At 54.5% G+C, this 122,762-nt stretch overlaps 4 protein-coding genes across 7 annotated transcripts; all 4 read right to left on the reverse strand.

Annotated features, from left to right (window-relative positions):
- Positions 1–6,164: 6,164 nt before the first annotated feature.
- On the reverse strand, positions 6,165–29,145 carry LTBP4 (latent transforming growth factor beta binding protein 4). 3 transcript variants are annotated; one of them, XM_035023325.1, is made up of 30 exons: positions 28,872–29,145; positions 25,368–25,559; positions 24,937–25,184; positions 24,758–24,860; positions 24,282–24,356; positions 24,053–24,175; positions 23,338–23,502; positions 22,522–22,668; positions 22,284–22,391; positions 21,542–21,673; positions 21,334–21,459; positions 20,452–20,577; positions 19,618–19,860; positions 19,000–19,125; positions 18,792–18,911; positions 17,757–17,885; positions 17,464–17,589; positions 16,937–17,059; positions 16,621–16,752; positions 15,297–15,428; positions 15,092–15,217; positions 13,134–13,280; positions 11,543–11,791; positions 11,182–11,253; positions 10,759–10,887; positions 10,441–10,587; positions 9,384–9,536; positions 8,271–8,651; positions 7,729–7,881; positions 6,165–6,616 (listed from the first exon to the last, which is right to left on the reverse strand). In XM_035023325.1, the coding sequence occupies exons 1-30, from the start codon at positions 29,110–29,112 to the stop codon at positions 6,462–6,464; spliced, it is 4,629 nt and encodes a 1,542-aa protein (XP_034879216.1). In that variant the 5' UTR covers positions 29,113–29,145; the 3' UTR covers positions 6,165–6,461. The 3 variants fall into 3 exon arrangements, with proteins under 3 accessions (XP_034879216.1, XP_034879218.1, XP_034879217.1); XM_035023327.1 differs by lacking the exon at positions 28,872–29,145 and adding an exon at positions 25,673–25,727; XM_035023326.1 differs by lacking the exon at positions 6,165–6,616 and adding an exon at positions 6,645–6,813.
- A 372-nt stretch (positions 29,146–29,517) lies between these two features.
- On the reverse strand, positions 29,518–33,248 carry LOC118022762 (translation initiation factor IF-2-like). Its single transcript, XM_035023565.1, has 6 exons — positions 33,196–33,248; positions 31,305–31,363; positions 31,001–31,139; positions 30,322–30,431; positions 29,695–29,785; positions 29,518–29,568 (listed from the first exon to the last, which is right to left on the reverse strand). Exons 2-6 carry the CDS (start codon positions 31,346–31,348, stop codon positions 29,518–29,520), a joined length of 435 nt encoding a protein of 144 aa, XP_034879456.1. The 5' UTR covers positions 31,349–31,363; positions 33,196–33,248.
- A 3,716-nt stretch (positions 33,249–36,964) lies between these two features.
- On the reverse strand, positions 36,965–47,652 carry SHKBP1 (SH3KBP1 binding protein 1). Of its 2 annotated transcripts, none has more exons than XM_035023329.1 (18): positions 47,537–47,652; positions 47,278–47,331; positions 47,075–47,120; positions 46,892–46,965; positions 46,535–46,593; positions 46,233–46,313; positions 44,798–44,959; positions 44,623–44,713; positions 44,429–44,532; positions 43,750–43,865; positions 42,883–42,970; positions 42,654–42,770; positions 40,866–41,036; positions 39,708–39,863; positions 39,223–39,319; positions 38,040–38,218; positions 37,657–37,771; positions 36,965–37,550 (listed from the first exon to the last, which is right to left on the reverse strand). In XM_035023329.1, exons 1-18 carry the CDS (start codon positions 47,620–47,622, stop codon positions 37,319–37,321), a joined length of 2,028 nt encoding a protein of 675 aa, XP_034879220.1. In that variant the 5' UTR covers positions 47,623–47,652; the 3' UTR covers positions 36,965–37,318. The 2 variants fall into 2 exon arrangements, with proteins under 2 accessions (XP_034879220.1, XP_034879219.1); XM_035023328.1 differs by having other exon boundaries at positions 36,967–37,550; positions 44,342–44,532.
- Positions 47,653–48,061: 409 nt separating this feature from the next.
- On the reverse strand, positions 48,062–119,497 carry SPTBN4 (spectrin beta, non-erythrocytic 4). The gene is made up of 35 exons (XM_035023330.1): positions 119,326–119,497; positions 106,461–106,612; positions 104,964–105,137; positions 103,228–103,319; positions 102,200–102,280; positions 100,952–101,067; positions 99,060–99,172; positions 98,777–98,964; positions 98,585–98,702; positions 98,151–98,309; positions 97,248–97,550; positions 96,839–96,989; positions 92,327–93,269; positions 90,913–91,050; positions 87,282–88,032; positions 85,676–85,878; positions 81,955–82,045; positions 78,332–78,478; positions 76,442–76,705; positions 65,255–65,479; positions 64,184–64,273; positions 61,475–61,753; positions 61,252–61,382; positions 60,182–60,386; positions 59,402–59,782; positions 58,157–58,401; positions 55,677–55,815; positions 55,495–55,579; positions 54,962–55,158; positions 53,804–54,423; positions 52,739–52,808; positions 51,854–52,146; positions 50,513–50,686; positions 50,325–50,367; positions 48,062–49,106 (listed from the first exon to the last, which is right to left on the reverse strand). Exons 1-35 carry the CDS (start codon positions 119,495–119,497, stop codon positions 48,948–48,950), a joined length of 7,692 nt encoding a protein of 2,563 aa, XP_034879221.1. The 3' UTR covers positions 48,062–48,947.
- Positions 119,498–122,762: the final 3,265 nt, after the last annotated feature.

A 122,762-nucleotide genomic window follows, 5' to 3' on the forward strand; every position in this document is an offset into this window, starting at 1 on the left:
GGTCTGGGAAGCTCTGGGGGACGGACCAGGGCAGTTGGAGTGGTCATGGTGAGGGACATTTGCGAGCCTCAAGGCAGCATGATTTACCAACCAAAACAGAAATATTTTGTATCTCAGCAATCGACCTGGCGAGATAGTCCAGGCTGAATGTTCACTTTACTCGCTGACTGATGCAACCCCCTTTTGACATAAGCTAGTGTGAATGGATTTCTGTTTCCTGCAAGTGGAAAAAAAGACATCCTTTCATGAACCTGAGTCATGAATCAAACCTTTAGGAAATAACAAATAGCAGTGAGAGCTCACTTTAACCGAATGAGGTCATTTCAGCTTCGGGTCAGGCAGAAACTACGGAGATTTTGACTGAGCTGCCAGAGTCCGCACCCTTTGGCCCAGGAATCCCGCTTCTGGGATGTACAAGGATGTGGATCGCGGCATTATTTATAATGGGAGGAAATTGGAAACAGCTTCAATGTCTGGCAACGCTGCCTCGTTGAGTAAACATTGTGCAAACATTAGAAATTGTGTTTATACAAAGATGTTTTAACAGGGGAACAGCTTACGTTTTAAGAAGGGAAAAAGTAGGGCTGTATAAACAATTCACTCACACAGTTATGTAAAACACACACACACACACATTTTCTTAAAGCCTGAATAAAATAGAAAGGAGCTCAGTGGAAATACATCAAAATGTTAACTACAATAGTGATGTGGGATTTGCAGGCAAAGTATCTTTGTCTTTCTAGTTTTCTATATTTTCCAAAGTATGCTTAATGGACAGCAAACTTTTTAAAGAAATGTTAACTGTTATTATTTTTTAAGATTTTATTTATTTTTTATTTATTTTTTAAAGATTTTATTTATTTGACAGAGAGAGAGCGCACACACAAGCAGGGGAGTGGGAGAGGGAGAAGCAGGCCCCCCGCGGAGCAGGGAGCCCGATGTGGGGCTCGATCACAGGACCCTGGGATCATGACCTGAGCCGAAGGCAGTCATTTAACCAACTGAGCCACCCAGGCACCCCTAAGATTTTATTTTTAAGTAATCTCTACACTCAACATAGGGCTCTAACTCACAACCCCAAGATCCTCTCCACCAACTGAGCCAGCCAGGTGCCCCGAAGCTCTTCTTTTTTATTTTCAAAAATTGTAACTGAGATCATGAACATTTCCAGATACAAAAAAACAGAGGGACAGTAAACCCACATGGGCCCATCACCCAGCTTCAAGAACCAACAACATTCTGACGTTTCATCCTCTTTCCCCTCCCCATTGTTTCCAATATTTAAAAAAAAAAAATACAAGAGACAGACATCACATTCATTTAAATGATACAATGAGCATCAAAAAGGGGGGGGTATATTTCTTTACATAACTACAATGCCTAATCACACCTAAGAAAATTAACATATTTCTTTTTTTTAAGTTTATTTTTTTTTTAGTAATCTTTACCCCTAAAGTGGGGCTCAAACACAGGACGCCATGATAAGAGTAGCTTGCTCTTCCAACTCTCCCGATACATTTCTTATAGCCATTCATTGTATTTGTTCTTGATTGTTGTTGTTTTAATAAGTTCTACTTCCAAGGTGGGGCCTGAACTCAGGACCCTGAGATCAAGAGTCACACCTCTGTTCTTGGTTTTTTAATATTCTTATTTACAAACAGTGAAAGTCGAGTGTGTGTGTGTGTGTGTGTGTATACAGTTCTTTGAGTTTTGACAGAAGGAGAGTCATGTTAATGACCATCAGAAGCAGGATTCATGAGACTTCTACCACTCCAAAAATGCCACTGGCTTTGTAGTCATGTGTGTTTGGTTTTTATGTTTCTGTACTTTTTTTTTTTTTCCTAATGGAAGAGAAAGCGATAATCAGAGGTGATTTAAGCCCTGAACTTACTTAATAAGATTTCCAAGCAGGGGGTTAGGCAGGAGACCTGGGCTCCAGTCCCACTCTCTCCAGCTTGGGGCCTCCTCTCTCTGGGCCTCAGTTTCCCATCAATAAGGTGGGTGCTCTGAGGACCCAGTGAGTTAGGAATGTGCTCAGGAAGCTCTCAGTAACAGCAGGGGGTCGGTCTGACCTGCCCTTCTTTATTCACAACCCCTTAGACTGAGTCATCTGGTCCAGACACAAGGCCTGCGATGCAGCCAGCTCTCCTGGGCCTTTCCCCTCTCTCTCCCCAAGCCAACCAGACACTGTGTTCTGTGGTGTCCACTGTTAATGAGACTCTCAGTGGTGGGGACCCCAGGGCCTGTCCCACCTGGGTCCCTGCCCTGGCCTCCAGCCTCCCCCTATTTCCCCTGGAACCCACTCCCCCTTCCCCCCATTCCTAAATCACACCACACCCTTCCGGATCCAACAGGATATCACAGAGGCCTGCCAAGTGCCCTCATGCCTTATATGACAAAATTATTTCCAGTAATAATCAGAAAATGAAACGAACAATATTAATGGCCACACAAAAAATGCAGAGTGAACATTTTCTTTTCTTGAGCCTCATATATATAAAATCATGCCAGTAAAAAAGAATTTAAAAATAAACATTACAGTACAAAAAAGAAAAAAACCCACTATTATTTATTCAAAGTTTATGGCAAGATTCAAAGTTTGAACTGGGGTCCTTTGGTTACAGTCTGATGTAATAAAGCTTTATGTAAATAATTGTGAGGTTTTTTTCTTCTTGAGAGCGAGATTGGGAGGGAGGGAAAGAGGGAGGGAGACAGAAACACAGAGACGAGAGTGAGAGAGAGAGAGAGAGAGAGAGAGAGAGAGAGAGAGAGAGAATGCATGCAAAGAAGCAGGTTGCATTTCCAATGGCTACTTTATAGGAAAGGTTCAGAGCTGAGTCTTATTTTCCAGACTCTGGGCTCTAAGCACTTGGGGGGCGCCCTTTAAAGTCACCCCCACCCCGAGACTTAGGACAAAGGCATCGCAGAAACCTTACCTCTTGGGCCCTGGCTTCCTCCAGAAGCTCCATCCCTCCCCTTCGCACCCCCAGCGCCTAGCGTTGGGCCCGGCCCCCACCTGCCGCCTGAGTTCTCCGTGGGGCCTGAGTTCTCCGCGGGGCCTGCCTGAAAAGTGCGGGGAGTTGGGCTTAGCAAAGTGGGGGGTGTGGGGGGGAACTGAGGCGGCGGCAGGTATGTGGATATAAAAGCACCTGTAGTGGGAGAGAAGGGCCTGAGAGCTGGAAATGGCCTGCTTCCTACCCTGAGCAGTGGGAAGGCAGAGGTTCTTTTTTTTTTTTTTTTTTAAGATTTTATTTATTTATTTGACAGAGACAGAGATAGCAAGAGCAGGAACACAAGCAGCGGGAGTGGGAGAGGGAGAAGCAGGCTTCCTGCCGAGGACGGAGCCCGATGTGGGACTGGATCCCAGGGCTCTGGGATCACGACCTGAGCCGAAGGCAGACGCCCAACGACAGAGCCACCCAGGCGCCCCAGAGGTTCATTTGTTTTAACTGTTTATTGAAGTAGTGCAAAACAGTACAAACCTTAAGTGTACAGCGGAGTGAATTTTCACACCCGTGCCACCAGCTCCCAGACCAAAAAACATTTCCAGTCCCCCAGAAGTACCCTCGCGGCTCTTTTCAGTCCATGCTCCCTCCCCTCAAGGTCACCATCATTCTGACATCTGATTGCATAGATGGTTTTTTCCTGCCTTGAGTTTTATGTAAATGGAATCAGAAAATACATTCTCTTTAGTGTCTGGCTTTTTCTACTCAACACACTGTGAAATTCAGTCTCATTAGTGTGGGTAGTTAGAGGTCACGGGTAGTTACAGGTCCTTCTTACTGAGGATTCCCTTGTGTGACTATACCCAGTTTATTTATCCACTCTCCATTGGTAATGAGGGAGGGAGCCAAATGGAAAGAGTCCTCCAGGCAGACGGAACAGTCAGTGCAACGGTCCTGAGGTGAGAACATGTCTGGTATTTTAGAGGAAGGACAAGGAGATCCGTGTGGCTAGAGAGGAGCAAGCGGGGGTGGGGGGGAAATGAGGTCAGACAGGGAGAAAGAAGCAGATGATGCAGAGTCTTAGGGGCCACAGTGGTGAGTCTAGCTTTTACTCTGAGTGAAATGGACCTAAGGGAAGTTTCTGAGCAGGGAAGGGACCTGATGTGACTTGGGTATTCAGAGTTCCACTAACTGTGTGAGGGAAGAGAGCCCAGGGGCAGGGGCAGGAGGGGGAAGCTGGGGGTGGGGTTGGGGGGGTGATGAGTGCGTAGAAGCCGTGGAGGCAGCCAGAAGTGTTTAGACTCAGAATACACCTTTGTGTATGTGATTAGGGATATATTTTATTGACTTCTACCATCTTATTTTGTGATTCCGTTGTCCCCATTTTTTGCCATGCATTCCATCCCCTCTCATGTAGGCTTCTTTGAAGTGGCTAGCTGCATATTTGGCTTGGTTTTGTCTTACATTTTCTTACTCCTTCTCTTCCCTCCACTAGTTTGCAATTTATGCATCATTTGTATTTTTTTAGTAGTAATCCTTGCAGACCAAAGGCTGGAACTGACGGTGAGTGTTCACTGATGACCGTGGGAGCACCGGCCACCAGGGGGCACGAGCGGCTTGGGATGAGCCGGCGCGCAGTGACCGTCAGGGGGCGCGGTGGCGCTCGTCCCGTGAGCGCGGCGACCACCTGGACTGTTTCCCTCTGGACATTCCAGACGAGAATGCGTTGGTCCCCGATTTGTGCCAAGGGCCTCATAGCGCCGGGGCTGAGGATTAGTGGGGGGATCTAGACAGGATAAGGTACACGTTCCAGGCCCCAGGGGGTGGGATGAGAGGGAAGCTGGAATTCGACCTCAAAGTTTTCCAGCATTGTTGGCAACCCCTATCCCCATTCCTGGGACATTTATACCGCAAGGTGGTCATGGGAGGAAATGGGATGAACGTGGGCTTCCAGGCAGAGGTGCTTGAGGGAATGAGAATATGGGAATTGCCCACGGTTGTTTGTTTTTCTTCTGTGAATGTCCAGAGCTTCAACAGATTCTCAAAGGGACCTACAACCCCAAACAAGAGATAGGTTTGGAACCCTATCTCTTCCTCCAGGAAGGCTTCCCTGATGTTCTCTCAGACTGGGTCAGATGCCTTCTCTGGGCATCCACAGCCTCTGATCTTCCCCATCTGGGTCCTGACCCCTCTACCAGTGCCTGCACTATCCCAGAATGGATTATCAGGGCGCCTGGATGGCTCAGTCGGTTAAGTGTCTGCCTTCGACTTGGATCATGATCCCAGGGTTCTGGGATTGAGCCCCGCATCGGGCTCTGTGCTCAGTGCAGAGTCTCCTTCTCCTTCTGCCCCTCCCCACCTCTCTCTCTCTCTGTGTCCCAAATAAGTAAATAAAATCTTAAAAAAAAAAAAAAGCCACTAACACTAGTAGGTGGGTGACAAATGACAGGCAGAGAGACGTTTGTTCTGTTTTGTTCTGGTGCCAATGAGCCCTTCCACTCCCAACCATTCCCTACCCTAAGCTTATACTTTTCCAGGCTGTTTTTTGCTCTTTTTGTGGGGAGGAGAATTTTGGACTCCCCTGACCACCACCACCACCATCACCACAGCCAGGAAGTAGGCAGGGGTCACTGGGGTAGGAAGGTCTGTGCTCGACATTTCAGCATCGCACACACAGCTCATGGTCGCTTCCGCACGTCCCTGCACAGGCCACCCACCAGGACTGCCACTCCCAGCTCAGCCACAGCCAACTCCTAGCTGGAGGCCCAGGTCTCCGTTCATCCCTCCAGGGACTCCTGCCTCCACCACCTCCCCAAGTCCCACTTGTCCCAGAATAGTTCTTGACTTTGGGGAGTAGGGAAATCTAGGGTCTCCTCTGGCTAAGAGGGAGCACCCTGAGCAGGGCCCCACCGAGTGGGAGGGGATCCCTCCCGAGATTAGAGAGGAAAAAAATTAAGACAGACAGAGAGACTATGTCCCTGTGTCATAGAGCTTTGGGCAGAGAAGACGAAGGAGAAAGACAAGAGACAAAGAAAACAGAGAGACAAAGAGAAACAGACACAGGGGGAGAAAGGCAGAAACCAAGAGACAGACTAAGCGCCAGAGGCAACACAAAGGAAGAGGAAGACATGGAGTCAAGGACGGGAAGAGGATGTAATTTAGTGGCTCAAAGAATAAACTCTGGAGCCGGACTTTGAGATACATAGGCAGACTGAGGCAGAAGGTACAAAATAGGTGTTTTTTAATCGAAAATTTTTATAAAAAGTAAAGGGAATGTGAAGGGGCCCGTGGGCTAGTCCCGGGGTCCCGCAGCGTCGGTAGGAGGGGCAGAGGGTGGCAAGAGCAGTGAAGGGCATCCCTCCTTCCATCGGTTCGTGCTTCCTGCGTCCCCCCGTCCCCCCTCTCTGGCCGCCGCCCGTCAGGCACTTCCTGCTCATGCGCGCAAGCGGGCGGGAGGGTGCGCGGCAGGGACCCGAGTGCGCAGGCGCGGAGCAAAGGGCCTGGGGCCGCCGAGGCTCAGGCCCGCGGCCTGGCGGGCGTGCAGTGGTGCGGCTGGTGCGAGGGTGCAAATCCTGGGCGGCAGATACAGCGGAAGGAGCCATCGGTGTTGACGCAGCGTGCGTTGACACAGAGCAGGGAGGCCGCCTCGGCCTCGTCACACTCGTTGATGTCTGCAGAAGGGGGTACAGGGAGCGCTGCTCAGGCCTGGCGACCCCGGAGCCCGCTTGCCTGGCCCCTGCGGCTCCTGGGGCAAAGGGGTGCGAATGCTGAGCCTCCTGCTTGGACTCGAATGCAGCCACTACCACCTGCTGGCTGTGTGAGCCTGGGCAGGTGGCTTAACCTCTCTGTGCCTCCTCAGCTTTCTGTTCTGTGAGATAAGGAGGGTAGCCCCTAGGTCACTAGGTTTTTGTTAGGAAAATAATACTGATAATGATATCTTAACAACCAATGCTTACTCTATACCAGACATTGTATAAAGCACATTACGTGTATTTATCCTCCTAATAACCCTCTGAGGTAGGTATCGTGATCCCGTTTACATACGGGCAAACTGAAGCCCAGCCTGGGGAAGCTCCCTGCCCAGTATCACACAAGCCCCCATTCAGCCCAGCGAGTTCTCAGACCAGCTCTTAAGAGTCTTTGAGTGTCCAGGCCCCTGCTATTTCTTGGCTGTGAGTCCTAGGAAAACTCAGTCCTCTTTTCTGAGCCTTGGTTTACACATAGGCCCCAGTGTCATTGTAAATCAGTATTGATGATGGTCACAACTGTATGAAATGGGTTCTACAACTATGTTCCTTTTTCGGATGAGAAAAACTAAAGGGCCAGTGACCTGCCCAGGGTCGCACAGCAAGCTGCTAGACCGAGCCTGAGGTCTGCCCGCCCCCCCCCCCCCCCCCCCGGCGTCCTTGACTGTAACCACTTTGCTTTACTGCTGTCTAAACTAGGCAGCCGTGATTCATATTCCCATTCTACAGATGAGAAGACGGAAGCTCTCCAAAGCCGGGAAGCAAATTGCCCCAGGTAGCCCTGGGAGTCCTTAGACATCACACCTGCAAGATTCTACAGGGTTCCTCGATCCTGCTTCAAGCCTAGCCGGGGTCCCTGAGGTCCTCGCAGCCTGACCTCACCTGCCAGCAAGCCCCATCCCTGTGCAGGAGTTCCTTCCTGCTCCCTCTGCTGGCCCGACCCCTTGACGTCCCTGACTCCCCCCCCCCCCCCCCCCCCCGGCTCCAGTCAGGGGTCCACCCTCTCCCGGTGCGGGCTGGCCCTGGCCGCCCCTCACCGACGCAGGCCATGCGGGTCATGTCCAGGCGGTAGCCACTGAAGCAGTCGCAGGTGAAGCCCTCGGGGACGCGCACACAGCGGCCGTGGGCGCAGCCGTCCAAGATCCCGCACTCCTCCGCCTCCAGTCCCTCGTAGGGCCCAGACAGGGCCCCTGCGGAGAAGGCGGGGACTCGGTGGTTGTGCTTCGGGGTCTCTGCCTTCTATCCCTTGAACCCCGATCTGGGGCCACACCCGCGGCGGGGTATTCTCTTCTAAACTGTGCGTCCCGCTCCGGGGCTGTGGGGGGCGCTGTGGGGCCCGGTTTCCCTCGCTCTGCTCTCTGTCCTCATCTCTTGGTCTGCAGGTGTGTTTCGGTCCCTCTTCATCACTGCTCTCCGTCTGTAACTGTTTCCCATCTCTCTGAGCCGATCCCCCCACCCCCACCCGCCGGCTTCTCTTTGTTTCTAGATCTCATCCTCTTTCTCTCCCTCTTCCCTGTCTCCATCTCTCTGCACCCCAACTCCTCATCTCAGTCTCCGTCCCTCGCCCTGCAGTGCTCACCAGGATAGCCTCCACCTTCAGGGGACTCCTCAGGCTCTGGGAAGGAGCCACGGGGGTCGCGGGACCGATAGCGCCAGCGGCTGCCTGGGCCAGATGGCGCCGCAGCCTCAGATTCACTGTAGGGGCCGCCGTCGTCCTCAAAGTCGGGCATGTCGAAGGGCGGTGCTCCGTACGGGGCCTCCCGGCGGGCAAAGGGCCCAGGGGGTGGTGGATAGGGGTCGTAGGGTAGCACGGGGGGTGGGTACAATTCGGGCCCATAGGGAAGGCCCTGGTAGGGTGGCCCCAGGTCAGGGCCATATTCGTAAGGGAGTCCAAAGCCACCTGGCCGCGGGGGACCGTATGCAGGGGGGCGCAGCACATTGCACAGGGCCTCAAAGTCATCTGTGAACAGGAGCCAAGCCTCATGGTTAGCCCTTGGCCCTTGCTTGCCTCAGCACCCACCATTCAGGCCCCCGGTGTGGAAAGAGGAGTGGAGGAGTGAGGAGGGCCTTGGGCTGAGGCATGGGAGGGGCTCCCAACGAGGGGGCTGGGATAGCAGGGTCAGGATCAGGGGTTCTGGAGTCAGGACTAGGGGGCTGAGGGCTGAGACTGGGATTCCAAAGTGCTGGGGTCAAGAGTACTAAGTACTGCTGCTAGGAATCAGGGTCCAAGTGCTGGAATGGGATCCTGGACTAGGGGCCTAGTGATCCAGGGGATCTTGGACTAGGGGCCTAGAGAAATAAGATGGGGGGTGTTTTAGGGACCAGAGCTGGGGAGTCCCAGGTGCTACTGGGGGCCTGAGGGCCCAGGATGCATTGGAGGGGATCTGAGCCAGGGGACCTGGAGGTCTGAGGACCAAGGACCAGGGTTTGGGGCCTGGGGTTGAGTTCCCAAGAGCCAAAGATCAGGGGACTCGGGGGTTTTAAAAGCCAAGCTTTGGGAATCTCTGGGGTTGTGTGCTGGGGTCTTAGGCACCTGGAGGTGAGTGTCCAATACACTGGGACTTGGAGGTCTGTGGGCCAGGATGGTGGGGTCTGAGCAGCTGGTATTTGAGGTCTAAGGGTACAGGATTTGGGAGGAGGGGTCTCATAGGCTGTCCCGGCCTCTGAGTGTGGCCCAGGCAGGTGGCAGTACCTGAGTCCTGGGCAGGGCAGAGGGCACAGTCCATGCCCCAGGCTTCACCATACAGGCAGCAGCACTCTGTGTAGGTGGCCTGGCGGTCCAGCCGAGGGCGACTACACACGAGGTCAGCTCCCACTTCCTGCCAGCACACTCCCAGGTTGTCATCTGAGGGCAGAGACAGCATGCATCAGGGTGGGACAGGTGGGAGCGGGTCCCCCCAAATGCTTGGAGCGGCCCAGCCACCCGGCGCCTAACGCCCGATGCTTCTGCTCAGCTGTGATCTGCCTCCCAGAGGCCCTCTGAGGCAGCTCCAGGCGAGTGTGGGCTTGGTCTGAAATGAGGCAGTCATACAGGAGAAAGCATAAGGGGTCCAAAGGCTGGAAGATAGGGTCTGAGAGGGTTCTCTCCAAGCCCAGGCTCTGAAGGGCAGTTCCTTTTAATCTCTGAGCATTGTTTGAATGAAGTCTCAGGGTCTGTGTGTTTGGGCGGGGGCGGGGGGGGGGGGATGTAAGAACAGGAAGTGGAAGGAGAATAGAGTTTAGGTCAGTGGGCAAAAAGAAAGGACCCAAAGAGATAGAGACAAACACATCCCAAGGGTCAGAGACCCCAAGAAAAACAGGAAAGCAAAGATGCAGAGAGAGAGAGACAAAAAAAACCCCAAAAAACAACAGCAACCCAGACCTAGAAAGACCCAGAGAGGTGGAAAGAGACAGAGATACACAGGGAAATCATAACAGGAAGCGCGGCTTTAGCACTTAGTAAGACCAGGTCCCATAACGGTCCTGAAATAAACGTCCCCACAGCCACCCGCTAAGGTAGAGGCAATCGCCAGCGCACCCAGTGTGCACAAAGGAAGCCTGGGCCGCGAGGCGATAAGCAACGTGCAGGTACACACGGCCAGCAAGCGGCAGGCTCCTCTGGAAGCTTTGCTTTCGGGAGAACCTCGGACACCAGGCCAGGCGGCCCGTGGGAGCGTCAGACACCGCGACGAAATGGGGCGCGAGGGGGCGTGGTCGAGCGCGGGGGCGGGGACGAGGGGCGGGGCGGGCGGCTCCGGGGGCGGGGCTACCGAGGCTCTGGCTCTCGTTGGAGACGCAGCGGCGCCGGGAGCCGTCCAGCACCAGCGGGGGCTCGCACGTGCAGTGATAAGAACCCACGGTGTTGACGCAGCTGCCGCCCTCACACGCCGGCTCCTCGTCCGCGCACTCGTCATTATCTGGGGAGGCGTGGAGGGAGTGGTTAGGCAGCAGCCCTCTCTCCGTGCCCACTTCCCCAGCGCGTTGACAGTGATAGATGGAGTCTAGACTCCAGGAAGGACTTCCTGCTGGCGGTGGCCACATTCCAGAGAGGGGCTGGTGGGGTAGAGGGTCGAGGGGGGGCCTCGTACCGACGCACTCCAGTCGCTGGGCATGGTAGTAGTAGCCGTTGCTGCAGTAACATGAGTAGCCTGGGGCCGTGTTCACGCACACGCCGCTCTTGCACACCTGGTCTCGGAAGAGCTGGCACTCGTCCACGTCTGCGGGAAGGATGGTCAGAGGAGCGCCCCACACCAAGCGAGAGGGGGGCGGGCCAGGGTGTGGGGCGGCTGGATGGGGGGGAATGTGTGGCTCCGAGGCTTGACCAGGGAAGAGAGGGACCGAAAGGTGGCGACAGAGACCCAGAGGTAGAGAGGTAGCGAAAGGTGGGAGGTAGAGAGACAGAGCAGGGTGGGGGAGACAGAAACGGGTAGAGATAGAGGTAAACACCCAGAGGGTGAGACGGAGCTGGGCCTGGGGGCTGAGGGAGAGTGGGGCTTGAAGTCTAGCCTTACCCCTTCGGAGGCTCAGGTCTCCGCTCGGTGCCAGGTAGCCCCGGCCATGGGGGCACAGTGACTGGTACTCAGCTGCACACAGACACAAGGCTGAGCCCGGACACCCTCAACCCGGCGCCTGCCCTGGGCCCTGGGCTTACTCTTGCCCCCCTCACCACCACCCTTCATCGCCCAAGTTTCCAGGCCCCCTGCCTTTGTGCTCACCTCTCAGCCTCACGCCCACCTGGCTGGCAGCTCACCCTTGCCCTTACAGTCAGTGCCCCAGCCCATGTCCAGATGTGCCCACTGTCCCAGCGCCATGCCCCCCCCCCCCCCCCCCCCAAACCGTCAGGCCTCCAGCCGGCCCGAAAGCCCGTCCTACCTGTCTCGCTGCTGGGGCACTGCTGGATGCGGCAGCCGCCGCCCCAGCCCTCGCCCACCGTACAGCAGCACTCTTGCCACGTCACATTGCGCGCCAGGATGTTGTCACAGGCATCCGGAGCCGCCGTGTCAAAGTAGCACTCCCGGCGCCCGCTGCCCGCAGGGCTCTGCCTGGGCGGGCTGGGCCGGCGGGGTGGGGCCGGCAGACCTGGGCTGGCAGGTGCCTGGGGCTGTGAGCCCGGGAATGTGCCTGGGGAAGCAAGGGGCTAATTTAGCCCAGTGTGGGCTGAGCCTCCCACCCCCGTGTTATAGATGAGGAAACTGAGGCAGAACCAGACTCCACACCTCTCCCCATCTGTCCTCACCTCTCCCATTCTCACCCGCTGTCGTCTCTCCATCTCTTGCCTCCCCAATTCACACCCTCCCAGGTGTCTGCCCCATCGTCCCAGCTGCAGTTTGGGATGCAGGGGGTGGGGGGGTAGGCAGTGTTCTCTGGCTTCCTGGATACTTCCTGGAACCTCACATCCAGTGCATCCTAAGCTGGCCTCAGAGTCTTCCCAAACCTAGTCTTGGGCCTGGACACATCTCCCCCCCTCCACCAGGCAGCCCACAGCCTGTCCACTGGCCTCTCGCCTTCTGCCACCCACCCTCCCTTCCTTTCCCATGACCGCTGCCTTGGTCCAGTCTTGTCCTCTCCTGCCCGGGTCCCTGCCCCAGCTTGCTCCCTAGGCTCCCAGCCCCTGGGAGTGTCACCCACTCCAGTCCACCTTCACAGGGCAGCTGGAGGGAGGTTTTTAAATCTGTTTATACCTCTCTCCCACTCAAAACCCTTCCATGGTGTCACAGTGCCCTCAGGAAAGGGAAACCTCCTGAAGATGATAAATCGGTGCGATCTGGCACTGCATCCTTCTGTGGCCTCGTTTCTCCCCACCCCTTCCCTTGCTTTGTACAGCATGCCACCCTGAACTTACTTTTGTTCCTCAAACATGTCAGGTCCTCTCTTGCCTTGCCAGGCCTTTGCCTTTGCTGTATCCTCTGCCCAGGATGCCCTCCCTCACCCACTTCACCTGGCTTATTTCTACTCATCCTACTGCTCTCAGTTCCGACATCCCTCCCTATAGGAAACTCTCTCTAACTTTCTCAGGCTGGAGTAGGCACCTCCTCTGGATTCCCACAATTTCCTAGCCTTGCCCCATCACAGCCTTGTTCCCTCTGACCCGGGCTTCCTCCTTCCAGCCCTGATTTCTCTGGTTGTCACTATCTGCTGGTATCTCTGCCTGCCCCCTCTAGACTGTGAGCCCCTTAAAGACAGAGTGGTCTCTCCTGGTCACTACTGTGTCCCTGGGACCTAGGATAGGGCCTAAACACAGTGGATGCCCTATGAACATTTGTTGAATGAAGGAATCTGGTAGAGTCAGGGACAGGGCTGACACCAAGTCCCACCACCCATGTTAACCCATGTGTTCTGAATTTTTTATTGTTATTTAAAACAACATTTAACTGATGGCAGCTGTCCATGCCTGGAATGGTTAGATCACATCATTTTTCTGTGAGCCCTGCAGCCATCAGTTAAATAGACACATCAGTCTCACCAGCAGAAGTTCGTGGGGGAACACAACGTCCAGTCATGGGGTCAAACTCCTCAGGGCTGGTGGGACAGACACAGAGGAAGGAGCCTTCGACATTCTCACACAGGGCAGCTCCACACACACCCTGTAGCGTTTCACATTCATTCACATCTGTGAGCAAGAGACAAAGGGGAGGGAGAGTCAATGGTTGTAAACGTCTGTGATTCCAAAGCTCTAAAAGTCTGAAATACCCAAATATAATGGGTATTTTTGATCACCCAGACCCCCTCATTCACTTATCTTTTGGAAACAAACCCTGAATTTCCCTTGGGAGCCCTCTGTTCCTCCATTTTCAACTCATGTATTTTTGAGTAGGGTTAAATCTACTCCAAGTAGACACAAGTTCCAGGCATGGCCAACCAGATTACTGCATTTCTCTGGTTCAGAGAGAAGGGTGGTGACCAAGCTGGGCCAGTCGATGCCAGTCCTGGGACTTTTGCTAGAAATATCAAGAAAGAGACCCCCTCTTTAGCTCTAGGGGTTGCCAAGCTGAGGATGTTAGCCTGGAGGTGCTAGGGCCTTCTTTATGATTGTGAAGAGTCTGCCTGAAAATAAATACAACAGAGGAAAGCAGAGCTGAGAAGAGGCGACAACTAGCCTTGTTAGAATCCCTGGATCCAAGTGTGTCTCAAGTTCAAACATTTTCTAGGACTCCACTGTTTTAAAGATTTATTTTTTTGACAGAGAGAGACACAGCGAGAGAGGGAGCACAAGCAGGGGGAGCGGGAGAGGGAGAAGCAGGCTTCCCGCCGAGCAGGGAGCCCGATGCGGGGCTCGATCCCAGGACCCTGGGATCATGACCTGAGCTAAAGGCAGACACTTAATGACTGAGCCACCCAGGCGCATCCCCCCTTTTTTTAAAATAAAGATTTTATTTATTTCAGAGAGAGAGAGAGAGCATCTGCGCACATGAGTGGGGGGAGGAGCAGAGGGAGAGGGAGAAGCAGACTCCTTGCTGAGGGCAAGTCTCCAGGTGGGGCTCGATCCCAGGACCCTGAGATCATGACCTGAGCCGAAGGCAGACGCTCAACGACTGAGCCACCCAGGTGCCCCCACTATTTTAATTCTTTTCAAAGAAATAAAGCCTGTTGTGTTTGCATTTGTCAAAATTTAAAGAATATATAACTGGGGCTCCTGGGTGGCTCAGCTGATTAAGCATCTGACTCTTGATCTCAGCTCAGGTCTTGATCTCAGGGTCATGAGTTCAAGCCCCATGTTGGGCTCCACGCTGGGCATGGAGCCTACTTAAAAAAAAAAAAAAAAAAAAAATATATATATATATATATATATATATATATATATAGGATTCATGCAGCTTGCTGTATGTAAATTGAACCTCAAATCAAAATATCTGGAAACACCTACTGGACTCTGGTTAATGCTATGCATACTGAAGAATTTAGGGAGAAAAGTACTGATGCCTGCGATTTAATTTTAAACCCAGAGATAAGACGGATTACAGGCAGATAGGCGAGACAAGAAGTATAATAAAAGAATGATAGTGGAATACAGATCATGGGCATGTGGACATTCATTCTATAGGTCTTTCAATTTTCTGTACCTTTAGACATTTTCCTCACAAAATGTTGGGAAAAACGAAAATGTTTATGTGCACTTAAGATTAGTGTGCATTAAAAAAAAAGATTAGTGTGCATTTTACATACTTTATGCATATATTTTTTTAAGTCCTTCCAAAACAAGATCTGAATGAATAGGGTTTCTGTTGCTTGCAACCAAAGGGGTCCTGACTGATATGGACATGATATATAGTCCAAGGTCTAAGTTCCACAGGCCCAATGTGTATGCTCATATTTGTTCACAGCAAATGTGAACTCACATCTGTTCAGGTCCATGGAGAGGAGCAGGGACTGACCAACCTCTTCCCCCCACCCCAGCCCCAGCCACCCCCTGGAGCCCCGTACCCACGCAGTGACGCCCGTCCCTGGCCCCCTCGTATCCCTGGTCACAGAGGCACTGGAAGGAGCCGGGCAGGTTCTGGCACACGGCGTGGGCCCCGCAGAAGGACCGATTCCGGCATTCGTCCACATCTGCAACCACCAGACAGTGAGGCCCTTGCTGGACCTTCCCTCCCCTCCACATCTCACCCAAAGCCGGACAGGCACCTACCCTGGCATCCGCCCCCTGGTGTGGGCTGATAGCCAGGGTCACAGGCCGGTGTGCAGCGGTAGGAGCCAGGGGTGTTCTCACAGCGCTGGGCTCCACAAATCGCTGAGCCATATTCTTGGCACTCATCCACATCTGCAAAAAAGAGTGGGGTGCGGAGGGGAGTCACAGGACTGGATTCACAAGTTCCTGATGCTGCTCCCAGTTCCCGTGACTGAGAAGTCTCTATAAATCTGGTATTCTAGGAGTCTGGGTTTCTAAAGTGTTGAGACTCTTAAGGTCTCACTGCCATTTCTCACATAGTCCAAACATGGCCCCACCTCAGGGCCTTTGCACTTGCTGTTCCCGCTGTCAGGAACACTTTTCCCCTGGCTATCTGCACGGCTCCCTCTCTCACTTCACTCAAGTGAGATCAAGCCCTCCTAGCGCCCCTTCCTCCACCGCCCTGTCATCTCTGTCCATTTATCCTGCTTTATTTTCCTTCTTATACCTGATATTATATCATCCGTGCATCTGTTAGCATGCCAACTGTCACCTCCCTAGACTACAAACTCCACAATGCAGGGACTTGTGTCTGTCTTATTCCCCGCTATAGCCCCAGAGTGTAGAACTGTGCCTGATACACAGTAGGTGTTCCCAAACTGTTTGCTGAATGAACCTTGAATCTATTTGCATATTTTTAAAAAAGATTTTATTTATTTATTTGAGAGAGAGAGAGAATGAGAGACAGAGAGCATGAGAGAGGGAGGAGGGTCAGAGGGAGAAGCAGACTCCCCGCCGAGCAGGGAGCCCGATGTGGGACTCGATCCTGGGACTCCAGGATCATGACCTGAGCCGAAGGCAGTCGCTTAACCAACTGAGCCACCCAGGCGCCCTCTATTTGCATATTTACTGTCTATCTCTCCCCACCCCCTCCCTATCCCCTCATCAGCACCATGAGGGCAGGGACTTTGTTTGACTCATTGCCTGTTGCATCCCCAGTGTCCGGCACACAGTAGGTGCTTAATGAATACTTGCATAATTAATGAATGAGGTCCCCTGAAACTAGGCTTCCATGGATCACAGGTCTGGCAGCCAGAGAGCCCAAGATAGCCAGCCCACAGTCATTTCATTTGCTCCCCAAATCCTCTCACCTCACCTCCACGAGAAAATGCAAGGGCACACTGGTGGCTTATTTCGACCACAGAGATAGGGACACAGTTAAGTGCATTGGTTGGGGGCTCTTTCCCTCCCCTCAAGTCCAGAAGGCAGGGTGCTCCTCCTCAGGCCCCAAGGGAGTGGACTCCAGCAACTTGTCCTAGGGGCAGGGGTGGGGGAGTAGTCTCACCGTCACAGGTGCCCTCAGGACCCGCGTGGTAGCCAGGGTCGCAGTCTCGGACACAGCGGTAGGAGCCCGGGGAATTCTCACAACGCTGGGACCCGCACAGGGCCGGGCCCCGCTCGCGACATTCGTCCACATCTGAGGAAGGAGGCAGAGCAGTCAAATGGGGGAAGCAGGGGAGGGTGGGAAGCAAAGGAGAACAGGTGAGGGAAGAAGGGAGTGGAGAGTCAGAACGGGGGAAGGGAGGAAGCAGCGGAGGAGAGACGAATGGGAGAGAAGGGGAGGCAGAGGGGCAGAGATCGGCGGGGGAGGCGCCTCTCACCGAGGCAGGAGGCGAGGTCTGGGCCGGCGCGATGTCCGGGAGGACAGACGCACTCGAAGGAGCCGTCGGTGTTGGTACAGATGCCGCTCTGGCAGAGGTCCTCCTCGCTGCACTCGTCCACGTCTGCGGGACGGCGTCCGAAACCGCGGCCCACCTCCGCGGCTTAGCATCGCAGGCCACGCCCCTCCGCCGCCCTTGCCACGCCCCTCTAGCTGACACCTCCCACTTTTCCCCGCCCTTCTTACGCTCCTCCTTTCCCCGCAAGCCCCACCCCTCCGACGGGTTCAGGGGTGTCCAATCACGGCGCCCCGTCCAATCACGGCACAACTTACCCCGACTCCGCCCTTTCCCCTCCAAACCCCGCCTCCCTCTGGACGCCGCCAGGAGGCTCCACAATCCCGGCTTTGACTTTGACGCTTTGAGAACTCAGTCCAAAAATTCAGACTCCGCCTTCCGCCCTCTCCTAGTCCTGATTTTCTTGGTGTAAGCCCACCCTTTCCCGGTCCAGGCTCAGCCTGGGTACGGACCGAGGCAAGAGGCTCCGCGGGGTCCGGGCCGGTAGCCGGGGGCGCAAGTGCAGGTAAAGGAGCCGTCGGTATTGAGGCACTCGCCGTGGGGGAAACAGAAGTCGCCCTCTAGGCACTCGTTCACGTCTAGGGTACGGGAGAGATGGGGCTTAGGGAGGAGCAACTCCGCCAGCAAGCCCCACCCTCTGCCTGTTAGTCCAGCTTCCACCTCCCCAACAGGCTTTGCCCAGGAACCCAGACCCTACTCCCAGGCTCTCCCGTCCCTCTCCCCGCCCTCTCTCCCCTCTGCCCACCTGCGCAAGGCCCAGGCCGACCCGAGGGAGCGCGGTAGCCCGGCTCGCAGCTGCAGCGGAAGGAGCCGTCGGTGTTGGTACAGTGGCCGTGGGGGCCGCAGGAGGCACCCGAACTGCACTCGTCCACATCTGTGGGAACGCGGCTTTCAGAAGGGGTCTGGTCTAGGGACCCTGGAAGGATCCCCTTGGGGCCGAGGGATCTGGAGAAATTGGTGGGTAGTGTCTCGGGTTGGATATGAAGTGAAGGCTCCGTGGCAGAAGTGGGTGGGGGAGACCAAGATTCCCTGATTCTAGGGACCATAATTGGGTGTCATGTGGATCTGGATTTCTGGGAACTCCCTGTGCTAGGATCCTGGAGTCAGTGAGGGACTCTGGACTAGGACTGGGGTCAGAAATTAATTAGTGTAAGAGGCCAGGTATTATAAGCCAGGATCACTGGATGGCATTCTGCCGAAGCAGGAGTCAGAATCAGTAATTGTCATCTGAGACCAATTCGGATCAGGGGTAAGAGTCAGGGTCCAGAATTCGGCCCCTAGTCAGGTGTCAGGTCAGGGATCATGCACCCACTGAGGCCCCAGGGAAGGTATTCTGAGAATGGGGAGGGGCGGTGAGAGACAGGATCAAAGGCCACAGAGAGTCAGGGGTTATGGCAGGAGTTATGGCTAGGTCAAATGTCACAGTCAGGTTCACGGGTCACAGGTCACATTCAGGGTCATGGGACAGTCAGGATCAAAAGGGTTACAACTGCTAAGAGGGTTGTAGTGAGGGTTAATCAGCGGGGGTAATGGTTAGGGTCAGATGTCACAGTCCAGTTGAGGGTTCATGGATTACAGAACCAGAAGTCACATTCAGGGTCAAGGTTCATGGTCCAGATCAGGAACTGCAAAATGGGTCAGGGGCCCATATTCTAGGTCAAGAGTCACAGTCAGACTCTAGGATTCATGGTCCAGGGGACTAAGGTCCAGGTCAGGAGGTTATGGGCCACGTCAGGGGTCATGATGCAGGTCTAAGGTCATAGCCAGGGCTTGGTCTCACCAGTGCATCGGCCATGGTGCAGGTGGTGGCCAGGAGGACAGGTCCTGCACTGGAAGGAACCGGGTGAGTTCACACACTCCTGCCCAGGACAGGCCAGGTGATTCTCACACTCATCCACATCTGGGGGACAGGGGAGAAGGTGGCCTTGAAGGGGCAGCCCAGAGCCCCCCTCACCCATCCACACTCCTCCCTCCCTCCCCGGCCTCACCCTCGCACTCGGAGCCGGCCGTGTTAGGTTGGAAGCCCGTGGGGCAGACGCACTGGAAGCCACCTTCTGTGTTCTCACACCGGCCATAGGCACAGGGCGGAGGGCTACGGGCACACTCGTCCACATCTGGGGCAGAGGAGACCAGTGGGACTGAGAAAGGGGCCTGGACCCAATCATCTCCATTGCTGTCACCATCTACCCCAACATTCCAGTCTGGAGGCAGTCTCCTGGACTTTGCCTAGGCTCATCCCACCTCCCAGGAGGACAGACTCCTTCCCTGGCCCCCCATTAATGGTCTCTCCAGCTGCCACGGTGAAGCTAGGGCACCACCTCCTGCGTGTTGCCCTCTCCACCTCAGGGTGATCCCCTCCCCAGGGTTCCCACAAGCACAAGAGTATCATTCCAAAAGGGAGGAGGAATGGAGAGCACCCTCATATCTGGAGAAAGGGGAGAAGACTCTGGAGTCAAAACCTCCCCACCCTCTCAGTACGTCCACTCCTCTCTGCCCCTGTTCTCCCTCACCAAGCCCCATCACCCTGTCTCTCTGCCCCCCAACCATGTCTCTCTCCAGTCCCCACAGCCAATGGGGGTGGGATGGGTTGGACTCAGCACCCTCACCTTGGCACGGGGCCCCCGGCCCTCGGGAGCGGAAGCCAGCAGGGCAGGCACAGTGGAAGGACCCCGCCGTGTTGTCACAGCGGCCTGGCCCGCAGGGCGGTGGCTCTTGGGCACACTCATCCACATCTTCTTCACACGCCGAGCCCCGGAAGCCAGCCGGGCAAACACAGCGGAAAGAGCCGGGCAGGTTCTCACAGACCCCTCTGCCACAAAGGCCCGGGCTCTGCGTGCACTCGTCCACATCTGCCCAGGGCAAGGGGCCCAGAGTCACACCTTTATGCCCCCCAACGCCCCTGCGCTCCGCTCAGCCTCCCTGACCTCCATCATTTTCCCTTTCCCCGCTCTGACATTCTGCTTCCTGGTCCCCAACACTCGGCCTCCTTGTCTGTCTCATTCTAGGCTCCTCTTCCCCATTATTCAAATTCTCCATCCTCCATCCCTCTACCTTCTCAATCCCTAAGCTTCCAGCTGGCCTCCTAGAACTCCAGTCCCCATCAATTGGCCTCTTTCTGCACTGTTCTCCGTAACTCTACCCCCTGCCCCATAACTGACATCTCCATCCTCCATCCCTCTGCTTCTCCATCCTCCATGACTCAGCTTTTCTGTTTCCGATCACTTGGCCTCTCCATCCCCCCCATGTCACTCTGTCTCTACAGCCATCAGGCTGCCTGCCTGGCTCTTAGAACCTGGGCCCCCCCCCCCCCCCCCCCCCCGCCCCGGCTCCCAGCAATCAGCCTCCCCTGCCTCATTGCTCAGTTTCTCCATCCCTCATGACAATGCCGCTCTACCGTTCCCCCCACACCCCCTTCCCCTCTGTCCCTCCCAGTTCCTCACCCTGGCAGCCGGCTCCGTGGGGAGCAGCCTGGTACCCAGCGGGGCACACGCACAGGAAGCTGCCTGGTGTGTTCTCGCAGCGCCCGCGGTCACACGGCGGCGGCACGCGTTGGCACTCGTCCACGTCTGCAGGCACCAACCCGGAGGTTGGGGCTGGGGCAGACACTCCCCTTCACTCCCCCCCCCGCCACGCCCACCCTCAGAGGGCTCAGGGAGGATGCGAGGTGGGGAGGGCAGGGGCGGAGCCAAACTTGGGCCGGGGCCACACTGGGGCAGGAGCCAGGGGCAGTAAGAGAGCCCGGAGTGGGTAGGTTTAAGGCGTAGGCGGGGAGGGAGGGAGGAGGGCAGGTGAGAGGGGAGGACCACACGACGACTGAGTACCCGGCCAGGGCAGAGGCAGAGAGAAGAACCGCGAGGGGGCAATTTGGGGAGGGCAGGACCAGGGCGGGAAGGGCAGCTATGGGGACTGAACAAAGGGGAGGCAGGAGAGACGGAAGGCGCGGTGCGGGGTGAGGACGAGGCACGGGTGCGGCAGGGTGGGAATCGGGGGTCGTGGTCAGGTGATAGGTTGCGGCCGACGTCGGACTGGGGCGGGGCCTGGGGGAGGGCGGGAGCCGGTCGGGAATATGGAGGGGGCGGGGCCAGGGGAGGAGCGGAGCCGGACCTGGTCCCGGGGAGAAGCCGGGCAGTCGTACAGCAGGGACCGGCCCCGACGGGCAGAGCCTGCTGGGCGCCGAAGAAGCAGTGGTGGGGCCGAAGGGAGAGTGGGAGCAGGTCAGGGGGCGGGAGCAGGGGTGTGGGGGAAGAGCGGGAGGGCGGGAACTGCTGGAGCGCGACTGGGGCAGGGGTGGGGCCTGGAGCTGGGCGGGGCGGATTTCTCACCCAGGCACCCCGCCGCCCTCGGGCCCGCTCGATAGCCCTGGCCGCACACGCAATGGAAGCTGCCTGGCGTGTTTTCACAGCGTCCGGGGGCACAGGGCGGGGGCACGCGGCGACACTCGTCCACATCTGAGGGCACGGAGGGGGCCGGTCAGGAGGTGACTGGCAGAGCCCCCGCCCCACCTCCGTCCACCCCCACAGCCAGGCTCACCGATGCAGTGTGTGCCCTGCGGGCTGAGCCGGAAACCGGAGTCGCAGGCGCAGGTGTAGCCACTGGGCCGCGGGATGCACCGTCCCGGGCCGCAGACCTGGGGATTGCGCTGACACACGCCCGCAGAGGGACCTGGGGGGTCCAGACAGCCAGGGTTCCCCCATCTCTGAGTCCCCTTCATCCCAGTACAATCCCCTCAGATCCTCTGCCTAAGACACCCTCATGGATGTCCCTCCCCAAGCCCAGTCTTCCGCTTCTGATCCTCCTCTCCTTTATTATGGGATGTTCTCATCACATCCTCTGCCTGAATTCTCTTTATTGCCACCCCGAAGTCTCCACTTCTGAATATTTTGCTTTCCAACCCTCTGCCCGAGATAGGTTCTTAGTGCCCTCTGCGTGAAAAGTAATTGCCTAATGTTAACTGAGCACTTACTATGTGGCAGACTCTTCAGAGACAGTTCAATGAATCCTCACGATGATCCTCACTTTACAGATGAGGAAACTGAGGCTCAGAGATGTTAAATGACTTGCCCAATTGACAGAGAACGTAAACCCAGGTCTGTCCAACACGAGTTCCTAATGTTACCCAGTGCTTGACTCTCCAAACCTTTCTCTCTTCCCACCCGTTCCTTAACTCCGCTGGCTGTAACATCCCTATCCTGAGATCTTCACCTTAGAGCCCCCCCCCTAGGATCCCCACCTGTAATACCCCCATCAATGTCCTCGATTCCCTCTACTGCACCTGATTCAGGGATCTCAGGACCAGACCAGGCAGGGATGCTGGGCAGGGGAAGCTCAGGGCCCGGCCTGGGCTCAGGTGGGGGTTCTGGACGACGGGTGGGCAGAAAGCCTGACAAAGAAGGGGTATCAGTGAATGGAGACCTGGATTTGGGTGTCCCCCCTCCTCTCTCTCCTCTTTTCCTTATGAGGCTGGGGCAGCCCCTTGGAGATGGCATCTCCTCCTCCAGAAGCCAGCTCACCTGTGGGTGGCCTATGGGTGGAGGGTGGAGCCCGGTGGCTCAGGGACACTCGGGGTGGCTCCTGGCCCAGGGGTCTGGTGTTGTAGCGGAGGTCAGAGGCCGAGTAGTGGTAGCCAGGGCCAGCAGGGCAGATCTCCCGAAAACCCTCTGGGAACAAGAAAGGGAGGGAGAGAGGCAGAGAGAACATGAAAGCAGGAAGAAATGAGACAAGAGGAGTCTAGAATCTGGCCTTGACTGGGGGCAGGGCTTGGTTTTGGGTGTGGGTCAGGGGTTTGGGTTGGATGCTGGTTTTGGGTAGTACCCTGGCCAAAGAATGGAACATTTCAGAGGCTAAAGGTGGGACCAAGGGTGTTTTTCCTTACTTGGGATAGGGACAGGGACAAGGGTTGAGGATGGGATCTGGTTTAGTCTGTTGAAGGGTCTGGTTTTAGGCAGAAGCTAGACTGCCGGGGAAGTGTCTCAGGAAAGAGGGTGTCTGGGGTGGGGCCCAAGAAGGAGCCTAGGCTGAGGGCAGGGTCTCAGGAACTCCGGACTTGGTCAAAGCTTGGGGACAAGGTTGGACAAGCAGCATATCTAAAGGGCTAGGAGTAGTCAAGGCGGGTCGTGACTCAGGGGAAGAGTCTCAGGGGTGGGTGTGGCCAAAGGTGGGGTGGGGCCCGGCCGGAGTCCAGTCTGAGGATCTCAGGGCCTGGGGGCGTGGCCAAGGCTAGGGCCCAATCCGGATGGAGGGCTTTGAGTCTCAGGGCCCAGGGGCGGGGCCTAGAGTGGGCACTGTGTGAGTCAAGCCCAGAGATAGTCCAGGAGGGAGGCGCTCACCTGAGCCGAACGGTGGGCAGAGCTGGCAGCCGCGACCCCAGGCTTTGCCCACGCGGCTACAGCAGCAGATCTGCTTGGTGATGTTGCGCAGAATGGGCAGCGAGCAGCCACCGTCGCGGAGCACGCGGAAGCAGGGCCCTTTGGCCTCTGAGATCACGTGCTGGGCTGCGTGTTGGGGAGAAAATTACTCAGGGCGGGCTTGGGAGTGTAGAGGAACTAGGGCATCTGGGAGACAAGAGAATGGTCCCCGGGAGGCTCTGGTGGGTGTAAAGGCCATTCAGAAGAGGTCTGAGAGGGTCTGAGGGAGAGGTGAGGGGTCTGGAGGTCTGAGAAAGGTTTGGTGCCGGAGGAGGGAATGAGGGAATCTGAGAAAGATCTCGGGGTCTGCAGAAGGTCTGGTGGTCGAGAGAGATGAAGGGATTCGGGGCCTGAGAAGAGCTGAAGAAAGTCTGAAGATCTGAAGGTATATAGACCTAAAGTTTTGAAGGGTTCCTAGAGGGGCTGAAGAAGGTCTAGGGAGTCTGAGGATGTGTAAGAGTCTGAGACGTTCTGAGGGGAGTCTAATAAGAGTGACCGCGGGGAGTCTGGGAGGATCTGGGGGAGTCTAAGGGAATTAAGGCCCAGGGATGCTCTGGAAAGGGTCTGAGGGCTGGGAGGACAGACGGCAGGGAGGACAGACGTGGGATCCAGCCTCAGCCCCTGCCGGGTGGCTTACAGATGCAGCTGCTGCGGGACGAGTCGTGCAGGAAGCCGTCGGGGCACACGCACGTGTACCCGCCGTGCGTGTTCGCACACTCCCCGTGCTGGCAGCGCCCACCGGTCGCGCACTCATCCACATCTGCGAGGAATGCAGTGGTCTCAGGGGCGTCAGGGATGAGCTCCCTGCCAGCCCAGCTCATAGTGCCAAACCCTTCCCACTCCTGCCCCCCATCTCCCCCGCTCACCTTGGCAGGACCCATTAACCCTTTCAAAGCCGGTTGGACACGGTCCATCTGGGGTGCCTACTCGGTCGGAAATCCCTATGGAGAGAAGAGAGGGGTGCGCCAGGGCGGGCGGAGCGAAAATAGGTGGGCGGGGACAAAAGAGGGATGGGCGGGATTAAAAGATGTTGGGCGTGGCTTGAGTGCAGGGTGAGCCTTAGGTAGGCGGTGGGACAAGAGGCAACGTGGGAGGTTCCAGAAATGCATGAATGGGGCCGTGGCATAAAGGTGGGGTGAGAACAGAGTAGCCGAAGTCAGAAAGTGGAGTGGGCGGTCCCAGAACGGTTTGGATAGATCTAGACTGGAAAGGATCCCCACAACCGGGTAGGTGTGTGGCTAGATTTTGTGAACACGGTTTGTCTATGGGCAGGGTAACCAGGAGCCACGGGGTTATCACCTCTCCCCAGCTCCGAGCACCTCAGGGACGTCCTGGGGCTTACCCAGGTGCTCCGAGCATGACTGACAGTCGTGAACGCCCCAGGCCAAGCCTGCCCCTCTGCAGCACACCTCCTGAGTCCGGAGCCCGGGCAGCGGGGACGCACACTGCGGAAAAGTGTCCGGTGAGCGCGCCCCCGCGTGGTGGCACGCTCCGGGCCCCTCCCCACCCGCCTCGTCTCACTTCGCCTCCGCGCAGCTCCCGAAAGCAGTAACCGAAGCCGGAGGCATCGGAATAGCTGTCCTCGCGCGGCGCGCTCTGTGCCAGCACGGTGTAGGGAGCCGCCGCCTCCGCCCGCGCCGCCGCCTCCGCCCGCGCCACTGCCTCGGCGTCCGCCTCCTCCCAAGAGCCGGACACACGCTCCACCTGGTGCACCACCACGGACGCCTCCTGCGGGTGCTCCACGTGCACGCTCACCATGGACGCCACGCCTGGAGGGAGGCACGGCGGGGCAAAGGGGTGTCTCCCCGGGTTCTTACGGACTGGGACTAGGAATGGGGGGAAGGGCGCGCTGGAGAAGGGTACTCAGGACAAGGCAGGAAAGATGAGGGTCAGAGAAGCGGCGAGACAGTGGACAGATGGGTCAGAGGGGACCCCGGCCTCACTCTCCTCACCGTGCTCGTCGTCGCGGTGGTTGGCCAGTGGCATGGTGTACACCGAGCGGGTGAGGCCCGGCATGGCCGGGGCCGGTGGCCGGGCGCCCGAGGAATGCAGCTGGCAGAACTTGCCGGCGAAGTCCGGGGGACAGAGGCAGCGGTCAGGCTTCACGCACACACCGCCGTTGTGACAGATCAAGGGACACAGGACTGGGGGGAGAGAGAGCCTAGGTCAGACCCTAATGTGATACTCAAAGTATCACCTCGTTGTAAGTTGCTCCGCCTTGATCTGTCTTGTGTCACCCCCCACCAACCCTGGCCACCTGCACCGGCTGGGTCCAATAGTACAGCCCTCTGCTATAGCTCCGCCCACTGGGTCAGCTCACTACGCCCTCCGGCTCTTCATTCACTCTCAGGTCACTCCGCCCTTCCTCTCCAGTCCCACTTTTAGAGGCGGAGTCCAGGCGTTCCAGCCCCACCCAGACAGCGCTGTCCCCGCCCATTGGCTCGGCCCCGACCACTCTCGCTCTTGCCTTAGCAGTTAGCCCCGCCCATCTGATCATCCGGCTGGGTCTTCAGCTACGCAGACCCGGCGCTGGTCTCTTCCATTGACTAAATCGACGTTTTGGCCACCCCGCCTGGCACCACTCCGCTCTCCCAACTCTGTCTCTTTACCATACTAGGCACACGCACATCCCGTCTGGCCGGGTCCACGACACTCAAGTTCCGCCCACTGGTTGTGCGTCCCCTGCTAAGCTACTCGCCCACATGACCTGCTATCCGCCGGATTCTAAACCTCTCCTGTCAAGGTGTTTAACCGGCTGCCCTTAGCCCCGCCCACCTTCCTTTCCTCCCGCCGATTTCCCCCGGCTCTCTGGCTCACGCTCCTCCCGCCCCACCTCCTTGGCTATCTGGGCGTCCTAGCCCCACCCACCGCGCTTTGTCTCCGCCCACGTCTGCTCCGGCAGCAGAGTTCTAGCTCTGCCTTCCCGCCTCCTGTAGCCCCGGGGCGGGGCCGCGACGGGGACGCGCCTCCTCTCCCCTCTGCGCGCCCTCGCTGGGCCCCTGGCCACCTCTGGGCGGGGCACTGCCAGCTGTGCGGCGGGGTAAACAAAGAGAGGGGTGCGGCGGGGGTAGGGCGGCGGCTCCGCATTCCGGACCCTTGGGGAGCCCCGAGCCCTCTGAGCCAAAGAAGGCCGGACGTATCCTGCGAGGGCACCCCCTCCCTTTCTCCCCCGGGGCTGCAGAGAACAGCTGGAGACAGCTGTGCGGAGGGAGGAAGGGGGCAGGCGGCTGGGGCTGGGGCCGTCCAGGAAGGCGTGTGTGGGATTCTGAGCCACACACTGGAGAGAGGGAAAACATAGAGGGAGCCCCTTCTATTGAGAAGGGTAAAGAGACTGGACTCCTGGAAAGACATCAGATAGAGTGCAGTACTCTGGGATTCAAAGATGGCTCAAGGTTTCTAGAATGGAAAGAGAGCCTAGCTCAGAGGAAACCAAAGCTCCCTTTCATTAGAAATCTGTTAAATTCTTTTGGGGAGAGTTACCTAAAAAACAGGACTCTAGTGCCTTCTAGGGGACAGCTAAGTTGAGGGTGCTGAGAATAGGGTTTACATGGAGAAATGGGATTCCCTGGGAGTCCCCAGCACACAAGAGCCTCAATTGTCTGGGAAGATTCTAAGATACTGTGGATCCTCCATCCCCTCCCAGCTAAGGGATTAGGTGCCCAAGTCTTTGGATTAATGGCTGTGTAGGGGGAGCACAGTGTCTGGAGAGTCTTCTTGTGAGAATCAGCTGATCAAGACCAGCTCTGGGGTTCTCTGAAGATAGACGGATCAGAAGTTCCTGGGGAGGGGGTCAGCTGGAAAAGCAGGGCTTGGAAAGATAGGAATCAGGAATCTGATGGCACTCAATTGGAAATACAAGAGAATGGTAGTCTTTTGTGGAAAGAGAATTCAGCTAGGGAGTGGAGTTATCACTGTATAGGGTTTGTAATCTGGGGTTTCTCCGGGAAGTAGGGAGGAGTAGCTGAGGGACAATACTACAGAGTTCTCTGGTGAGGGGCACAGTTTGGGGGGATTACATCAGAAGAATGGGAGGGAACTTTACTGGAGGGGCCGGTCTGTGGAGTCTGTTGATAGGGGTGGGGAGGAGGCTTAGGGTCTGAAGGCTGAGATTCTGGGCTCCCCTACTTAAGGGAGTCAGGCCAGGACTCCAGGGTGCCCTAATAAGGGTCCTTAATTGAGTAGCAGGAGAGGCTTAACTAGGAATCACGATTCCAAAATAGGAAGGGTCTCTCTGGCGGTCACGGTAATCCAGCTAGGTCTCAGGGCATTTCCCAGCCTCCTTGGGAATTCCTCTGCCTTTTCTCGGTCTGAATGCCGGCCCCCCACCCAGCTCCTTTGGGGCTCCCACACCCTGGACGGGTCGATACATGGGCACGGCCAACTTCATGTCCCACGCCTCTGAAGGAATAAGGAGCTGAGGACATCGGGGTCCTGCCGGGGTCAGCCCCCCTTCACATGCCCCTCCTGTGCCTCCAGGGGCTTGGCACCCGCCTGGGCACGGCGCCTGGCACGGGCACGTTGGGGCTGGGCCGGGAGGGAGTGTAGGAAGGAGGGAGGGAGGGGAGGAGGGAGGGAGTGGCAGCGGGCGGGGGCTCAGGCGGGAGATGAGCTCACGCCGGCCAGGGCTGGATTGGCTGGGGGCCAGGCTGGGCGAGTTCTCAGAGCCAGGGGCCCCCACTCCCCACTCCAGAGGGCCTCTGGGGTTGGGGGCAGGTAGGCCCCGACCCCGAGAGCCCGCCCATCCCTGCACCCTGGGGCCAACAGGTGGCCCGCCCTCTCCACCTCACCTGAGCCCGCGGGGGGGGGGGGGGGAACCCCACTGTAGGGGTGCCTGATGCACACCCTCCTGTCCCCTCTGCCCCCCAGGGGGCGCCCCTTCCCCTAGGCCTCCTATCTGGATTTCTCTCCCACGTGCGACCTTTGCAACTCAGGGGCCCTGCAGAGACCCTCCTTCTAGGGACCCTTTCCCTCTCAGCTCTTGGGATCAACTTTCCTCACCCCAATCCCCCTCTTCCAGGCACTCCCGTCCTGGACTTTCCTAATCCCTCCCACCCAAGACACAGAAACTGGGACACCCCTCGGGGCCCCGAAACTCTCGCTTGGTCTCCAGGGACTCCTTACAGTCTCAGAATTGGGGCCGCCTTCCCCCAAACTCCAGGCCCCTCAGTTCTGGTATCTCCCCCTTTGACTCAGAGGCATGAAAGCCGGCCCCAATCCCCTCACGTGGGACGCCACAGGTCCCTGAGAACCCTCGTTGCTTGCAAAATCGGGACCCTCAGGACTCAACCCCAAACGCCAGGAATTTTAAGTCCCCCTTCCTGAAATACCCCAGGGATTCCCCAGCACTCGTGCACACCGAATCTGGGCTCCCTCTCCCTGGGGGACTGTCTCTCCCATCCCCGGGGACCCTCCTCCCCCTGGGAACCCCTCCCTCGGGACCACCACCCCGCACTCACAGGCGCGGAAGCCGGGTCCCCCCGGGGCCGCCCCGCCGGGCGCGCCGCTGTCCACGCTGGTGGCGTTGCGGGGCGCGCAGGTCGGGGTACAGCGGGAGCCGGTGGGCCCATGGACGCAGCGCAGGCCGCACACGGCCGGGGTGAAGCGCACGCGGAGGCGCTCTCGGGGCCGGCCCAGCACAGGCTGCGGCCCGAGCAGCGCCAGCAGCACCAATAGCGACACCCGCGCGCCGCCCGCCATGGCTGCAGCGCCGCGCTCCGCCGCGCCGCCGCCCCAGCCCGCCCGAGGGGCCCGGCCGCGCCCGCCCGCCTGCGGGGGAGGGCGGCCGCGCCCCCGCTCAGGCCCCCCCTCCCCACCACTCCCTCCCCGGCGGCCGCGCGGGGGCGCGTGGGGCTGGGCGCGCAGCCAGAGGCGCGCAGGCTGGGCGCTAGACTCGCAGGGGGGAGGGGGGCGCCCCGTCTGCCCCCGCCTCGCACCAACAAGTGAATGGGGCCCGCAGGGGAGCGGCGGGGAAGGGAACAGGTGGGGGCGGGCCGGTTTCCCCCCAGACAGGGCTGAATCCATGAAGAGGAAAGAGCAGTGGGGGCCACATTTGGGGAGGCCGGTAAAGGCCGATTCTCAGCCCTAGACGCCGAGAAAGAGGCTTCATCGGGATATGGGGCTGTCGTGGCACATCTGGGCAGCCAGGTGGCACATCTGGTGGAGAGAAGAAGGGTCGGTGCACCTGGGCACATGAAGGAATTTGGGGTCTGGATTGTGGGCAGGACGGTGAGGGGGGGCACATTTGAGGATACGGTCACATCTGGCCAGGACCCCCCACACCTGGTAGAAGTCGGAATGGATAAGAGCGTACGGTGGATTGAGGCTGTGGGCGGGGGTCCTAACATCTGGCCGGATGCCCACATCTGGAAGACTTTAGGGAGAAGGGGACACATCTGGGCTGAAGGCCACAGCAGGAGGGGGACTTTAGAGGGTGGTTGAGACTAGGGGGTGTGCTAGCCCAGGGGCAGAGAGCTGGAGTGGGAGGAGGGCAGGGGGAGGGTCGGGGAAGCAGGGGGAGGCCTTTGGCTCCCAGCCGCCCCGCAATTTTGGGCATTCGGTGACCGGGCAGGCGCCAACCCGCGCAATCGCTTTTGTTGTCTGGGCTAGTTCGGCTGCACTCTCTGCCGGGACAGCGCCCCCCTCTTCGGCCGCAGGGAGCCCGGACGCCTGGCTTCCCGGCCCCACCCCCGCGGGTCAGCGCCTCTGGCCAGCGTCGGGTCCTGTCCCGGGCTCACCTCGCACGGCCGGACGCCAGGGTCCCTAGAGGGTCCGTGTCCTGGGGGGCTGGGGGTCTGAGCTACAATGGGGGGCAGCTAGGCGGCGGCTGGACCGTGGGAACCAGACGGCTTTATCTGGCCCGGAACCCACCCCCCTGCCCCCCGGCAGAGGAAGGGCGGATGTTCTTACCCCGGGTCTGGCCGGCAGGGGCGCGCTGTGGGGGCCTCCTTCTCAACAGTGCCCGGCCACCCGGCCCGCGGGGCCGCCTTCGTCTCAGCAGAGCTCGGGCCTCCTGCAGCCTGGGTAGGAGAGGGCAGAGGAGACAAAAGAGGTTAGACGGACACCCCCTCCTCCCCCACGCCCCCTCCCCCACAGCTGGTAGGGGCCTTCCGTGCCAGGAGATCTCCCAGTAGCAGCTCTCCCCAACCCCCGCCCCCCACCTCCAATCCCTTTCCAGGGACCAGACCTTGAGCGTTCTTCACAGGCTTGGGGAGAAACAGAGACAAACGTGGGGGGAGAAACAGAGATGAGGAAGGGAGAGAAAGAGAGGAGAGAAGACAGAGGCAGAAAGAGACAGAGAGTCAGACACAGAGAACAAGAGACAGGCAATGATGGGAGAAACAGAAAGAGACAGAAATGGAAAAGAACACATACAGACTGAGGGCATGGAGACAAGGCCAGAGAAATGGAGACTGAAAGATGCAGAGAATGGGGCAGGCATGAAAAGGAGAAATAGGAACAGCGATACAAGTTGAGAGAAAGAGAAGAAGGGAGAAGAGACAAGGGAGCAGAGAGAAAGGTGTGCGGGGAATGGTGGCGGAGCTGGGAGCTCCTGTGCCTCTGGTAGGGGAGGGATCCGCACACTCACGTCAGTGGCTGCCAGTTGAGGGACACCTGTCTCTTGCTCACGCTGGGACTGGGGCTCGGCAGCACCAGGGGCACTGGGGTCAGGCACTGCTGAGGGCCTGCGCACTTTTCCGGCGGGCAACTCTGGACCCTGCAGGAGGCTTCGGAGACAGCCAGGGACTAAGTGGAGAAGGAAGGACCGAGTCTTTCTTTCCACCAAGTGCATCCGGCATTCCAGCTGGGATGAAGGGCGGGGAAGGGAGCCCCGACCCCTCTGCTCTTACCCCCTTTCACTTCCTACCCATACCCCACCTAGAAGAACCCACCTCTGAGGCAGCGACTTCTCCTGGGCGATCGGCCTGGGCAGCATCGACAAGCAGCAAGACTAAAAAACAGGGGTGGAAGTCACTCAGGCCCCTAGTCCTCTAAAACTCCCAAAGGAGGGCAGTGGGGGATAGGGGAGGGGAAAGCCAAGAGAAGGCTTGAGAGCACTCGAAATAGATGTTTGATCAAGCTGAGGCACGATGCTGGATGCCTCAGTTTCCCCATCTGAACTGTGGGAGGCAAATTGGCATAGACTCTCCTGGGATGAAGGTCACAGCAACCCTACTTTTATTTATTTTCTGAAGTGTTTAGTGGTAAAGTCTTATTGGTAAGGACATTTTAGAGTCTTTTTTTTTTTAATGGTATTTTTAAAAGACGCAAAGAAGATTTCTAAGCGCATTTCCAAGCCCCCGACTGTCTGGGAATCTAGAACCCCGCCCTCCCCGCACATCCCTGTCCTTGACTCGGTCGTCATCCCTAGAATGGCCGGCAGGTGGCGCCACGTCCACAGGCCTCAGCGGCCGGGGAAGGAGATCCTCTTTTGACTGTGGGTCCAGCAGGGTGCTGAGGTGGAGGGGGATACCGAAGGAGCCACAGCCCAGAACTGGGAATCCCAAGGCCTGAGTTCTAGCCCGTTCCTGCCCTTCCACGCGCTGTGTCCTGGAGCCAGCATCTCCTGGTCTTTGGGCCTCAGTTTCCCGCCTGATCAGGAGGAAGGAGTCGTTCTTCGAGAAATCTCTGCGCCCAGAGGGTCTCAGATTCTGGATAGCGGAGTCCTCAGCTCCAGCGCAAGTGCGTCGCAACCAGGGGGCCCCCCAGACAAATCCATTAGCCCCAGGCTAAGGGGGACGGGGGATGAGGACGCGCGCCCAGGCCCCGGGAGAAGGGCCGTGCGGGAGATGCTGTGAAGGGGACGTCGGGCGCATGGACTCTTTCCAGACGGGTGGGGCCCAGTGAGGGAGGATACCGCCCAGATGGGAGCCTCCGGGACCCCTGATCTTGCCGTTATCCCTCCCGCCTTTTCTCCGGGTTAACCCCTTCCCGGCCCCGCCCCCGGCGCGGCTCGGGTTACTAAACGCATTCGCAGAGACCGAGGCGGGAGCGGAGCCCGGGGCCTTTGTAACGGAGCGCTGGGCCGCAGGGCGGGGGGTGGGGGTGCTGGGCAGACTGCTTTCTTCGATCTCGTCACCCGTAGACAGGAAGGGGGGCTATAACCCCCAAATCTATAGGAAATTTTGGATCTCTTGCCGCGAAATCACTGGTCCCTCATTCAAGCCCGGGATCCTCTAATTCTAGGAAACTAGAGCATCCCCAACCTTCGTGAAATCTGAGGAACCCCCTCCGCACAACCCCCCCTGCAAGCCCCTCCGCCATCAAGCCCGAAGTCCACGCCTTCCTAAGTCATTAAGAAAATCCAAGGGTCCCTTTTAATTCATCCAGGCGTTCCCAAACCCGAGAAAACCAGGACATCTCAACCCCACCATAGAATCCCTTCATAACCTCCGATACTCCTCTTCCTTAAGCACCCAAGAAGCTTGGGGAACCTCATCCCAGCTGGAGCGCCCCACCCATCTATCATCGTAGGAAAACTCAAAGCCCCATCCCCATATAAGCTGGGACCCTTCTCCGAAAAAAACCCTAGAATTCCCTGGGGCCCTACTGTCCATCTACCACACCAGCGTTGAATCCCTCGCCTCCAAACTTCAGTACTCCCCGCTTCTAAGCCCTGCAAAATAGAGGGTCCTAATAAATCCAAGGGTCTGGCTCTTTCATCCCTACGCCGAAGCACTGGGTTCGTTAGTCCCCTAAATCCGCAAGTTCTGGTGCTTCCGGACCCACCAGACTTATTGGGTGGAGGGGGCACAAGGAAGAAGGGGTCGCAGTGGGGCTTACCCGGCCGGGCGGCCCGGGGTCCCCGCAACCTCGACGGCCTCGCTGGGGCTGGGGCTGGGGCTGGGGCTGGCGGCGGCTGCGAAGAGCGGCAGCAGCAGCACCAGCAGAAGGGGGCGGCGGCCGCTGGGGCCAGGCCGCCGCATCGTGTCCGGCGTGGAGTCCCGCTCCAGGCGGGCCGTCTGTCCAGCGGGTCCGGCTCGGCGCGGCCCCGCCCCCGCCCCCGCCCGAGGCCGACTCATTTTCTCCACAGTCCTAGCCGCGGCGGCTAACTTCCCGCCAATCAGAGCCCGATGCCGCCAGGGGGCGCTACCCTCTTGGCCAATCGGAAGGCGGCGGGGGAGGGGCTAGAGGGACAGGTGCCGGGCGGGGGGCGCTGGGGCCTGAGGTTCTCAGGGCTGGAGGGGAAATCGGGAGTCCGGTACCGACTCGGGAAGGAGAAGCTGAAGAGTGGAGACGCTGGGACCCCTCCCACGGCTGGGAGGGATGCGTAGGCAGTGGTCAGGGTCCCCTAAACTAGACCGTCACGCACAGGCCTCATCTCCTCGTTCACAGTTGTGGTAGAAATTTGATCAGAATTTGCTCCCTGACTGGTGTAAACGCTGGAAGCCCCCAGAATTGTCCACTTCTCATGCGAGAGACTCAGGATTCGGGGGGGGCGGGGGGGGGAGTGCTAATCCTACAGTGGGCCCCAGGTTTGGCCCCTCTGAGGCCCCAGGCCCACTCTGTACCTTCCCAAAGGATTTCCTCCTCTCAAGGCCCTGTGCCTCACGGGTTCCGGGTCCAACAAGCAAAAGCTTGTTCCTCAGAAGGCTGTAGCCTCTGGCCCTCAGAGGACACAGGCTCGGCCCCTGACCCACAGACGTTGCTCCGAGAGAGCTGTTCTCCTTACACCCCTCTCCACCGCTGCCCCTAGAGGTTACCAGACCCCCCTTCCCTAGCCTGAATATTTAAAGATTCCCAACAGCACCCCTCCCAACTGATAGAGTTGCAGACTCTCTCTTTAAAGAATTCTAGTCCCCTCCCTTCCTTGAGTCCTCCACCGTCGGTTCGGGAGCCCCAAGCCACAGGGGGCCTTAGGCCCCACCTGCACTCTCTTTAGGGAGTCCCAGGCTCCAAGCCTTGCTTACAGCCTCCCAATGCAGTAGGTCTCAAGCTCAGCTCCTGCCCTTCATTATAAATTCAAGGCCCCACCCTTTTCCTCGCCATTACACATCCCACTTCTCTTCTCCTAAGGTCACCGCCCCCTGAGCTTCAGATCTGGCTCCCCACTTGGCCCCTTCTCCTCTGAGTTTCAGGTCACTGCCCTTCCCACAGTGAATTCGGGCGCAGCCCCATACTTAGCATCCCAAGCCCCACCCCTTTCATGTTTGCCCCGCCCCCCGGGTTCCAGGCCCCATCCCTCCACGCAGTTTGAGTCTTAAGATTTCCAGTTCTGGATCCTTAGCTCCGCCCCCAGTGCATCACAGGCTCCACCCCCACAGGATACTAGGCCGCGCGCCCTGACCATATAGGGCCCACCCTAGGCTAAGAATATCAACCGATCCAGCTGACTCGTCCTCACCCCCACTCCTGCTCCTTCTTCCAGCGAGGGTGTGGAGGATGGACGGGCGACCCCGTCACCTTCCCCCCCGCGCCCCGTTACAGCGAAGCACCCTGGTAACTCACACAGCCACACGCACACTGTTACTACCACCTACAACAATCCACGCCTCCATCCCGCACTGACACCCAGAATCTGGGCCCACTCGCCATCCAGGGACATGCAGCCCCTTAGAGCAGTAACGATGACACTCAGGCCCCACTCGTGGGCATTCGTGGGCAGTCCTAGCATGATGATGGAATCCCTGACTGCCCACTGAATGTGCTCTGGGTCCCTGTTTTTGTGAAGCCCCCGCAATCTGGTTAAGATGGCCCTGCAGGACAGCGTGTCCTGACAACCCCCACCCCCACTCCCGTTGCCCTCCTCCTCACCTCCTACCCTGTGGCTGGAGCATTTGCTGGGGGCGCTGCCGAAATTTCTCCCTTCTGCCTGGGATCCGGGGCATCTTCAATGCTCGTTGCTAGGCAACAGCCTCTGGCTCACCACTACAACTTCCGGGGATGGTGTTGCCTTCCCATCCCCCCTCCCCCACTTTGGAGTCCCCCGCTCCCAATCCCTCCCCGTCAGTGCCAGTATCTCCCAGGGTCGTTTCTATGTCCTCCCTTGGACCCTGATCTGCTCTCAACCCTTCAGAATCCCTCAGAGTGCTACAGCCGTGGCATTCTGGAAGCTTCCTCCCATCATGTGCTCACACGCAGGGTTTTATCCCATTTATTAACAGACAAATCTCTTTAGTATTTCAGATTTTCTGATTCTCTCTCAGTTCTAGAGTCACCAGCATTCCAGAAACACAAGTGTTCTGGATTCCCTGGCAAGGAAAAACTATCTCAACATTCTAGATCTGGGAGCATTATAAAACATCCCACATTCTAGATTTCCGGGCATCCCAACCCCCTCCTATGTTCTAGACTTCCTAACATTCAAACACCCCCCAGGATTCTGAATGTCCTGGCATGTAAAAACATTTCCAGAGTTTGAGATTCACAGGTATTCCAGAACATTCATGTTTTAGAATCACTCATCTCCCAATCATATTCTAGATTCTCTGACAATCCAGAACCCCCTGCCATTATGGGTTTCTTGGAATGCAAACAAACCCTCTAGTGATCTAGAAGAGCTGACATTCCAGAATGCCCCTATGCTCTAGATTTTCTAGTACTCCAGATTTGCTTTCTGTGTCCTATAATTAGCATTCCAGAAACTCTGGCATACAAAATATTCCTACGAATGTAGATTCATATGTATTCTAGAACACTCCCGTTCTAGAATCATTGACTTCCAGGTCCTTTTGTCACAAAACCTCTAGTCTGCATTCTCTGAAATGCAGGGGAGAACCCTAATACTGTTTATCCACTAGCATTCTAGAATATTCCTGCATTCTAGATTCCCTTACATTTTGGACCCCTCTCCACTATGTTACAGAAACTCTGGCATTCCAGAAACTCTGGGATTCTCAAATTAGCATATTCTAAAATCCCTTGTCCCGAGTCTGGCCCCCTCTCCTCTTCATCGACCCAAGGAAAAGAGGCAGAAAACTCCTGAGAAGTTGCCATAGGAATAGGTATTATTTGGGGAAAAACCTCAAGGATAATAAGCTGGAGTGAGCAGAACTTGTCCCACATAACCTCTCTGGTAGGGGCAGGAAAGGGATGAGACTGGGCAGCCAGGGATGTGGGCAAGGTGTTGGCCGTGGCAAAGTTTAGGGTACAAACAGTAAGGATGTGGCAATCGTATAGCCAACATCTGTGTTTCTGTTGACCTGCAGCCATTCATCCCTGCTTGTGGGAACAGTACCCTGATTCACCTTTCAGGGACTCCTCCTCTGGTTGGAGGGGAGGAGTGGGCTGATCTCACCTCCTGGCTTGTGAGGGCACAGGACCCTTGGAACAATGGAAGGCCTCCATCACACGGGCCACAGTGATTTGTTCAGGGGTGGCCATCTGACTACATTCGAGCCAGTAAGAATCAGTCATATGATTTTTTTTTTTTTTTCTTTTTGCTTCTGCTGCTAGGAGAGAAAAAAAAGTTGCTAAGGAGGTACCTGGAGTCATCTTGGCACCCAGAGGGGAAAACCTGACTGAGAATGATGCATCCCAGAGGCAAGCAAAGCCAAAAGATGGAAAGACATTCTGGATGAGTTTTTGAATCCCTGGATCCAGCTATGCCTGAAGCCAGGAGTAAACCATTACGTTCTCTTTCTTTGCTTAAAGCGAGAGAGAGCCAGATGTTCCTGAATCTATAGCCAGACACATGGCCAGTCCCCACATCTCTCCGACCCTTTCCCTGGGGGTCCCCAAACCCTCTAGGAATGTCAGCAAGGTGTTGGCAGTGAGAACTTTATTAGGGGAGGGTGACTTTGGCTCCAGAAAAGGGGGGACAGTGGGGGCCTAGTAACAGTGACCACTCCAAGGAGGCCCTGGCCCTGAACCCAGGGCTCTGACAGGAAGCAGGGAGGCACCAGGGCTCCCCCCCGCCAACCCCCCCCCAGGACCTGGGTATCCAAAGGCACCATGGCAGCTGTGTTCAGAAGGAAGTTTCATTGAGCTTCACCTTGGGGGGCGCAAGGGGAGCTCCCAGACCCACGGGGGGCCGAGGGGCTGGTGTCGGTGGCCGTCGGGGCTCTGGCCCACCCCGGACCAGTTCTTGGCAGCGTTCCACGAAGCTGCCTCCCCCACGACGCCGGGCCTCAGCCTGTGGGGGGCTCGGGCTCCCGCGCCGGCCAGACAGGGAGGTGTTGCTGGAGGCTAAGTGAAGACTGCAGTTGGGGGGGGTGATGAGGGTCAGTGCGTGTCATCCGGGGCAGATGAGTAGCAGCACCCCCCCCCCCCCACTGCACAAAGGGGAAGTGGGGTCAGGCCTACCTGGTGAGAGAGGTGCGGGGGGAGGCGCTGGGGAGAGAGCTCCTGGAGGAAGACAGCGGCGCCCGCTCACACTGCTCCAGCTGCTCCATCAGCTCTTCCTCCGTCAGGCCACCAGCTGCGGGGCAAGGAAACGGGTTGGGGGGGGCGGGCAAGACAAGGATCACTGGGCAAGGGACACGCGTTGTGTGCAAGGACTGAGGTCAGGATAGGAGGAAAAATGCAGAGGTCCAGGGACAGGGCTCAGATGCTAAGAGAGAGGGGTGGACAAGCAGGGGCAAGGTAGGGTTCAAAGGCAGAGGAAAGGGGTCAGAGGCCAAGGGCTTGGGGAGGGAGACTGAGGAAGGGGGTTGAGGAGAGGGCCCTGGGGGCGGGGCAGGGAGTACCAGGGGCCTGGCCGAGGCCGTCCATGGCGGTGGTCAGGTCCCACATGGCCAGGCTGCCATTGGCCTGGCCGGTGAGCAGGTAGCGCCGGGGCCGAGAGCCCAGGCGCCGGGAGCCCTCACACTCGAGCACCGTGAAGGCGGTGGTGGGGGAGCCGTCCACCGAGCGCACAGAGCACACCCTGAGACAGAAGGGGAGGGGGTCACCCTGGCCCTAGTGCGTCTTCTCATCCTTACACCCTTCCCGGGCCTCAGATCCCACTGTTACGGCTTCCGTTCCTGCCTTTGCAACCACCATCCCAAGCCCGCTTATCCTTCCCCAGTGCACTCTCTCTGGGTGCGGCTGCCTCCTGGATGGTTCCCGCCTGCCCGGCAGCCCCGACACGTCCCCAGTGGGATTCTCCCCCAGATCTGCAGCTCTCCCCTGGTCCCGTCGCAAGGAAGGCCGGAGTCATCCTGGGCACCTCCCTCACCTCCTATCGTTCCCCACGGCCAGTCCCCTCGGCCTCCAGTGTCTCTCCCAGGGCCCCCTCCTCCCCTCCTGTCTGGCCCTGGTCAAGCGCTGCCTGCTCCCACCAGGCACCTGTCCCAGCCTCCTCCCTGGGCTCTGGGGCTCCTATCCAACCTCCAGCCCAGCCCCCACAGTGCTCCCCACTGTGCTGCCCCACGGCTCCCCAGCCCGCTCAGGGCAATCTGGGCTTTTCCACATGATTGATGGGCCCCCTGCAGCCTGGTCACTGCTCCAGCTCCTGGACAACGCGCATCCCATCGGATGTCCTATTTGGTCACTTCCAGCCCTGGGAACCCCAGGGCTCCCTCCTCAAAAAAACCATCACAGGTCCCCTTCCCAGGCTGGGGCGAGCACCTCCTCCGGGCTCCTACAGCGGCCCGCGCCCCACCCCCTGGCCCGGGCACCTGCGCCCGCGCCTCCTGCCCCCACCCCGGGGCCCTGACCACCTGGGCCACCTGCCTGAGGTCCAGCAGGGGTGCCTGGGGTTTCTCTAGCTTCACTGCCACCCGTATGTGTCACACCTTTGATTCCTCCAGCCCCCAAACCTAGGACCAGGCCTTGTGCTCCCTTTTAGCCTTTGTTCCTTCAAGTGTCCCCCCTTTTGGCCTCCGTGACCCAGCTGGGATCTTGCCTTCTCCTCCAACCCCCCCCCCCATATGATGGGACGGTCCTCACCGCTGACCAGTAGATGAAAGGCGCACAAAGAGCTGGCTGGCGCTTGGCACCACCTTCTGAATGAACACTTGCTGGTCATCCCGCTCGCCGTAGGGGCCTGGGCCGGGATGGGGGGGGAAGACGGGGAGTCAGGGCCAGCCGGGGTCCCTGGGACTCCAAACCCCAAGGCTCTGCCTCCTTCCCCACCGAGGAATCCCTCCCAGGACCCCAGGCCTGCATTCCCAGGCTTCTGGAATTGGGCGAGCTCAGAAAGGGCTGGGGGTCAGCAACAGTCAGTGGAGTTCAGGGAGGCGGGGTGGGAGTCCTGGGTCAGGTGGCAGTCACAGGACTCGATGGGGTAACAGAATTCAATGGGGGGTGGCGGGGGGTGAATGGAGGTCGACCAGGCCCGCTGGGCAGGTCGGGTAAGGGGCCAATGGAGGCCAGTGGGGCTCAGGCAGGGCGCATGGGGCGAGGGGGGGGGGGCGCCAGGGGCTAGTAGGCACCAATGTCATTGCCGGCGCTGCAGCCGCCATGCCCGTCGGCGGACTCCAGCGCCAGGATCTTGAAGGAAGCGAGCGGGGTGGAGCCGGGCTGGGTGGAAATCATGCCCCGGAAGCGAGTCACAGACCACGTGCGCACGTGGTTGCTGTCGGCACAGACTGAGGAGCAAGGGGGGGCGGGCAGCAGGTCAGGCCTGCATCCCCGCCGCCCCACCCTCCCGAGCCGCACGATGACCCCCACAAAGGTGTCAGGATTCGGGCCCCTCTGAATTCTTCCCTTTCAGAGAGTTCGCTCTGCCCCAGAACTCCAAATGGTTAAAAGTCCTCTTGGCCCTGCCTCCAAAATCATTCCAGAGCCTGATCTCACCTAACCCTGTCACTGTCCCCCCCAGCCCCCCAGTCCTGTCCATCATCACCTCCTCCCTGGACTCCCCGCTCCTGTCCTGCCCCCAGAGCCTGGCCCCACACGCAGCCAGGGGGACCCTGTGAACACCTGTGCCAGGTCATGGCCCTCCTCCGCTCACTGCATTCCTTCCCGAGACTCCATCCCAATCAGGGTCAAGGACAGGGTCTTCTGCATGGCTCACAAAGCCCCACCCTCTCCTTCGCCCACACTGCTCCAGGCACAGGGGCTCCCTGCTCCTCCTCAGATCCATCCTTCATCCTCCCAGCTCAGAGCCTTTGCAATGCCTGGTCCCTCTGCTGGAATGCCTGTCCCCAAGGCGGCGGCGGGGGGGGGGGGTGCATTCCTTTGTTTCTGCTCAAAGATCCTTCCCCAGTGACCCCACCAAGCTCTAGCCACTCACACAGCTCTGCTCTGATTCCTGGTCTTCATCATTGCCTGTCGGTCATTTCTACTCTGACATGTTTATCATCTGCCATCCCCAGCAGAACATCAGCTCCGCAGGGGTAGGGACTTGGCCTGTCTTGTCCATCACTGTATCCTCTGTGCCTGGCGCACAGCAGGTGCTCAAGCCATGTTTGGGGAACTGATGAATTACTCACTCTCGCCTGGATGGGTCCCCTTACAGGACCCATCTCACACTTCTGCAATTATTGTCCCAGGTTAAAATTCTCTCCCCCACCCGCCGGTTTCACACTCTGACCTGGGCCAGTGTCCTGCAGGGAGACGCGCAGCGGGGACAGCCCGGCGAGGCCCACCTGAGATGAGGTGTTTCTCCGAGAGCATGATCTTGGTGACAGGGCTGCGGTGCACGGTGAAGGTCTGGAAAAGCTGGGGCCCTGAGCCCACGGTCTCAGGGTGCTGGACGATGACCCGCACACCCCCAGAGCTGGTGCCATAGGCGATCTCAATCCAGTTCCCACTGTCACCTGGGGAGGGGTGGAGGATGAAGAGAGGGACAGATCAGAGACAGAGAGAGCAAGAAGCAGAGACAGAAAACAAGAGAGAGACAGAGACAGACAGATCTCATTAAGACAGGGGACAGAGATAGAAAAATAGAGAAACAGGGAGGCAAAGGGAACCAAGAAACTGGATCTCGGGAGAGGGATATAGCGACAGACAGACCCAGAGGGAGATGGGGTTACAGAGCAAAAGACTGAAAAACAGACATATAAACAGACAGCAAGACAAGAAAACGCAACCCAGTGTCTGAGGGACGGCCCACCCTCGCCAACTTTCCAGACGGGAACAATTATTTTGCAATGGTCAGAGACTTAATGGACCATCTTAAGGAGTGAGGGTAGGTAAAACGTGGGTTTTCGTATTTTGTGCAGAGGCTCAAAGCCATGGATTAGGGTTGTGCACAGCCACCTGGACGGACATTAAACCTAGGACGGGGTGGGCAAAAGTAAGGGGACAATTGACATATACGCCCAGGAACATTTCTGCGAATCCAAAGCCTGCCGACAACACCCATTTTGTAAGGACACAAACAAATGAAGAGATAAGCGACACTGTGGAGGCATGCGGTGGGCAGAGGGGTGGGGAAGAAAGGAATAAATACATGAAATCAGCAAGGGGACTTCCATGGAGGAAAGGTGATGACAGGTGTGAAGTTAGGTGTGTTACTCATTTACTGCTGCTGGGAAAAAAAATGGACTGTGAGCCTTACCTCACGCCATACATAAAAGGTAATGGGAAAAGCAGCAGAGACCTGTATATAAAAAGCTAAAACTGAAAAGCCTCTAGGAGAAAGCACAGGGGAAAACCTTCACAACCTGGGAGCAGGCAAGGTCATCTTAAGATCCAGAAAGCACTCCCCATGAAAAAAAAAAGAAGAAGAAAGAAAAAAATAAATTTACAAAAGAGCCATTATGCTAGGTGAAAAAAGCCAGACACATAACGCCGCATATTGTTATGGTCCTGTTTACATGAAATGTCCAGAATCGGCCAATCCACAGAGGCAGAATGTAGATTAGGTTTCCAGGGGCTGTCAGGAGGGAGAACAAGGTATGACGGCTAATGAGTTCAGGGTTCCTTTTTGGGGTGCTAACAATCCTGTTCGGGAACTCCATAGTAGTGATGCGTGCACAACCTTGTGAATCTCCTAAAAGTCACTGAATTGTACAATTTCCAATGGTGAATGCTCTGCTATGTGAATCACAGCTCAATAAAAAACAAACAAAAAGGGGCCTATTGCTCTGCATTTGAAGTCAAGAAACCAAAACAAAAAAACTGTCCCAAGTGAGAGAACTGTAAAACGTGCACCCTCTTCGTTTTATGAGCACGCAGGCGTCATGCCCTAAATGCAGGGGTGGAAAAGAAACACAAAGATGAAGTACTAGGGGCCAGTTCTGCCCCTGGTTGGAGGGGCCCGCCACAGGGCACACAAGTGGTGCCCGGTGAGTGTTTGTTGAATGACTGAACAAGAGTTCAATCTCCCCTCCCGGCCCCTCCTAAATCTCACTGGGTCAAGCTCCACAAGTGGTGGGGAGCCAGCTGTGGGCCGGGGCTGATGGCAGGGCGGGGAGCCCATCAGAGCTTACTGGTTTTGGGGGTGAGGTAGACGCTGAGGGCCGTGACCCCATCCTCTGCCGGGTCCCGGTAGAGCTCACTGACGAGGAGGTCGTTGTCCTTCATGCGCAGGGGAAACTTCTGCACATCTGGGGTGGGCGGGGAGGGTACAGCGGGCTTGTTCGAGGCGCCCAGGCTTTCCCCTCTTCTCCCACTTCCCCGGAAGGTTCTCGGGCACGTGGGGTGCTGGCTGCTGCTCACCCACGTAGTAGATGGAGCCATTGCTGCAGCCCAGGAGAAGGAAGGAGCCCGCCGCATCATAGCTGGTGATAGGCTGGACCTCCTGGACCTGGGGGCAGGCGGGATTGGCTGGGGCAGAGGCGGGTGTCCCTGCCTCCGCCTCCGCAGGACCCCTCAGGGCACCCCCCCCAACTCCAGAACCCACCCTGGGTTTCTAGGCCCGCTTCTCTCCAGCCTCACCTGCTCCAGGACTATCTCCATCTGTGTCTCCCCATCTCTGGAAATCTCTGAGTCAGTGTCTGTCTCTTGGCCTCTCTTTGACTCTATTTCTGGCTTTTCCTAGTCCTCTCTGTCTGTCTCTCTGCATCCCTTCACGTAACCACACTGCCTTTCTCTCTGTCCACCCTCCCCTCGCTCTGTCCCCTCTTTCAGACTTGCTCTCTTCTATTTGTCTGTTTCCCTCCGTCCCTGTCTGTCTCTCCCAAACACACGGGACAGGAGAAAGCAACACTGCAGGTGTATTTTTCTTTGCATTCTGGACAGGGCTTGGGAGGGCAGAGGGAATGACAGACATTTGCTCGTCTCCCTCTGGGTTTCTGCCTCCTACAGTGTCTCCACTCCCCCACTCAGTGCCTGGAGACTTCTCTGTCCTCCTTTGCAAACCCACCATCTTTCCTGTCCGCCCAGCAGCCCCTCTTCCAGAAGGCCTCCCTGACCTGACATCCCTTAGGCCTTTATCGTGCCAGCACCCGCCCCAGGATCTGGCCCACTGCTGGGTTCTCTGGCACTCTGCAGGTGGGGCAGGGCAGAAAGGAACCCCTCCCTGGGTCTGTATGGTCTGGACAGCCCACCCGGGAAGAAGGCAGCCAGGCTGGCCAGCACCCCGACCTGCCAGTGCTTGGTGACAGCATTCCACACCCCAATGCGCCCCGTGTGGCTTGTGGCGATGAGCTGGTTCCCGACGAAGAATAAGGCCTCCACGGGCACCCCCAGATGGAAGACTCCTGCGGAGGGCAAGGAGCACTCAGCCGGGACCCCTGCTTCATGAGGGAGAAGGGAGGGGGCAGGAAGAACTCCGAGGGCCAGAGGATTCCATGGGCCAGATTCCGGACAGGGTATAGAATTCTAACACGGTGGAGATTTTCAACAAGACAAACAGAGATTTCTAATGGAATGCAGATTCTAACAGGCTCTGGGGTTCTACTGGCGTGGAGCTCTAACAGGGCAGGGAATTCTGACGGAGAGGAGAATCCTCTGTGGGTGGGTTTTTCTACGAGCCAAGGAATTCTAACAGGATACGGAATTCTAAAGAGTTGGATCATCTTAATAATGCAAAGAATCTTTATGGGCGTGAGAACTGTATAGCGTGGGTTATTTTAACAGGCCACAGGATTCCAATGGGGTAGAGAATTCTAACAGACCATAGGCTGAAGCATAATTCTAAAGGGCGGAAGGTTCTGGAAAAGTCCTGGTACCCTACCTATCTCGGAGCCACCGCCTTCTGCCTGCAGAGCCCACAGCAGGATCTCGCTGCCCGTGGCCGCTGCCACCATCTTGTCATGCTCACCCAAAGCCCCACCAAGCACCCGAGCTGTGAGTGCCAGTCGCTCAATGGGCCAGTCCAGGCGCGGGCTGGAAAACACCAGCTGCCAGCCGGAGGCTTCCTTGAGCCTGGGGGGGTGGGGGGATATCATCAACCCTCACCGTGAGCCCTCCCCATCAACAGGGCTCCAGCCTCCGGCCACCACCCTCCCCGAGCACCTATAGCAAACGAGGAACTGGGTGTAGGCCACAGCGATCCAGTTGTGGTGTCCACACACCAGGCGCACCATCCCCGGCTCCTCCGGTAGCCCTTGGGGGTGGGAAGAATGGGGATCACGGCGGGGTCACAGGGACCCCACGGGGTGCCCCAGCCTCCCAGGGGACAGAAACGTACCCGATGGGGAGGGAGGGGCTCTCTCATCCAGCATTCGGCCCAGCAGCCCTGCATTGCCCAGGTTGGGGGGCATTGTGTTGCTGCGTCGAACGGGGGTTGGGCGCCCCCCGGACTGCTGGGGTCCCACTAGGCTGTGCCGGTTCCGCCGCTTTACTGGGAACACTATGGCAGGGAGAAGGAGCAGAGCGACAATAATTGTAATAATTGTAATAACTGCCATGTCACAAGCACTTTAAATAGGCCAGATACTGATTTCCCCCCATGTGGGGCATAGTCTCCTGGGGAAAAGATTTTAGGTGGTGTGGGGACACGGCATTCAATGACATGCAGTCACACAGCAAATTACTCCCTTTTCGGTTCCTTTGAGCCCATCACAAAGGACGAATCAGTTTGGTGCTGCCCTCATATGCTACCTTTTCAGTGTTTGTTAATCTTCTGTTTTAAGAAACAGAAGTCTAGGGGCACCTGGGTGGCTCAGTCGTTGGGCAGCCTTCGGCTCGGGTCATGGTCCCGGGGTCCTGGGATCGAGCCCCGCATCGGGCTCCCTGCTCTGCCGGAGGCCTGCTTCTCCCTCTCCCACTCCCCCCTGCTTGTGTTCCCTCTCTCGCTGTGTCTCTCTCTGTCAAATAAATAAATAAAATCTTAAAAAAAAAAAAGAAACAGAAGTCTATCTCCTTGGCAGGCAGAAGCATCACAACATTGGTATTTGGGGGGTTTTATTTTCACGTTTTCTTATTTATGGTATAAAGGTAGTGATATAAAGCTTCTGTTCAAAATGACTTTTGGGCTGGGTGCCTGGTTGGCTCAGTCGGAAGAGCGTGTGACTCTTGATCTCGGGGTTGTGAGTCTGCGCCCCGTGTGGGGTGTAAAGATTACTTAAATAAATAAATAAACTTTAAAAAAATGACTTTTTAAAAACCACACAGTAAAACTAAGTTAAGAAAACAAAAGCAGAGATCTTCATATTTGGCAAACTTCATGAAGGTACTGAGATTAGGGAAATAGTCATAAACTGAACTTCCCCATTTTGTTCCTTCCACCCATCAGCAAAGCCTAGTGGACTACAGTTCCCGTTAACCACTGGGGCATATTTTCTATGGCCAGTGGGGTGGCTGATCCAAGGTCCCATGGAGATTATCTCCCCTTTAATATTTCTCCCCTCCATGCAAAGGACCCTGGTTCTTCCTAAGTTTCCCCACAGGGAAATCAAACCTGGGCTGAAACCCCCTTCAGGCTCTAGGGCATACTTCTGAGCCTCAGTGAGGCTAGCTGGCCCATTGCCTCATTGGAAACGCTGTTTCCTACTTCCTTTCCATCAAGCCGGCCTCTGATAGAGGACATCTCCCATAGTGTCTCAGGGCTCACAGCTGCGACCTTATGGGAAATGTAGTCTTCAGTCCACCCTCCCTCCCCTCCAACCCTTAGTTGTGCCCACCTGGCGGAGGCAGGTAACCGTTGAAGAGAACATTTCCGCAAGAAGATCGGTCCAACTCCTCCCGCAGCTGCAGGCGTCGAACTGAGGCGGAATAACTCGAAAGCTGGGACTTGGGAGAGTACTGAGGCAGATCCTATCCGCCTCCCCTAGCTCATTCTCCACCACTCCCCCTGAGACCCAGGACCAATTCCAGTGCTCTCAGTTCTAACCCAAACTTCTTTCAGGAGAGGGGGAGAGGGAGCATCAGGAAAGCTGGAGCTCGTTTTCTATGCAACGAGGATGCTAATGGGGCCCCCACTTACCCAGAGGAGTGAGCCCATAGAACTGGGCTTCATGGAGGAGACTGGAACCATGGACACCCCTGGGTAGCAGAATTGACTAAGGGTCAGAGTCTGGGGAGTGGGGGTGGGTGGAGAATTCTGAGGGGGAAGTTTTCAAAACTGCACAGAGAATCCCAAGCAGTAGCAAGTTTTGACTGGATAAAGATTCTAAGCAGCAATGATATATATGGGCAATGAAAATGGGTGGGTGGGTGTGTTTGTGTGTGTGTGTTTGGGGTAAACTCTAAGGACACAATTTAAATAGGATCGAGGAGCTTAAGTGAACATTCTGAGGGGAAGAAGGTGAAGATGGTGGGGTCCCTTTATCCCCATGCAAACCTGGGGTCCAATTCTTTGGTGCGCAGGAAGTTGAGGATGGGGGCGAAGACGGTGGGGTCCCTGTCGATGAAGATCTGCGGGAAGGAGGGCAGAGGATGGATGGGGCAAAGAGCGGGGCTGAGCGGTAGTATCCTGTCCCTCCTCCTACCCCGCTGCCCCATTTCAGCTCTATGCCCTACTCACGGCTCCGGTCTCATCTTTCAGGGTCGAGATGCGTCCGCTCAGAAGACTGCAGGGAGGGGACACAGAGCAGGTGTCACGGGCCAGGGTGTGTGTGTGCGGGCGGTGGGGAGGGTAAGTGGGGGGATTAGGGCTCCCCATAGTCTCTTCCCGAACCGCCCCCCCGCCCCCCGCACAGCCCGCCCCAAACTCGCTCTCCCGATCACCTGGAGAAGAATGAGTCTGGGATCCAGGTGAGGGTCTGGCGAGAGGTACTGAATCTAAGCGGGGAAAGTGAGCAGACGCGAGGGGTTGGAGGAAGGGTAAGGAATGCGGCTCCCTAGCCACGGCGTCACTCCAGGCACTCGCGCCTTCAACAGGAGGCGGAGCAATCCTTGATGGACAAGGATTCCCCCCGGGAGAGGCGGGTACTCCCATTCCGCTCCCCGCCCCCGAGGTGGTGCCTCAGGAATTTCCTACACTCACCTCTTGCCTCCCACGTTCAGATGAATCACCTCCCCGGGAGGCCCCGGACCTGGGACCCCATCGGCAGCAGGAGCCTCGGCTGCCATGGCCCCCGGGCGAGCCGGCCGGCCAGCACCCGCTTCCGGGTCTGTACTCAGGCCCCGCCCCCGCCGCCTGCTCATTGGCCTGGAGACTCCCGGAGCCGCCAGCGATTGGACAAAGAGCTCACCCGTCGCAGTTAAACTCTCCGCCTCCTTAAAGGGACCCGCCTTTCCTGTGCTGGACGGGGCGTACTGCAAGGCCCCTTTGGGGAAGTTTAGATACAAGGGCTAGCGAAACTCCTCTATCCTCCTGGTTCCCATTTTAAGAATAGAATCTAGGTGTTTCATCGGGGACATGTGTTTAGATCCCGAAATTAGTACACACCGAGAGGACATCTAAATGTTCTAGGCAGCCACAGTCTTTCCCTGCGCCGCCCCCTCCACCCCGCCCCACACATCCTCCCAGGCGCAGCCCATGAAACGCGAAAAAACAGGCATAGACCGTCAAAGCCAAAGGATTTATTATAGGTACATACAGTGTGCGCCTGCCACACCGCCCCACATCCCCGGGCCCCAGCGGCTCCTCCAGGCGGCCATGGGGGCTGCCCACAACCCGGTTCCCCCACTCCCTAGGGAGGTGCTCCTGCCAGAAGCATGCAGGGGGGGAGGGCTTCCCCTCGCCCCTCCCCTCACAAAGTGGCATTTACAGCTGGAGGGGGGAGGAGAGAGGAAGACAGTTTTGAGCTTTGACGCCCCTCCCATTAAAAGCCTTCGCGGATGCGGGGCGGGGGAGGAGGAGGTCGACGTTTTGCAAAAATAAACTCAGGAATTAACCGCATGGCTCTGAGACGGCGGAGTGTAGGGGCCAAGGCCCCCTCATTCCACCTTCCCAGACAGAGATCAAGGCAGCATTGGAAGTGAGGTAAAGGCGGGGAGGAGGCGTCCCCTCCCCACCCCCTAGCACCCTGGATGGTCCAGGGGACCTCACCAGCGGCCCCGTGTCCATCCCTAGGGCGGAGAGGGGGGGCAGGAATTATCGCCCCTTACCACCCCAGCTTCTTGGGGCAAGATCTGGAGATCCGGGCAGGGGGCTTGGCTCAGCTGGCCCCTTTACCCGCCCCCCCCAACTCAGTTATTGCATAAAAATAATGGAGCCCCAGCACCTGGGGTGGGGTGGCGAGCAGGAAGGGGCCGAGATATGGCTATAGGGGCAGCAATCCCCCCACCACTTCCTGGAGTGCAGAAGTCCCCTCCTTTCCAGTGCCCATCTTGGCGCGTCCGCAGTGGCGGTGGAACCAGGGGCTCCCGCCCCTGCGGAAGAGAAAGTGTCTTTGTGCCCACAGTGCGGAGAGAAGGGGCGGGGATGTGTGTCAGGCCCAGGGGCTGGGAAGTCACTTCCGGCGCCCGCTGGCCCTGCGCTCCCCCGCCTCTCGCTTGGGGTTGCCCTCGTCTGTAGAGGACGTGGTGGGTAGTGTCTGTCCCCAGCGGGCGATCTCCGCGTGTTCTCCCACGGAAGCGGCCACAGCCTCCAGCCAGCCGTTCATCTCCTCCTGGAGAGAGAAACAGGGCACAGAGTCCGGATTTGGAAGAAGAGAGGCTGTGTAAGAGATGAGCCTGCAACTGGACTGCCCTCTGAAGTTCAGCTTCCCGATCTTAAATGGGTTAATAATAATAATGCAAACAGTTACATAGCCCTTAGTATGTTCCAAGCTCTGTTCTAAGTGCTTCTTCGGGTTAGTTCACTTAGTCCTATGCAACAGGATTATATCAAATTCCCACTATAGAGATAAACAACAACAAAAAACCAGTAACATCAGCAGACGTTTATAGAGCACTGACATTCACCAGGCCACGGAAGTGGCTCTGTATGTATCAACTTACTTACTTCTCACAAGAACTCTAGAATGGAAAACTATTTTTATCCCCATTTTGAAAATAAGAAGACATGGAGAGAATACAGGCCTACTCCAGAGCCTCTTGTAAGGATGAATGAGATAACAAGCATTATTTTCAACATCTCTTTAAACCACCACCACGCCTGCTTCTCCTCCCCGACCCCTCCCCTTAGCCCCAGTCCAAGGTTCACCCTCAGCCACCCCCTCTCCTCCCACAGGCCAGCTGGGGTCCAGCCTTGTACTTTCCCACGTGGGTCCCTGTCCTGGTTGCCTCCTGGGCTCCACACCTCCCCTCTCCGTCCCCCCAGTCTACCCTGCACATTGTTGCCAAAGGATCTTTCTTACACATCGCTGTAATCTCCAGCACCCCCAATCTTGCTCAAAAGTCTGCCATGGCTCCCCAGTGCCTTCAGGACAAACTCCAACCTCCTCCAAATGGCCCACAGCGCTCTGAGATCCAGCCCCTGGGAACCTTTCTGGGATCCTTCCTCCTTGAACCCTCCACCAGCACAGTTAATGTTTTGCGTTTCCACACCTCTGGTTCTCTGCACTTGGCAGTTCTCTCTGCCTCTATCATCCCTTTTTAGCTAACTCCCACCTCTTATCTTTCCAGTGTCATCCCAGAGGCCAAGGCAAGGAGGTTGGACGTTGTCCTGGGGCCTCCAGGCAGCCCTCCTGATCCCTGCCCCTCCTCCCCTCCCCCCCCATAAGTTAGGAACTTCCTCTGTGATCTCACGCCAGTGGGCTTTCCCATCACAGCCTGGTGACTCTGGCTTGTGTTTCTGGCTCACAGCTCCACCGCTCTGGGCCAGGAACCAGCTAGCCAGGTAATTCTTGAGGTCCGGACAGGGGAGAGAAAGGACCAGATCTCACCTCATCTTTAGCCTGGAGCAAAAACTCGCTGCCATCCTGGGTCCTGTAGGAGGGGACACAGGACTTGGGGAATCTGGGGCAGGGGCCCGGCCCACCCGTCCACCAACAAGCCTCCAGGGGAGCAGGGTATTGCTGGGAGGGGGAAGTTGGGCCTAGGATCCCTCCCTCTTGCCCATTGGGGGGCTCACTGGAGCTTGAAGACGTGCTTCTTTTTCTTGTAGTCACTAGCCACCTCGCTGGTGGCCTTGTGCAGGCTGAGCAGTGGCTCCCCGCCGTGTGTGCCCCCAGACGCCGGGCCCTTGGCGTCCTTGTAGAAGCCCAGCTCCCCCTTGCTGAGCACGCAGTACAGGCTCACCCACGACCTGGGGCGACGATATGGGGCTCAAGGCAGAGTCATAGCACTCTGCCTGGGAACTCTTCATTAACGCCCTTCATGGCTGAAAAGGCCTGACCCTTCCTTCCTCTGGGCCTTTGTCCTAGTTGGGCCCTATGTCTGGGGTGCTCTTCCTTAATGGCTGTTCCTGAGCTGAGGGGAGAATCTAAGACTCTCGGTTCCAAGCCTGCTGGGGTTGCCCTTCCATATCCCCCTACCCCTTGCTCAATTTCCTGAAGGCAAGACTTAAGCGGTCTTCTACATAAGCCTTTGCTTGGGCATATTCCTTGCCCCTCCTCCACCCACCATGGAATCCCCTGAAAGGAGATCTGTTGGTCCAGTGTCTTCCTATCTCCCCATTCAGCCAAAGCCTCAGTGGAGGAGGAAGTCTCTCAAGAGTGAAATACACCCTAGGTGCCCCTTTATTACCACCTTGGCCTCACCGCAAGGAAGAAAGACTGCCTCAAGGCAAAATCTCAACCTGTCTTGCCCATTTCACATAATATCTTGGGTCTAGGCCTCACTCTGCTCATTGGCCAACGCTTCCCTTTTTGGCTCCACCTCTCCCCAGATTCTGCCTCCCAATTGGAGCAATTGGACAACCATGAGCCTCACTCCAAGAGTAAGCACATCACTCTTTGGACCCCTATATGTGCCCCCCACCTCAGACCTCGGGCTCGGGCTCTGCCCTTTTTCGGACCTCTCCCGCCCACCCCAGCAACAATTTGAAACCCGGAGGACCCACCCCATTCATTGGTTGCATGACCTCTCCACGCTCCACCTCACAAGCCACTGGAACCCTGTAGACCGGACCCCATGTCCAACTGGCTCTTAGCTCTAGTTAACTCCTGAACTGATTGCTATGAGTTTGGATTTGCAACTTATTTGCACTCGGAACATTTTCTTCCGACCCGGCTCCCACCTAAGCGCCACCCCCTCGCCCAATGGACACACTAAGTTTAGGTCCCGCTCCTCCAGTTTACAGATTTGAGTCTTTGATGTTAAACCCCGCCCCTTTTCAGGTCCCGCCTACTTCCCGCCACCCGTTGGATTCCCTGAAATTTAGTACCACCCCCCCCCCTCAGGCCCCAGCTATTCACTTATTGGATACTCTGAGCTTGGAACCCGCCTTCCAAAACCCCGCCCACACGCTCACCGGTTGGACGACTTGCGGTTAGCGTCGAGCTCGCGCTTGCGCAGCAGGAAGCCCTCGTGCTGCACTGTGTGAGTGGGCGGTGGCGGAGGCGCGGGGGCGGAGCCGCCCTGGGCCGGGGCGGAGCGCGAGCGCCGGCTTCCCCCGCCCTCACCACCCTCTCTGGGCCGCGGCCGCCGTCGCGGCTTGGGCCGGTCCCGCGCCCGCGGCCGGTCCGGCCGAGGTGTCCGCTCGGGCGGCTCAAGCCCGTTGGGCAGGCGGCCTGGGGGAAGCTCGCGAGGCTGAGGCAGCGACGGCTGTGTGAAGGGAGGGGGGGAGAGGGGTGCTGTCCATAGGGGGGCTGTTGGGGCCATCTGTCTGGGGGACTCACGGGTCTGGGGGTCCCATCTGTCTTGGAGGCGAGTATGGGAGGACCTCAGGGCTGGAGGCTTAACTTTTAGGGGCCCCATCGGTGTTGGGAGTGAGACTGTCAGGATTCCTAGGTTTGGAATCGCTCTCGATCTTGGGGAGGAAAGCGCTAGCTCTACGGAGGTGGGGGTGCAGGCAGGTTGGTGTCCGAACTGTTGTAGGAGGAATCTGGGACTTCTGTGTGTGTGTGTGTGTGTGTGTCTGTGAGGATATCTGAGACCCCAGGACAGATGTGGGAAGAGTGTGGAGTCTGTGTGTAGAGGGGGTAGGAGTCTCCTTAGGCTGGTGGCCTTATCTTTCTAAAGGAGAAATTTTCAGATTGTGGGAGGCATCTGGGGGACCTCTCCAGCATCCCCTGAGAGTTTCTACAGGGTTCAGATCCGGGGGAAGCAGGGCTGGGCATTGGTGTTTCTGGGTCCTGGTTCCTGCTCCTGAGGAGAGGGTTCCCCATACCCCCACCCATTCTGAGGCTCAACTTACCCCAACAGGGAGCCCTGGGCCTGCTTCTTTCTCCTGCAGCTGCTCCACAATGTCAGCCAGGGTGGCCTTCCTGGGAGGGGGAGGCCGAAAGACCCAATGGAACTGGGGTGCCCTCTCCCAGGGACCAGCCTGGTTGGCTGGAGGAGCCTCCACCTCTTAGCCTGAGATGTCAGGTCCCTGTCCACTTCTGCAGTTGCCTTTCTGAGATGCATGCCTTACACACCATAGGTACTTGGGACATGACATGTCTGCTGAATGGAGGACAGAACCTTTCCTTTGAGTTTTAACCGGAGAAAAATGCAGACTGGTGCCTTCAAGCCTTTGAACATTATACTGCCTTTTTCCACCCACCCCCTGAGCTCCCAAACCCCCTGGACTTGCCCTATCCTGGCCCCGATCATTCTGGGTCATCACTATCAAGTGACAAGTCTGTTTCCCCCGCTGGACTGGGATCTCCATGAAAGCAGGGCTGAGGCTGGTTTGGTCACTGCTGTCCCTAGCACAAACCACACATGAATGGGGACTCAGCAACTGTTCATGATATACAAAATTAAAAAGGAGTCAAGAAGTCATTGTCTCCAAACCTATTTGAACCAAGGCCTCTTTCTGGGGATGCAGCTGATTGGATCAATCTGCTCCTCACACTCTGGTTAACACTGAGGTCTGCAAGGCCTGGGTTCCAGTCCTGCTTCATCCAAACTGAGTGATTTGCCCTTTCTGAGCCTTAGGGTCCCCATCCACGAAATGGAGATGACAGAAGCCTCCTGGGTTTATAAGGTTGAGACTGCGATAAAGGGTCTTACATCTGATCAGGGAGAAGATGGTTCCACCACTAGCCCACTGCGGGACAGAGGGGACAAAATTCCTGCCCAGGCCACCTAGCTGTGGGACAAGAGGTACCTCTCCTAACCTCTTTCAGCCCCAGCTTACCCCTCTGCAAAACGGGTACCAGGACAGTATCTTAAGCAGTTCTGAGCCTTGGACGCCCTCCCCACTGGGCCTGCGTGGCTCCAGGAACTCTTTGCGTCCCCTTTCCCTCACTCCCCGGGCACACGGGGGCCTCACCCCTTGGCCAGCTCTCCTCTGGTCGGCGTCTCCTGTTCGCTGGACTCCTGCCTCTCCAACCGCCGCTCCCGCCGCTCGCGCCGCCGCTCCATCTGCTCGTAGCGGCCCAGGGTGAGGCTATGTGCCGCCTCGTGCTCCGCAGACTCCTGCCGCTCTGCCCGCCGCCTCCGCGCAGCCTCCTCGGATTGATCGGCCGATTCCTGCCGCTCCGGTCGCCGCCTCCTGGGCAGCTCCTCCGTGCGGTCAGCTGACTCCTGGCGCTCCGGCCGCGGCCGGACTTGCTCCGCTGCCGCGAGGGCCCCGGGGGTCTCCGCCGCATCCTCTGGTGCGGCCGGCGGGGCCGGGGGCTCCACCCTCCCCGGGATCTCCGGCAGCCGGTCGATGCGCGGCTGGAGGCGCTCGGGCTTGAGCTCCTGGCGCACGTACCCCACCCGGGTCCGCACCTCCGCCGACAGTGTGTCCGAGGCCCGGCGAGCCAGGGGCTCCAAGCCCCTCTCATAGCCCCCTGGCCGCAGGAGGGGCGCTGCCTTGGCCGCCAGTTCCGTGGGGTCTCCAAAGAACTTGCGCCCCAGCAGGGGCGTGGGGGGCTGCTTGCTCTGTTCCGCCTTGAGTTTCTCTATCTGGGAACGGAGGGGCCAGGGTCAGGTAGAGGGGCGTGTGTGTGTGTGGGGGGGGGTCTGGGAAGACGCCTCTGGGTCGTCTGCCTCCCCCGCTCAGTTTAGTAGTTTCTATTATTGAAAAAGCAAGGTTGTGCAGGCCTGAGCCCATGCTTTCCCCTGCTGGAAACTTATTTCCTATTTTCCTTGGCATTTAGTGTTCTTTTAAGAATAGGCTAAATCATCACTTTCTCTAGGTGCCTTTCTGACCCCCATTGCCTCCTTCCTGAATGTCCCCCCAACCCAGGACCTCTCTCCTCATTCTTCAAGTCTCAGATCAGAGCCCCCTAAGCCAGGACAAGCGCTTCTGGGCTCCCCCACAGCCCCTTGTGTTTCCCTCATCCTAGCCCTGGGCTGTCACTGTCTGGTGACAGGGCTGTTCCCTTTTCCCCCACTGGACTGGGAGCCCAGTAAGGATCAGTCTCAACACAGTGCTGAGTCTGTCTGTCTCACACAGAGGGCTGGGTGTGGGGGTGGCTGGGGCAGGGTCTGGGGTGCTGACCGTGGTCAGGCGCCGCAGGGAGCTGAACCTTTCTTCCCAGGCGGCAGCCGCTTTGCGGAATGCCTCGTGTCTCCGGATAAGCTGCTCCACCTCGTCCACGCTGCTGCCCAGCTCCCGGCTCTGCAGGACCGGCTCTTGGGCGGTCAGCCAGGCATCGGCCACCACGGCCTCCTGGGCAAACTGGTGCACTTCCAGCACTGAGGGGAGACACTGGGGGTAAGAGTGATGGGGGCGGCACCTGCAGGCCCTTCACAGGGCGCTGGCTGTTTTCTCTGGCCCTCCACGCCCTCCGGCTTCCTGTCTCCCAGCCCTGACCACTCTGAGGGGGGCTGGGCGTATCTCTGAGGGCCCCGGCTTCTCCCCTAGGTGTCTGCCACCAGGATTCAATGGCAAGGCAGTCCTCCTGTCCACCCTCCCAGGCCTTCATGTTTGGTGCAGGGCACCTGCATGCTGCGTCACCCTCCGGGCCTTTCTAAACACGCGGGAGCGCGTCCCTGTGCCCTTGAGCCCCGTGTGTCTGGGCCACCACTCACTCTGCTGCAGCCATTCCCAATGGCGGTCCCACTTGTCTGACACCTCTTCCTTCCTGGTTCCCAGCCTGTCCAGCTGTGCCTGGATCTGGGAGTGGCGCACGGGTAGGAAAGGCGTCAAGGGCGGCTCCCACCGCAGTGGGCACGGAGGGCAGAGGGGGACCCCCGGCGGTGCCCCTTCCCACCTCATCAGCCATGGCACTCTTGTTGAGCAGCAGAGAGCGCCCCAGCTCCTGGCAGGCTGTCAGCTCGGGCACCCGGGCCTCCAGCTCCGTCTTCAGGCCCTGGTGGTAGTTCATGAGCACCTCTACTGACGACACGTCCCTACGGTGGTGGCCAGGGGTGGGAATCTGAGTCTCAGGTAGCCGCCCTGACAGATGCAACTCCCGAGGAGCCCCAATTCCTGAGCATCTTGGGACATGACACCCACCTTCTCAGACCAGGCTCTGAGGGCCCAAGTTTCTTCACTGACTCAGTGATTCCAACTTTTTCCAAGGTGCTAGAATGTCACACTTTGATGATTCTAGCCTCAGATTTCAAGGTCCATTTTTTTTTCCTAATTTTTTTTTAAAGCCATATGTCTGAAGGCTCCACTAGTCAGTGATCTGAACATTCTACGTCTGTGCTATCCAAATGGTAGGTAGCCACGAGACATGGGTAAGCAACACAGCACTTGAAATGTGGCTAGTCTGAACTAGTGTGGAAATGTAAAGTACACACCATATTTTGAGGACGGTAAAATATCTCGATACTTTTATTTTTAAAAAATATTTAAAAATTTTTTTTAAAGTAAACTCTACCCCCAACGGGGGGCTTGAACTCATGACTCCAAGATCAAGAGTCACATGCTCTACCGACTGAGCCGGCCAGGCGCCCCTCAGTAATTTTAATTTTGACTACATGTTGAAGTGATAATATTTGGGGCATACAGGGTTAAACAAAATGAATTACTAAAATTAATTTTCACTTGCTTCTTTGTACTTTTTTTGATGCCGTTACAAGAAAATCTTAAACTCTGTATGTGGCTCACATTTATGGCTTGCATTATATAACCATTGGACTGTTCTCAGCTATCATATGTCCGAAACAAATCCCAAATTTCTGAAGGTCCCACTAGGCAGCAAGTATCACCTTATAAGACCTAATACATCCAAACTTTTTTCTTTTCCTTTGGTCCAAACTTATTTCTGAAGGTCCCGCCTTACAATGATGCCTACCTATGACTTGGTATGTCTAGAATGATCTCTCTGATTCTCTCCTATTTCCTAAAAGTGCCCTCCCCTGAAGTTCTCCATCTCAGTAAATTCACCCATCATTCATCCATAACTCCTCTTTTTTTTTTTCTCTCAGCCCCTGAAGCTAATCCATCAGTCACACTGGACATTTATAACTTTAAAACACCCTGCAAAATGATGTGAAACCTGAGATTTTGTTTTAAAAGAACTCAGTGAGGGGTGCTTGGGTGGCTCAGTTGGTTAAGCGATTGCCTTCAGCTCAGGTCATGATCATGGAGTCCCAGGATCGAGTCCCACATCAGGCTCCCTGCTCAGCAGGGAATCTGCTTCTCCCTCTGACCCTCCCCCTTCTCATGCTCTCTCTCTTTCTCTCTCTCTCTCTCTCTCTCAAATAAATAAAAATCTTTAAAAAATAAAATAAAATAAAAGAACTCAGTGAGGGGTGCCTGGGTGGCTCAGTCATTAAGCGTCTGCCTTTGGCTCAGGTCATGATCCTACAGTCCTGGGATCGAGCCCCACATCCGGCTCCCTGCTCTGCGGGAAGCCCGCTTCTCCCTCTCCCACTCCCCCTGTTTGTGTTCCCTCTCTTGCTGTGTCTCTCTCTGTCAAATAAATAAATAAAATCTTAAAAAAAAAAAGAACTCAGCAAGGGGTGGTGGGGGAGTCGGGAAGCGGGGAGCATACAGATGAAAGAGGATGGGCCAGATGTTGATGGCTGTTTACTCTCCACATGGGGGGGGGGTCACTAACTGTTACTGCTACTTCTGGGTATATTTGAAATTTTTCGTAATGAAAAGATGTTAATCCCTAAGATAAATCACTTCTCCCCATCTCTACAACCATCACACTAGACCAAGCCACCCCCACCTCTCACCTGGATATAGCAGCGGCCTCCTGGTCCACCTATTTCTACCCTTTGCTCTCCTTACTCTTTGCCACAGGGCATCTGGAGTGACCTTCCGCTAACTCCCCCACCTCACTCACTCCGTCCAGCCATAATGATGGTCTGGCTCTTCCTCAAACACGCATGACCACAATCTACCTCAGGGTCTTTGCACTTGCTGATCCCTCCACCTGGAAAACCCTTCCCCCAAAACTTCACCCAACTCACCATCACTTCATTAGTGCCCACTACCCACTAGGTTAAGCCACAAATACAGTCCCACACGTCGCTGTCCCTATCCTGGCTGCAACCCATCCCACGGGGAGGGCAGTGGTGGGCAACTGGGAAGACCAGAAGGCAGGATGCCCTGCGCTCTGAGTCACCAAGGCCAGACCTGACAAGGGGTCCTAACACACATGAAGCATTTAGTACAGTGCCTGCCACCCAGGTGCCACCCAGTTATTGGCTATTGTGATTTGTCATGGGAAGGGGGCAGCTGATGGGCTGGAGGCGGCAGGTAGGAAGCTCGAGGGGGGAGGAGCGGCACCTGGGCTTGTCGGCTGCCCCGATCTGGCTGGCGATGCCATCCATCCAGGAGAGCAGGTCACGGGCCTGGCTGTGGAATCGCAGGGCATCGGCCGTGGAGCTGACATGCAGGCGGGCGTCCTCACAGGCAGTCAGCAGTTCCTTCCAGCCCTGCAGCACCTCCTGCTCCCGGCTGGCAATGGCCTCTGCGTGCTCCCCGGCATACACCGTCCGCAGCTGGGCTGCCCCCTCCTGGAGCTGCCGCACCTGCGGGGGATGCCAGGTCCAGCCCTGGGGCCCTCCATGGGGTCCAGGCTCTGCCCTTCTTCCCCCATCAGGGGGGCCCTCCATGGGGTCCAGGTTCCGCCCTCCTTCAATCGGCTGGCTGGGTGCCAGGAACCCGCACCCTCATGATCCCACAACTGTGTCCCTCTTATCGCTACCTACCGCCCAATTTCCTTCAGAATGGCTACTCAGTTCCTATTGGGTCTCCTGCTCAATTTCTATTGGTTCTGCCACGTGAGTTCTAGCAGACCCACTGCTCACTCTCTACTGGTTCAACCGCCTGATTTCTTTTGGAGTGACCGCCCTCTTTCTATCAGATCCACCACCTAATCACTATCAATCTCTCTGCCTGATTCCTAACAGTCATCTGGATGGTTCACATAAAGATGACTGTCCTGTTTCTGCCGTCCGCTGGACCGGAAGCCCAATTTCCCTCGGCCGTGGGAGTTCTATTACGCCCACAGCCTCATTTCCATCTGATTTCTCAGATCCGCCTCCCAATTCCTGTCAGATCCACAGCCTGATTTCTATTAGCTCTGTTGCCGTGTCCATTACTTTCCACCCCCATCAAATTTCTTGCAGGAAAGTCATATGATTTCCATCAGAGACCTGCTATCTAATTTCTATCTGCCTCACCGCCAAATTTCTCTGAAGCCTCTGAAATTTCCTTTAGGCTCTCCATCTGGGTTTGGGTAAGATTCCCTTCACAGTTTCTAGGAGAACCCCTGCCCAGTCTCCACTGGAAACACTGTCTCATTTCTATCAGACATACTCCGCCACCTTTTCTGGACACTGTCTGACTTCTAGGCACCGTGCAATCAGTGGGTTTTCTACCTGCCCCATCATCTCGCTTCTGCCTGTTCCCTGGTCTGTTTTCACCTGCTCCACTGTCTAATTTCCACCCGCTCTACAGCCACATTTTTGCCTGCTCTGCTGCCCAACACACCTTGGCCACGCTGTCCAGGCCCTCCCACCTGCCCACCTGGGACACGAGGAGCTGCAGGTCATGCTCAAAGGCGCGCAGGGTCCGCTGCATGGAACTGGCGCTGGGTCTCGGCTCAGGCGGGGCGGTCAGGCGGGGCAGTCGCCTCCGCTTCTCCTCAATCTGTCCCTGAAGCTCTCGGGCGTCGCTGAAGAACTTATGCAGCTCCCGAGAGGCAGCCAGCAGCTGGGCCCGAGTGCCCATAAGCTCCAGCAGCTCAGCCCAGGCCTCATTCAGCCCGTCCTTCCACTCGGCCATGGTGGCCGCCGCCGTGTGGCCGCACTCAATCAGCTCATCCACCATCTGGTTCACGGCCGCCAGCCGCTCCCGCCCTGCAGTGCCCGTCTCATTGGCGAACTCTGAGAATTTCTCCTGCAGCACCTGCCCCCGGGAATACGGCATGGGCAAAGGTCCTGCGCACACAAGCCCCCTCCAGTCCACCATCTTGTAGCAGGTAAGAGTAACAATAATCATGCTGGCGATGACCGGCATGATGAAAAGTAATACCTAACCCTACAGGAGCACTTACTCTGTAGCGATCACAGCAACAACAAGCAAACAACCAGATGATAGCAACTAACACTTCCTCTGTTAGGCACTGTGTGTGCTGAGTATTGTCCTAAGCGCTTTACGCTAGGGCGACTCTTCGGGCTCACAGAAGAGCCAGGCGGTGGGGGCTGTTGTTATCCTCACATTACAGCTAGGGAAACCGAGGCCCGGAGAACCTTAGTAGCATACACAGTAGCCACCGGTACCCATAGTATTACCAACGACGCTCACCGTGACGTGCTCGAGGTCTTGGCCGAGCTCAGGCGAGCCAGCCACCACCTCCTTCTCGGCGATCCAGTGCTCGAGCTCGTCCACCTGGCGGCTGAGCTGGTACAGCCAGTATTGCTGCTCCAGGCCCACCCTGCGCTCCTCCCCCAGTTCTTTGAGCGCCACGTACAGACGGTCCACTTGAGACTGCCGCCGGCTGATCTGCTCGCTGATGGGGGACAGGGAGGGGCAGGGGCAGAGCCCCCTGAGACTTCCAGGACAGAGCTGTGACCCCCTGACACCCCCCTCTCGGGGCAAGGCTGTGTGTCCTCTGAACCTTCAGCCGGAGTAGTATCTGCTCAGACTCCTTCGCGGGGGCCTCTGTTTTCTGCAAGGCTTGGATTCAGTGAACCCAATACTTGCAGCTGAGCACTCCGGGAAAAACTTTGCTTCCCTAAGCTTGACAAGTTCACTGCTCCCTCTTCCCCCAGCCTCTCTGTGGTCCCTCTCCCCGCCCCTCCAGGGACCTGGGTGGGGCTGCTGACTCCCTACGTGGGTCCCCAGCCAACCCACCTCACCTCCAGGCCGTCTCCTGGCTCTGGAGGACAGAGGTCTAGCCCTGTGCCCTCTCTCAGGTCTCACCCCTAGCCCAGGACTCCCAGATATGGCCCCTACTCCTGGCCTCAGGGAGGCCCCATGCCTGGCCACCCGGGAGGTATCAGGCTATGCCCAATCACAGCACTCCGAGCTTTTCTGTCCTCCCAGACACTGGGTAGGAAGAGGACCCTTCCCTGTCCTGAGCTCTTCCTTCTCTCCTCAGTCTGAGACATCACCTCCCACCCCTACACTGAAATCCCAATACCCGTGGCCCCACCCTCTCAACCATCCCTGGGCACTGCCCCTCCATTCACCGCCCCACCCACACGCTGAAATCCCAAGGCTCCAGCTCTTGGCAGTGAGCGCCCCTCCCACCCCAATGTCCACTTCGGGCTGTGTCCCAATTTCCAATAGTGAAGCTTCAGATCCTTCCGGATCATTCCTTAAGAACTGGCCCCGCCCCCCCGGCCCCAATCCCACCCCGCCCTCCCGCCCACCTGTCCGGGTGCCCCATCTCCAACAGCGCCCGGCACTGGCGCGACAGCTGCGCGATGCTTTCCTCGTAGTTCTCCACGCCCTGTTCCAGCTGCAGGTGCTTCTTGAGCAGCTGCAGGGTGCTCTGTTCGTCCTGGGGGCACATGGCGCCCGCGATGAGGCGGCAGCGGCCGGCCCCGGGCTCCAGCGCCCCCCGGCCCCCCCCACCCCCCGGCCCGGGCGCACCTTGCCCTTGTCCTCACTCATCATGAGCAGCTCCTGCTCGCCCAGCCACGCCTCCACCTCGGCCACGTCGAAGTAGTACTGCTCCACCTGGAAGGCGGCGTCCAGCACCTGCTGCCGCCGCTCGGCCGCCTCCCGCAGTCCGGCCCAAGCGCCCTGCAGCTGCTCCTGGCCGTGGCGCACGGCCTCCGCCTCCGGGCTGCGCAGCGATGCCAGCGCGCCCGCGCGCTCCAGCACCTCCTCCAGCCGCGGCCCGTGCGCCTGGATCTCCCGCCGCAGGCCCTGGGGGCGGGAGGTGGGGGTGGGGGTGGAGAGGGGCGCTCCAAGGCCCGGCGGGGGGCCTCGGGCGCCTCGGAGACTCGCACAGCCCACCGACGTAATCAGAAGCCGCCGCAGATCGCCCCCCGCCCCCCGCCTTAGGCACCGCTTAGGCAGTTTGCCGTTCCTCGCTCGCTCACACCCCCATGTTGCCGGTGGGAAAACGGGCACCGAGAGGCGCAGTTCATCGCCGGGGAACAAGCAGTTAGTAAGGGGGCCACACAGGACACAGGCTCCCGACACTGTACTCTCAACCAAGACGCCTGGTGGTGTAAGATACCCCCTAATGGCCGAAACAGGCTGAGAATCAGGCTGCTGGGGGCAGTGGGTGTAGAACTCACGTGCAGTGAGGTGTGCACATCTTCTGGGTACAGGTCAACATATTTACACGTGGGTACGCCGCGTATCCAGGGCAGGATATGGAACACTTCCATCAGCCCCGAGGGTTCCCTCAACCAGCTCTGTGGTTGGTGCACACCTTACTTAGCTTCTCCTGTGCCTCAGTTTCCTCGACTTGCAAATGGAGGTGATAATAGGTGACCCTGAGCGCCTGCCACCTGCCAGGCACTTGGCTAAGCAAGGGCTTTGCAGGATGTGGCCACTCATCCAGTCCTCGCTGCAGCTCCAGTTCTCTGTCTCACTTTACAGACGGGGAAACTGAGGCACGGAGAGGTTGGGGAACTTGCCAACTTCCCATGGCTGGGGGTGGCGTGCTTAAGGTCCACCTCGTGGGGCTGTTGTACCCTGGAGCACTCAGAACTGTGCCCGGCACGTAGTAGGTGCTCAGTCAATACGATAATACAGTAACTGTATTATATAATAGTTATATATATTATAATATATATATTATATAATACAATATATAATACAGTAACTGCTGTTACTCTTCTGGCTCCGGGCCATCCGGGGCATCCAGTGCTCCTGTGCACGCACAGTGGAGCTCCCCCAGGGTTAAGCATGAACTGCACTTGATTGCTTCCCTCAACCGTGAAAAGGATGGGCCAGTTCTACTTGTCCCCAACACTGTCAACAGTCGAGTGTTTTCTGGTGTGCCTGGGTGGCTCAGTCTGTTAAGCGTCTGCCTTCCACTCAGGTCATGACCTCAGGGTCCTGGGATCAAGTCCATACTCAGCGCGGAGTCTGCTTGTCCTTCTCCTTCTGCCCCTCTCCGCCCCCTGCTCGTGCGCATGCGCATGCACTCTCTCTCTCAAATAAATACATAAAATTTAAAAAAATACAGCCAAGAGTGTTTTCATCAGAATAGAAAAGCGAAAGCTAAAAAACCCCCTCCAGCCTCTTAAAGAACTCCAGCTAGGGCAGCATGGTCAAAAACCTTTGAGAATCATTTGTAAGCCCACCTCCCCACCATCCTTCAGTGCCCATTCTCCCAACTCATATTTTTTGGTAAAGGGGAGTAATGAGAATACCCATCTGATAGGGTTATTGTGGGGATTAAATTTAAAAAGCCTACGTACAACCTCCTATGACCGTACCTGGCACACAGTAAGTCTTCAGTCAACGTGTAATTAGTAGTAGTAGTATTCCTCTCTCATGTGTCTTACACTGGGCTTCGGTGAAGGAGTTGCTTTGTCCAGAAAGTTCCTCTGCTAAGTGATTTGAAAACCACTGCTCTAGAGCAGCTCTACTTGTTTAGATGTGGAACTGAGGCCCAGGAGGTGAACAGAGATCCAGAGATCTTAGGGGCTCAAGAGCTCCCCCACCATGAGTAAAGTGGACACCATTAGGAGTCTGCGCTCTTTCGCTGATCATCTCTGTCCTTTCTCCCTATGGGTGCTTTGAGTTCCTACTTGTTGTTGCTTTTCTTTTTCCTTGTCCAATAAGCCATTCGCCTTACTGTTACTCATGGCACCCTGACTTTCCTCTGGGGAACCCCCTTGTCTCCCTTCTCAGCCCATGTAATTAAGTGAAGGCTGACTCCATCTGCAGGTTCCAATAGTGGGCCCTGAGTCCAGACCAGGCCAACAGAACAGTTTAAATCCCTGGCCACCATGATTAGTTAGGGATGGGCACGTGATTCAAGCTGAGCCAATGAGAGTTATCCCTGGGACTTGCTGAAATTATTGAGAAAGAGAAATTCTCTTCTCTCAAGTGGAATGTACACTTGAATCTGTTGGAGGTCTTTTACCATCAGGAGAGGAGAGAGTTGGCCTGAGAACAAAGTTAACACAGAAACACACACACACACACACACACACACAATGGAGTTATGAGATTCATGACATCATGGAAGTACCTGGATGCATCTATACCTGCTGTCCACACTCTTCTCAATCACAACAGCCAACAAATTTTGGCTTTAACCACTTTGAGCTGTTTTCTCTCACGTGTTTCCAAATGTGTCCTACCCCACATCCTCACCCTAGCTCTGCTCACCTGGTTCTTTTTGATGTACTGCTGGACAGCCTGCAAACCACTGCCTCGCTCCGTCTGCATGGCCAGTGGCAGTCGCTCCTGGACCCATGCCTGGGGAGGATGCAGGGAGCAAGTCAAGGGGAGAATGCACCCAAGGACCCCTGCACCCCAATTAAACTGTAAGCCACCTTTATAGGATCTAAGACCCTTCCTCACCAAAGAACCTGGTCACCTCTCTTCAGCCTCCTCTCTCGCTGCACTGTTTTGCTGTCTGCACTCAAGCCAGGTTCAGGCTTACTTACCTCTGTCCTTGGCACGGGCAGGTCTTGCGTCCTGCAATTCCCTCAGCAGGATCATGGGGACTCTTCCTTCATGTCCCAACTCAAGACATCCCCTTCTCTAGGAAATCCTCCCTGACTTTGGACCTTGGCCAGTTGCCTCCTCTGAGCTCCCACAGCCTCCTAAACGCCCTCATCACAGCCCTAATCACCCTGGGTTATCACTGGAGATAAGTCCATTTTCCCCTTTGGACTCTTGAGCCCTCTATGGGCAGGAATGGGGTCTGTCTTGGTCCCCCCTGTGACCCCAGCATCATCCAAGTACAGAGCTAGGCCCATAAGGATCAAGCGAATGAGCAAATCAGTGAGAAGGAATGAATGAGCAAATCAGGAAGCGAGTGACTGGATTAGGAAATGAATGAATGAGGGGCGAGTGAATAAATGAATAGCAATAAATCAGTGGAGGAAGGAATAAAGATGAGTCAATGAATAACTAAATGGCTTCATGAATAAATCAATGAATGAATGAAAGTGAGTAAATGCGAAAAAGCGAAGGAATGAATGAGTGGATAAGTGAACGAGTGAATGAGTACGGGAAGGCCTGGACGACTGAGTCTAGCAGCAGGTCAGTGGGAAGGTCTCCCAGCCAGCTCCGCCCTTGAACTCGCCAAGGTCCCACGGCCCCGCCCCCACTCCCAACCTCCACGCCCCCGCCGGCCCGCCGGCTCTCCCGTGGCCTCCCATCCCGCCCCAGCCGCGCAACCATCTCCTCCCCGTTACCCCGGCCCGCCCCAGTCCCCGCGCCAGTCCTCACCAGCTCGTCGTCGAGGTCGTGCGCCACCTGGTGCAGCTCCTTAGAGGCGAGCAGCAGGCGGCGGCGCTCCTGCAACGGCTCGAGCAGGCGCACCAGGCGCTCGCCCACCGCGTTCTGCCGCTCGCCCACCAGCTCCTTGCTGGCCGGCTCCAGTGGCAGGGCGGCGGTCTGCGCCTGCAACTCTCCCACCTCGCGGTACCACTCCTCCACCTGCGACTCCATCGACTGTGGGGACAGGAGCAGAGTCAACAGGCTCCACCCTCCCTCCCAATCCGCTGTGGCTCCCCAGTACCTTTATGGTGACAGCCAAACCCTTCCGCAAGGGGTTCACTCGGCCCCTGCTCAATCCCCTCCGGAAGCGCTAGGCTCCTCACGATAACCGCCACACACTACACTAGTTCCTGCCTCAGGGCCTTTGCCTTTGTTATTCCCTCTAACAGGCATGCTCTTCCTTGTCAATTAGATTTCAGCTCATACATTACCTTCTAAAAGAGGCTTACCTGGCCCCCTGAGCTAAAGCGGCCCATTCACTCATTCATTCTCAGAACCAGCCTTCAAATTTGGTGATATCCCCCTTTTACAAAGGTGGAAACTGAAGCCCAGAGAAGTTAGGTAATTTGTCCAAAGAGCCAACCTTTCCAAATGTCATAAATATAAAGTTATAGTGATTTATTTTTTTTTAAAGATTTTTGTGTATTTATTTTGAGACAGAGAGAATGAGATACAGAGAGCATGAGAGGGAGGAGGGTCAGAGGGAGAAGCAGACTCCCTGCCGAGCAGGGAGCCCCATGTGGGACTCGATCCCGGGACTCCAGGATCATGACCTGAGCCAAAGGCAGTCGCTTAACCAACTGAGCCACCCAGGCGCCCCAAAGTTATAGTGATTTAAATAGTTGGTATGCCATAGGGACAGACAGAAAGTGCAAAAGCAGACCCAAATACACTGGAGAATTCATACATTTTATAGATGCCATTTCAAATCCCCAAGGAAAAGATGGATTATTCAACGAGTGGTCATGGGCCAACTGGCTAACCAATTTAGCTGGATCCCTTCCTTGCTCTTTATGCTGAAAACAATTCCAGATGGATTAAAGACTTAAATGGAATAAGTAAATCCATAAGGCACAGAAGAAAACCTGGGCAAATGCTTTTATAATCTTAGGATGGAGAAAATCTTTCCAAGAAAAAAAAAATCATAAAGGGAAAGATTTATAAATTTGGCCACATAAAATACTTTTTTTGCATCAGCCAAAATTTCTAGATGTATTTAGAAGGCAAATGACAGCCTGAAAAAAATATTTAACATAACACATATTATTAGAACAAGGAGCTAGTTTCTTTGACAATCAAAGAATTTCCTTTATCCTGCTTCCTCTGTCTCCACTTACCACCATCAGCCAATACTGTCTTTACTTGTGGCTTTTTTATTGGTCTCCTGTTTCTGGAGTGGGAGCTTCATGAGGGCAGGGTTTGTGTCAGTTGACCTCTGTATTCCTGAGCGCCTAGAACAGTGTCTGGCATGTAATAGGTCTTCGGTTGTGATTTGATCAATGCACAAATGAATGTCACTGGCAAAGAAAAAGACTGCCCCCATGTGAACAGGCACCTCTCGGAGTGAACAGGCCACACACAGAAATAAAAGTAAGCACATGGAAGAGATGCCTAGTCCCACTAATCAGCAGGAAAATACACATTAAAACAAGGTACCCTTTCTTATTCACCAGATTGGCAACCATGTAAAAGACAGATAATATTTATTATTGGCAAAGATGCAAGATGGGTACATTCAGCCGCTGTCGGCCGGTGGTGGTGTAAATTAGCAGAGCCTTTTTGGAAGGCAATTTGGCAGATCCTATCAAAATGCAAAAAAGTTCATATGCTTTGACCCAGCACTTGCACTTCCACTTCTAGGAATATAACTAAAGAAATACTGGCACATGTGCATAAAGATGTTCGCCCAAGGATCACGTTGTAGCAGAGTTTATAACGGGAAACAACTGAAAGCAAACATGACGCCCATCAAGAGTGAAACGGTTAAACAAATCCACATCAGTATGGAATAATGGCCAAGACTTGCTGTTAAGAGAAAAAAACAACTTAGTACATTTGGATATATTTGTCATGGGTCGCACATGCATAAAAACTCCCTGGAGTAAACAAGAAATTAATCACAGATGGTACCTATGGGCGGGGGATGAGAACTCAGTGAATGGGGACGGGGGTGAAGGAGAGACTTGTCACATAGGATTTTTTTATAAAGCGTTTGATGTCTGAGCCATAAAATGTAATTTTTAAAATTTTTAAATTAAACATTAAAAATTAAAAATATTCAAAATCCACACAGGTAGCTAGTAAATGCACAGAAAGAGGTCTAGAAGGATGCACACGAAATCATAACGGAGGTTCCTTTCGGGGTGTGGGAATGGGAGGTACGGTTAAGGGAGACTTTATGTTTCACTGAAGACTTCTACGTTAGTAAGATCTTTAACCAAAAGAATATATTTGCGTATTACTTGTGTGACTCCAAACAGATGGGGGAAAGCCATAAAAGAAAACAACATTACAATAATGAAATTAAGTGGTAACAGATTAGAGCAAATGACTGCAACTCAACAGTCAAAACCCAAGAACCAAGTGAATACTGTTGTTGCAAGGTTCTGTAGCGCAGAACTGTTAGTTTTGCCAGCCCACCGTCCATGCCTTCTCTGCAGCACCTCCTACGCCCCTCTCAGACCCGAGCTCCGGGCGACTAAAAAAACCAACAGCTCCAAGTGTGGTCGGTCACACGAGCCAAACTAGCCAATCAGAACACTGAAACCATCCTGACCACGGGGACTGGGTAAGAGATAGCGTGTGACCTAAGATCAGCCAAGGAAAGCCCTTCCCACTTTTTAAACTTATTTATTTATTTTTTATCTTTTTTTTTTTAAGGATTTTTTTTTTTAATTTATTTATTTGAGAGAGAGTGAGAGAGAGAGAAAGTGCACAAGAGTGGGGAGCGGGAGAGGGAGAAGCAGACTCCCTGCTGAGCAGGTAGCCCGATGCGGGACTCGATCCCGGAACTCCAGGATCATGACCTGAGCCGAAGGCAGTCGCTTAACCAACTGAGCCACCCAGGCGCCCTATTTATTTTTTTTAAGTAGACTCCACACCCAGTGTGGAAGCCCATCTGGGGTTTGAACTCACCACCTGAGCTCAAGACCTGAGCTGAGATGAAGAGTTGTACATTTAACCCACCACCTGAGCTCAAGACCTGAGCTGAGATGAAGAGTTGTACATTTAACCCACCTGAGCCACCCAGGCGCCCCAAACCCTTCCCACTTTTGCAGAAAATGTATGTGAACTCAGGAGGGTACTCGCCATTGGGTTCCTCAGTAGGTAGAACATGGGCCTGGGGTGGGGGTCGGGGGGCACCTTGCCACCAACTTGCCAACTTGCTCCCGACAGTGAGGCCAACAGAGAGGAAAGCAGGGCCCAGAAACGGAGACAGATTGCTGAGGACATAATTTGAGAAACTGATCCAGCCATGCCTGAAGCCGCCTACCCCCTGGGTTTTGCAGCAACGTGAGCCAAGAACCGCCCATCAGCTAAGTCAATGTGGGTTGAAGTACTATGAACTGCACCCCAAAGAGTCCCAGCTGATACAGTTCACAATCTGTAGGAGTCATGAAAATGGATAAAAATCAAACGTTGTTAACAAGCCAAAATCATATAAAAGGAAATTTCAAAAGGCACAATCACAAGCTGCAGAAATCAAAGAAAATAGTCACTCCAAAACCTTTTTCACTAGGAAAATCATTGCAGCAATGTGTAGAAAATCAAAATGCATTCAAATTCTGGAAACTCTTAAATATAATCTGAAATGCTAATAAATTCCAGTTCTCCACTAGATGAAAACCTCTCCATAATCTGCCCACCAAGTGGCCGTATGACCCGAGATGGAATAATTCCAGGACTAACACTTTTCTACTCTTGCAAGAATGCCACATATTTTGAACGCCCATTTAACGTGGATCCTTCCCTGCAAACATGAGCAAAGGATACAGAAGTACAGTGGTCATTAAATGTACAAAAAGATATTCAGCCTCCTTCAACATTAAGGGAAATGCAAGTTAAAATAACTATAAGAGAGGGATACCTGGGTGGCTCAGTCAGTTAAGCGTCTGCCTTTGGCTAGGGTCATGATTCCAGGGTCCTGGGATCAAGCCAGGCATCAGGCTCCCTGCTCAGCGGGAAGTCTGCTTCTCCCTCTGCCTCTCCCTGTCCCCCCCCCCGCCACCGATGCTCTATCTCTCTCTCTCTCTCAAATATATGAAATCTTAAAAAAATAACTATGAAACAGTATCTTTCACTTCTCAGATTAGCAGAGGTGAGAAAGCTTGATAATACCTAATCATGGGGACCATGTGGGGAGAAGAGCGCGATCACGTGCAGATGCGTCCACTGCCTTTTCACGGGGACAACTTGGCAATATCTCTCAAAAACTTTAATGTGTACACCTTTTGGCCCAGAAATGTTACTTGGAGGACTCTTTTGTTTTTCTTTTTAGATTTTATTTATCTATTTGAGAGAGAGAGAGAGAGAGAGAACACAAGCAGAGGGAAGGGGCAGAGGGAGAGGAAGGAGCCGACTCCCCGCTGAGCAGGGAGCCCAATGCAGGGCTCGATCCCAGGACCATGGGACCATGACCCAAGACGAAGGCAGACGCTTAATTGACTCAGCCACTCAGGCGCCCCTGGAGGACTCTTTTCTACAGAAATATTTGCACATAGGCTCAAATGCATATGGACAGGGATGTCTACTGCGGTGTTATTTATACTAGCAGAAGATTAGAAACAGTCCAGAGGGGCGCCTGGGTGGCTCAGTCGGTTAAGCGACTGCCTTCGGCTCAGGTCATGATCCCAGGGTCCTGGGATCGAGTCCCACATCGGGCTCCCTGCTCCGCGGGGAGCCTGCTTCTCCCTCTCCCACTCCCTCTGCTTGTGTTCCCTCTCTCGCTGTGTCTCTCTCTGTCAAATAAATAAATAAAATCTTAAAAAAAAAAAAAAAAAAGAGAAACAGCCCAGAGGTCTCATGACAGAGGGCTGGTTAAAGATAGATTGTTGAGGGGCGCCTGGGTGGCTCAGTTGGTTAAGCGACTGCCTTCGGCTCAGGTCGTGATCCTGGAGTCCCGGGATCGAGTCCCGCATCCGGCTCCCTGCTCGGCGGAGAGTCTGCTTCTCCCTCTGGCCCTCTCCCCTCTCACGTGCTCTCTCTCTCTCTCTCATTCTCTCTCTCTCAAATAAATAAATAAATCTTTAGGGTGGATGAACCATGAGAGATGATGGACTCTGAAAAACAAACTGAGGGTTCTAGAAGGGAGGGGGGTGGGAGGATGGGTTGGCCTGGTGGTGGGTATTGAGGAGGGCACGTTCTGCATGGAGCACTGGGTGTTATGCACAAGCAATGAGTCATGGAACACTTCATCTAGAACTAATGATGTAATGTATGGGGATTAACATAAGAATAAAATAAATAAATAAATAAATAAATAAATAAATAAATAAATAAACCTTTAAAAAAAAAGATAGATTGTTGAATCACCCCATGGAATACCATGCAACCAGTATATCCATATATTCTTGGACAAGAAAGGACACCTGGGGTGTTCTGTCCAATGAAAAGGGCAAGCTTCAGTTTGGTCTGTCTCTATGTCACGTGTATGTGTGTGTATGCATGGAAGATTTCCAAGACTCAGAAGAAACTGTGACAAGAGTGACACCCCCATGGGGCGCCTGGGTGGCAGTCGGTTAAGCGTCTGCCTTCAGCTCAGGTCATGATCCCAGGGTCCTGGGATCCAGTTCCGCTTCGGGCTTCCTGCTCAGTAGGGAGCCTGCTTCTCCCTCTGCCTCGGCCCCTGCTCGTGCTCTCTCTCTCTCAATAAATAAATAAAAATCTAAAAAAAAAAAAAAAAAAGAGTGACACCCCCGGGGAGTGGGACCATGCGTGTGTGGTGGGAGAAGAAAGCCTTTTCACTTTTCACATTATACTTCTTACCCTCACAGCAATGATAGGCAACACATCTTGATGCCTGTTCCATACCAGCCACTGCTCTTAGCATTGGACCAGGATTATTTTTTTTTAAGATTTTATTTATTTATTTGACAGAGAGATAGCGAGAGCAGGAACACAAGCAGGGGGAGTGGGAGAGGGAGAAGCAGGCTTCCCGCCAAGCAGGGAGCCCGATGGGGGGCTCGATCCCAGGACCCTGGGACCATGACCTGAGCCAAAGACAGATGCTTAACCGACTGAGCCACCCAGGCGCCCCAGGGGATGTTTGTTTCGTTCACACTTGGATCCCAGCGCCTGGCCCTGTGCCTGGCACAGAGTAGGTCTCTGTAAATGTGTGCTCACTGCATTTGTTGGACCAATCACCAGGCTAGTATGCTGGGCCATATTAAAAATGAAGAATTTTAAAAAGCAAACCAGCTTTACACACATCAAAACCAGAGGAGCCATGACGTACTGATAAATTCTACCACAAGGATGACTCTTGAAAAGGGTGCTAAGTGAAAGAAGCCAGACACCAAGGACCACACATTGTATGATTCCATTTATGTGAAATGTCCAAAATAGGCAAATCTATAGAGTCAAAAAGAAGATGCATAGAGGGAGTAAATTGGTAGAGGGAGCTAATGGGAATGGAATTTTTTGGGGGGTGGAGTGATTTGCAAATACACGAAAACCACTGACTTGTGCACATTAAAAGTGTGCATTTTATGGTATGGAATTAAATCTTAATTTTAAAAAGGACATTAAATGTAAAAAAAACCAAAATCAAAACCAGAAGAGCCTACTTGAGAAAAACCCTCAGGCACTAACCACGTGGTAGGTAGTAACACACAAGCCCTGACCCCCAGATCATTCTCATCCCTACTTGGATCCACCTTGCTACCTGCCCATTTTCCAGTCGGGGAAACTGAGACTTGAGGAGCTGTCCCTGGTCCAGAGTAAAGACTGCCAGAGCTGGAATTTGAACCCCGGGGCCATGTGACCACAAAATCCCAGTGGCTCTCGGTCACTCTGCTTCTCTAGAATGGAGGCTCAGAAAGGTGGGGTCACTTGCCCTGAGTCACGCAATAGTGGAATGGGGCTTCCAACCCCGGCCGTGCCGCTCCTGTACCCCAACTCTCCCTCTAGGCCGTGCTGAGCTCAGGAAGACGTATGACACAAAGAATGGGGGGGGTGTTTCCTTGGCCAGAGAAAGAGCCTTGCTTGGTGTTGGGGGGTGGTTTGCGGGGGTGGAGTGGGTGGTAAGGAGTCCCCAGGGACCCAGCCTAGCAGCTGCAAAGTCTCCAGTGCATTTTCCCCTGGCCATTCCCCCTCAGATGGCAGGAGACCAGCCACCCCCACCCTCCCCAGGCAGGAGCCCGTGGCTGAGCCAGACCAGCTGGTCAGGCCCCTGAGGACTGGCAAGCACGGGCCTGGAACGCCACCATCTGGTCCCTGGGCCAGGAAGGCCAGTTGGGCAGGAGGCTCGGAGAGAGGACTCGGGGTCACGTGGCCTACCCCTCAGGTGGGCTCCCAGGAAGCCTGCTGCAGCGGCTGGGGCAGGGGATGCTGGGGAGGATGTAGGAGGATGCAGGGATCAAGGGACAGAGGCAGAGATGGAGAATGGAAACAAAAAGAGAAGAGAGTGAGAAAGTAAGAGAAACATAGACACGGACACGGGAGACAGCAACTCCCAGAGTTTCCACACAGAGGATCTTGGGGAGCAGGACAGAGAGACAGGCCCAGAGAAAGGCCAAGGGGGCAGACCGCTCACACATCCACACCCCCTCTGCCTAAACCAGCCTGTTCCAGCCCCGCCTGGCCCCAGGGCCAGAGGGGTGCAGCAGCCAGGAAATTTGCCGGCTGGATGGCAGCCGCACGCCCTCCTGCCTGTGCCCAGCGTCTGAGCTCTCAGGCGGCCCCAGGGGACAGGGGGGGCCTTGGGCAGCCCCTCCCTTCCCCAGCGGCAGCTCCTGAGGCCCAGCTGGGCTCCATCTGGGGGCCGTGGCCTACTGAGTCACTCCCTGCCACCTCGGGCTCCCTCTGCCGGGCAAAGTCCTGTGCTGGGGCCCGCCCCTGCCTCTCATCTCTGTGTGACCCCCCAGCCAGACCCTTGTCTCTGCTGGGCCTAGGCCTCTCCCAGGAACAATGCTTGAACAGTGCTTCCTTCCATGGGGTGGGAAGAACAGGAGGCCCCAAATCCTCCCTCCAAAACCTAAATGGCCAGAAGAAAGACAGGGATGTTCAAGCTCACTGGTCACAGGAAAAAATACAAACGCAAACACCCCTCCATCAGACTGGGGAAAAAAATCGAAGAAGTCTGACAATACCAGGAACTCTCATTGGCTACTGGGGAGAGAGCATTAAATGGCAGCAGGCTTCGGGCAAGTTATTTGGCAAGATCACGTGAACAGAAGACCATTCTAACTTTTGGCACTATATTAACGTTCCATATGTCACCCCCCAAAATACATTTTTAAGCAGCAAAAGGAGTGTGTGTGGCAGGGGAGGGGGTGAGAAATGCTCCGAATGGAAACAACGTTCGCATAAGTAAGAGCCACAAGGAAGGTCAGGAAATAATGACCAAGTAACTTTGAACACAGCAGAGTGATGATAAACGCCCTCCCGTTGAAGACCATTAAAATAAAAATGTTCAAAACCTGAAATTCCGAAAATTCAAAAAACCGAAATTCAGATTTGTTGAGTCAGCAAGTCTGAAACTACTAGATGAATTATGTCTTTTCATCTTTACAACGTCCCCATGAGGTCAGTACTCTCGTTATGCCCAGGTTACGGAAGAAGAAACTGAGGCACAAAGCGAGAATTAATCCCTAGGTCACCCCGTTGGTAAGTCAGAGAGCCAGGGCTTGACCCTGGGCAGCCAGGCTCCCACCTCCGGGGCCTTGACCATGGTGCCATACCGTCTACCACAGTCCTATTGGCAACGAGTGACTCAGCACAGTAAGACCACTAACAATGCTGTAATAGGGGAAAAATGCACTGGATGCCTTCCTTTGCCTTCTTTTGCCCCTCCTGACCCAGAGTCTAAGCTTCTCTCCCCTGCTCTGTGGTCCAGGGGGCTGACCTGTACAGACCGCCCCAATCGCCTCCCCTGCCTTCTGGCTTCCAGATGGGTTCGGCTCAGGACTAGCTACATAATTTGTGGGGCCCGGTACACAATGGAAATGCAGAGCCCTGCGTTCAGATCTGATTAAGAATTTCAAGACAGCGATGGCAGAGCACTGCACCATTATACCAACTTCCTCAAGCTGCCCTCAGTGGAGCATGCCTTCTGCTTCTGGCTGGCCCTCCCTGACAGTCACAGATCCCCATTTCTTTTCTTTTCTTTTCTTTTTAAATATGTTTACTTTTCAAGATTTTATTTATTTACTTAATTTATTTTTTAAAGATTTTATTTATTTATTTGACAGAGAGAGAGAGAGGGAGAGCACAGATAGGCAGAGTAGCAGGCAGAGGGAGAAGCAGGCTTCCCGCAGAGCAGGGAGCCCGATGCGGGGCTCGATCCCAGGGCCCTGGGATCATGACCTGAGCCGAAGGCAGACGCCTAACCGACTGAGCCACTCAGGCGCCCCAGGATTTTATTTATTTGACAGAGGAAGAGAGAGAGAGAGAACACACAAGCAGGCGGAGCATCAGGCAGAGTGAGAGGGAGAAGCAGACTTCCTGCTAAGCAGAGAGCCCAACGTGGGGCTCGATCCCTGGATCCTGGGACCATGACCTGAGCTGAAGGCAGACGCTTAACGGGCGGAGCCACCCAGGCACCCCACAGATCCCCATTTCTTGAGAGCTCACCACATCCCCAATATCTTTCCAAGGGGTCTGCAAGGTTACAACTATTTTATTAAAATACTAAGATGCAGGGCGCCTGGGTGGCTCAGTCGGGGACCATATGATCCGTGCTTTTGCCACAGAAAACAGAACGTGTGCAGAAGCAAAGGTGTGAATGTTCTGTTAAGCCAGACACGAAAGAGTTGCAGCACTGGAAAGGGTGCCAATCTCCTAATATTTCTTTTGGCTGGGAAAATAGAGTTGTTCTTCATAAAAGAACGCTCGGGGGTTAATATCAAAAAGTTGATTTATTACCATTGTTTTTACGTGAATCCTTTGTTTTCTTAGTGCAGTAAATATCGATAGGTATAATGCACCCGAACCAAAGCTCTTGGGGGGTCTCCACGATTTCTAAGAGGGGAAGGGTGTCCTGGAGACCAAGGCCACGTGAGGGCCGCTGCTTTGTATAAAGCAATAACATCACTAGCATCAGGTTCAGATCTGTGTGTCTCTTTGCTCCTTTGTCTGTCTCCCCGACCAGAACGTGAGCCCCACGAAGGCGCACTTTTGCCCACTGCTACTTTCCAGCACCGAGACGAGCACCTGGCATACAGTCGGTGCTCAGTAAAGATGTGCTGCATTAATGAATGAATAGATTCTAATCAGCGTTTTTATGCGTTTATTATTGGCTAACTTCTTTTTTTCTTTTTTTCTTTTTTCCCCCAGATCCTATGCCAAGCCCCCTCTAGCAGCATAACTCTGAAGGAGATATATCAAAAGGAGCGGTGAAGAGTCAAGCGTCCTGGATTTGAATCCAGGCTCTTCACTGGCTCCCCTGGGCCAGTAAGTTCACCTCCTGGAGGCTCAGTTTCCCGTGGTGGTCAGGCATTGTTCCTGGCACACGCAGGCAGGAGCTGTTACATCCCGAGAGGTGAAAAGCAATGCCCGCTTTCGCGCCTTCAGCCGGTCATGACAAACGACCAGATCCTGACCACTGACTGGTGGCCAGCTAGGAGCCGAGATAATGCAGGCGCTGCGTCTGCTCCCTGAGCCCTCCCCGCGTACCAAGGGAGCCGCCGGCTAGCTGTGTGTCCTTGGGCAGGGTGCTTCACCTTCTGTGCCTCGCCTTCCCCATTGGTAAAATGGGGGATAATCATGGGACCAATCTCTTGGGGTTGCCGGAAGCAGTGAGTTACTATTAATTGGATTCCCTCGGTACTCCCTTTCTGCTCTTCAGCCCTTGTAACGCATCTGAAATAAACCCCTGTATGACATCCCCTCAGTGTGCAATACCTTGAATGGCGTCTGACCCCGACTCAGGCCCCCCAGTGGCATGCAGAGGTCCTGTCTGGGTCAGCCAGGCCATACCTGTAGCTTCTTGAGCTGGCTGTTGACGGTGGCCAGGTCCCCGCCAGGGTCCACGTCTTGCAGCTGGCTTTCCATGTGAAGCAGTTTCTTGTCCAGCTCGGCGAAGCTCTGCACCAGCTGGTCGGCCTTGCTGGCCTCAAAGAGCTGCCGCGCCTTGGCCTGGGTGGTGCTCTCCAGCTCGGCCCAGCACTGCCGGATCTCACCCAGCTTTTTCCGCACCGAGGCTGTCAGCTCTGGCTTCTCCTGCATCAGTTGCTGGCCCTCCTGCCCCAGACAGGTGGGAGATAGGAAATGATCAGGAGGGGGCACGTGGTGGGGAGGGACAGAGAAGTATGGGGGCAATGGGACACTGGGGGAGACATGGAGACAGAGACAGGCCCAGAGATGGAAGGAAGCAATGCATGGGGAGAAAGATGAGGCAAGAGACAGACAGACATAGAGTGATGGACACAGGGACATGCCCATAAAGTCAGAAACATGGGAAGAGAACCAAAGAAAGACAGACGAGAGAGAGAGAGAGAGATGGAGACAGAAGAGATAGAGGGAGAGCAAAAGAAGCAGAAAGAATGAACCTCCATTAAACTCAGTGTGGCTTTGGCCCGTGCCACCATTTATGGGGCATCAGTGGGTTTAAGGCTGACCCAGGTGTCCCCTTTGCATCAGAAGAGTGGGGGTACTGAGGGCTATAGGTCTAGGGGTTCAACAAGAGTAGGGATCAGTTTTGGGAGTTGAGGCTGGGTTCCTCCAAGACTGAAGTCAAGCTCCTTTGATGGCCTAGAGCTCCATATGGTAGAGTATATATTAAAAATAACAATACCATAGCAATTATGCTCCTAGGTGCCTGGCCTTGTATTAAGGACTTCACTGCGTTAAGAGCCCAGGGAAGGGGCGCCTGGGTGGCTCAGATGGTTAAGCATCTGCCTTTGGCTCAGGTCATGATCCCGGGGTCCTGGGATCGAGTCCGCATCGGGCTCCCTGCTAGGCGGGGAGCCTGTTTCTCCCTCTGCCTCTGCCTCTCTCTCTCTCTGACTCTCATGAATAAATAAATAAAACATTAAAAAAAAAAAAAAGAGCCCATGGAAGTAGCAGTGTTCATTGTTTCCTTATTTAACTTTCTTTTTTTTAAGTTTTATTTTTTTTTTTAAAAGATTTTATTTATTTATTTGACAGAGAGAGAGACAGCGAGAGAGGGAACACAAGCAGGAGGAGTGGGAGAGGGAGAAGCAGGCTTCCCCGCGGAGCAGGGAGCCCGATGCGGGGCTCGATCCCAGGACCCTGGGATCATGACCTGAGCTGAAGGCAGACGCTTAACGACTGAGCCACCCAGGCGCCCCTAAGTTTTATTTATTTAAGTAATCTCTACTCACGACCCCAAGATCAAGAGTCAAATGCTCTTCCGACTGAGCCAGCCAGGCTCCCCTATTTCCTTCATTTTAAAGCAGAGCAAACTGCGGCTCAAAGAGGTTAGCACAATTTGCTAAGGCCCACAACTGGTAAGAGGCATAGACACAATCAGAGTCCAGGGTTGGAGGAATCCAAAGTTCACGTTAACCCTGGGTCTCCCAGGACTGCTCCAGCCTGTCTACTTGACCTTCCAGCCTAGATGCTCCAAGTGGAGTGGAAGAAAACCTGGTGGGGGAGGTTACAGGAAGGGGTAAAATATTTAACAACCAGGAGGGTATGGGCACCATGCAGAAGAGATGCTAGCCATTTTACAGATGGCAAAACTGAAGCTCACGGCCACAGCTAGAAGCAGACGTGGAAATGATCTGAAAGGGTTCAGAGGGGTGGGAATGGCAGGGCGGCAGTGGAGGGTTCAGGAACTGAGATGTAGGTCCCCTGGAGGCCTCCAGCACCTGGCACGGGCAGAGGGACCTTCTACATCCTCACCCTCTCAATCTTCTCCAGCCACTCCTTATTCTGAGCCAGCTCAGCCATGAATGCCTGGTGCCGGAGCCATCTCTTATGCAGCTTGTGGCTGTCTTCCCGCGTGCCATCCCGAGCCATTAGCATTTTCTCATGGATCCAGCCATCCAGCTGTGCAGGACAGGGAGAAGAGCTCAGCTGATTCCCCCAACATGGCACAGTACCCCTATCCCCTCCAGAAAGTCCCAGATTCAAAGCCTAGGCAGCTAGATTTAGGGGTAGGGAGGGAGGAAGGAATGGAAGAGCCTTTGCAATAAGGTCTTTGTTGGGGGAGGGGGGAGCACAGCTCAAGCTCTTTCCTAGGGGGTGGAGGATGGATGGGCATCCCCCAGAATGCCCAATCTCTTAGTTGCCCTGTCCTCAGGGCAGCCCTTCTCAACTCCTCATAAGCCCCCAAAGGCACAGCTCCTGGGCCAGTCAGCCTCCTCCCACCCAGGGACAAATCAACCCTCCAAAACTAGACCTCCACCTAATTTAGGTAACTTCTAATTTAGCCCCAGCTTCCCGCACCATCTTCCCAATAACAACACTTTGACCCTTTGATTCAGTCTTAGCCACCTCCAATAAGGATCAATTCAACATTCTCAAACCATTCCCAAGGGTATCCAATGAAGCCCTTATCTAGCTCTAACCTCCCAATATAGCAATATAGCCAGATGAACCCCTAAACAACTTCCCAACCATAGCCAAGTTTAGTTCCCTCCAAACCAGCCCTCCAATCTGGGGTAAACCCATCCTCCACAACCCAGCTTCCCTAAGGATCCCACAGGACTTCTCATATTCAGCCCTGGCACTCCAGGACTGCAGTTCCCCCAAACCATGACTAGTTCCAGCCCCCAGCCAAAGCCAACCTCCCAAATGTAAGCAACAGGGCCACCTTCTGGCTCCCCAAAATGAGCCTACCCCAAAATCTAGTCCCAGACTCCTCAACAGGATCAGACAGAACCTTCCTAAGCCAGCCCCCCTCCCAAACTAAAGCCAGTTGTATTTCCCCCACTCACCAGCAAGACCAGTCATCCAAAATGCAAGCACAGAATAACCCCCCTCATTATCCTGAGCAGGACCAATCACAAAGCTGCCTTCTGAGCCCCCCCCCCCCAATAAGAGTTATCCCCCAAGCCGGAATCTCCCCACCCACTCATGACCAAACCTAGCACCTGGGACATTTTGCTCCTCCCCCCCACCACCCCGTCACAAGATCCTCCTCTTGCCTCCTGCAAAAAAAAAAAAAAAAAAAAAAAGACTCTAGCTCGATCTGGGAGTCAAATGCAGTCATAGCCAAGGACAAATCCTGAGCCGGCCAAACCCCACCCTGTGTCCCCGGAGCATGTGCTCCCTAGGGGTCCAGGTCAGCTTCAGACTCCGTCATACACACACACACACTAGAGCCAAGTGAACCCTCCAACTCAATTCACAGGTTTCTGACACAGGGAAGAGCTCGCCAATGGCAGCCACAGCTCACAGTGAAGGCAAAGCCCGGAAAGGAGATAGTACTTCGTCATTAAGGTAAAGTCCCCCCAAAGTGATTGACCCCCATCACCGAGGGCAAAGCTAGGGTCCGGAACAACCAAGGAAACGGCCCTCAAAATCAGAGCCCCCAAACCCAGAACAAATCCAAGTCCCTCATCGCCCAAAGCAGACCCCCGAAAAAGTGATTCGCTCCCATCATTTAAAGCTCATACAGACGGCCCAAGAACCAAGAAAGAAACCCCTCAAAAGGTTGAGAGCTCCCTAGCCCCAGGGCAAAAATTCAGATCCCCCGTTACCCAGAGTAGAGCCCCCTAGAGACGATGAGACCTCCTTAAACCCCAGGGCAAATCCAGACTACCTCCGGAGTAGCCTCAGAAGTCCCCCCTTTTCCGCTTCCCTCCCTTGGGACCCAGCCCTTCAGTCCCGCCCGACCAGCACCGCGGACAGCTCCCAGCTTCGCTGCCCCTCCCCAGGGCTGGGGTCCCGGCGCAGGTCCGACCCGCCCCCGCACCGCCCGCGCCCCTCCTTCCCGCGGCCTCGGCGGGCGAGCACGCGCCCGAGCCCCCTCCCCCGCACACCTCGGCGGGGACGCGCGTCAGCCCCCTCCCCTGGGCGCCCCGGGGACCTGAAGTGGCGGCGGCGTTGGCGGAGCGTCCCTGCGGCGGGCGGGCTCTCGTCCCCTCCACTGCGACGGCCGTGGCAGCGGTGGCGACGGCTGAGACTCCGGCGGACGCGCGCCCCCGCCCCCGCCCCCGCGCCGCGGCAGCGCGCCCGCCCGCGCGCGCCCCCTGCCTGCCTCCGTGCCCGCCTCCTTGCCGGGCCTCAGCTAGGGGGGTTGAGGAGCATGGGGGGTGTGGGGGGGTGGTTCTGCGCCATCTCAGATTATTGCTACTTGGTCCAGAACAATCTTACAAGAGGGAGAAGGAGCTCCTGGACCTAATCGAAGGGCAGGAGGGAGGGCCTGGGGCCTGGGCTACCTCAGCTTTGTGAAGTACGGGGTGGGGGTGGGGTGGCCTCCTGAACCATCTCTAATGAGAAGGGACTCAGATTCCTGGCTATCTCAGGAATATAGACAGGGGATATAGGAGGGATCCTGGAATATCTCATAAAATGTTCTGCCAGATGGACTTATAAGATGGACTGCCAGAACAATCTCCATTGGGGAGGAGGGAGACAGCGTGTTCGTAGACCCATCTCTAGTGGGCTTGAGTCCCAGACCCATCTCTAATGGGCTTGAGTTATGTGGAGGTGGGAGGTATGGAGGCCCTTGTCCATGTCATATGTGGAGAGAACAATCTCCCGTGGCGGGTCACCGTGGAGGGTGTCAAATCATCTTTCATAGGAGAAATTGGGGCCTGGTTCCTGAACCATCTTTGTTTGGGGGAAACTTAGGCACTGGATCATTTTGGAGGGGGTGGTGATGATCCTGGGTAGATGGATGAGGCCGGGATCATCTTTGGGGGTTAGGAAAATGTTTCTTGGGTCATCTCTAATGGGGCGATCTTTTATGTGGTCCAAAACTGTTTCTATGGAATACAGGGGAAGGAGGAGGAGGTAGCATGCCTCCTGAACCGTCTCTAATGGGGAGGGGATCCTGAACCATCTCTGATTTGGGGCGATCCTTACAGATGTGTAGATCATCTCTAAAGGGGTAGAGCTTGATTCCTGGACACTTTTAAAGGGGTGAAGGATTGCTTCTGGACCGTCTCTAACAAAAGTTGCGTTCTGGGCAGCTGGTCTACCCATGCCTGCGCCCCCCCCCTCCCCGCCCCTGCCAGTCTTCCCCACCACTCTCCCCAGCAAGGCGCTTCTCACAAATCTCCTGAGAGAAAGGTGAGATCACCGCGCGTCCCCGCGGGATCCGTAGGCGCGAACGCGCGCCGTTGCCAGGGGTGCCCAGGGCCCCTCCCTCCTCCCCCCCCCCCGCGAGACAGGAGGCGGGAGCTGCGGAGCTTGCGCACTGAGGCTGGAATCCGCGCGCCTCCTGGCGGCTCCGAATGCACATCGCTCCACGACCCACTTAGACGGGGCGTCCCCGCCCCCATGGCGCCTCAGCCCTGGAGCACTTCCCTCCCTAGGAAAGAAGTCACCGCGCCCAGCACAGCTGGAGTTCCTACCTCGTGGCAGTCTCGGAGGAAGTGCTGCAGCTCAAGTTGATCGTGTAGCTTCTGCATCCATTGCTGGGCCCGTAGTTGGTTTTCTTGGCTCCTGGGGATGGGGAGATAGGGGCTGGGGCAAGCCTGGAGGGGGGGGGGCACTGGCAGGAGGGCTGTGCAGGCATCGGGCTTGGCAGGGCTAGGAACCCGGGGCATATGTAAGAGTGAGGACGAGGAGAAAGTAGGGTGGGGTTGGGGGGAGAGGCAAAGAAACATCAGTGAGGGCAGAGCCAGGGATGAGCTGGAAAGGGGCAGAAGGAGAGGGAAAGAGCAAGAGAGAGAGTATGGGAGAGGGAGGGACAGAGACAGAGACCTGGAAAGAAATACACTTAGAAAGAAAGAGTGACAGAGAGACACAAGCCCAGAGAGATAAGAGACTTGCAGAGTAGAGATACCAAGAGACAGTTAACTTAGAGATCAGGAGACATCTAGAGAGAGAGGAGGGGGAGACAGACTCAGAGAGAAAGAGAGAGAGAGGTGCAGAGGCCTACAGAGAGAGAGAGAGAAACACACACGGAGACAAGACCAGAGACAGGGAGAAACAGACCTCAAGAGGAAGTGATTGACAGAGACCCCCAGACAGACAAAGAGAAAGAAACCCAGGGAGAGAAGAAATAAGGAAAGACAAGTAAAGAAATGCAGCAGGGTAGTGCCAGACAGACAGACAGACAAAGAGCAGTGGACAAGGAGAGAGAGAGGAGGAGGCAGAGGGAGGGAAGGTGACAGAGTTGGGGCAGGGACAATGGGGAGAGGGAAGGGCAGAGAGGTGGCAAGATGATATCAGAGTAAAAGACACAGCTAGCCAGATGGGAGGGTGCAGCAGAGCTGGAGAAAGGGAAGAGAGTGGGCGTGGGCAAAGATGGGGCTAGAGCCACATCAGAGGGTACGCAGGTGCACTGGCAAGCAGGGCCAGACCTTTGGTCTGAGTGAACGGACCGGGCTGGACCCAAGCCCCGCCACCCTGGAGCCAGCAGGGGCCGCAGCCCCAGGCAGCCTGGCCTCCTGCCCACAGTACAAAGTGCCCAGAAGTCCTGGTGGAGGGGGGGCTGGGGACATCCCATTTTCCTTTGCCTTGAACAAGCCATTCCCACCTCAGGGCCTTGGCACAGGCAGCTCCCTCTGGCCCGAATGCTCTTCCTGCCCCCCCAACATCTACTTAAATACCACCTTCTTTGTGAGGCCCCTCCTGATCGCTCTCCAATACTTTCTGGCTTTCTTTTCTTCTTTAATTTTCTCTCTCGCACTTAGCACTATCTAACACGCTGTATGTTACTTATTTATCTTGTCTGTCTCTCCCACTAGGATGTCATTCCATGAGGGCAGGAATTCTGTTTTGGTCACAGATGTATCACCAATGCCTAGATAAAGAGCCTCACACACATCAGGTGCTCAATATACATTTCTTGAATGAATGAATGAACAAATGAATGAATGAGACATAAGGCAGAGAGAAAGAGAGATGACAGAAACAAAGGTAAAGTCTCTGGAAAGACAGAGAAAGGAGCAGAACAGAACACGGAGTCAGAGAAATGCAGATGGAGGGAGAGAAAAACAGAGACACAGAAGGAAACAGAGACACAGAGATACACAGATAAACGGAGGCAAAGAGGGAGAGAAAAATCACTGAGAACCAGGGGCGCAGCTGGAAAGAGGAACAGGACAACTCAGAGACAAGCAAAATACTAACTCCCTTCTGCCCAGACTCAGCTCAGGAGCCAGGAAATAGGAAATGCCTCAGAAATTGAACTGACATAATCCCTACAGGTCTTTACCAGCCAACCTGCAAACATCATTCCTAGGAATGAGGAAAATCCCTCTTTTCCCGGAGGGCAAGAAAACAACAGAGGTCACATCCTTCATATCCGGGCTGGGTCACTTCCTGGCTGTGACCCTGGGTAAGTCAAGCAGTTCACACACACAGGAAGGGTCCAGGTTTCAGGTGAGGTGAGACACAGGGAGGAACTAAGTGACTCGCCCTGCATCTTCCGGGGTGAGGGGTAGAGCCGCAGGCCCCAGCAAATGGATGTTTTATGACTTCTGGCGGGTAGGAAACTTGTCCCTAGACAAATGAACTGCAGCCTGAGGGTGAGGCGGGGTGGGGATTGGGACTGGTCTCGGTTCCTGGTGTGTTCCCAGCCTCATCCAGCACAAGCCTATGGCAGATGCCCCCTCGGGGCTCCCTCAACCCCCTGTATTTCTCCCATCCCAGGCTGCCCTTGTCAGACCGCATGTGAGCTCTGTGAGGGCAGGAATTGTGTACTGTCCTGGTCACTGGTGCATGCCCAGCATTTTCCTCCATAGGGCCTGGAACGGGGCATGGACCCAGTACCTGTTTAATTAGCTGAATAAATGATAGAATGAAAGGAGCAATTAATGACAGAAAAGGAAGGAAGGAAGAGGAAAATCACAGAATGGGCAGTCCCCCAGGCCCCACCTCTTCCTTCTGCAGAGCCTGGCATACAGCAAGCAGGTGCTCAGGAAGTGTGGGCTAGGGCGCCTGGGTGGCTCAGTTGGTTAAGTGTCTGCCTTCAGCTTAGGTCATGATCCCGGGATCCTGGGATCAAGCCCCGCATCAGGCTCCCTGCTCATCGGGGAGTCTGCTTCTCCCTCTCCCTCTGCCCCTACCCCCTGCTTGTGCTCTTTCTCTCTCTCTCTCTCTCTCAAATAAATAAATAAAATCTTAAAAAAAAAAAAAAGAAATGTGGGGTAAAGGAAGGGCAGGTCCAGGCCTGGCACTGGGAGCCCTAGATCATGAGTTTACACCCTCAGGACCAGAATCCCCATGAAAGTTTCCCTTAGAAAATTCCAGCCTTGTCCCAGATGAATTTAGGGGAAAAGGACAACTGAGCCCCAGACAGAGGAAGGGCTGGGGTCTCCAGGCTGTAGATGGTGGTGGAGTGACCAGGCATGCTTTGGATGGAAGCACAGAAGGAGGGGCACTGGGCCCTCACTGACTCACCACAAGGGGCAGAAACATCTATGATAGAAATCAGCCTGGAGGAGCCCCTATGAAAGACTCTACTTGAGGGCTGGGATTTTTTTTGGGGGGGGGGGTAGGGGGAAGTGTTTTGTTCGGAGCCTAGAAGAGTGCCTGGCACACAGTGGATACTCAGTCAATGTCTTTGCCCAATTAGTGCAAGGACAGACAAGAGACAGGATAGTGGTGAGAGACAGATGGTGGCCGATAATGTGCAAGGGAAGCATGAAAGGAACACACAAACACACACACTCTGCGAACTTCCTAGGGAACCTGGCCGCCGGGGCCTGCCGGAGGGGCTCATTCACCATATCCAAAAACCCAGTATGGCAGGGCACGTCATCCCGTCTGGAAAGCTAGAACAGAACCTGTGTCTGGCCTTCAGCTGCTGGATCTGGGGACCAGCACAGCAGGGCGGAGGCAGGGCACTGAGGAAACGAAGTTAACATTTTCACCACCCGTCCAACTACCCCAGGCTGAGGGCCGGCCTGGCAGAGAAACTTCACTGCATATCCTTCTGTATCTTTTGGGTTTCTGACCACCAGTTAGTTACCTTTTCATGAAACACCAAGTTAAATCAAATCTAAATCAGTATGGAATTAAAGAGAAACCAGAGAGGGGCAGAGAAGCGGAAATCGGGATGGAAAGGGAGGAGCCCTGGCCGCTTCATCCCTCCCCTGTGCCCCTGGGGTCTGAGGGACCTACTTCTCCAGCAGCCGGGTCACAGCCTCCTGGGCCTGCTCCCCATAGGCGTTGCCCTGCCTCAGCAGGCCCTCGGCAGCCTGCACGGCCACCTGCATCTTTTGTTGGTTCAGCTCCATCGTAGTGAGAAAATCCCTGTGTCTTTTCAGCGCCTCCTCCACTGTCTCCACCGTGCCCGGGAGCTCCGGCCCCGACAGTGCCATCTCCTGGGGGGGGAGGGGGGAGGGGTGGGGCTCAGCTCAGCCATGCTCCGTTCCAGGACCTGGGAGACGCTGCCCGCCGGGCTTGCCGCCTCCCTCTGTCCCTCCCCTTGCTCACTGTGCTCTAGCATTGAACATGCCAGGCAGGATCCCACCTCCGGGCCTTTGCCCATGCTAGGCCCTCTGCCTGGCAGTCCCTCCCCCCAGATAACCCTGTGCTTGGCTCCTTCACTTTCTTCAGGTCTCTGAATATCCGCCAAAAAATACCACCCTCCACCCCCAGCTATATCCCTTCATCCTGCTTTATTATTTTTGTATGCATTTACTTGTTTATCATTTTCTCCCCCTCTACACACACACACACACACCCACACAGACACACACACATGAAAGGCAGCTGCATGAAGGTGGGATTTGGTGTTTTGTTTCCTAAGACTAGTGCCTGACGCAGAGAAGGCATTTGGTAAATATCTCGTTAATCCATGAAGCCTGAACTGGGTGCTGGGTGACCTCAAGGAAGTTCTTTCCCTCTCTGGGGTTAGTTTTCTAACTGGTAAAATGGGGGGGGGGGGGTCCAGAAAGGTTCTCTTAAGTCCCCCTCCGCTCCCATATTCAGTAGCCTCAGAATTCCAGAGGCTCCCTGTCTGTCCTCCCCCAGATAATCCTCAAACCGGGTGAGCTTTCTAAACCGGGTCACCCTTTCTAAAATGATCTCTAAAGCTTGCTAGCTACTCTTGGACAATCTGAGAACGGGATGTTCTACCTTGTCCAAATCCCCAAACTTGCTTCCCATCCCAGAATGACCTCCAAATGGATCAGCTGTTCCCAGATAACCATGGCACTTCACTTGATTTCTCAAACCATAAACAGTGCCCCTCTCCAGAGGGCATGCAAATTGCCATTCCCAGTAAGATTATCTGCTCATTTGAGCACCTACAACCACATAAGCCACAAACAGTTGCTGATCCAGATAACCTCTGGGCCTGAATTACCTATTTCCATGATCTTTACCCTCCATCATCCACCCCAAGATCTTTGAACTCCATTAACCATCACCAATCAACTTCGCGCTCTTATTTCCTTCCAGACAATTCACAAACCCTGGAAGTCACTGCAACGTATAATCCAAGTGCCTTACTCACTTGGGATACTCCACAAACTGTCAGCCGCCTTAGATAAAACACCAGTCCGCCCATCATAATCCTCCAATGCTGTTACGCACACGCCCACACATGTTCACCGCGGATGATCCACAAACCCGCGATCCATACCACACACCCTCCCCATCCCACTGACCTCAGATGAGCCACGAACCCGGTGGTCCCTGCAAACACTCCTCCATACATTTCCCTGTCGCCGCGAGCCCCCGCGGCCTCAAACCCCCACCGCGTGAACCCCGAGGCGGCCACCTGGTTGCGGAGCACCGCGCGAGCCTGGCGCAGGTCGCGCAGAAAGAGCTGGTAGACGTGTGCCTGCACCAGGGCCTCCCTGCGCGCCTCCCACAAGCCGAGCAGCTTGTGCCAGCCAAGTTCGAGGTGCGGCAGCCACTCGTCGAGCGCCAGGCCCGGGCCCAGCTCGGCGCCGTCGGCCGCCAGCAGTGCCTCGCTAGCTGCCACGATGCGCGCGTAGTCCTCCTCGCGCTGGTCCACTTCCTCCTTGAGCGCGGCGTGGCGAGCCAGCAGCGCATCCGCCTCTTCCAGGCTGCCGGGCAGGGGCCCCTCGACGCCGCCCGCCGCCTCCTGGGCGCGCACCAGCCAGTCCAAGAAAGCGTCCAGGTCGTGCAGGAAGCGCTGCAGGCGCCCGGCCGCGGCCACCGCCTCGCCACAGGCCTGGGCGGCGCTCTCCAGCGCGCCCCACTCGGCGCCCAGTTCTTCCGCACCCTGGTGCAGCCGCGCCGCCTGAGCCGGGAAGCGCACAGCCAGCAGGGCGGCCTCCTCCTGGAGGGCCGCCTGGCGGGGCTCCAGCGCTTGCAGGGCCGCCTCCAGGCCGCTCAGGCGCCACTGCAGGGCGCCGCCCGCTCGGGGCGCGCTCTCCACGGCCCTCCGCTTCTCGCGCACCTGCGCGCGCACTTCGGCCACCTCCAGCACGTGGTTCTCCACCAGCAGCACTGCGCTCACCTCCTCTTTGCGCTGTTCCACCAGCTCCACGATGCGGTTCCACCTGCCGGGGGTGGGGGTGGGGGTAAGGAGGGCGGCTTGAGGAGGACGGGGACGCCTCTCGGGCCTGGGGGGCCCACCGACCTGAGATAGAACCCGGCCGCTGTGTGACTTTGGAAAGTCACTTTATCTCACTGAGCCCCACTTTCTGCCTTTGTAAAATAAAACCCTACAAGGCACACTTGCTTAGGGCAGCAGTTCTCAAAATGTAATCTGAGCGAGGTCAAAACTATCTTTATAATAATGCTAAGATGCTATTTGCCTTTTCTCTCCTATTCTGTCCCCAGAGTCCCGTGTAATTCTCAGAGGCTGCATGACCAAGACTGAACGCAGGAACAGACCCGAGAACTTGGCTGCCTTCTCCTCAACCAGACAGCAAAGAGATCTGCAAAAATGCAATACAAAGCCACTCTTCTCGCTACATTTTTTGTGTTGAAAAGTAGTTATTTTTCATTAAAAAAAATACATTGTGACGTTAACATCCTGGGGTTATGGCTGTGATTTTATTTATTTTTTTTCAGGGAGGCATATGTTTAGTAAATCTGTGTGCACATGTATGTGTGTATGAGTGGGGACAATTTGGGGACGTGTATGTGTGTATGAGTGGGGACAATTTGGGGGAACATAGCAAGCTCTTTTCTGCCTCAGCTGTGCTTCTTGCCTGTGGCTGGCTCCTTCTCAACCCCTTTGAGGGCCCAGCTCAAAATGTCATGGCCGATCACAAGATCTAAAATCACCTCCAGCCCTCTAGTTATGTTCTACCAGGTCACGAGAATTCTCTAAAGATCTTGTTCATTTATTAGTTTATTTGTTCACTGTCTCTGTCCCCTCTAGATTGGACATGCCACAGGGCAGAGATTAGGACTCCGAAATCAGAAGGACCCAAGTTCAGGGGTGCCTGGGTGGCTCAGATGGCTAAGCATCTGACTCTTGATTTCAGCTCAGGTCATGATCTCAGGGTCATGGATCAAGCCCTGCATTGAGCTCTGTGCTGGGTATGAAGCCTGCTTAAGCTTCTCTCTCTCCCTCTCTCCCTCTTTCCCTCCACCCACCTCTTGTGCTTTCTCTCTTAAAAAAAAAAAAAAAAAAAAGGACGAAAGTTCAGGTTCTGCTTTGGCCAGATTCACCATGTGACCTTGGGCAAATCATTTCCCTCCGATCCAGTTTCCTCATCTGGAAAATGGGGATAATAATGTCCATTTCAATGAGTGTTTAATGATATCATGTGGCTAAAGCTCTTGGCATACACTCTTACTAAGCTGTAAATCATTATTGTTGTTATCATTTGAGGCCCTGTTGCTTTGAGATAGTCAAGGCTAAAGAGGCTTTAAAATCCTCTGAAGGGGCGCCTGGGTGGCTCAGTCGTTGAGCGTCTGCCTTCGGCTCAGGTCATGATCCCAGGGGCCTGGGATCAAGCCCCGCATTGGGCTCCCTGTTTGGCGGGAAGCCTGCTTCTCCCACTCCCCCTGCTTGTGTTCCCTCTCTCGCTGTGTCTCTCTCTGTCAAACACATAAATAAAATCTTTAAATAAATAAATAAATAAATAAAATCCTCTGAAAAACAAACTGAGGGTTCTAGAGGGGAGGGGGGTGGGAGGATGGGTTAGCCTGATGATGGGTATTAAAGAGGGCACGTTCTGCATGGAGCACTGGGTGTTATGCACAAACAATGAATCATGGAACACTACATCAAAAACTAATGATGTGGGGTGCCTGGGTGGCTCAGTTGGTTAAGCGACTGCCTTCAGCTCAGGTCATGATCCTGGAGTCCCTGGATCGAGTCCCACATCAGGCTCCCTGCTCGGCGGGGAGTCTGCTTCTCCCTCTGACCCTCCCCACTCTCATGTGCTCTCTCTCATTCTCTCTCTCTCAAATAAATAAATAAAATCTTAAAAAAAAAAAAAACCAATGGTGATTAACATAACAATAAAAAATTAAAAAAAATTAAAATCCCTGGTTACTGGAATCTTACTGCACAGCAGTTAAAAATAGTCTTAGGAGTCAGACAAATTCAACTTCACATCCAGGCTTGACTCCTAACTTGCTGTTTGACCTTGGGCCAATGTCTTCACATCTCTGAGCCTCAGCTTCCCCCTCTCTAACATGGGGCAATTTATGCCCCATAGGGTTGTTGAGAAGACTCAGTATAAGTGCTCAAGAGCCCCAGCTCTGGATTCAGACAGAACTGGGTTTGACTCCTACTTACTGGATTGAGTAATCATGTTAAGGATTTCACCTCCCTGGATCTGCGTCTTCATCTATGAACCCTACCCTCATTGGAAGAACAGCTGGTAGTGTTCTAGGGGGAAAGATATTAATTTGTTAGCATTTTTTTAAAAGATTTTATTTATTCGACAGAGAGAGACACAGCGAGAGAGGAACACAAGCAGGGGGAGTGGGAGAGGGAGAAGCAGGTCTCCCATTGAGCAGGGAACCTGACGCGGGGCTCGACCCCAGGACCCTGGGATCATGACCCGAGCCTAAGGCAGACGCCTAACAACTGAGCCAGGCGCCCCAATCTGTTACCATTTTTAAAGAGTTCTGAATTCTGGAATCTTGACTATGGAAATTGGGATATTGGAAGATAAAACCAGGCACATAAAGTGCTTAGAAAAATTCCTGGCAGATAGTAGATACTCAGCCAATTGTTCCTATACAAGTAAACTAATAACCCACTAAAATATATTGTATCCTCATTTTACCACATCATCACTAGCACTGGGTATTATCATTTCCCCCCAAGATTCTGCTGATTTCCTAGGTGGCCATTATTACCTCAGGGAGTCAAAATCGCACACTCTTGATTTCTGACAGTTGAATGAATGAGGAAAAGAATGATGGAAAGAACGGGTAAGGACTGGTGTGAGGCCCCAGGCCCCGCCTACCTGCAGTTGAGGTGGTCCTGGCAGGAGCGCACCTCGTCTGAACTGGGATGGCCTCCTTCCACCAGCTCCTGGACCGTGTGGTTCACATCCAGGACACGGCCCATCAGACTGTTCATCTCCTGGTCCAGACTCTCAAATCTGTAGAAGGAGGATGGTCGTGCTCAGGAAGGCCTGGATCTGGGGACCTGCCCACCTCTTGGCCTTCTGAACTGCATTTCCTTCTAACTCTTAGGACCGTGGACCAGCTCCTCCTCCTTCTACCTGCCCCCTAAACATTACATCCCCCAAGCCTCTGTCCTGAACTCCCTTACCTTTCTCCCCCACCCTGCCTGGGCCATCCCATCCATTCCCATGGTCTCAGTTCTTGTGACCCCCACATCTGTCTCTGCAGCCTCAACTTCGTTCCTTTGGAACATGTCTGCAACCTCAAAGCTGCCGGACACCTCTGCAGGGCTCCCTGCAGCCACTGTGACTCAAACAAGCCTCGGTATCTTCCCCCAGATTTGTTTATCCCCTGGGTCCCCATCTCAGGGGCAGCCCCACCATCCCCTAGGCCACAGCTCTGGGCTCTGTTTTGGACAACGCCCCTCCCCAGACTCCTCACCCCCATGGCCTCTCCACTTGGCCTCCTAGCCTGGTCCACTCCTGTCCCCTCCCACCCGGGGTCCCATCCCAGCTGCCTTTCTGGGCTCCCAGCCACCATTCTCAACCCCTCCAACACACCCTCTACATGGCAGCGAGGGAGATCTTTTTAAAGCTGGGCACAGTCCTCCCCTCTTTAAAACAATGCCCAAAGCTGTGACTTGGGTAAGTGTGGGCACAGCAAGGGTAGGAACCAGGCCTGTGTGTCAGCCATGCCCAGCACAAGCCCTAGAACGCAGCAAGAGCTCAGTAACTACCAACTCAATGAATGAGTGGATGAATACAAGGGGTCATCCACTAATTTCACAACTCATTACTAAGTCAGCCAACAGACGAGTCAGCATCTCACGTGTCACCAGGTGGTTAAGTGCTATGAAGAAACGTCAAGCAGGGTGAGGATGATGGAAGAGGAAGTGACAGGGTCGGAGCTATTTCATGAGCTAGGGAGGTGACAGTTGTGTGGGAACTGTGGCAGTCCCAGGGGAGGGGCCAGGCTGGGGTGTCTCTGGAGAAGCTCACGTTAATTTCCCGCCAGGTGAATGCAAGCCTCATGGTAACAGCAAACGCCCCTGAAATGCTCCCTGTACCGAGACATTTGCTAAGTGTTCTACAAGTACTCATCACGCGCCAGCCGTGAGGTGGGAACTACTATCATTCCCATTCCCCTGGAACCCCGGTGCCCGCGGAGCGAAAGTGGGCACTGTTGAACCAAGGCAGGCGAGACTGCGTGCGTGAGGAAGGGGCCGCCGGAAGTCCCACAAGGCGCGCTCACCGGTGCTCCACGACCTCGACGTCGTCGAGCGAATCGGGCACGCGCATGGCCAGCAGCCATTGCTCCTTCTCCCCGATCCACAGCTCGCACGCGTGCACTTCGCCAAACATGCGGTAGACCGCCAGGGCGTCTCGCAGCCACTGGCGCCGCAGCGCTGCCACCTCGGTCACCTCGGCGAACAACTGCTCCGCCTCCACCACGCGCACCTGCAGGGCCACCACCAGCGGCCCGGCGCCGCTGGCGCCCCCCAGTGTCGCCAGCTGGCGCCGCAGGCCGCCCACCGGCCCGCGATGCGCCTCCACCTCCCCGGTGAGCGCGCGGTGCTGGCGGGCCAGGCGGCGGCTGGACGCCTCGTCGTGGCCGAAGTCGCCCGCGGCTGCGAGGCGGTAGGCGTCGCGAAGCCAGTCCAGGAGCCCGTCGAGGTCCGCGCCGAACTGGTGCAGCGCCCGCGCCTCCTGCAGCCGCCGCTCGCGCCGCGCCGCCGCCTCTTCCAGCCGCTGCCAGCGCCGCCGGGCGCTCGCCGCGCGCTCCGCTAGGCCCGCCAGGGGCACCGTCTCGGCGCCCGGCCCCACGGCGCCGCCGGCCGCAGCCAGCTCCTCGCCGCGCCGCAGGGCCTGCTGCAGCAGCGCCCGCCGCCCGCCCAGCTCGCCCTGCAGGATCTTGTGCTGCGCCAGAAGGCGCGCAGTGCTGGACAGGTCGTGCGCGCCGCCCGCCGCGCCCCCTGCGCCCGCCGCGCCCGCCGCGCCGCCCGCCGCCTCGAGGAGGCGCTCCTTGTCGCGGGCCCAGCTCTCGGCCTCTTCCAGCTCCTGCAGCAGCGCCCACAGGCTCCGCGAGGCCTCCAGCTCCGCGCGCCGCTGCGCCGCCTGCTCCTGCAGCTCCGCCAGACAGCCGTGCACGTGGTTCACGCGGTTGCAGATGACCTGCGGGTCGCAGGGCTGGTAGCCTGGGCCAGGAGAAGGGGAGGATCCCGGGTTGGGCACGGACCAGGGCGCGCCCGAGAGCGAGGTGCAGGCTACCTGCCCGGTCCTTGGTGCCAGGCTGCGCGTCCCCTCCTCCGGGCAGCCTTCCCTGATACGCTGTCTGGAGCAGGCAGCTTTCTCTGGCTCCCCCAGGCTTCTCTGCTTCCCCCATCCCAGCCCTGAGCCCTCAGCCTGTGCACCGCTCCCCCCATCCCGGCGCTAACCCCACTGGACTGGGAGCCCCACGAGGGCTGGGCCTGGGGCTGTCTCCGTCACACTGGGTCCCCACCATTGCCCAGCAGTGGGTGGAGCCCAGAGCAGTAGCTAATGAAAATGGTGACTTAATACTGATTGGATGTTGGGTAGAAACTGAGATTCAGAGAATCCTAGACTCTCTCTGTTTTAGGGTAAATTGTGTTTCCTTCAGGACTGGACCAAATGAAACATCTCTATTTTTTTTTTTTTTTAATCTCTATTCTTTTTATTTTTATTTTATTTTAAGTAATCTCTACACCCAACGTGGGGCTCGAACTTAGAGTTCGCAACTCTTGATCTCGAACCCAGAGATCAAGAGATGCGAACTCTACCCCTGAGCCAGCTAGGCAGTGGGAAATGTCTCTATTCTTAAGCAATTTTCTGGGTTCCCCCTCTCGTCCTCTGTTACCTTATCTCTTAACTCCAGGGATGACCTGAACTCCCTTTTTTCTTCAAATAGTTCATTTGCCTTCCTCCTAGACTTCTGGTTTGTGACGAGAGAATTGTGAAATTAACTTAATGGCTCAGCATTTCTTTAATGGAATAGAATAGAACGAATAGAAAATATCAGGATGCAACACACGGGGCAAGAGGAGGCATTGTTTCATAAAACCTTTGTGCCTGTGTGTGCATGCGTGCATGTGAACTCTGGGTCAGGAGGTAAACGTATTTCTTACTGGGTCAAAACCCTGTGAGAGACGCTGCCCTAGATGGAATGCACCATTTCTGGAATTCTGGACATTCGCTGAAACTGACCCAAATACCGCGACATCCAACTGAATAATCAACAGCAACAGGCATCCGTGTATCCAGACCTGACTCTGGCAGAGTGTCGCTTCATCCTCACAACCACCCTGTGGGGCAGTATCGTTATTAGCCCCATCTTACAGATGAAGAAACTGAGGTTCGGGGAAGGAAGCCACTTGCCCAGGATCAGCTAAGAAGTGGCAGACCGGGAGGCCCAACCTTCGGACCCCGTATCAGGCAGCACGGCCTCCCATCACCATGACAACACCGACCCCACACCAGCCTCTTTGCCGTTTGTGTGGTGCCTGCTGGCTGCCACCTGGCGCCAAGATCTCGCAAAGAGAAGACAGAGGGAGGCTCCTGGGGCAAACATCCATAAGGGGAAGGAGAGGGTCCCAACAGCGTCTCCTGGGGTAGGGATGTGGGCGAGGGGCTGAACCAGGGTGGCCATGTCCCGATGGGGCTTGGAAGAAGACTTCCCCATTGGACTTAGCCCATGAGGGTGAGAACCGCCCCTCTGCACCAGCCTGCAAACCAGACAGGCCCTGCCTTTTCTACCGATGTTTCAAGATTCCCAAGGGCTGAGGTTCCAGACACCGGAGTGAGAAAGGCCAGCCTGGAACCCTCTTAGCTCTACAGCTCTGGGCCTTCCTTTCCTTTCCTTTTCTTTCTTTCTTTTTTTTTTTAAAGATTTTATTTATTTATTCATAAGAGACAGAGAGAGAGAGAGGCAGAGGGAGAAGCAGGCTCCCCGCTGAGCAGGGAGCCCGATGTGGGACTCGATCCCAGGACCCTGGGATCATGACCTGAGCCGAAGGCAGACGCTTAACCATCTGAGCCACCCAGCTGCCCGTTAATAATTTATTTTTAATTTTTTTTTTTTAGTAGGCTCCATGCCCAATGTGGGGCTTGAACTCACGACCCTGAGATTTAGAGTTGCATTCTCTACCCACTGAGCCAGCCAGGGGCCCCCTTTCCTTTTCTTTTGCAAGAAAGCAAAAAGCAGCCTTGGCAGCATCGGCGACTAGCATACGGTTTCTCAGGACACCAGCTTCAGACAAGGCCACTCTGCGACCACGAGGGAGTGGGATGCAAACAAGGCCCTTCCATGATCATGTCAGAGTGCACACAGAATAGAGGTCACTGTGCAAGCCACAGAAACTGCCAGCCATCCCCCTCACCCAGCTCAGGTGAATGACCACTACCACTTCCTGTTTCTCCCACGGCCTGGATACAAACGATTAAGATGAGCAACCACCTAGTTACTCCCGCCTCCTGACAGTGTGCAACCCGCAGCCACACACACTGCACAAATCATGCCCAAATCCCCTAACGCCAGCCCACATCCTATAACAAGCCCGTCCTGACACCCTCCTACTGAGAGGCCCCAGGGTTTCCCAGGGTGCGTGCAACGAGCTGACAAACCCAACTGGGTTTGACCTCAGGGGGATTCCTCCTGGTCTGTGACTGGAGGGTATCGGCATCAATACAATGAGAACCTTATCAGAGCCAGTCTTGGTCTTGCCTATCAGCATCCACGCCCCTGCTGCTGGTAATGGCTTCCCACCCTCCTCTTCCTTGGTTCATGCCTTTGGAAAGAGCTTGACCCTACGCTTGGCCCCGGGGTGGCCATGTCACATAGATGTGGCCAATTAGCTCACTGGAGAGCCAGGGGTTACAATGCTTGGCTGAGCAGAGGGGAGGGAACCCACAGTGCGCTAATGACAGCTTTCCTTGAACTTTTTGTCAGAAATATTGGAGGAGAGGGGCTTGTCTCCTGCTGGGTCTAAGTTGCTAGGATGTAAACACAGGGCTGAATGACCCCAGATTTATACCACAACAGGAGGGACGGCCCAACAGTGACACAAACACAGAGACTACAGTCAGAGAAACGGAGTCTTAAAAGCATCATGGGACAATCCCTGGATCCAGCCATGCCTGAAGCCGAACTTGCCCCTCTCTGGACATTTTAGCGACTCCCCTTTTCTCCTTAAGCTAACTGATACTTCTTTCATTTGCTGCCGAACAGGCCCTGACTATATATTACCTTACACAGTCTTTTTATGGTATTCATTGACATTTGGCTGTGAAGGGCTTAGCATAAGACAAGTGCTCGATAGGGGCGCCTGGGTGGCTCAGTCACTAAGCCCCTGCCTTCTGCTCAGGTCATGATCCCAGGGTTCTGGGATTGAGCCCTGCATCAGGCTCCCTGCTCCACGGGGAGCCTGCTTCTCCCTCTCCCACTCCCCCTGCTTGTGTTCCCTCTCTTCGCTGTGTCTATCTCTGTCAAATAAATAAATAAAAATCTTAAAAGTATACATATAAGTGCTCGATAAAAATAACTGCAGAATCTCAAAGCAGGAAGAAGTCATGTGGTCTAACCTCCACTCCAAGCAATAATTTCCCCCATGATATCCCCAATGGAGTGTGATCCTATTTTGTGCTTGGATCCCTCCAAAGACAGGGAGCTCACTGCTTCCTACTGTCTCTTAGGAGTTTCTACGAGCACCAGCCCTGACAGTCTCCACCCAACCCCCAAGCCCAAACTCACCCTGCAGCTGAGAGAAACGCAGGGCAGCAGCGTTGAGAGCCTCCACCCGCTCACTCTGGGCCGCAATGTCCCCCTCCAGCAGTCCATGCTTCTGCAACAGGTCCTCGGCCTCCACCAGGTGCTGCCCGCACTCGCGGGACAGCAGCTGAGCCTACCAGAGGGGGCAGCACTGAGCACATGCTTGGCATTGGCCCTCAGGCCAGCCCCACCCCGCACTGTCCTGGATTACTCTTCTGCTCCTCCAAACCATCTCTTGAACTCTGATCTCTGTCTCAATCTCCTTGTCCCTGTCAACATCTCTCTCTCTCTCCATCCCTCTCCAGCTCCCTGACAACACTTTCAGTGTCGACAGCCCTCCCTTGCTGTCCCGGCCCACCATGCCCACCCTCCGCCCTGGGGCCGGCCCCACCTGCATCTCCTCCATCCAGTCCACCATGTACACCATCTCCTGGAAGACCTTCTGCAGGGCCAGGTTCTGCTCGAGTCGCGTCCGCCGGGCCCCCACCAGCCCGGTCAGCAGGGCCCACTGGCGCAGGACGCTGTCACGCTGGGCCGCCACACGCCGGGCATCATGGTAACCTTCGGCTGCCAGTGCCTGGGCCAGCTCGGCCACGCCCTGCACCCGCTCCTCGTAGGCCGCAATGTCAGCCTCGATGGCCTCGTGCTTCTTCATGGCGGCCTCCACTGCCGGCAGCTCATACCCGAAGTTGTCCTGGGGCAGGGCAGGCCAGGCCAGGCCACAGACGCTCACCCATGTTGCCCCAGCCATCCATCTGTTACCCTGCCCCTGCCCCCACCATCCCCAGTTACCCTGGAGACCAGCCCCATCTTCCTCTGTTACCCTGGAGACCAGCCCCACACTTCTCCATCACATCTGTAGCCTGAAACTCGTCACTCAGGAAACAGTCCCCATCCTACCATTGCCCTAGAGACTGGGGACCAGGCCTACCCTACCCTGTTACTTAGGAGACTGATTCTATCCTCCCGAGTTACCCTGGACACCAGATACAACCTCCTCTGTCACTTAGAGTCTAATTAAATACTCTCCCTATTTCTGAAGAGACTAATTCCGTCCTCTCTAGTTACCCTGGAGACCAACCTCACTCTCCTGTTACCTTGGAGATCAGGCCCATTCCCCTCCCCCACCGCTCACTTAGGAGACCAGTTCTCACTTTCCACCGTCATTTGCCACCTGGGAGACTAATCTGACACTTTTCTGTCGCTTAGGAGATAGAGTTTCCCTCTCTGGTCCCAGGGCCAGCAGCCCCGCCCTCCCTCCATCTCCCCCAGAGCCAAGCCCTGCACGCGGTACCTGGGAGACCAGGCGCTGGTTCTCATTCAGCCAGCTCTCCCTCATGGCCACCTTGTGGTCAAACCTCTGGGCCAGTAGTTCCAGCTTCTCTTGCCGGATCAGCTCAGCCCGCAGAGCAGCCTCCCGTTCGTGCTCTGCCTTTTCCAGCTGGCCCCAGGCCTAGGGAGACAGGAGGCAGCTGTCAGACCCCACCAACATCCCACATTTTAATGGCCCTGGCTTCTCTGTCTGAGGTGACTCCTAGCATTTACAGCATCTTTGTGTAAACTGGAAAAAAAAGAAAATTGCTCCTTCATGGCACTTCCCTGATGGAAAACCGTCAGGATGAATATCCAGTCCATCATGTCTACAATGTAGATGGCTCCCTTGAGCAGTGCACAACCTACACACCCGCACAGAGTAACCTTGCCTCTCCCCAACATTCTCAACCTCACCTTGTCGATATCCCAGATGCCACAGCCCTCCCGAGGCACAAAGAGGCGACGATTACAGGCACGCAGTTTGCTCTGGATGCTGAAGAGCAGCACCTCCAGGTTCCCCTTCTCCTGAAACCTGAAGGGGCTGGAGCTCAGGAACCCTGCCTCCACACCTCCACTTGCCGCCCTCCCTCCTGAGCTGGGCCTCACTTGACTGGCTTCTCCAGGGTGCAATAGGCCGTGAAAGCCTGAAGCTGCTGCTGCACCCCACTCAGTGAGTTGGCAAACTTCTGGTTGCTGATGAGGCCCACGGTGCGATGGATCCAGGCCAGCAGCTCGGCTGCCAGCTCCTCGTAGCGCTCAATGATCTTCCCCACCTCCAACACCTGGTCCAGGACCTGAGGCGGCAAAGGAAGCTGGGGTCAGCCTTGTCCCAGATGTACCTCCAGGTGGTTCCCAAGCTCCCCCCATCCCATCCCTCGCCTCCCCAAACCTTCCCGATCCTCTTCCCCTCCACAGCCAGAGCCTTCATCTTGGAGAAATAGTGGTAGAAAGAGACCACATAGGTGATGATGGACTTCTCATCTGGAGCCTCCATGTTCACATCTGGGGAGAAAGGAGAGAGGGGGAGCATGACGGTGAGCATTCTGACAGGGATTGGGCAGAGGGAGAGAGAACCCACTCGTACTAGCTGTGTGACCTCAGGCAAGATAACTAACCTCTCTGTTCCTTAATTTTTGTATCTGCCAAATGGGGATTGGCCTCATGGGATTAAATAGTACCTGACACATGCAAACCACCATAGAGAAATGACCATAATTATTTCACACCATTCTGCCTTCCACCTCAGGGCCTTTGCACATGCTGTTTTCACTATGTAGGACAATGTTCCCTCTTCTGTGGGCCTAACTCCCACACATCCTTCAGGGCTCAACTCAACTTACATTGCCTCAGATAAGCCTCCCTGTTCAGCCTGTTAGTCTTCCTCATGGATCTTATCATTGCCTCCTGGGACTTACAATTTGCAATTAAATACTCATTTATGCAATCATGTCCTTAGCTTGAGTTTAAGCTCCATGAAGACAAAGGCTAGGCCTGTCTTTTTTTTTTTTTTAAGATGTATTTATTTATCTGAGAGACAGAGAGAGAGAGAGCACGTGTGCAAGTGAATGTGAGTCGGGGGAGGAGCAGAGGGAGAGGGAGAGAGAATCCTCAAGCAACCCCCCCCCCCCCCATCGCAGAGCCCTAGGTGGGCCTTGATCCCATGACCCTGAGATCATGACCTGAGCTGAAATCAAGAGTTGGACCCTCAACTGACTGAGCCACCCAAGCGCCCCCATGCCTGTCTTTTTTCACCACTGTCTCAGCATACAGTAGGAACTCAATAAATATGAAGTGTATAAATAATGTGAGGTTGGAGGCTGAGGACATGGACTTTGTAGGCAGCATGTGCTTAAATCCCTGTTCAACCACTTACTCACTGTATATCCTTAGGAAATAGACCTAACTTCTCTGAGCCTCAGTTTCCCCAGTGTAACAGGAAGGATAATCACAGTACCTGCCACCTGGGAGACCTGTAAGTATTAGAAAGAATAGCTTGGCACAGAGGACAAACTCAACGAATCCCGATTATTATTTTGATTTGCCCACTGAGTGCACAATATTATACTTGGCCTTTACTCTGCACTAACTCATGAAACCGACAGCCACTAAACACCTACTATGTGCCAGGCACTGAGCAAGAATACAGCTAACACGAGTCCCGTTTGCTGGTTTGCAGTGTGACGCTGGGCAAGTGACTCCACATCTCTGAGCCTTAGTTTCTATCACTTTAAAACAGGATGGATAAGTTCTATCCAACCAGGTCAGTGTGAGGAAGAAGGGGAGAAGTTTCCATAAAATTCCCAGCCCTGTGCTGGGCACAGAGTAGATGACCAGAGAAAAGGAACAGCTGTTATTCCAGAGATTGGGGGATTGGTGTTGGCATGATCACGGATTAGGAGTGAGGCTGAAGTCAGGGCATGGGGATGGGGATCATGTTGGGGGTGGGCTTGGCTTTGGGGCTGAGACCGGAGTTAGGGAGGGAGAGGGGGTTGGGCTTGGGGGGAGCTGACTCAGGATGGGGTTGGGGAGAGGAGGGCGTTCAGTTGGAGACAGGAAGGGGGATGAGGCTGGGGTTGGTGATAGAGATGCCAAAGGAAGGGACAGGAAGATGGGGAGGAGGAGGGATTGGAGATGAGGAAGGGGAGGGGCTGGGAGGGAGCTGGGACTTGGAAGGCCTTGGGTTTGGGATGGTGTTGCAGCAGGATGGAGTGGAGTTTCGGGTGGCATTGGGCTCGGAAGTCCCCCCAAGAGGAAGTCCGGCTGGGGCTGTGCAGGGCTCACCCTCAGGGTCTAGCAGACGTGTCAGCCCCAGGTGCTGCTCAGCCGTGCGGAAGGCTCTCTGCAGGTTGTAGTTGGCGTTGGACTTGGTGAGTTTGCTGAAGTCCACGAGATCGGGCCTGGGCAGGGGCACAGAGCGGGCAGGCAGCAGGCAGGCTCCCGGGCCAGTGGGCAAGGGGGCAGAAGGACGTCCTTGTCGGAGCCCCACCCACGGCGAGGGGCAGGAGGGGCGCCACCTGGCCCAGGGAGAGCTGTGTGTGCTGGTACGTGTCCGTGCATTTATCTGTGGCTGTGAGAACGGCGTGAGGGCACGTGTGTGACTGAGTTCACTACGCATCCGTGTCTACTTGGGGGTGTTTCTAAACAATATCACGCAGCCAGCCCACAGGGCCCACACCCTCACTTGGCCACTTCCTGGCTTTCACGCTATTTTGTCTCTGTGCCTCGGTTTTCTCCTCTGTAAAATGGGGATAATACTAGCATCCACCTCACGGGCTCACTGAATATTAAGTGACTTACTGGAAAGCACTGAGAACAATGCCGCATATACAGGAAGCACTCAGTAAATGTTGCCATTGAGTAGGGCTGGTGGGTTTCTAGCTGTGGGGGTGGGGCTGGGTCTCCCCATGTGTATGAGTGTGTATGTGTGACAGGCAAGGCTTGTGACTGAACACGTGTCTACAGCAGAAAAGGCTGGGTTCCGCTCCCACCACACCAGAGCAAGTCCTTCCCAGGCTCCGGGCCTCAATTTCCCTAAACTGCCATGTGTACAATCACGATGTGGGTGCCCTTTGTCTGGATGCCCACCCCTCGGGCAATTCAGCGCCAGGCGTAGGGGTGTGAAAGGTGGGTGTGCAGGGAGGCAGAAGGGGGGCTCTGGGGCTCGCCTCGAGGAAGGACTTGCTAATGAGGGGGAGGCAGCCGTGCACACACCAGAGAGGACAGTCCATGGGGAGGTGAGCTCTCCATCCTGGGGGCACTGAAGCAGCAAACACAGGCTGTGTGTGCACAGGAGCGTGAGTGTGTATACACATCCATGTGAGGGCACGTGCGTACAGAGTACGTGGCCTGGACAGGGTTCCGTAGGGGTGTGTGCCTTGTGTAAGTGTGAAGGGCATGCGTGTGAAGGGATGGGTCCTCAAGTCTACATGTGCATCTACATGCACACGTGTGCAGGCGTGTACCCACGGGACGCAGGGTAGGGGGCAGGGCGGGGCGGGGCGGGGCCAGGCTCCCCCAGGCCGGTGGTACCTGTGCCGGTGAATGAGCGCATTGAAGGCCAAGCCATCCCGCCAGCTGGTGGTGAAATTCTGGATGTTTACCTCAGGGTAACTGGCAGCATGGAAGGGAGAGACAGAGGCACAGATGGAGACAGTCAGGAGGAAAAAGAGGAAGGGAGGAAGAGAGAGAGAGATAGACAGAGATGGATGGATGGGTGGGTGGATAGATAACAGATAGATAGATAGATAGATGGATCAATTGAGGCAGGGAGATGGAAAGAGAGAGAGATGGAGAGAAAACAAGATACAGACAGAGATGGGGAAAGAAAGGAGGGAGGGGAGGAGATAGGAGGGGAGAGAGAAGAGGGAGGGAGGATAGAAAACAAGGAAAAGCAGACATGGAGGTAAACACAAGACACCAGGAAAGACAGCATTGCAAGACAGGCAGCCAGTCCCAGAAGGCTGAGCGTCAGAGAAAGCCCGGTCTCCATCCATGCTTCCCCTGCCTCCCAGGGGCAGCTCTCCAGAGGGCAGCGGAGGTCCAGGCCACACCCCTCCCGCAGGGTAAAGCGCTGGGGGTCCTGGGGACTTCCCAGCAGAGCCTGCACAGCTCCGTTCTCAGTCCCACTGAAGGTACCCAGAAGCCTGAACTTCTCCCTGGGCCCGCCCGAGCCCCAGGGTGGGCCCTCTTAGGCTAAGGGGTGGCTGCTTTCAGGGTGGGAGGGTGGCCACAGCTCAGGAATAGGACTGGGATGTCCACACAGGTGCACGTGAGGCCTCTCGAGGTGCGGGGACGGAGGGGACAGTCCACTACTCTACAACACTGCTCTGACGAGCCTGAGTTCTAAATTTGAACCTGGCCTTCCCGATTGTTACACGGGTTTATTTGTCAAGGTCAGAAGAGTGGATGTATTTTATTTATCAGTTCATTAACTTCAGATGTAACTTTGGACACTGAGGACTTGGGTGGCCCCTTGCAGTCCTGTCCCAGAAGGAACTCTCCAGATTAGGTTAGGGCCCGCCGGCCTGGTGGGGGCACCGGGTAGGGGGTGTGCTTACCCAGCTGTCTTCATCTGACACCACAAAAGCAGTGCGTCCTTGGCTGAGCGGGTCTCTCTGTTGTCCTCAGTCTCGATTTTGATCACTTGAATCTGTGAGGATACCAAACATGGCTGCTGGGACCCGGAAGGCTTGAGCCTGGGAGATACCGGCATCCCCCATTGCCAGGGAGAGTGGTAGGTGACAGAGGAGATGGGAGAGGCAGCTTCAGGCTGGGGCTGGGGGTTCAGGAGCGTGAGAGTGGGATCTGGAGTGGGCCGGGACATCTACAATTGGGGGAGGCAGTTGTGGACTAGGGTCTCAGTTTCCAGGGAAGCCTCCGCACTTTGGCGTCTGGCCCACCTCCTTGATCCAAGCCACCATCATTTCTGGCCTGGGCTAGTGCAGTCACGTGCATGCTGGTCTCCCTGCTCCTGCCCCCACAGTCTGTTCTCACAGCAGAGAGGGACCCTGTGAGCACCCGGATCAGATCGCATGCCTCCTCCCATCCTCAAGACCCTCGGTGAGTCCATCTCACTCACAGCAAAAGTAAACTTCCCCTTGTTATGTCTCTGACCTCATCTTCAACAGCCTACTCTGCTCCAGAGACCTGCTGTCCTCTTCATTAATCACCAGTGCCCTCCCACCTCAGGGCCTTTGCACTGCCTGTTCATTCCCTCAGGGGCCCACATGGCTCCACCCCAACCTGAGGTCTTGATTCATTTGTCACCTCTCAGTGAGGCCTTCGACAACCACTTGATTTTTTTTTAAGATTTTAGCCCAATGTGGGGCTCGATTCCAGGACCCTGGGATCATGACCAGAGCCGAAGGCAGATGCTTAACTGACTGAGCCACCCAGGCGTCCCTATGTCTATCCTCTTGATAAAACTCTCTCATTTCTCCCCATCTCAAACAGAAAAAAATCAAAACTGCTAATCGCAGATCACCTAGGCCCTGTCAACCCTTCTGACCTCATCTCCTCCCTGGTTCCCCCTTGCCTCCCATTCTCCAGCCACACTGGCCTTTCTATACCTTCGACATTCCAGCTCCTTACCACCTTAGTCAGGGCCTTTGCAGATGCTGTGTCTCTGGCCTGGAATTCTTTCTCCCTTCATCTTCATGTCATGCAGCCATCAGCTTCTCAGAGAGCCCTTCTCTGACCACTGAGTCTAAAATCTCAACACTATCAACCTGATATTTTGCATTTTTTATGCCTTATCATAATCTATTCTTCTCTGCATAGCTCTTACCTAGAGCTGATCCTTTTTTCATCCATCTCTTGTCTATGTATTTAAGGGTTTGTTTACTGTCTGTCTCCCCCACCACAGTGTAAGCTCCATAGAGGCAGAAAATTTGTCGATTTTGTTTCTGAACTGGAGCAAAAATGCCTGGATTTGAATTGCAGCTCCACTCCCCAGCTGTGTGACCTTGAACATATTACTTTGCCTCTCTGGGCTTCACTTTCCTTATGGTAAAATGTAATGAATGGTATCTAATTTATGGGGTTGTTGGGCTATTAAATGCCAAGTGCTTAGAACAGTGCCTGGAACAGAGTAAAAAATATGTAAATGATCATAGTGATGGTGGTGATAATTATTATTATTTTTATCTTAATTTTCACCCCCACCACTGGGATTAGGTTTCCTGGATCCTATTGGGAAAATGGAATGAATGAATAAGTGGGGGAGTGAGCGTGGGATGCCCTCCTAAGGCCACACGTTGGGGGGCGGGCCGGGCAGGGGTCACCTGGGGATCACCTGGAAGCGCAGGATGATGGTCCACACTAGCCCCAAAGTCAGCCGGTGGTTCCCGTCCACAATGTCATGCGAGCCCACGTTTTCCAGGTGCACGCGCTGCTCCTTCAGGAACTGCAGCGCCTTGTCCACGTTTTCCAGCGAGTGGATCCTCATGCGACCGCGCGTGGGCCTTGGCTAGGGTGGCAGGGGCGTTGGGGGGCGGCCTGGCCGAGAACACTGTGCCCTCGGCCTCACCCCTTCCAAAGAAGACCGGCCCCCATAGCCACGCCCCCTGGATGTCCACGCCCAGGCCATGCCCCTTTGGTCTTTTCAAAGACCAAGGACCCAATCCTTTTTTTTTTTCCAGGCGCCCAGGACCCAGTCCTTTTAAAGAAGCCTGCCCCTTCCCGTAACGAGACCCTTTTAAGAGCCGGTTCCCTTCTTGGCTTATTCTAGTTCCCGTCTCCACCCATTTTACTGAAGCTCTGCCTCCAACCTGATAGCCACACCTCTTATCTAGAGGCCTCAGCAACCTCGCCAATAACCCTACTCCCCGTCCTTTCCGCTGGATGTCTGCTCCAGGCCACCTTGGTCTGGCCACTAGATCCATGGCCACACCCCTCACTGCCTCCCTTTCAGGCCCTTGCGGAGAGCCACGCCCATTCCCTCAGGTCTCCCCGCGTTTATAGCACTAGTTTGTTTCTTTTTTTTTCTTTTTCTTTTTTTTTTTAAAGATTTTATTTATTTATTAGACAGAGAGAGAGCACGAGCAGAGGGAGCGGCAGAGGGAGAGGGAGAAGCAGGCTCCCCGTGGAGCAAGGAACCCGATGCGGGACTCAATCCCAGGACCCTGGGATCATGACCTGAGCCGAAGGCAGACGCTTAACCGACTCAGCCACCCAGGCGCCCCAGCACTAGTTTGTTTCTGTGCTATAGCCATGCCACCCACGATTTCTGAGCTCTTTTAATAAATCTCTAACTCCCATCAGAATCACCTTTGCCATGAAGCCTCATCCAAGCCCAGAAATACAACTGCAACCCATACCACAAGCCAAACTCACACCAGCGTTCTGTCTGGTGCCCCAGATTTCCATGACCTATGCCTCCCCTTCCGATGACAAACGCACCCTCACCCATCGACCTCCTGCAATAGCATCCTGCCCCTATTTTATAGCCCTCCGCCTTGCTACCGCACTACCCAGGCCAGCACCCTCTAAAAAAGCCCCTTCCTTCTCCAATAGCCCCACCCCTTCCAACAGAGCTCCTCCCCACCCCAAGCCCAGAGTCCGCAGGAACCGCGGCCCTCACCTTCCACAGAACCCCGCTTCCGTTCCCAGCCACGCCCCCAGGCTCACCCAAGCCCCAGCTCTGTGCCATAGCCCTACCCACCTGAATAAAGGGCCGCTAACTCGCCGGGCCCTTCTAGGACGTTCCACACACCCATAAGCCGGACCCTATGATAACCCAGCCCGGGATCCCAGGGCCGCCGCCTTCCCCCAGGCCCTCAGGTCCCCTCACCAGCTGCTCCCCAGACAGCACTTCCAGGAGCCGTGTGAGCACAAAGCCGTCGCGGAGGTCGGCGTAGAGGTCCACGATGTGACAGCCGACGCGGGCGAGATGCGAGTTCACCCACTTGGTGAAGGTCTTCTTCTGCACGGCCTCGCGCTCATCTGAAAGACAGGCTCTGAGGATACCCCGCATCCCCAATACCTCCCCCTTGCAGCTTCTCCCCAGCCCTCCACTCCTGGCCCAGATCCTGTTTCCGCCCAACTCTGCAACAATCAGGGCTTTGCACAAACTCTTCGCTGCCCACCTGGAGACAGGTCCTTTAAAGCTTTCCTGAGATATCACTTCCCACAAGAAGCCTTCCCCGGGTCTCATCCCAGTTGACCCTGTTGATTCAATCAATATTTGAGCACCTACTGTGTGCCCCGCACTGTTCTAAGGCACTGGGGACAGACAGAGGCCTTCCCTCCCAGAGCTCAGTTTAGTGGGGGCACAGATAATACACTAGGGAGCTATGGAAGGTTAAGGAGGGGGTGGGGCAGAATGAGAGTTGTGTTTCAGGACCACCTCTGGCCCGCGTGGAGAGTGGGGAGGGTAGGTCAGAGAAGGCAAGAATGGCAGCTCAGGGCGGAGACTGGGGAGGCGACTCTGGAGAGAGATGACAAGCAGACCAGGACAGAAGCTGGGAATGGGAGAAGGGGACATACTGGAGAGTTAATCACAGATGAAAAAAATAAGACTTAGCACTGGCGAGGTGTGGGGGATGAAAAGGAAGGGATATGCTAGGAGGAATGCCCCCAGAGGACAGGAACCATGTCATACACACACCCGAACCCCTCCACCCCCACCCTGTGGTAGTTGGACTGCCAGCTGGACCCCGAGTTTCCCACATCCCTGGGGCCCAGAGTAGGCACGTGACTGCCAACAGGTGGGGGCGGAAGATTGTGTGCAACTGCTCAACGGCTGTCTCACTGGCAAAGACATTGCTTGGGAACCTCTCCTACTAGCTTTTCTTTTTTTTTAAAGTAGGCTCGGCGAAGGGGTGCCTGGGTGGCTCAGTTGGTTAAGTAGGCTCCGTGACCAAAGCCCAACGTAGGGCTCAAACTCACCACCCTAAGATCAACACCTGAGCTGAGATCAAGTGTGGGACGCTTAACCAACTGAGCCACCCAGGCGCCTGTCCTTTTTTTTTTTTTTTTTTAAAGATTTTATTTATTTATTTGACACAGAGAGAGACAGCGAGAGCAGGAACACAAGCAGGGGGAGTGGGAGAGGGAGAAGCAGGCTTCCCGCCGAGCAGGGAGCCCGATGTGGGACTCGATCCCAGGACCCTGGGATCATGACCTGTGCCAAAGGCAGATGCTTAACGACTGAGCCACCCAGGCGCCCTGTCTTTTTTTTTTTTTTAAATAACAGCTTTAGTATGAGCTATAATTCACACACTATAAAATTCACCCTTTTAAAGTGTAAATTCAGTGATTTTTGGTATTTTCCCAAGGGTGGTACAACCCGCATCACCATCTAATATCAGAACATTTTCATCCCTCCAAGAAAAAACCCTGTGCCCATGAGCAGTCACTCCCCATTTCCCCTTCTCCAAGCCCTAGGAAACTATGAATCTATTTTCTGTCTCTATGGATTTACCTATTCTGCATATTTCATATCAGTGGAATGATACAATATATGACTTTTCAGTGTCTGACTTCTGTCGTTTAGCATCATGTCTTCAAGGTTCATCCATGTTGTGGCATGTGTCAGTACTTTCTTTCTTTTTTATGGCTAAATAATATCCATTCTGTGGATATCCTGCATTTTACTCATCTATTCACCAGCGGTTGGACATTGGGGTTGTTTCCACTTTGTGGCTATTATGAATAATGTGGCTCTGAACATTCGGGTACATACGTCTTTGTGTGGACACATGTTTCCAGTTATCTTGAGTATATACCTGGGAGTGAAATGGTTGGGTTCTATGTTAACTCTATGACTAAACTTCTTAAAAAATATTTATTTATTTATGAGAGAGAGAGAGAGCTTGCACACAAGCAGGGGAGGGGGAGAGGGAGAGAGAATCCCAGGTAGCCTTCCCGCTCAGTGCAGAGCCCCAAGTGGGGCTCAATCTCACGACCCTGAGATGGTGACCTGAGCCGAAATCGAGAGTCAGACACTCAACCGACTGAGCCACCCAGGCACCCCTCCGATTAACCTTTTGAGAAGCTGCCAGACTGTTTTCCAAAGTGGCTGCACCATTTTACATTCCCACCAGCGCTGTACAAGGGTCCCAGTGTCCCCACATCCTCACCACTCCTTGCTATTCCCCATTTGATCACAGCCATTCTAGGGATATGAAGTGGTCTCTCAATGTGGTTCTGATTTGCATTTCCCTGGTGACTAATGATGGTGAGCATCTTCTTATGTTTACTGGCCATTGGTGTATTTTCCCTGGAGAGATGTCTATGCAAATCCCTTGTCCATTTTTAAATTGGGTGAGTCATTTTTTTTTAAGGTTCTACTTATTTATTTGAGAAAGAGAGAACACAAGCCAGGGAGGAGCAGAGGGAGAGGGCCAAGCAGATTCCCTACTGAGTGTGGAAGCAGACTTGGCGCTCCATCTCATGACCCCGAGATCATGACCTGAACTGAAATCAAGAGTCGAACGCTTAACCGACTGAGCCACCCAGGTGCCCCATAATATTATTTTTGTTATTAAGTAAACTCTACCCCCAACGTGGGGCTCAAACTCATGACCCCAAGATCAAGAGTCTCATGCTGCACCAACTGAGCCAGCTAGGCGCCCCTCTTTTGTAATATTAAATATTGCACTTGATTCTGGCAGTGAAAATATATATAAATTGCTAGAAAATAGCCACTGACTGACCTGTATTTTTTTTTTTTTTACTTTAAACAAGATCTTGAATGTTTACTTCTAATTTAAAAGTAAATATGCAGAAATTAATAGTAAATCCATATGAAATACCTTGTTTGTTTAAATGTGCATTTTGGGGGTACCTGGTGGCTCAGTCGTTTAAGCGTCTGCCTTCAGCTCGGGTCATGATCCCAGGGTCCTGAGATCGAGCCACGCATCGGGCTCCCTACTCAGCAGGGAGACAGCTTCTCCCTCTCCCTCTGTCCCTCCCCCCTACTTGTGCGCACGCTCGCTCACTCGTGCTCTCTCTAATAAATAAATAAAATCTTTTTTAAAAATGTGCGTTTTGTGTTGTGTGGAGAGGATGAGGACCCATGTGAACACCTGATCATCAATCACACACCAGGAAGTGGTAATGGAATAGACACTGAATTGAGTATTTGGTTATTTTGCCTTCCAATGGTGGGTGCCCGAGCCAAACATCAGATTTTGGCCAATGCTGAAGCCAAAGTGGGACTTCTGTGCACTCCCCAGTGAGGTGCCAGAATGAGGACAATTGCATTCAGTCCTGCTTCTATTGATAACACGCTGTTTGACTTCAAGCGGACATTTCTCTTCTTTGGGCTCCATTTTCCCATTTGCAAAATGAGGGGTTTGGACTAAATCAATGGATTCTTATCAATGGAACTTATGCTTGGAAGACAGGGATCCAAGAGAATATTTTTTTATTTCATAATTTCATTTTGATGATACCCAAAGGAAATGAATAGAAACACCTCCGGGGCCATCCGGATGGTGACATCATAAAGCACGATGCCGTGAGATTTTGGTTTTTGTGACTACAATCTTGTTAGCATGGAATTGGGGTCCAGAACTGAAATGCCCACAGGGGCCAGGCAGGCTCTGAAACTGAGAAAACGAGGCCCTAGAACAGGGGCAGCGGCCACACAGCCCCTGTGACCGGAGCCTCCTTGGAACGGAGCCCCAGTGTTGTCATATCATTTGATATTCCACAAGAAGCCCCAAATCTGGATTGTTTTTAAAAAGATTTTATTTATTTATTTGACAGAGCGACAGATAGCAAGAGAGGAAACATAAGCAGGGGGAGTGGGAGAGGGAGAAGCAGGCTTCCCGCTGAGCAGGGAGCCCGATGCGGGGCTCGATCCCAGGATCCTGGGATCATGACCTGAGCTGAAGGCAGACGCTTAACGACTGAGCTACCCAGGCACCCCCTAAATCTGGATTTCTAAAGACAAAAATCTCCCTATTTTTAAAATGCTGGCAACTCATTTATGTTTGTATAGAACACAGTGCAGGGGGTGGGGGATGAGCCTGCATGGCTCAGTCTGTTAAGCATCTGCCTTCGCTCAGGTCATGATCCCAGGGTCCTGGGATGGAGCCCCACATTGAGCTTCCTGCTAGGTGGGGGGCCTGCTTCTCCCTCTCCCTCTGCCTGATCCCCCTGCTCCTTCTCGCTCTCTCTCTCACTCCCTCTCAAATAAATAAATAAAATCTATTAAAAAAAGAAACAAAACACAGTGGGGGTGTGGCGCCTGGCTGGCTCAGTCACTTAAGCTTCGGACTCGGTTTCCGCTCAGGTCCTGATCTCAGGAGTTGTGAGATCAGCCCTATCCCGGGCTCCATGCTTAGCAGGGAGTCGGCTTAAAGAGTCTCTCCCTGCCCCTCCCCCCACTCGAGGGCATGGGCACTCTCTCTCAAATGAATAAATAAATCTTTTTCTTTTTTTAAGATTTTATTTATTTATTTGACAGAGAAAGCACAAGCAGGGGGCGCAGCAGAGGAAGACAGAGAAGCAGGCTTCCCCCCCTCTCCAAGCAGGGAGCCCGATGCAATGCGGGGCTCGATCCCAGGACCCTGGGATCATGACCTGAGCCGAAGGCAGACGCTTAACGACTGAGCCACCCAGGTGCCCTAGTTGTCATTTTTTTATGTGACTTTTTATTTTATTTATTTATTTTTTTCTTGTTTATAGTGGTTTTACTTATTGATATTTACCATATTAGGCATTCAAACTAAGAAAAATTTCAAATACAAGTCTACACAAGCACACAGTCGACGAGCCAGTAGAGTGAAGAAGTCATTCCAGCCCCGGAAGACTCCACCATACGCTCAGAAGGGAAGAATAAAAAAGACTAAGGTATTTGAAGTATGAAAAGTTTGACCTTACAGAGTCCCTGAAACTGTCCCAGGGAATCCCCCCCAGGGGTCCCTGGGCCACAGTTTGAGAACTGCTGCCTAGTTTTTCTCATGAAATGGGATTCAAAGCTTGTTGAATTTTAGTTGTCGCTAAAGCCAAGTTTGTATTTGTAGAAAAGTTACCCTACATGAGAATGCTTATGTAATGATGTGTGTAACACTAATTTTTAGCATTTACCTTATATGGTGGGTGTGAAAATAGACATCTGATGAACAGTTATCAATTAGTACCTTCCAATTTAAGTTTCTAGGTTTTAGCCAAACTGCCCTTGTTACAATTCAGTGAAAGTGTGTTCAGCTGATTGAAATGTCTACTTATCACTTAGTGATTTCTCACATTTTGTTGGCTACTCTGGTCTATTTTTTTTTTAAGATTTTATTTATTTATTTGACAGAGAGAGACACAGCGAGAGAGGGAACACAAGCAGGGGGAGTGGGAGAGGGAGAAGCAGATTCCCCACTGAGCAGGGAGCCTGATGCGGGGCTCGATCCCAGGACCCTAGGATCATGACCCGAGCCGAAGGCAGACACTTAACGACTGAGCCACCCAGGTGCCCCTTTATGTGACTTTTTATTTTTTATTTCTTTTTTTATTTTTTAAAAATATTTTATTTATTTATTTGACAGAGACAGAGATAGCGAGAGCAGGAACACAAGCAGCGGGAGTGGGAGAGGGAGAAGCAGGCTTCCCCTCGAGGAAGGAGCCTGATGTGGGACTCGATCCCAGAACCCTGGGATCATGACCTGAGCCGAAGGCAGACGCTTAACGACTGAGCCACCCAGGCGCCCTTTATGTGACTTTTTAAAAAGATTTTATTTACTTATTTGTCAAAGAGAGAGAGAGAAGGAGAGAGAGAGCACAAGCAGGAGGAGCAGCAGGCAGAGGGAGAAGTAGGCTCCCCGCTGAGCAGGGAGCCCGACTCGGGACTTGAACCCAGGATCCTGGGATCATGACCTGGGCCGAAGGCAGACACTTAACCAACTGCACCACCCAGGCATCTTATGAGTTGTCATTTATATATTCTCCGCTGTGGTAATCACTAGTCAGAAGCAAAACACATTTCCTTAGAATAAGACCTCAATGTATTCATATCTTTAATACATGGAGACTTTCATAGAGCTGAGGAATAACTAACTACTCTTTTATCCGTTGTTGGTTAGGGGAAAGGATATAGTAACACTTAGTATGTCAAGGATGTTTGGCTACTGGTCTGAGAAAAGTTAGGGAGCCGGTGGATACCAAGTAGTGGTGGAAACGTGGGGACATCATAACCCCCATGCCTGTTGGTGGGAGTTAGAAACTGGGGCAGCTATTTGGGAAGCGATCAGAGTCAAATTAAATTAGGGCATACCCCCATGACACAGCAGTTCTTGCCCTGTGCTTATGTCCCATAAACTTTTCCACGCTGGTTTATAAGGAGGATGAATGAGGATGTCCAATGCAATGCTAGTTGGGGGGAAGGGGGAGGGGCAGGTTGGGGCTTCGAGACAGCCTCATTGTCCATCACTGGGAAAATCGAATATGGTGAGTTCATACCATAGACTCCATGCAGCAGTTAGGAGCAATATAGTAAATGCACACAGCGCCACATGGCTGAGCCTTTTCTTTCTTTTTTTTTTTTAGATTTTTATTTTATTTTATTTGAGAGAGAGAGAGAGAGAGGGCACAAGTGGGGAGGGGCAGAGGGAGAAGGAAGAGAGAATCCCAAGCAGACTCCATGCCCAAAGGCGAGCCCGTCCCGGGGGCTCCATCCCGCAACCCTGAGATCATGACCTGAGCTGAAATCAAGAGTGAGACGCTTAACTGACTGAGCCCACCAGGGGCACCCACATGGCTGAGTCTTAAGGCATAGTGCTGAATGGGAAAACAATGCAAAAACTGCAATCTTAGGGGCGTCTGGCTGGCTCAGTGGGAAGAGCGTGTGACTCTTAATCTCAGCATTATGAGTTCAAGCCCCATGTTGGGCCTAGAGCTTACTTAAAAACAAAACCCACCATCTAGAATATGCTTGCATGCACAAACCCATATACATAGAGCTCTCAGATTTATAACAGTGAAATTGCAGTTCAGTAGGGAAAAGAAAGTCTTTTCAATAAATGGAACTGAGTCAACTGGATATCCATGTGGCAAAAAAAAGAACCCTGACCGACGCTTCACATTGTACACAGTAATAAATATAGTAAATATCAGCTGGCTTATAAATCTAAATGTGAAAGGGATAAAGAAGACTTTAGAAGAAAACATTAAAAAATATCTCCATGACCTTGAAGTAGGCGAAGATGTCTTCAGACACCAAGTGTTAGCCACGCAGGAAATAATTATTAATGATCAAATTAGACTACATTTAAGTTAAGAACTACTGTTCATTGGGGTGCCTGGGTGGCTCAGTCAGTTAAGTCTCTGCCTTCAGCTCGGGTCATGATCTCGGGGTCCTGGGATGGAGCCCCATATCAGGTACCCTGCTTAACGGGGAGTCTGCCCTCTCCCTCTGCCCCTCCCCCTGCTCATGCTCTCTCTTTCTCTCTCAAATATACAAATAAAATCTTAAAAAAAAAAAAAGAATACTGCTCATCAAGAGGCAACATTAAAAGAACAAGAAGACAAGCCACATGGTGGGAGAAAATATTCACAACACATCTATCTGACAAAGGACTTGTACCCAGGACATATAAGAACTCCTACAAAACAATCAGAAAAAAGCAGGAAAATTAATATGCAAATAGGTAAAGAACTTGAACAGGCACTTCACAGGAAGCTATCCAAATAGTCAATAAACATATGAAAAGGTGCTCTATCTCATTAGTTGTTATTAGTCACCAGGAAAATGTAAATTAAAACCACAATAGAGGGCGCCTGGGTGGCTCAGTCGTTAAGCGTCTGCCTTCGGCTCAGGTCATGATCCTGGGGTCCTGGAATCGAGTCCCATGTTGGGCTCCCTGCTTGGCAGGAAGCCTGCTTCTCCCTCTCCCACTCCCCCTGCTTGTGTTCCTGCTCTCGCTATCTCTCTCTGTCAAATAAATAAATAAAATCTTAAGAAAAAAAACCTTTTAAAACCACAATAGAATGCACACCCATCAGAATGGCTAAAATTAAAAAGACTGACCATACTAAGGGTTGGATGTACAGGAACTGAATCCCTCATACAAATATGAGGGAATATAAAATGACACAAACAGGCAGTTTCCACTGAAGTTAGATATACACCTACCCTATGACCCAACGCTTTCACTCATGGGTGGAAATGAGGGCTTATGCCCACCAAAAACCTGTATTAGAAAGTTTAAAGCAGCAACAGTTTGCAATAGTTTGAAATACCAGGAATTACGGGTTTGCAATAGTCTAGCTTGTGATAGCCCTAAACGAGGTATAACCCAAATGCTCATCAACAGGTGAATGGATAGACTATGGCATATTCACACTGTGGAATACTATACAGCAACGAGAAGGAATATCCTACAAGGACAGGTAGACACAGATGAATCTCATCAGCACAGTGTTGAGTGAATGAAGCCAGACACAAAGGGGTACACGCTTCAGGATTCTATTTATATGAAGTTCAAACACCAGCAAAACCAGTGCGTGCTGTTAGAAGTTAGGATAGTGTTTACTCTTGGGATGTAGTGAGAGAGGCAGCGTGAGGGGGACTTCTCTGGGGCGGTCCTAGTCTCTTTCCTTATCTGGGGATTGGTTACCAGAGGGTGTTCACCTGTGGAAATGCTGGACATTCACGATTTATCTGCCTTTTTGTGTGCATGTAATACTTTAATAAACAGTTAAAATATATGTATACATGCACATTAATTAACAATGCACATTTTACAAAATCATCGGCATGCAAAGATAATAATTTGCATTAAAACTATCAGAATGGGGGTCGCCTGGGTGGCTCAGTTGATTAAGCGACCAACTCTTAATTTCAGCTCAGATCTTCATCACAGGGTGATGGGATCGAGCCCCATGATGGTCTCTGTGTTGAGTGTGGAGCCAGCTTGGGATTCTCTCTCCCTCTCCCTCTGCCCCTCCCCCAACCCCACTAGAGCAAATGCACGCACGCTCTCTCTCTCAAAAAATAAAAATGAATAAGCAAATAGCCTGTTCTTCAAACAAACAAACAAGCAAGCAATTAGAATGGCCCATAGGAGAGAAGGCATTGGTGTGAGATGTGGGAATAAAAGAGAATAAATGAATAGGGGCACCTGGCTGGCTCAGTTGGTAGAGCAGAAGATTTTTGATCTCAGGATTTTGCGTTCAGGCCCCACATTGGGCATAGAGATTGCTTTTTAAAAAATGTTAAAAAGCAAAGAGAATAAGTGAATAGATAAAGAGGAGGAGAGGGTCCTCACATAGACTGATGAGGACAGCGAGCCATAAACTGGGGAGCATGATTAAGGGAACTCCCTTGAGCATGGGGTCCAGACAATTTTCCCAAACGTGTTCATACAAAAGCGTGCTACTCAGGACTCTGCTCAAAGGTTTGCCCTTATAGTTTGAATAGAGAAAAACCATGAGAGAAGTAAGCAAAGGGATGCAAAAGAAAATGCACCCTAGCGATCTACGTCACGATGTTAGGATTTCGAGCAGCAATATCATTTAAACAGTATAAACAGCATCCTGAAGTTACTGTTAAGCAGAATCTTTTTTTTTTTTTAAGATTTTATTTATTTATTTGAGAGAGAGTGAGCACGAGTGGGCTGAAGGGGCGGGGGAGAGAGAGAAGCAGACTCCCCGCTGAGCATGGAGCCCTATGTGGGGCTCGATCCCAGGACCCTGGGATCATGACCTGAGCTGAAGGCAGACGTTTAACCAACTGAACCACCCAGGCACCCCAAGCTGAACGTTAACTGGTTTTGCACTTTGGTTCTGGAGTCCAATATAACGTGTTTTAGTTTTAGAGAACTGTAGGCATAAGAGATATAAATAGAACCGTGGGTTTGTTGCACTTAGGAAAATTATAGATACAATAATTTAAGTAGACACAGGGAGTGTATGAGAATTTTTTTTTCTTATAGGGGATCCCTACATTTCCCTGGACTAGATGTTTATCTGTCTGTGGTATTCGGCACTGATGTTCTGTGAATCAGTGGTTCTCAGATGCGAAGAGTCCTTGATCCCCATGTTACCACATCCCACCTCTGCTTAAAATCTTACCATAGCTCCCCAGTGCCCTCCCACCCTTCATGGTGGCTTATAGGGTCTAACTCACTGCCTCCTTTCACATTGTCATTTACTCACTACTTCAATCTAGCCACTCGCAACTTTTGGAGGTCTTTTCTTCCACTCTCCACCCCAGGGTTCACTATTATTCATCCTTCAGGGCGCAGCTTTGGTACCTCCTCCTCCAGGAAGCACCCTGACCCTCTGGATTGAATCAGGTACCTCATCTGAGCTTCTATAGTCCCTGGGCTTCCCCATCCCAGCCCTCCGCCTGTGCCTCACCATCTGGGCCCTGACCGCTCAGGGTCATCACTCTCTGGCTGGATCTAACTCTCCCAGTGGCCTGGGAGCCCCATGGGCTGGCTCAGTCACCATTATGTCCCTCGTATTGTCCAGCACAGGGCAGGCACAGAGCGGGCACTGAATAAATATTTTGTGGATAAATTCTAGAATTCTAAGTTGATGTGATCCCAAGTTTTTAAGGCTTGAAGAGTCTGAAAGTATGATTTTAAGTTTCCAAGAGTACATTTTTATACCGCTGTAGTTTCTCAATCAGAGGAAGCCGGCAGTCTGTGAGTTAATATTGGTTCATACTTTGTGGCACATACAGATTTTTTTTTTTTAATTGGGAAATTGAGGATAAACATCTCTGCTGGCAATTTGGGGCCCACATTTCCCCATGGCTGGAGCTGGTGACCAGGGTGCTGCTTTCCAGCTGACCATAGTCCCCAGTCTACTCTTTTTTTCATGTCACCTGCTTCCCAGAGGCCCTTGGGTTGGACACCACTGTTCAACATCCTACAATTATGAAGTTCCAAGACTCTTAGTAGCAAAGATCCCATGATTGTCAAATGTTGAGTTACTAAAATTCTTGAGATTCTCAGGGAACTGATTCCGACCTTAGGGTTTTAAGATTTCATGATTACTACAATCTATAGTTTATGTTTCTAACATTCCGCGTTCCCGACCGCGTTCCCGAGATAATAAAGGCCCAAGGGTCTAATGTTTTAAAGGCTTAAAGTTAATGATTATGAAGTTACATGTCTCTGAAGGTTCTCAGGCTCTTTGCTCATGGTTGGCTTTTTTTTTTAAGATTTATTTATTTTTAAAGATTTTATTTATTTATTTGTCAGAGAGAGACAGCACAAGGGGGGTAGTGGCAGCTGAGAGAGAAGCAGGCTCTCTGTTCAGCTGGGAGCCCACTGCGGGGCTCGATCCCAGGACCCTGGGATCATGATCTGAGCTGAAGGCAGTCGCTTAACCGATTGAGCCACCCAGGTGCTCCATAAAATTTATTTATTTGAGAGAGAGAGTGCGAATGGTGGTGGTGGGGAGGAGTAGAGGGAGACAATCCCAAGCGGACTCCACACGGAGCGCAGAAGCCTGAGGCGGGGCTTGATTCCATGACCCTGAGATCATGACCTGAACTGAAATCAAGAGTCAGAAGCTTAACCAGCTGGGCCACCCAGGCGCCCCTTTGCTCATAGTTTTAATGCGGAAGATCAAATGCTTCTGAAGTTCTACAGCCCTCTGAATATGAAGTCCTAAAGTTCAAGGATCTACAATTCCAAAGGTCTAAGGTTCTAAGATTCTTTAACTATACAGTTCTCTCGTCTTTGCTTATGTTGTTCTAAAACATCAAAGTTGGGTGAGCAACCATCCTGGTTGGCCCCAGACTGAGGGTTTCAGTGCTAAAAGCTGGAAGGTATGGTCATTCTATCTCAAAATTCTCAGGATCTACAATTCTAATCTGAAATTCTAAAGGTTTAGGGTTATAAAGCCCCAAGGATCTATGTGTATTAGAGTTTAGGTTTCTAAGGGTCTAAGATCCTGGTGGTGGGGCGGGGGGGGAATCAAAGATTAAAATTTCTAAGGTCTGTGCTTATAAAGTTCTATGTTCTAAGAGTGTCATTTCTAAAGGCCTCAAGTTTGAAGAATCTCTGAGCATGACATTCCAAGGTCCAAAAATCCAATATTTCAGCATCTTGCAATTCTAAGAAAATATGCTTATAAAATCCCACATTTCTGAAACTCTACATTTCTAAGGTTCTAAGGCAGTACTGCCCCATCCAGCATCCACCAGCCACATGTGGCTATTTAAAGTTAAATTAATTAAGGGTGCCTGGGTGGCTCAAGTCGGTTAAGCGACTGCCTTCGGCTCAGGTCATGATCCTGGAGTCCCGGGATCAAGTCCCACATCAGGCTCCCTGCTCAGCAGGGAGTCTGCTTCTCCCTCTGACCCTCCTCCCTCTCATGTTCTCTGTCTCTCATTCTCTCTCTCACAAATAAATAAAATCTTAAAAAAAAAAAAAATTTAAAGTTAAATTAATTAAAACGAAATACAATTAAAAATTCGGTCCCTCAAGAAGCACTGGCCACATTTTAAGTGCTTACAGTCACAAGTACTAGTGGTTAGTGGTTAGTATATTGGACATCCCAGAGAGAGAATGTTTTCCTGTCACTGTGGAACATTCCATTGGATGGTGCTGGTCTATAGATTCACCTGCAAAGTGTCTGTGAGTCTCTTTCCCATCTTGCAGGCTACCAAAGTTCTGGAGCGCGGAGGTACACAGACCACCCCAGCAGCCTCCTCCCTTCTTCCTCCCTTCTCCTTCCCACCCCAACGCTCCTCCAGGTACCTGCCAAAGCCTTGATCCGGGAGCACTCAAAGAGGGAGGCGGCTGCAGTGGAGGCTGCTGGCTGCTCACGTTCCCAGGCCCGATCAGGACTCTCCCAGCGGGTTGCGAGATTGTTGTTGTTGGGGGCCGGTAGGCCCTCCATGTTGTCTACTTCCCCCGGTACCTGCGCCATTGGGGAAGGTGAGGCCTGGGAAGAAGCAGAGGCACATTAGGCTAGAAACAGGGCCTGAGCTCAGAGGTGCCGCTTCTAACAGTGGACAGGCTGTGAGTCCTGTCGACTCCCTTACCCTCAGTTTCCCTGTCTTTCAAGTGCACAGACTACTTCTGACAGTCATGTTCATCCTGGCCACTTCATAGAGCTGTTGGTGAAGCTTAGCACCTGGCACAGGGTAGGGGCTGGGCAAACTCCCTGTATTATTGTTAGAACGACGACACTGTTAGCAGGAGAACTCCACAATGCAGTAAGAACAAGAAATAACATTTATTGAGCATTTGTGCTGCCCTCAGGACTTTATATGTGTTATCTTATTTAATTCCCACAAATTTAATTCCCTAAAGATAGGCTAGTATTTGGCCTGTTTTATAAAGGAGGAAACTGAGGCCCAAGGTCACAAAGCTAGTGGGTAGCCAGAGTTCAAATGCAGGTACTGTGATCAAATGATTGCATTAAACAGCCCCAATTCTTCACCCTTATAACTGCATCCTTTGCCATGTAACTCTTGACTGTTCTTCTACTGTAGGGATGGGAAAATTGGAAGAGTGTCCCCTTGCAACCTTGACTCTGGGTTTGGCCCCATGACTAGCTTTGACTAACAGAAGTAGGTGGAAGTGCTGGTGAATTCTGAGCCTAAAACTCAAGAGACTTTGCATGTTTTTGCTTGTGCTTGATTGTGGGGGTGAGGAAAACATTGTCAGCATAGTCCCTATCTAAGGCCCCAGTCACTAAAGCCAAGGCCAATTACAGCAGCTAACAGTCAACACTGCTCCCAACCCCCCATCCAACAAGTGAATAAGCCCAGTCGAGACCCCAAAAACTGCCCAGCTGAGCCCAGCCTAAATCACTGACCTCAGACTTGATGGTTAAATAAACGCTCAGCATTTTAAGACACTGAGTTTGGGGGTGGTTCCTTACGTAGCATTATTGTGGTAACAGCTACCTGACATATTGTCTGATCCAGAACACCACCAGATTGCGAATATGAAATTTAAGGGGGTGAGAGACATCAGATGCGTTTCCTCCTCCCTCCCGGCCCCCTGATTCCAAAACTAAGAAAGGAGGGAACTGCGGGGAGATCAATGTCCTTCTCAAAGACTCAGACAGTTGACAACCCACCAGATTGTAGGAAAGCAGGGTCCAGGTCTTGGTCAGTGTAGTGGAGACTGTCCCTTTTGGTGGACACTCCAAAATTCACTGTTATTCTCTCCTTCCACGGAAAGCTCTAAGTGGGCACATGGCTACTTACCACCTGTGTGACCTTGGCCAGTCACTTCCTCTCTCTAGGCCTCAGTTTGTTCATCTGTAAAATGGTAATGATAACAGTGCCCATTTCCTAGGGATGTTTGTGGATGAAATCAGTTAATAATGCAGGGAACATGGTATCTAGTACATGCAAGCCCTTGATACATGGTCCTTGCTATTATTATTCATCCTCTGGTCACGTATCTTAGCAAATCAAAGTGCCTGTGCTCAAGTCAGACAGACATGAGTTCAAGCCCTGCTTTATTCCCGCTGTGTCTTTAACCCATCTTTAATTTGGCCTCTCTGCCTCAGTTTCCCTCCCTGTTAAATGCTGATCACAACTGTTTCCTCAGTGGAGGATACTTGGGCATGGGGAGGCACTTAGCACTTGGTGAGCGTCAGCCTGCGGAAGGGCACTGGCCATTACGCGACTGAATGGAGAAAAGGAAGGGAGGAGAAGGAGATGGGGGAGGCGGAGAGAGGTCTCCTGCGGCCCCAGCAAAGGCTGGAGGCTGGGGGTTGGAATCGATGCTTTAACCCTTCGAAGGCCGCACCTCTCTGTCCCTGCAGTCTAGTCACTGCTCGCAAGGAGGGGGCCCGGGAAGGACAAGGCCTGGGTGGAAGACCCACGCACGGCGGGAGGCTGGCTGGGCGGAGGGGTGGGGGCTCATTCCGCCCTGGCCCCTTCCCCTCCTCCAGCCCGGGAGACCCTAGGGGCTCAGGCCGTGCCCACAGCGCGCGGGGAAGGGATGCTCGGGCAGGTGGGGAGATGCTGCAGGGAGGGGCTCTCACCCCACGCCGCTCACCTGGGCCCGCGGCCGCCGGTGCCGCTGTCCGCGCTGCTCGCGGCGCCCGACCGCCTTCCCTGTAGGCGTCCGGGGGCCCGGCCCGGCCCGGCCCGGCTCCGCTCGGCCCCGCCGGCCCCGCCGCTCGACCAGATCCGCATGCGCCGCCGCCGCCGCCGCCGCCGCCGCCGCGCCTCCCCCGCTCGCGCGGCCGCCGCGCTCGGCGCGCCCCCGGGACCCCCTCCCGCCCGCCGTCCCCCGCCGCCTCGGCCGCCTGCAGCGCCGGCCCACGCGCGGTCATACACCGAGCCACAGCACTCACGGGGCCAGAGGTAGCGTCACACACAGCCACGCACCCTCACGGGGTCACACACTCCCACCCTGGCACACACACACACACAGGGTCACATACAGCGTCGCAAACATGACCCACAGCCACACACTCACACAGTATCACCCCCCACGGGGTCACACAGAGTCAAACACTCAAACTCAGACGCAGTCACACGCTCACATGGGGTCCCACACTGGCACAGTGCCCGACAGCCCCACACATAGTGACACACTTGAATAGTGCCACCACCACCCACGCTGTGTCACGCACACACATAGACAGTGTATGTATGTCATACACTGTCGCACACTCCAATGGGGTCACAAGGAGTGTCATACACTCACAGGTCACACACAGTTTCACAGTCACACAGCGTCACACCCTTTTTTACACGCTCAAGCTTGTCACACCAGTCACTCACTCACAGGTCACACATCCTGCACTGTCACACACTCATACATCATACAGTCACAAGAGGTCACAAATAGTTAACACCCACAGCCACACACTCAAATAGGGTCACAGTCACACATCCTTACATGACACGTGGGGTTTCCTTCACTGTCACTAACAGTCACACATTCCCATAAAACACATCTCACACATGTCCCATACCATATCCCCCAGCTTCATGGATGCATACAGCATGACAGACAGACACAATGTCATCCATCTACAGTGGCACCACAAGGTCACGAAAGAACAGCATCAACGCTTGCCACGCGTGGTGTCACACGCAGTCCCCTACTGCAACATAGCGCTACACACAGGGGATGGCACATGGTGTCATCCATAATCTTGCTCTCCCTTGGGGTTACTCACACAGTCCCACAGGGTCACAGGGGCACATATACACACA

This window comes from Mirounga leonina, unplaced genomic scaffold (genome assembly GCF_011800145.1).
Source record: "Mirounga leonina isolate KUSES-001 unplaced genomic scaffold, KU_Mleo_1.0 Mir_177, whole genome shotgun sequence".
NCBI lineage: Eukaryota > Metazoa > Chordata > Mammalia > Carnivora > Phocidae > Mirounga > Mirounga leonina.

Excerpts from the sequence above, each read along its gene's own strand:
- LTBP4 (XM_035023325.1), bottom strand. The coding sequence starts at position 29,112 with ATGGCGGGCGGCGCGCGGGTGTCGCTATTGGTGCTGCTGGCGCTGCTC. Across the intron at positions 16,753-16,936 it reads AGACCTCGCCTCCTGCCTCG|ATGTGGACGAATGTCGCGAG; the intron begins GTGAGAGGCGCC and ends CTCCTTCCTCAG. Across the intron at positions 11,792-13,133 it reads TCCCCCACGAACTTCTGCTG|GCACATTCCCGGGCTCACAG; the intron begins GTGAGACTGATG and ends TTGCTTCCCCAG.
- SPTBN4 (XM_035023330.1), bottom strand. The coding sequence starts at position 119,497 with ATGGCGCAGGTACCGGGGGAAGTAGACAACATGGAGGGCCTACCGGCC. Across the intron at positions 55,580-55,676 it reads AGAGTGCCATGGCTGATGAG|ATCCAGGCACAGCTGGACAG; the intron begins GTGGGAAGGGGC and ends CGCCACTCCCAG. Across the intron at positions 52,809-53,803 it reads AGAGGAGAGCTGGCCAAGGG|GAAGGCCACCCTGGCTGACA; the intron begins GTGAGGCCCCCG and ends TCCCCCTCCCAG.
- SHKBP1 (XM_035023328.1), bottom strand. The coding sequence starts at position 47,622 with ATGGCAGCCGAGGCTCCTGCTGCCGATGGGGTCCCAGGTCCGGGGCCT. Across the intron at positions 43,866-44,341 it reads AGGCGGTGGCTCCGAGATAG|GAGTCTTCCATCTGGGGGTG; the intron begins GTAGGGTACCAG and ends TGCCCTCCGCAG. Across the intron at positions 37,551-37,656 it reads CCCCGCACCTCTCTCACCAG|TCTTCACTTAGCCTCCAGCA; the intron begins GTAGGCCTGACC and ends CCCCAACTGCAG.
- LOC118022762 (XM_035023565.1), bottom strand. The coding sequence starts at position 31,348 with ATGCTGCCCAGGCCGATCGCCCAGGAGAAGTCGCTGCCTCAGAG. Across the intron at positions 31,140-31,304 it reads GAGAAGTCGCTGCCTCAGAG|CCTCCTGCAGGGTCCAGAGT; the intron begins GTGGGTTCTTCT and ends CTGTCTCCGAAG. Across the intron at positions 30,432-31,000 it reads CTCAACTGGCAGCCACTGAC|GCTGCAGGAGGCCCGAGCTC; the intron begins GTGAGTGTGCGG and ends TCTCCTACCCAG.